Genomic DNA, 114,040 nt, shown 5'->3' with positions numbered 1-114,040 from the left:
TATGGACATATAAAGGAAATTTTAAAGCAATCCAGAATAATTACATGGGTCATGACAACAGAAACATAATCTGCTCTTCTGAAGAGATAGAATTTGGATATTAAATATTTTAAGTCATTTCATATTCTAATTGAAGGGATGTGGCAGAGATTTTTCTAAAGATTTTAGAAACAAAGCACAAAGGAATCCCAACTTACAGTAGAAAGGCACATATAAAGCTTATGAAAATAGCAAAATCTGTATTGAGGACACTGAGTATTTATGGCATACGTCAACTTATGCCAAAAAACCCAAAGCCCCAGGACAAACATATTTGAATCATACCCCTTGTTTTGATAGGGAAGGATACAAATATTCGAAGCAGCACATTACTATGATCATGAAAAAGCTGAAAAGCTTGGGCATGTCTTTGGCTTTTTCAAAGTAGCTTTGATTTACAGCAGTCAACTGAGCTGCAATAATTTACACCAAATGAGATTGTTATAGATTGATTTAAAGAACAAAGTCAAAATTTCTTAGTGACTAAGTGTCCTTTATTGGCAGCGCTGGATGCACGTTAGGTGGAAGGATCCCCCGTGCATCCAGCGCTGCCAATAAAGGATACTTAGTCACTAAGCAATTTTTACTTCGTTCTTTAAATCAATCTGGCGACCCAGATGGGACACCTCTCTGCCGGGCTGTAGGACCCGCTGGGGATAGGACTCCCTAGGGTACCCCCGGGATTTCCCGGAGAGACTCCTTGACTCAAGGGATCACTGCGGCGGCAGACAAGGACCCCATTACTGTAAGTGACGGTATTCTTTATTTTGGTTTGTTTGTTTGGTAGACCCATCATTTGGAACTGCCCGTAAGTCAAAAGTTAAACTTCTGCAGGGTGATGAATACTTTTGTGGCTAGCACCTTAAGTATACGTTTGGTTGGCATTCAGTTGCCGTTTGGTTGGCATTCAGTTGCCGTTTGGTTGGCATTCAATTGCCGTTTGGAGCCTGGCAAGTTTGCCTATAGGGCTCGTTTGGTACGGTCTCGCCTGTTACGGTTGTCTGACTTATTGGGTGTGGAAATTTGACTCGGATTATCGTTATTGTGATTTTGGCTATATTCTTGGTAATCTTGCTTATTAGAGTTTTCTGACATACTGGATGTGGAATTTGATTATCGTTATTGTGATTTTGGCTATACTCTTGGTAATAATAGTGGCTTTTTGATGCTGCTGTAGAAAGGTACCTGCATGTTGCATTTTGTAAGTGTTAAGTGTATTCTGTTAGTGTGAAGTGGAAAATGGGAGGAAAACAAAGCGGTGGGATTTTAAGGAAAAGTCCTTTAGGATGTGTTTTAAGTCATTGGAAGGATATTGGAGGATCTGCTGGTGGGAACGTGAATAAGAAAACATTGATAAAATATTGTAATCAACGGTGGCAGCTTTATAAGCTGGAATGCGGAGAAAAGTGGCCTTTTAATTTAAAATTATAAGGTTATTAATAATTGTTATACTCATTTATGCTGGAAATGTGAGAACATTTTTGTATTAAGTATATTGTAAATGTTGGTATGTGGTTATTGTCTTGAACATCCGAGGGATGAACGTGAACCTCTATATGTTATGAAGTGTATATGGTGTAAAGAGTTATTATGTGTATGGTGGGGACAAGAAATGGAATGCCCTAACTGTAAGGTTAGGACGCCTTGGGATAAGAGAGAGAGCTGTAAGTGAAATTAGAGTGGTCTGTGGCTGGGATAGCGATTGAGGTAACAAAGTGGCGGAATAGTAAGAAAGGGTCCGTTGGGATGTGTTTTAAGCCACTGGAAGGAAATGGGGGGGCAGCCTGGGGGAAGCGTGAATAAGAGAACTTTGGTTAAGTACTGCAATCAGTGGTGGCCCCTGTATAAGCTGGGGGACGGAGAGACATGGCCCTTAAATGGGACACTGAATTATAATGTTTTATTGCAGTTAATGTTATTCTTGAGGCGAGAGGAAAATGGGATGAAGTAATGTGTGCTGATATGTTTGTGTGACAGGAGGAGTGTGGGATTAACACCACCTGATCTTTGATTATGGCTCTAGAAAAGGATAGGGAAAAACAAACAAACAAAAAAAACCCCAAAAAAACCCAAAAACAAAAACAAAAAAATCCCCTGAGACCTAAACTAGAAAGATGTTCTTGTTGAAATATTTGTGGGGAAAAAAAAAAAAAGAAAAAAAAAAGAGAGCTCAGGTTGTGGTTCCTTCTGTGCAGCAACCAGAATGAAACACGTTGTAAGATAAAAACTTGTGCTAATGTATGTAAGATCTGAAGCCGGGGGGGTGGAGAGTCAAAGACCCTGTGAAAGTGTTAAAGTATTGGGGTGAGTTTGTACAAACGCCCGTACCCCCTCGAAGGTGCGGCTGAGTCCTGCGGGACGCATGGCATGGTGTTTGCTGTTTGCCTGCAAAGGCTGATATGTAAGAACACAGACTTAAAGCAATAAGGAGCAGATTTGCATTCAGGGTCAGAAAGAGTTAAAACAGAAGTGCTGTTGCAGAGGCAGGCTTGTGTAACCTGCAGAGCAGGAAGAGCATCTCCTGCTCCAATCCTTCTGCTGGTGAGGAGGAGGGGGTTGCTGTTGCTGAGGATTGAGCAGAAGGACCTGACAATGTCACCCCAATTGCTGCAGCATTTGCAGCACAACGGGACCCGTAACGGCCCCTCTAGGGCAGGCAGTGGGTCTGAGGAGAATAAAGGTGAATCTTTGATGGGAAATTTAGATGTTTGAAAGTTGGTTGTGAATAGGACTGGATAAAGGCTCGAGTTGATTGTTACTAGGTAATTGTGATGTAGAAAAGTTGATAGAAGGAATAGGGGATGTGTACAGAAGGTAAGAGAAGAAGAGCTGGGTCGTGCTAAACTGATAGAGGAGATGAAGCAGAGACAAAGGATGAATATCAGGCAGAAGTGAATGAGCATATTGTAGGGAAAGTGGACACTGGAAGTGAGATTGACCTAAGCTAAAGAACCAACAAGGGGTTCTGGTGAACTAGGGATTAGGAAAAATGAGGTGGAATTTTTAGTGAATACAAAACCAACTTATTTGGTGTTAAACTTCAGTGAAAAGAATTTGTTACAGTTGTGGGGACTGCTGACCACCAGGAAAACATCCTGAAACCTTTAAAGTACAAACTAAGAAAGCAAATAAGAATGCCAAATTCACCAAAATCTTTAAGTTGAAAAGAGGACCTCCCTGAAGTAAAAGAAATCTTTAACCAGGTATATCTGGAAATAAATTCCAGGTAAGGAAAAAATGCTTTCCCTGTTACAGTAAAAATGATAAGGGGAAGGCCTGCCTAGTTCAGGTAAAACAATATCCCTTGCTCAGCAAGGCTGTGGGGAATATTGGCAGAAAAACTGAAATAAAATACACTCTGTAGTAGTTCTACTAATGTAAATCTGTGTGTTTTACCATGACAGTGACTTGTTATGGGATGCGCAGATGAAACTCTGCATTGACAACGAAGTACAAGGAATAAGGTTGGTCAAGTGCCTCCTACCACAATCAAGGGCAAGACTGGGCTGGCCTCTGTGTTTGCCACCAAGAAGGATCTTGAGCTCTGCTGCTGGCTGCAACCCAGCAGGCGTTGAGCGGTGGGAACATGTGCCATGCCAGACCTTGATGTGAGGAATGGCCCCCTCTGTTATAAGAGGGTCATCCAGGAAGGAAGAACATAAGATGGCCCATTGAGGCACTGATTTGGAAATTGGAAACTGCCTGGCCGACCATGAAGCCATACAAGTAGCAGAGGAGGTAGGAAAGGAGGAATTATCCTTAATACAGTTTGGATTTTACTGTCTGGTAAGTACAGATCAGGAGCCAAACTACTCTAAAGAAAACTTAAAGGTAATTCAGGACATGGATGATAAAAAATAAATAAGTGGACTTATTTGAGGGATGGTCGTATAGTGGTACCATCCAATTTAATATGGACCACAGCCGTAACAGAACATAATGAGATGCACTGGGGAGCTGATAATTTATATAAAAGTCTAAATCAGAAATTGATAGGGCAGAACTTGTATACTGTAATAAAACAGGTGACTCAGCAATGTGAAATGTGTTTGAAAATTAGCCAGGGCAACAGTGGCAAGTTGATTTTTCCAGACTCCCAAGAATTGGGGGGTACTGATATTTATTAAATGAATGGACACCCCAACGTATCATACAGTATTATGGACCTGCAACTTGGAATCCTAATGAACTCATTAACGGTGCTCGAGAACCTATCTACAATCTGAATCGTATCATTCGTCTACAGGCTGTCTTGGAAATTACTACTAACAGACCAAGCAACTCAAATACGAAATGCAATTTATCAACACAGGATGGTTCTTGATTACCTGCTAGCCGAAGAAGGTGTTTGTGGTAAATTAAATCTTTCCAATTGTTGTTTGAAAATTGATGACAATGGTGAGGCAGTTAAACAAATCACATCAGAGATAGGGAAGTTAGCCCATGTTCCCGTCCGAACTTGGAAAGACGAATACTGACTTGGACTTGTTTTCCTGGCTTCTCGGGAGCCCCTGGGTAAAACGAATCCTATTTTATTTGTTATGTGGATTAGCCACCTTATTGTTTTTGCCATGTGCTGTTCCATGTTTTATAAGATTAATTCAACACGTTATAACTAACATGCAATTTGCTACTATGATTTCACCCAATGGTGTTAAACAAATTCGAGTAGTACGCCAAAATGTACAGTCGACAATACAGATTATATAGTTAATACTATAACAATTTAATAGCAAACAAGAATCTGGGAATAATTAACTATTAACAATTCATATAACAATGTAGGCTGATTAAGAATACAAATAGAATAGCAAAGAAAACAACCGTCAGGAACACACAGACAAGGATGTGGTAACGTCTTTTATACTTTTCCACCTCTACCATAAGTTCTTGACATGTGACAGTAGAAAAACGCACCCTCTGCCTAAACAATGAAAAAAAAAAAAAAAAAGGTTTTGATTCCCCTTTATAATGAACCATACAGGTTAGACATTTAAAAAACACTCACCTTACGGGATGTTCAGAGGGGGAAATGCGCACTCCAGAGCCTTCCTCCCTGGCAGGTGACGTGGCGGTCTGATGGTGAGAAAACACTGCATTGAAAGCAAGGACCTGTCATTTGGCCATAGTGCCATAAATGTTACCATTAACAAACTTACCGGAGTGGTAAGCTCGGGAAATGGGTCCAGGACTTCATCTGGACACTCAGCAGCCATCTTTTATCGTGTATGCCTTTGAACATGTGCATGCGCAATTTTAAACCCCACAGAATGTATTGGAAAAATCTGGAAAGACCACGCAAGTGAAATCCCTATAGTCTAGCCATGATAGTGACGCATATATTAAAAAAAAAAAAAAAAAAAAGAATGTTTAAAGAAACTATAGTATTTATAGTTCATTTATTACCTAAGTGGAATGCATAGTTGTAAGTGTTGGGTTTAGGTTTTGTTTTTGTAGGTTATTATTATATGTATTACCCAACCCTTTGGGTTTATTTTGGAAACCATGTGTTTGATGCAAAGTAACTTCAATGAACCATTTGACAATCAGTAAACAACAAATAACAATTTATTAACATGAACTAGAAATTGAATAACAGAATAACAGTCAAGCAAAGTCTCATGTAATGTGAAAACAGACTTCTTCACTCGTGAATCCAGCACAGTCCTGAATAATGTTGGGGTGGTAACTCCATCTGTTCCCTCCATGATAGTCCGTGCCTGGTCCTGGGTATTTCTCTTCACAAGGTGAGGAAGATGAACAGAAATGAATAACAAGTCACATGGTAACTTTGCTGGAGATCAACATTTTCCTTTTGTTTGTAGAACAGTCTCTTGCACTCTCCTTTGATATCCCATGAGTTCCACTATTCGGGATGAATTGCGAGGAGGAGATCGCACTCTTCTATACCAGCAGGCAAAGGCTGACGAATCCGAAATACATACAGCTTTCAGAAATATACAGGTATATTTCAGAATATACTCAACTGAAAATTAAGGATTTGTTTTGGTCATTAGATATTGAAAGTCCTTTAAACTCTAGTACAGGTGTTCCTTGTGTCCAGAGATGCTCCCTGAATAGCACCGAACCTGAAACAGGAGGGAATGCGACTGATAAAAGGTGTGGGAAAACGATTTTCATAGGAAGGTACCCTAATTGTACTTCCTACTGGAAGTATGGAGGTGTAAATCTTTGGAATATAAATCAAACCAGGAGAACAAATAAAGCCACCCCCCTAAAGGGTGGCCCGTTCCCATGGGAACGGGATGGTACCGGTTATGTGAAGAAAAGGCTCGAGAAGTTCTACCACTAGGTTGGCAAGGTGAGTGTGCCATGGGACCTGTTTTTCCACACATCTCTATAACTTACAATTTGACACAAGGACTCATTAGATCATATATAAAAAGATTCAAACGACGGACCAACCCTATTGTGGAAAACCCACGGGGTTTCATAGCTTTGCCCATTGGTTTTTACCATGGTTAGGAGTAAATGAATTAGAAAAAGCATTAGTGAACCTCTCTGCTACCATGGAAATTGCCATGAAATTTACTATTGATGCCATACGGGTACAACAAGAGGAAATCAAAAGCATTTCAAAAATAACTCTACAAAATAGGCTGGCACTTGATATGTTGTTTAGCAAAGAAGGAGGAGTGTGCGCAATAATAAATGCAAGTTGTTGCACATATATAGACAATGACCAGAGAATAACTTTAGACTTGGAAGAAATTTGGAAACAAATCAGAGTACTACAGGAGATTAGAAAAAATGATCTTTCTTGGGGATTTGAAGAAATATGGAACAAGTTGACTTCTTGGTTACCTAACTTTCAATGGTTAAAACAGATTTTTGTTGTATTAATCATTTCTATAATATTTGGAATATTTGTATATTATTTAGATGCATGCTTTGGTGTTTGAATGCAAGTAGATATATATGATGCAAAGGAATTTGCATGTACCTAGAAAAGGGGTGAATGATACTGAATGAATTCACTGTAGGATAGAATAATGACATCCTCAATGTGTATTGTGTTGTCAACATCTTGTAATGCTATCCTGTTATCCTATGACACCTTGTGAGGCTGTCGACATCCTGTTATCTGTTGGCATCCATCCCCTGTGTATTGTGTGTCTGCCAACATCTTGTGAGGCTGTGGACAACCTGTTATCTGGAGGCATCTTAACACCCAAGGAGGAAAGACAGATAGCAAGAGCTGATTGAAAACAGCCAACTCAGCATTTTCTGGCAAAAGGTGAAAAGTACACCGTGAGGAAGACCTACAGCCTTCCTCCCAAAGACCACCGCCCACGTCCCAAGGACCCCTGCCCACAATTCTTGGAAGAATTTGCGCAGGCAAAGGACTGATAAGCTAATTAACATACAAAGCTAGAGTAGGTGGGGTTAGGTAATGACTATGTATAGATGTTAATTGAATAGTCACTGTTTTATGGTATAAATATAAGATAGTTCCTTCAGACATGCACGTTAGGTGGAAGGATCCCCCGTGCATCCAGCGCTGCCAATAAAGGATACTTAGTCACTAAGAAATTTTGACTTTGTTCTTTAAATCAAGATCAAGAAAGCCCCACAGGCAAGCTACCTAAGGAAGCATAGTGATGCAACAATTTTACTCTAAATACAGTATAAATCCCCTAAACAAATTCACTTTTAAGGCTGACATGCTGCGCACCAGAATCTGAAGATAAGTGGACAGTGTATGGAAATATAAATTATTAACAGAGCACTTAGACTGCAGGCATGTGCTCTGAGAAATTTGCTAAAAAGAATTCTGTAGCTGGGCAAGGCACATGACTTCTCAAAGGCAATGAAGGATGAGCTACTGATGCAGTTACTCAATATGCAAGTTATTGCAATAATTTGAAAAGTAATTTAGAAAGTACATTCACAGCTCAAGTCCATTTCTGCTGGTTGTCTGTTTCTGATAACTATGCTTCACTACTGCTGCAGAGAAATGCTTATTATTATTTGCATCTCCATCTGTTTCACAGGGCTTATTTTCATGCCAGAGAAGAGCTGTCATATCATTATACACTAGCAATGTTTACTTTTATTGTCACAGGGACTGGTGTGCCAAGCAATCTGGTAACATCTTCCCCTTCCCAAATAGGAAAAGGGAGCAGCAGCAAACAGCATCGGTAACAACCACCACCTCAGTGCAACTTCAGCCCTGCAGATGGATGGTCGTGCCTGTTGCAAAGGACAGTCAGCAGGTAGGATCACTAACTATACTATGTATCTCAATAGATGTCAGTCAACAAAGACGAGATCATTACTCCACATTTTCTTTCCCCTTCATCATCTGTAAGTAATCAACAGTGATATAAAACAGTCATTGCTATTCTTTCTTCCTTTTGAATAATAGGGTATATGTAAAACTTTCAGATTTTCTGTATCGGGAATTTCACAAGCTATTTGTTGCTGTCCTTTGTCTATGCTCTAGGTAACTTTCTGTAGTGTTTTTTCTGTTCAGTACTTTGGTTCTCTTACGTAGTAGCTAACTTACTGTATTTGTCCTGTTCTGCAATTAGATGTCAGCAATGTTCTACTGTTGTGCTCTCCACTGTTTAGACAACAGTTCAGCTTGCACTAGGAGTAACCCTTTGAATATACGTACACTCTTACATCAAGCTGATCCATGGCTACTGTTTTGGCCTGATGTTAGCAGACTGCAGAACTGTTACAGTCAGGCAGTTTCTGTTATACAGCTGTTTCTGAGACAGCAAAGTACAGAGGTGGACCCATGACTTATACTCTCCTGCACTCTAGGTTTCTGCTCTGTGGGATTCTTTTACCAGCCCCATGAGTTTAGGACATGAGCATGTGCTGACATAACTGCACACTGTGCTACTCTGTTTTCCTCTTTCACGTGTTTACTGTTCTGTCCCCATCCTCAGCCCCTGAAGACTATTCCAAACATTATCTTGGGGGACAGATGATGTCCTCAGCCCTGTGTTTATTTTAATATTTGCTTTTCTAAACTTTTCACGTACTTTTTATTTTATAAAAATTGCATTCAGTACAGCAGATTATCTGAATGTTAGGTGACAAAGCTAAGGTAGATAAAGCCCTCTTTATTGAAAGGTTTCTGATAAAAGGCAGTCAACTGCCCATAAAGACTCTACATTCAGACAGGATTACAGGGAACACAGAAATAAATACTGATAAGACAGTCTGACTAATTCTATTCTTCAATAACTCTTCATCTGAGAAAGCACCTTCTCCTAGTGAGTTAAAAAAATACAATCAATAAATAATAAAGGTGAAAGACATCCCTGCCTTCAGTGATGGATAGCTCAAGGGAACTCATGGAAATGGAATTGTGTAAATGGAATTTGTGACATTCTCAAAGCACTATGTCTATTATCTTCCAAATAGGCTTTTTAAGACCTTCATAGAAGTAAACTGAATGCCTGCTAATTATTATCACCCCAGGACAAGTATGTCGCCTGCTTTGGTTTTATATTTAATATTACACAGCATTTTACTTTACATATGGTTTCTTTTCATCAATATTATATTCATAGCCAATGTAGAATAAGACACAACATGTTGATAGCAACAGTAGAATTTATACATTAGTACAGCTACATTTTAACTTTGCAGTTTAGTAGCTAATAATAATTCCATAGAGCTCTAATTTGTGGTTGTTTTCACGAGACTTGTGGCAAGTGAGAAAGTGGCTTTTTAATCTTTTCCAGACTTTCATTCTGTAATTAACTAGAAGCTGCATGTTAATCTACATGGGTTTTCTTTTTTTTTTTTTTTTTACATAAAGAAAATTAAACACCACTGTTACATCCTCAACATATAACTCCACACTTGTAATTGTAAAAGCTTTATCCCAGCTATGTTATGATTCAACTTTATAGCAGAAATATTAATAGGAATCCTGTTAAATTTCAAACATGAGCACCTCTGACAATGTAGTAATTACTGAAGTGCTATTTGCAGATCTTGCTCCTACATAGCCCCACACTGTGACATAATCTACGAGGAGGTGGCTCATGGATCTGGCATAAACTGTGAAACCTTTTAACTTCTGTAATAAAAAGCTTACTTGTCAGGGTGGCCAATTTAAGCTTCTGTTTGCTTGCCCAAGGAAACCTGTGACAGCATCATGAAGTACACTACATAAGCATATTTCTAAATTTATTAACTACTGAGGGCATTTTACTATACTTGCGCATATAGGTTACTTGGGATAATTGGGACTTCTTAAAATCTTTTTTTGTGTCAGAAATATTTTAAAGATAAAATAGGTGACTTTAAGCATTCCATTTTCTAGATGAGAGATTTGCCTGTATGGCAAGTGTAACAGGAAGGCATCCCATTGAAATTGTGGTACATTAGAGCACTACAAAACATGTCCCTGCATAGTAGCATCATGTCTTGGAGATCCGAAGCTACATTGCTGATATGATAAAACAAACTTGCACTTCCAGAAGCAGTAGCATCTCTTTACTGAAACTATGCATCTGTCCACCTCTCTGTAGAGTTCCTCCTATAGAAACTAGAATGACACAGTAGTTTTCTGGATTTTCTCTCATCATAGCACCTTGGATCTACAGGTATTGGACCCTCCCCCTGTCAAAAGCCCAAACCCACCAGTATTATACACTGTAGAAAAGGGGGGGAGCGGTGGGAAGCATCTTTTGTCATAGCAAGTTTACTCTGTAATTGCTCTTTCCAGGACCAAATTATGCTGGATGATGCAGAGGCCAGTTTAGCACAGCTCAGAAAGTTTGGGTGTTGAAGAGGAAGATTTATTTGTAGGAGTAGTCAGGAGGCTTAAAAGCCTTAATGGTTTGTTGGCTGCTTTGACTATAAATTAAACAGGCCTTGATGAAATACAAACAAAACAAAAATCACTAATACCTATGAGAAGAACACTTGTATTGCATATAGCTTCCTTACAGCCATCTAAGAAGAGTAAAATTCATCTGATTTACAAGTCAGTTTGGTTAGTTATGCAGCAAACCTTTAGAGATTACAGGGAATTTTTATAAATGTTCATTCCTTCACCTCCGAGTTTCATGTCAATAAAAAGCAGCGGTTGCAAGCAGGAAAAAAAACCTGATCAGGGCAACAGTTTGAATGTGCATAAACACCAAGTGAGAGGAAGCATCTGTTATTCTATTTCTCTCCTACAGCATGTTAACCTCTGCCAAGCACAGAATTCACCACATTTGAAGATTTGCCTCCTGTTTATAACTGTTTATTGCTGTGAGTACACCTGCCAGCAGACCTGCTACAGGCATAGGGAAAGCATGTGCATATGGGGAAGCAACAGAGGCTTTTAGTACACAGTGAATTTAAGAGACTTGAAATGCCTGTGCCAGCACATGCCTCTTGTCCGTCTGCAGGCAGAAATGTTCTTGAGTATACCAGACATAAGTGAGGTCCCTCTTTCTCCTGTACACTGAAGTAGTCCTTAACAACCTCAAGTCAACCATTTTCATCAACATGCTAAGTTCGGACACTATGCTTTGCAATTCTATAATCTCCTTATTCATTTGGATCTGATGTGAACCTATCTGACAAGTAACCTCAGGAAGAGTGCCAAAGAGCAAATTGGCTATGATTTGCTGCAACTGCAAGTTAAAAAAAACAGTCAATCCTATCCAGAGGGGGAAAAAAAAAAAAAAAAAAAAGGAGAAAAAAAAAGGGTAGGCTTTCTTGTAGTGGACAATAGGCATATATTTAAAATTTAGGGCTGGCAGGGCTTACTATATGCAAGGGATCCAAATTTCTGAAAAAAAGATTTAAAAAACCGATTCATAGTACATTCAGCGGGTTTGATTTCTAAACGTGCAAGATGGCCCAGTGAAGTCAGGTGCTTAAACCCAAGGCTTCCTGAATTTTACAACATCCAAAATGCAACTTCTGTTTTGAGACTAATGGAAAAGAGAGAGAGATTCATGTCTTATCAAGAAAAAAATCAGAACAGTTGAACAATTTTGCCACTACCTTATTTGCACAATGCACTAAGTTAAAAATTGTTTCAGTTATGTTTTGCTTATATTTATGAAACAAACCAGACTAACTTATTTTCCTAAGGTCTGAAATTCTCAAAGTACACTTGTATATGGTTTATGCAAAAGAGATTTTTCATTTTGAATATACTTCCCCTTCAAGATTACAAAATTTGCCTAAAGCACTGAACAAGCTCTTACAAATAGGAGATTATTAAAGCAGTCCCACAAGGAAATACAGTGAAGGGCTCCCCCCCCATAAAAATTGCCTTTTTTTCTGTAAAAGAATGCATAGCTACAGGCATGAAGTTGAAAAATTTTTTAAAAAGTGTACACTTGACAAATTTGAAAAGAGGTAAAGATTATTTTAGCATAGTTTATAAAGTGGAATTTGTAAAGATTGGTACTTAGCTTAATGCTAGGGGCTAACTTTGTGAAGTCAGCTGTTGGCATCAAGAGGAACAGTCATTTATAGATTCTGCAAGTATGATATATTAGGGTCTCAACGAATGAAAGATACCAGCTGATCTGAGCAAAACCTCACTAGATTATTTCAAACCTTTTCAACGCCCAAGTGGTGGTCCTTTTTATTTTCTAATACTTCTGCTTTCAGTAGTATTTATTGTGTCCTTTTCTTTCAATAGCACTCATTTGCCAGCATCCATGTACAATGCAGCTTCAAATGAAATTTTCAGGTATGGTTTTTTCTGCCTTTTCTGAAGATTACCCTTCCCAAAGTACTTGTTTAGAATTGAAACTATTCCCACATTCTTGTATTTTCTTTCAGCATAAACTATGGCTGTGGTTTTGCAATACATTATTTTCAAGAGTTTGCGTATCATACTGTATATTACATTAGTGAACTGATTTTGCTGAAAAATGACTTGGCAAAAATGAGTTCTTTTCAAGTGAACTGAATCTGATTCACTGTGAGGCCACACAAAGAGTTGTGTTGGCACAGCTTCAAAGCGGCATGCCACGCCGTGGGAACAGAGCAGCGAAGGTCCAGGAGTATTTGAAGCTAGTGTCAGCCTCCCCCCACACCCCATATATAATGTACTACGTAAGCACAGCCAATTCCTTTATTTTAATTGAGCAGTGTTGCTGTGTGTTTTCTCTCATCTGTTCCATCTGCTTCTTCCATTGTTTACTTCCCTGATGTCTACATTTCCCTTTTATCACCTCTCCACCCTCTCAGGTTTTCTCCCCAGAATAAATACACTTTATTAAATTTACTGGCTGACATCCGTATGCAAATTTCTGCAAGCTCACTAGAAGCACATTATTCAAATAGCCTCTGGTGCTCTTTACTGTGTTAAGCAGATGAAGACAGAAACAAAAAAGACAAAGTACCTATATTTGCATTAGCATTTTGCACATTCATTTGTGAAAGGTTTGGTGCTAACCCTATGCAAACCAAAGCACAATCCACTCCTAAAAACTAATGGGAAGACTCCTGAGGATACTTGATTTGCCCTTCATCCTTATGTCCTGGCAATTACAGGAAGGATCAGCTCCAGAGGCACACCTTACAAATGCTAAAACAAAGCCTACACTAGTTCAGTAACAAGGCTTTCTTCCCACACATCTTTTTATAGCATGCTGTTGTTGATGGGGGGGGGTGGGGGGTGGGTGTTAATTGTTTTTTTCCTCCTCTGACTTTTTCCTGATTATGGACTGTGCACAGATACAGTAAAGAAGAATTACTTGAAATAACATTCATCAACTGCTGTTCTAGAAAGGAAAGAGACGACACTGGGGTTTTTGAAAGCTTCTAGGGGGGCCAATTCACATAAATATACCTGGACACTTTACCTAAATTTCTGTTTTGCTAGGCCACTTCTACGCTTCACTTGACATGATTTTGCTTCCAGTTCCTTGTTTCTGTTAATGTTTGCCCCTGTCTGGCCCTATGTGTGCAAACTCATAAAGTCTCCAGTTAGTGAGCACATTCCCAAGGTAGCTGTCAGCCTGCCTCTCTCTGTCCTCGTCAAAGTATGGAGAAACTTTCCCAGAGGTTATTTGCTGTGTACTTGTTGCGTCCCTCCAGCTCTCATCTCTGGCAGTTATTGACTTCTCTGAGCCCTCCTGTCTGAACATGAGAGAAGCGTTGTGTACTACAGCTTGAGCTGCACTTGTTGTGACAGTCACATTTCTTTTGTTTTATTTGTGCAATTCTCAAAGATCTATTTGCTACAGACATGACAAAGGACAGCTAACCAGGATCTCTGCTGGTGTATTTCACCATCCCTAGGTCTTCATGCTTTATTTAGCAATTCCTTGACAATCATGGCAGACTATTCTGCTTTGTCATTAGGCTATGATGCAGAAACATTTCATGCATTGTTACCAGAATCTGAATGTGCTAATCCCTGACAAACTTTGCAAAGCTGCAACATAAATATAAGCAAGATAACATGTACAATTGCACATGGAGGTATATACATCAGTCTCTCACACGAATATTTATTTTCCCTAACAAATACCTCTTCTTTTGTCTCACATCATATAATTATATTCCAACAGCAGGTTTAGATGTTTTTTACCTTCCTGGATTCTAGTTAATGCCTTCTCATACCTCCCCTTCTCCACTGCATTTACACTTGATTAGAATACAGGGTTTGTTGCTTCACGCTTAAACATACACACCAGTTAGAGCCCATCCAATTCTTTGGCACACATGGTAAAAATTAATATGAATTTTGCAGTCTTTACTCTGCCCTCCATTTCCCTAATTTTCTTTCTTCTGATCCCCCTGTATCTGCTTTGTTCTTTATATTTATCATGTTGTAATTCAAGATAATAAAAACAGGAATGAAAACGTAGCTACTATTGGAAGCAAGTAATTCCATTACACTGTTGCTGGCACTGGCCCAGCAAACTCACTGATGCAATTTTCCTTGAGTGAGCACTTGCACTAAAGTCAGTAGGAACATTTCCATTAACAAAGTTACATCAGCCAATGTGTATCTTGAGGACGAGAGCTGCAGACACATATCCAGTTCTTAGGGTTGTGATAACACGCAGATTAAGGTAATGTTCTTTGGATCAAAATATACAGACCTCATCAAAATCAAGGACTGCAACCTGGGTACTTTCCTTGCTCCCTAACCAGTGGTATAAGGGTTTCTTTCTTTCCAAGGAAGTATTTCTCATGAGCGGGGTTACTAATGTATCCCTGAGCAGCCTTGTTACCATTCTTCATTTGAGCCTGTTACTTGCCATCTTGGCCACAAATATCAAGAACACATCTTTCCTACCATCACCACCATTGCCCTGGTAGGCTATTACATTCTCCTTTCCCCTTCCTGCACTCTTCCCTCTTTTGGTTACACAATTCTAACTTGCTCAAGCTTTCCTTCTCTCAGTGCAAGGTCTCTGTTCCTGTTGTTGCGCCTGCCTCAAACCTTCTCCAGCTGGTCTGTAATTCCCTTGAAACCTGGCACCCAAACAGAATATTGCAGTTAAAGCAGTTCTGATGAACAGCTGAGTGACTTCACACAGGCTATCCTGCTTATACTGTCCTATACAGCATTTCTCTCTTGCAAGAGCAGCGCAGCATTGCTCCCTTACCTTTGCTCTGCCCGTAACCCTTAGATCCTTTCCAACAGGACTGCAATTTAGCCAGTGGTATCCTGTGACATGTGCTGGAAGCTGATTGTTCCTGCCCAAGCAAAGTTCATTGTATTTGTCTTCATTGCATTTTCACCCTTACTGTTCACCTGAATTGTTAGTGTGAGCCCTCTTTTTCTGACCAATAGTTAAGGCTCACTTTTTGTTAGGATTGCTAGCTCACCCTGCACCAGTATAGGCACAGTAACTGGTGTAGTTTTCTTTTGCTCCATGTGAAAACTTATTTTAAAGTTTATAAACCAATGAATTTGCTCCAACTGCCACTGAAGCTAAGGGGGAGCTTTTTTGACTGATTTAACATCAACAATACTGGGCTTAATATGTATTGCTATATTTAAGCATTTCACCTACGTACTCAGATGTACTCCTTGAGTGGGTGGAGGAATCCGATAGTGATTAAAATTCAGGGTGTGTCCCAGCCTGCTGATCAGTGTACTAGTATGAAGGGGAATTCTTACTACTGCTAAATCCTGAAAGCTAATGACTACCAGATGCCTACTCCCTTAATCAAACTATTACCACTGAAGACAACAACAGAGGTCAAGCCATCCCTTCACTGGGCCCATTTTCACAAAATGTATTTGAAAGGCTCAAATTTGACCTCTCTTCCTTCCAGGCACACAGCCTAACCTCAGTTAAAATTTAAAGGAAGGATGAAACAAACCCACATTCTTGTCACCCACCTGGAGGTGAATCATCTGTCATTTGTTACCACAGAAGGAAGAAGAGCTGCGCATTCACAGGGGGATAAGTGGCAGTGACAGAGGTTTGAAAGAGCCTGTAGAAAGCTGGGGGAGCTAACGGCGAGACAAGTTGCAGGGAACAAGGAGGCTGGGGGAGAGAAAGCATGGCAAAGGAGGGGTGAGGAAGTAGAGACAGATGGGAGAACAGTCCAGAAAGCGATATACATAGGTGTCAGAATGTTTCTCTGTGATTCTGATCTCACCAAATTTTCTGAGTAAATCTTTCAGGAAATAAGCTCTGCAAGGATCCCCCTTGTAGAGTTTCACTACAGCCATCACACCTGTCCCCTGAAGTTATACCATGCTGCCAATTTCCTACATCCCAGAAATCTTGAATGCCTAAATACAGAGTTAGTACCATCCAAAATGAAGGACTAAACAACATTAGGACCTGCAAACTCCAACATCACAAGCACTGGCTGTACAATGGTACAATTTCTAACAGCTCCCGTTTACAAGGTTAAAGGAATAATAATGATTCATGAGACTGGCTGACACCTGGAATGATTTAATCAGGCCATCCTTAATGTAAATGACATTGACTCACATTTTGAGATGTAGGTGGAACTGGCAATTGACTTTTCCTCATAATTGTCTTAACTTGCTTTGCTAGTTAGAAATAGTTTTGTAGGTTATATTTCAAATCTGGTAATCATTAGAGGTACATTCTTTCCATAGATGTTTGTATTTATAGTCAATGGGAACATCTAGGACAGAATTTGACCTACAAACTTACATATGTAACAGCAGCCTAGATAGAAAAATCTGTATTTAAGTCTGAACCAGAACTAAAGTAAGATTGCTCGATATATACATACAAAATTAAAATATGAATGCACACATTGGGACAGGCACATGGGGACAGCCCCCCCCCCAATTATTTCTGATTACTTCTCTTTAAGTGATCTTTTTATCAATATTTAATACAATGATATTCTCACAGATAATGGAGGGAAAAAAACCTTTTAAGTATTAGGATTAAAAGAAGATTGGAATTCTCTAAAAAGTTTAACAGAAAATAACATGTGGAAAGGAAGAAAATTATGACGTACTGGTCACCCTCCTCTGGTTTTTCATCCAGCTGAGTTCATAGTCTTTGTCTCTTCTTTGCCTTCCTCCCTACCTTTCCTCTCATCCAAAACATGCTGAGACCATGCCCCTCTTTCTGGGTATCTGCCTATTCCTATGGACATATTCCAGTCCCTTGCCATTAAAAAAATTCTCCATGATGTTACTGTGATGCAAGCTGACTGTAGTTAAGCTGACTGCAGTGGAATGTCATGACTCTGACCACAAAGATTTGACCCAATTACTGTGACCTGACACACTTGCAATCTAGTACAGCCTGAAGTCTCAGAGCAATACCCCCTGAAACCACTAGAGACTTGCATGAAAGCTGGAACCAAGCAGAACAAGAGTGAATTAAACCCAGGAGAAAGGCATTCAAAAAACCCGTAATTATGATGTATAGTTTGTTAATACGTGCTTACTTTGCCTGTTAGAAGACAGTAGGCGAGATGTCCACATGCTTTTTAAGAACAGAAGTCTTAATCCAGGAGGAAATGACAGAGCTGAGTATATCCTCTTCTGAATATGTGTTCAGCTATTAGAAACATAGTGCAATCTGTGAGCTGATCAGCCTGTAGTGAAGCTCCACTGCCGTGCAAAGTGGTGGTAAGATGGTGTGCGGTACTTGACCAGGTCCATGCAGCGTTTCGCAATTCTTACCATAAGAGCGAGGGGTTACACTGCAGTAGCTGAGAGAGCTAAAAGGGGAAGGAAGGTAAGGAACATTTCAAGTGGTCAGCCGTTGTGCTTAAGAACCACATCTGCAAATCTTACACAGCAGGGTTTTTTTCAGGTGATTTTGCAACATTCATAATATAAGGAACTCTTGGTTTTGTTTTTTCCCCACTTGTATAGTACCTATAGATCAGCCTTTACAAACTTCTTCCCCACCCCTTTAAATACCAAAGCAACATTTCCTTGCTCTGTTAGCACCATGGAGCAGAACACTGCACTGATGTGGAACACTTGTACCTTACTACAACCATGCTGAAAGTCACAGTATTTATTCCTTGTAAGTCAAGCAACAGGTAGAAGATAAAGCAAAAAAACTATCAAAGTGTCAAATCTCACTAAAAACAAACAGAAAATAAAACCACCACATCAAAAAAAAAAAAAGCGCACAGCAAGCTACTTGGCATTGCTTACTGGTTTTGTCTGTAAAAGCTCCTGAAAGCTGCGTGAAGAAACTTAGGAAATATCACTCCATAATAGTCAGGATCTCATCTGGTGTAGATTCTCAGCTCTGTGTAGGGCTACACTATGTTCTTGCATGGATACCATTCAGAATCCTGCATAATTTTTGGACTTGTTTTTCCATTCTGTCAGTATCACTTTTCTGCTCTTGACGCTGGAAGACTTCCTAGCTTGGACTATGAACACAAACCAACCATATAAAATCATAACAAGTTCCACTTAGCTCTGTAACCCATCACAGACAGTGGCCTGCAGGGATGCTGAAGAAGTGGTATAAGAACAGGATGGAAATATGAAGTAATACAGTAATACTTCCCCAAAACAAGCTCTCAGACTCAAATGTCATAGTTCAGAGACTGCTTAATTTAAAAAAGAAAAAAAAAAAAAAAAAAGTAGTCCCTGTGCAGTGCCAATTACCAGATGCCTTCCTCACTTTCCAGTCTTACAAAAGCTGGTGAGCAAAGCTTCTGTTTCTACATCTTATTTTTGTCTCCTTCACTACCACTGTGAACCAGAATTCCTAAACTGAAAACCAAATCACATGTTACTTTTGGAAAAAATTAATTATCCAAATGCAAGAATATCCTTTATAGAAGTGAGCAGCTCATCATCTTTATTCCAAAAAAGAAGCCACAGAAAACCACATGATCAGATTTTGCAAGCTAGGATCTAGAACTAGGCCTAAAATTAATGTCTTGGGGGCCTGTCTATGAGGCCAAATTAACTGTCAAATTACCTTGTAACATACTATTTATTCCAAGTTCATTGCTTGTGTGTAGATATAAATGTGTACTGTCTAGGACCTTGGTGAATGGTGACTAAATGTACCCTGTAAATTCAGTCCTGAATAAGTTTTTCTAATCAAATCCTTTGTTCTGTCAGTACAGTCCAGGAAGTGATTTCTGTCCTTGGAATAGTCAAAACATGTTATTGTGACTCTGCATTAATTATTTTTCCCCAGAATACTGTATTCTATGCTCTTAGAAGAAAAATCTGCATCTCCAGTGGAAAAGTGGACTCAAACAAAAAGGTGGGCTTTGCTGTGACTGCTATTATTGATAATAAATCAATTATAAATTATAATATAGAATTATAAATAAGTTATTGAAAAATAAAATAATAATTGTAGGTAATATTCTTCACTGGACTAATCCGATATCCCAGTGTTCAGAATAAACACTTAATTCTTTCCAGAAGTGACTAGCATGCAGGCAGGGAGAAGAACAGGAACAGCACCTTTAAAAGCAGTGGTCTCTGACGGTACTTCGGGGGGGTGGATACTGAGGTGTGGAATAGCTGTAGGAGAAACAAATCATGAGAGGGTCCTTAACTTTTCAGGCACAGATCAGAGAAAAAAAGGCTAGTCCAAACATCTTCACAGAAAACATAAAAGAAGAACAGTAAACACAGAGGCAGCAGCAGTGAAGCAGCCAGGCTACAGGCTCCCAGGAGACTTCCCAGCCGCAGGGAACAGCTGGAGGGCTTGCTGCTCCCTCTGCTGGAGCAGGAGCATCCCAATAGATCCACAGGAGACTTGCTGGTTTGACTCACTTGTAAACCCACAGCAAATCTCTTGAACTAGGAAGTAAAGAATAACGCAGGGTAGATTACCGTTGCTGGCTTACTATCACAAGGATTTTTTGAAGGAGTGCATATATACTTGAACATGCAGATGAAGGCAGACAGGAGAGCACTATTTCATTGTTCTTGTTTTGAAAAGAAACAAAATAAGGCAGACAAGCTGAAACCTGTATTTTTCAAATTGTATCAGGTCAGTCAAACTGGAACATAGGAGAAGCAAGCAGACCTTTTCAGTGTCATGTAATACAGAACAGCTCTTGGTTTATGACGCTTGCTCTAGGACAGATTACTTGCCATCCTTCCTGTAGCCATGTGTAGAGAAAGGCACCTGCCTTTGTGAATTGTATGTTCCTGTTGAGCACAGCCTGGCCTTAAATACTACTTGGCTTACGAATAAATAGCCTATTCTCACAGCAAACAGAGTAAACCTCTCCAAAAGTATTTTCAGGTTAATACAACGTCATGAGTTATTTAGTGTTCATGTTGGCTAACGCAAGTCACAGTAGCATGATGCATAACATCAAGAAACCATGACTCACTCACTGACACAGCTCTTCTCTTGCTCGCAATAGTTTGTGGCTGAGGTTCCTCTTTCTCTCTTGTAGAATTAAGGTCCTCTGGGCTCCGTGACACCGGACAGATTGCAGGATCTTGCACCTTGCAACTCAGCTTTCTGTCTGCTAGACAAGAGTTGAGAGCCTGACTCCTTCATGCCTTTTTATGACTTACATTACCTAGCTTTGGTGAGGAATCTGCTGCCTTCTATATATAAACATCTGACATCTGGTACAAACACCTCCAATTTTAGTTGAACTTTATAAGCATATCAGTAAAAGAGTAAAATATTTGACTAAAAACTTAGCTAGATGTAAGTTAATTGATTTTGTGGTCTCCCCAATTTAAACAGCTTCTCGTTTTTCAGTTTTCTGTCATCTTAGTGAACACCTTGGTCTGCTGGTGATCACCTAACAAATTCAGTGGAGGAAATGGAAACCAAGCTCTGCAGCAGCAACAAAGAGGAAGCTTTTAGAAGAGAACTACCATACCATATAGGAGAAATAGATTTCACAGCTTCTGGGAAGAAACGTGGAAAGGTACAGCTCAGAGGAGTTTTAACCCTTCAACACTATTGCAGTTGTTCAGCTGTTACTTCCTAACATTAAATATAGACACTGTAATAGTGAGGGTCAATGTGCCACAGTGTGAGGCACCACATTGTACTTAAAGTGGGGACCACACCTTCCTGAACATGAATGATTTAAAATAATGCCTATTAATATAGAGAAAATCAATCACTTAACTTGCACTGACATGCTACAATTACAGCTGATAAGTTTTCCTTTAAAAAGAAAAAAACCCCATGTGCCCAGCTTCTTTTGTTTTGCATCATTTCCCAGTTTTAACCTCTTTCTGCCAAAAATTAGTCACCATGGATTTCAACATACTTTTGAGCTGTTTCAAGATTCTCCTTAAAGTTCCCTCTCCCTGTTCCATTAATATGTAGAGAAGAATATATATGGACAGACCTACCTCCTCACTAGTCTCTTGCATGCATTAATGCTAGACCTAGGAATTCCTTTCGGATCAGAAATCTGCCTTAAAACTTTATGATGAAAGAAAACCTTAAGCACAAAGCCAAAATATATACAGAACAGGAAGAAGCAATAGATTCATGTAACATATCCTTGAAAAACAGACAGGAAATCAGGCAAATATTTCAGCTAGTGCAGCCAAGAAATTTGTTGGCTTTGCTAGACTGCCACAGAGCTGAAGACAGTTCAAAAGGAATAGCAGCATTAAAGGAGAGTGTGATATGTCATTCTGCAACAAAGAATTAACCCACGGAACTGACCCAGTTAGCAAGATGACAATTATACAGAAGCCTGCTAAATCCACCCTCGTCTTTAGTTGTCAGGTCTTACTCAAATAAATTTTTCTTAAATAACCAAGTTGATGATAAATTTCCCTCTGCATTCACCATGAACAATATCTCTACTGCATCCTACTGCTCATTGTTATTCAGCGATTTTTTTGTTTTGTTTGTTGAAGTTTATTAAGGTCCTGAGTACCATTCATCCTGGAATTATATTTGAAGTTATGCTCAACAAATGGAATCTACCTGCTCCCAATTTGGTTGTCTCTTTAGTAGGGGAAGAAGAAAATTTCCAGATGAAGCCTTGGCTACGAGACACCTTAAAAAAAGGACTTATAAAAGCAGCTCAAAGCACAGGTTAGTGCTTTAGGCTTTAAAGAAGGAATTTACATTGCTACTGGATTCTCACACCTAGCATCCGATGATCTTTTAAAGTCTATGGGCCTGCTCACATGATTATTTTTGGAACTTTAAGGCTTTGCTGAATGCCACCTACGACCTGTATTTAAATGGCTTTGAAAGTGGAAGTTATTGTATTAGAAATAGCAAAAATAAATTATTTCAAACCAAATTACTCTAGGCAACCATTCTTGAAGTGTAAAATTACCTGGCATTATTCCCTCAGAGATGACACTAGAAAGACAGCAGGAGATAGGACCAAATACACTGTCCCTCTTTGGTGCCATAGCAAAATAATTCTTAAAGAGAGCATAGCAATTTGACTTCAGCAAGGGCAAATTTATGCCAAACCCCAGAATTCTTGTTTTCCCGATTCTCACTTTGTAGCTACCGGCTAGCAATCAAAACCATGTTACAGTACTTTTCATTTTTTGAAGATTGTTTTCTTCAAATCTAAGAGTTGAACAGGCTTTGTTAGTAAAACAGCCTGTGATTAAATTCAAGTTTAAACATAAAGACCTTGGTAACATATAATACAAAATAAGTAATCTCAGTTTCTCCCTGGCTGTTCACATGAATGACAGGAGTAGTGAAAAACATTTAAAAATAAAACCAAACCAATATCTGGGAACATGCATGGAAGTGGCTTTCATTTAAGATTACTTTTTCTCACCCCCATAGCTTTATGAAAATACCTGCAATTGAAGTGAAAATACTTAAGCATTTCACAGCAAGCTCCTGATTTAGCTTCACTGGTCCAGATAAGATTATAACAGTTCTGGTTTTGTAATGAAGCAGCCCAGTACCATTGTTCTTGTTGGTACTTTTGTACCACACAGACATTCTCTATCTCCATCTGCCTTCTCTACTTAAAACTGGACAGCAGTCCAGTCTCCAGTTTTTGTGTTAAATATTTGAAAAATGTCCATTAACTGTTTAACTAGGGTTCTCCAAATTCTTTGTCACCATAACAATACTGCTGTAAATCCTACTCTCCTGAAGAATTCACTCTCCAACACACACAAGAACAAGAGAAAGAATGCCAGGTTAGGCAGGTTATGCCGAGCTCTTCTGCTACCGGGTGATGGCACGGGACTGTTCAGTTCCCAGTTCAAGCCAACAACTTCCTCCACCCTGTCTCTCTGCTTTTCCTTGTCCAACAATCAGACCTGCTCGGTGTAGCGATGTTTCTGCTCGTATTTACAGGCAGTGACTTGACTGGACACAGCATTCTTGATGGGCATACTGACATCACAATAAAGATGGCAACATTGTATCACACGATACATGAAGCATGTTTGCTTGGGCATATAAACTTCTCGTTTTCTGTGTTAAAGTCTTACATACTTTGTATGTATTTTAATTCTAAAAGTTACAGTCCATCAAGACCTGTCTACGGTTTATCTGTCTAAAACCCCAAAAAACTTAAATCCACTAATGCAAGTAATGTTACTTGACACAGAAACATGTTCAATTATAAAGAAATTATCTAACTATTTTTAAAAAAATAATTTCAGGTGCCTGGATTTTTACCAGTGCTTTACGTGTAGGAATAACAAGACACTTAGTGCAAGCAATCCGAGATCACGCGCTGGCTAGTACTTCATCCAAAGTAAAAGTGATTGCCATAGGAATAACTTCACTCAGAAAAATTCAGCACAGAGAAATTCTGGACAACACGAAGGTATTTTTTGCTTATTCTACTCGTGAGATAGGATTGTTCACAAGCAACCTGCACTTTTACCAAATCTGGAAGTAGTAGGCAGAACAATATTGATATAATTAAAAACAAGAGTGGGGTTTAAAGGGTGTGTTGGGGGAAAACGGAAATAAAGTGCAGGAAGAATTGTTAGATCATAAAGATTCCGTGCCCTGCGCGCAGTATACTTGGCAGCGATTCTGAGAACACCCAGCAGGTGCCAGCATTAGACACGAGCTCGGCCAGCAGGGTAAGGGTGAACCCAAGGGAAGAGTCATGCACCAGAAGGTACCTTAAACATATTTTTTTTTCCCTTGTCCACTTCCTGCAGAAGCACTTACTCCAAGCTATTTCGTAAATACTGTAAAAAGTATATTTTCTAGTATGGAATACAAGCCATAAATATTTCAAGACCAAGTTTTCTTAAGTAGTCATTGGTGTCCATTACACAAAAACTTGCTCAAAACCCCAGGCCAAAACCACTAGCCATGCAGGGTTTTGTCTAGTTATTGGGAGTTCTAAGGACTTCACAATGCAGGGTGAAGCAATCAGAGTTTTCAGGGGGGATCACCACAAACCCAAACAAACAAAAACCTCCCCCAACAAAACAATTGCTAAAAATGTCAAGACAAGATGATGCTGAATTGGTCTGGAAGTGGAGAGAGAAAAAAAATAATTAAGGCATGACCTTCTTGTCACTGGATATACAGTCTGTCCCAAGCAGACTATTTTAACAAAAAAGTAGCTATGTAATGACAACGAGCGATAGTTCCTCTGCGCTATTTTACTTCCCTGCAGAAGCTAAAATACAAATGACAAACACAGCCCTTTGAACCTGCAGCTAGTTCTTCTCTCAGGCTAGCAAGTACCAGCTAGTAGCTGGGAGACTGTCAGACCATCTCAGCAATTTATTGTCATAGAGCTTATTCCATCCTTTTTGCCAAGGACAGCTGTGTCTGTGTTCTACCAGGTAGGACTCTTTAGCTGGAACACTTTAAACCTATTTGTGCAGCTGAACTGGTCTGAAAGGACCTCAGAAGAAGTTCAGTTCATTGCGTTTGTGAATTTTATTCAGGAAAGTTGCTTTGGCAAATGCAAACTATTTCACCTCCTTCCCAGGCTAAGCAAATCAAAATTAATCTGGTTCTTTCCCAACCAGCAGCTACAAAACAAATGCACTGGTCTTTTTATTGTGTTAGATTTTCTCCCCCTTAACTAAAGCCCAAATTCTTTGTCAAGGAATATTTCACGTAGAACATTCCTGACCCTATGACATCTGGCACCGCGTCCACCCAAAGAGACTCTGCATTTTAGTCAGTAACTTTAAGACAAAGAAACTATAGACAAGAATGTTGATCTAAACTCAGTTCTCTTTATCCTTGGCACTAACACAACAGCTTGTTGTACAGAATAGAGCTTACAATCCACACTAGCAAGGAGAAAAACAAACCCTGAAATCAGTGGATCCCTCCCATCTCTTCTGTGTTAATGGTATGCTTTAAACATCATTGCAAGATCACTTCCACATTTTCAGAGAATAAATAGGAAAATCCCCAAAGGCCCTGTTCAATTGGTTGTTATGCCTCCAAGTCGTAATCAAAGGCCAGATCTTCAGCAAGTAGGCTTAATGGTACATGGCAGCAGAATATAGGCACACCCTCTGTCAAAACAAAATTTGAAGGCAAATTAATTGTGTCAAGAAGCTTTCCCTAACAAATGAGGGAGAGAGAAGGAAGTAAAAGAAATTTGTGGCACTTGCTGTTTGTACAGGACATGCAAATTTAGTGTTTTTCCTGGAACAGCCCTTTATGTTCCTACTCTTCCCAGAGCTGCTGACAGGGAAAGAAGCCATAGGAACACTCCTGGCCATAGCCTTTTGCACCTTGCTTTGAAGGAGATGTCTCTTCTCTGGTTTGATTGTAGACAGCTTCACTTCAGAAAGCTGCTTAAGGGCATACTACGCAGTGTGCTCAGCTCAGCATACCCACAGCATGAAGGAGCTTGTCCTCTGGGTTACTTAATTTTTTTATGTATTATTAGTGCTGCTATGAGCTCCTGGTGGTATGTTCACTGTCTCCAACATCAGTGGCTGTGGAGAAGCAGCCGGAAAGCCCCTGGGTTGGACTTTCCCCAGGATTCAACTGAACACCTGCTCTTCCTAGCAGACACCACCAAAAGTTGAGATTTAAGAAAGGTTCTAAATAAAATCTGGCTCTTAAGAACCAGAACACAAATCTCTGCTATACCTTAATGACAACTAGGTTACTTGCATAGCTACACTGCTTTGTCTAGCAAGGCTTTAACACCTGTCTGTGCTCACAAAATTAGCAGGAAGAAAATGCAATACACTGGCATAATAGCCAAGCTGACAGAGTTTTGTTCCTCAACTCACATGCACCAGGAGCTGGAAAAGAGGCATGCTAGAAGGAAGTGCAGATTTTAAACAATTGCTTTAATCTGGCTTACTTGCAATGGGACAGTGATTATTAAGATGAAAAAGAATATACAGGCTCTACAGCCTGGCTTGCAAATATGAATGATATATCAAAGTGGATGTGCAACAGAGAGAACGAAAGATTTATTAAGGAAGGAGAGCTTGAAAAAGTGTGTATGGAAGACCATACGTAGTGCAATCCTAGGGCAAGAGACTGTAACAGGTATTCTGTGTTACCCAGACAGTGGGTAAAAATTTTTTTAATACAAAATTTTATGCAAAAGTTCATTAATAATTTCAAGATACCTCTTATTTTGGGCGAGGGGCGTTGTAATAAGATTACACTTTCTAAAGTCTTCCCGTCACTTTTTCAGAATGCAATTTCCAAACTAAGAATAACCAGTAGACCTCATGTAACTGTCAATTAAATAAAGCTGCATTTAAATTGATATGGACATATAGCAGGCTAACTTACCAACCAGGCTAGGCAAAACAGTACTGAAATGAGTATCTTTGCCCCTGTTTATACCAGCTAAGACTTCAGCCTTCCAAGACCCTATAGTTACATCCACATTTATCAGATATCATGGCCACTTTCCATTTGTCCAATATTTCCAATACCTCTGAATGAATGCCTACATTCCAGATATGACTGATGTCCCTATATTTTTCAGAGCCCAGGAGGGAAACTTCAGGGACTTCAGCTTTCAGTCCTATTAAATCTGGTACCTTTCAGAAGGAACATATTCTGCTTCTCTACTCTTTTGAAGGAGTCTGTTCAAGTGTCTCAAAGGTGGCGTGATATGTCATGGTGCAGAAAACACAAAAATGGAGATGAAGTACATAAAAACATGGACCGTGTTTTGTAGAGGACATTAACGTCTCTCCTCTCTCTAGAATGAAAGTCTTGTACAATACCAATCAGATGATAATATCCAAGGCCCACTGTATTCCCTGGACCACAACCATTCCCATTTTATCTTGGTGGATCACATAACACCAGATGAGCCAGATGGAACCACTAAGCTACGTCTCACCTTGGAAAAGCATATTTCAGAACAGCGTACTGGATATGGTGGTAAGCATACTCTATATAGGCATGCTAGCTTGAATAATACTGATATTACAGTGATACTTGTGGGCTCCTGGCCTTATCACAGGTAAGGCCAGTTCTCAAATTGGACAATCATCTATTTAGGCAAGATCAAGTAATCACATTTGTCATTATGTAAGAGGGAGAAGTAAGGTGACTTCTGAGGTTGAGAAAGCTACTCTTCAAGCAAAAAATTTTTATCACATTTTTTTAAACATAGCTCAAAGCTGATCTTCAAAGCATAACTCAAATTGCCTTAACACACAAGAAATAGAAAATAAATCCAGCTTTAAGTGCCTTAGTCAGTGACTCTAAGAAATGGATGTTAATTGTTGTATGCTTATCCCCTCTCACAGACAAGGTATAGAATTGCTCTTACACTGGAAGAAAAGACTTGTTCCAAAGTCCTCTGAAATATTTTAAGCCATATTTATCTCAAGACAAAATCTTATCCTGGATAAACAACATAGCATCTAATGGCCATCTAAATCTACGTGACCTTTGTTTATAATGAGAACTGATGGAGGGCAGGCCCTCCTACTGCTATTTGTGGAAAGAATTCAGTTCTAGTGCCAATACAATTACTTTTACCTTTCCTTTGTTTCTGTAATACCTGCAGTGCTAGCACAGCTGAAACAGAAGGGAGAGCTCACTTATTCACACTTGTATGCATCAATGGAATATTCAATTACACAGCCCATAGTATGGTTGAACAGATGTACCTGAAAGCATGAATGCACCCGAGGAATGCTTACCTGGTGACTCAGACAGGAAAGACTAGGTGGACTGTAACGGTAGGCTGAGGTTGCGGTGCTGAGAATTAGAAAGTAGCCTCTTTCTGCTTGCAAACCAAATCTGATTGAAAAAGTCTCAGTGGAACAGTTTTCTGTAAAAATAATCCTGATTCATTTGACAAATATTTCATTGGACCATACTGAATTCAGTGATATCTTCTATAAACAAAACCAATGTCATTCATTTAAGCTCATATTCAAACTGAGCAAAGCTATGCGACTTTATTGAAACAAAACATTTTAATAAGGTCATGCAGAATTTCCCCATTTTTAAAAAATACTTGGAAGTCATTCAGAGGAAATTTTTGATATGCTGAACATTCTTCGCAACTAAGGACTTCCTGTCTTCCCGGCATAGTTACACACACACTACCCCTCCTCCAGCTAAATTTTATCTAAATCTATGGTAAATTAAGAATACATGAAGCCATAAACATATCTTGAGGAACCTGTAGTCACAGAGGTCACTTTTCAAACCAGAGGATCACCTTATAGAGGCATGGCAATGCTATGCCATTCACTAAAACAAGTGAAATTAGTTGCTAGTTGTGTCCTGGCTACAGCTTTAATATACCTCTCTAATCGTCCCATAACAGATCCAACAAGGAGTAAGTGGTGATTTGTACACTGCTCTGGGACACCTACAAAGGGAAATATAAAAAAATTGTTTGAACCAAATGCATTTTATCTTCCTGAAAGAGGCATTCATCTCATTATACTACTGTTTTTACTGAGCTCTTTTAGGCCAATCTATAGTCACCTTTGGATTACGGAGTTCAGCAGTTACAGTATAATTCATCTAGAAATAGATGGGCCCCTGTGGGAGGATGGCTAAGGACTGGGATACCTACACTGTTTCTTTCCCCGATATGTTAAATATTTCAGTAGCATTTCTTTTAAAATGTGTAAGATTAGGTTATTAATAATCACCACATTTAGACTGTGCTGAATGAAATTTTAAGCAGAGTAATAAAGAGCATATGTTTCCTATCAACTCATATCTGACTCATCTCACCCTGGTTGGTCTACATCATTAGCCTCTTCCTATTCTTAAATCCTCCTTTATTCGGGCTTTTCTCCTGCATTCCCCTATACCTTCCTGCACGTGCTAGGCATGTGCATAACACCTGGGACAAAATGACAGCTTTTCACTTCTAACTGTATATAAATATAAATAGTGGTGGCCGTTTCTGAAAAACTAACAATCTTGTCTTGCACCCTAATGCAGATCCATTACTTCACTATCTCATCACCTTGCAGTAAATAACTTAAGAAGTAAGAGTACTATGGCATCCAGAAGTGCCAATATTCATATTTCACAGCGGAGGTGTACTGGGGTGAGAACAGACTGATGGACTGCTTGCCAGGGATCACACACAATCTCTGAGGCAAAGGCACCTTCACCCTGAATCTTAGACGAGGACCCCATCTGCTAGGTCACAGTGTGATTTTCTTCCTTTGCCACTTCCTTCTGCAGTCACCTGCCTTCTGTGGGCTCTGATAGGTACCAAACCAGCATGTAGCAGAAGGAGTATTTTCAAGGGGCTGGCAAAAACACAGTAGTTTTATGAAAGCTGTTAACTTTTTAACGATTGAGCCATCTCTTTCACAGGAATGGGTAGCATAGAGATCCCTGTGCTTTGCTTACTGATAAATGGAGGACCAGGCACACTTGAGGTAAGAAGCTGTTTGCAACTTTAGGAAAATAAATTAACTGGTGCCAAGTAATTAATGGAAAATTTCACAGGATGACAAGCACATGTATTGGCCCTTCATGTAGTCAAAATTCATATCTATACACCATTAAGAACTGGATTGTGTTAGTATTAAACTTGCCAGTATTTGTTTGGGAGAAATATTTCCTCTTGAATAGGCACCAGCTAATCATTAAAGCTTCCGCTGCCAGCTCATACAGTGGAAAGAAGGAATCCAAAAATCAGAAGCCAGCTCTAGATCTAGCAATATAAGAATACCATGCTATCACTCGAGATTCTGTTAAAAAAATAAAAAAAATTAATCATTCAGTGCTGTCCAGCAACAGAGCAACAGCAAGCTCTGTCTTTCACAGAGCTCACAGGAAATACAAGACCAGATTTGTTAAATATACCATTAAGAACTAGATCTTAGTTCCACTGAGCAAAAATACACTGTAGGATAGAACACTGGAGAGTTACCTGCTAACACACCTTCTAAGGCAAAGGATCAGTTATGATTTGTTTCCGAGTAGTTTCATAACCTAAAGGACCTGTTAACTAGGAGATACTCTTCAATTTCTATTTCACTTTTACTGATGTTTTATTTGCCACTTTGTAGCAGTCGGTATGTCCACCTGGCATTTTTTTTTTTTTAACACTCTCAGGTGGAAAGGAATAGTCTATTGTACCTTTAGAGAGACATTTTACCGTAATTTAAAGTTTCCAAGTGATGAGGCTTTGCTACACAAGCTAGTAGCCTCTTTCCGAATGGCAACTCGTTTCTGGTGACGTTTTCTAGTTTCAATTTCCAGTCCCTGTATCTTACATCTCTACCAGTGGAACTAAAACACACACTGGTATTAGAAATCTTGCTGTTTAAACTAGGATTTTGTCACCTCTTGAGCTTTCCTTTCAGAAACCAAGTATGCCACTGTTTTCTATGTCTTGGGCGTTGAAAAATAACATATCACAACGTATAAATCCTCTTTTCCAAGTTTTAGAGAACAAAGTGACTCGGAGACCAAACCTTGCTGGAGCTGCCCTAAGTTTACATGAGCAGGGAACGGATAGCTGATGGCACTTTTTTAGAATACCAGTTTCTTAAATACAAATCTGGTAACACACATCAAGGGCTACAACAGCTGATAAAAAAAAAAACAACAAACAACAAAACCAAAAAACTAGAAAAACCCCAACCCTATGCAACAAGGGAATCAACAGTTAAGATTCTTAGAATCTCATTAGCTTATTGCATAACTCCAAATTAAGAAACAGATTGGCAGCAAATAGTCATTGTTGCAATTATGATGCCATGGACTCTGCTTTCCTCTCTCAGCAACCTGCCTGACTCATGCTAACTGCACAAGTAATAGTATTACTAGCCCTTAACTCTTGTAGTTGCTATGCTTCAGTGTTTTTTTTTCCTGTGACCCAATATCGTTTTCCCACAGGCAAATTCCTGATTTTCAGAATGTATTGCCAGGTTTAGCAGCCAGAAGAGTCTGCTGAGAATATCTGCATAGTGCTCCTCTTGGACTTGACTCTACTGAAAAACAAACTGGGGGTGGGTGTCAGGGACAAAGAAGTTTTATGCTTTGTTTGTCCAGATCAGGTTGCTTAGTTACTCAGCAGATGTGTCATAAAAAGAAGTATAGTCTATAGCCTATGCACGGACAGCCTGCTAGAGCATCAGAAAAACCCCTAACAGATTACAGAACTCTGGATTGACTCCATAGTGAATCTGGTTTAGGTACATGTTTATTCCTAGATTGCAAGAAATCTTCCTTTTGAATAATGTTTTCTTCCCATATATGAATTCTAAAAATTTACTTTTTAAACTGCAGAGAATTTGCAGCGGTTTGGAAAATTCCGCTCCCTGGCTTATCTTAGCAGGGTCTGGAGGTACAGCTGACATCTTAGCCACATTCATGAGTGACCCGCAGCTTACCACGCCAGAAGCTGTTGAAAAGCAATTTAAGGAGAAATTCCCTACAGAAAGGTTCTTGTGGAAGGACATTCTCCAATGGACAGCAACAGTGAGCTCATGTTTGACAATTACATGCATCAATGTTCACAAAGTCTCTCCTACCATTTCTAGGTCTGGTAGTCCATTCAGTACAGGTTTGGGCAGCTTCTTGTCAAAAGTTTTGGGTAATCCAGTGCTCTGACACTCACGTTGTAGAATACCTCTCTAACATTAAAATCAAATGCTCAGTCGATCATATGAACTACTTTGTCCTAGCGTATCAGCTGAATACTTAGGGCTCTGTCCTTCCTCAATTATTTCCTCAAGTGACAGCCAGCACCCAGGAACCCCACAGTCCTTCTGGAGGACATGAAGCATTATTTACATTCCACAGCTGTGGAGCTTGTGCAGCTGTGACAGAAGAGACCTAATTCATAGTTTACAGCTGTTAAATGGAAACCTAATTGTGGATAAGCATGAATAAGTTAAAAAGAATGAAGGGTGTTTAGAAATTATCCTATCTATTGTCAGTTATGTGTCATCTTAAAGAAAGACAAAACAGATTCACAGATTTTCCTCACTCTTTGTCTTGAGGCACACTTGCTGGACTTAAGCCACCACGCGTAAGTGTTTAACAAAAAAAAAAAAAAACAAAAAACAAAACACACCACACTTTGAGATTGTCTTTATGTGAAGATTGAACCGCACTGTGTGCCTCTGAGATAAACCAAGTCCACTTGACCTGATCCACTCCTTAATTCTTTGCAGTACCTGCCATAATCCTTAGCTTTAAGAATTCCACATATTTATTCCATTAGGGAGAACTTTGCTGGATCACTAACACAAGGACATGGAAGGGCATCTAGAAACAATATTGCCAGATGCTCACAAAGTTTCAGTGCAGCTGCACTGCAAGAAAGAAAACTCAATAAATAGAGAAGCAGAAGGAAAGAGTACTGTATATATCAGTATTTCACGACTTTTACTCAAAGAAGATTTAGAGACTATGCTTTTAAATAAACAGCTCAGAGAAAAACTGAAATGTCAAAGCAGGAAGAGATAAAACAAAACTAGTGGTATGCTGGCCACCGCACAACTGGGAGTAAAATAATAAGAATGTGAGTTAAGGAAGGATCTTTTAATTAAAGCACTGCTCTGTTCTAAGGATATCCAAGTTCTGTTCCTCCTATCCTGCTAGGTGATTTTGGAAAAGGCAGTTAACTCCCTCCTTGCCTTAGGACTTATTTATATATGGGAAACTAATAACATTTGTCAGAAATAATACAATCTATATAATATATAATATTAATAGAAATAACAAATAATATATATCATCATAATATGTATTATTATATATAATAATATTAGTTAAGAAACTAATAACTTGCCAGGCCTCCGCTTTACAATTAGAATGTAAGTTTTTGGGAAATACTGTATGGATGATCTCCACTGGGCTCTTAAGCATTAATATATAGCAGTAGGACAATGCATAAAATCATTTTTGTTTCAACTCCCAATAGATTCAGAACATTATTTCACACCAGCATCTTTTAACTCTGCACAACTTTGAGCAAGATGGTTCAGAAGAACTAGACACAGTCATTTTAAAAGCTTTAGTAAAAGGTAAGAACACCACAGTGTAATACTTGGTCTTACTTGATTTCTACCATGCCATAAATGTCTTTCATTCCTGTCCAGAGCAAGTTCAGTTGGCTGTTGCATCAGATTTCATTTCTGATGCAGAGTTCTGTTTACTTATTGACAAATTAACTGTTGCAGCTACCATAGCTCTTGTAACTTTGCTTTAAAATAGTGTTTGCTTTTTAATCTCATGTTATTGCGTAGTACTATTTCAGTCGCTCCTTTATTTCACTACTCGCTTCTCTTAGTTGCAGAGGTTATAGAAGAACCAAAATATACTGGAGCAGTTATTCCAATTAGAAGCCATTCAAAAACCCACACACACTAAACCCAAAAAAAACCCACAAATAGATCTGAACTGTCTTAGTTCCAGAACAATTCATTTCTCCTAAAATAAGTCTTCACTGTATCTTCTGAAAGATGACGTTACTTGCTCTGCCACTCATTTCAGTTTCTGTTAATTGTTTGTGTTAGCCTAAATTTAGCATGGGGGAAAAGAAAAAAGACATTCTATTCCTAACGTGCTAATTGAAACAAGACAAAAACACAATAGCCAGTCCTGTCCCCCCTTTCTGCAGGCCAGAGTCCCTCAGAACCCTACAGACACTCAAACTGAATGTTTTAATAGACAACTCAGGAGACAAAAATTAATATTTTTTTAATATTAGTATTTCTTAAGCTGGGGGGGGGGGGGGAAGTCCTGTGAATGGTTCCTGGTTAAGCAATCCACAGTTCTGTGACAGCTGAAGGAGAGCTTGTATTGCTAATCAAATTACCAATACTACACTAAATTAAACAAAACAAGTGTAAAGTACTGAGTTTATTTGCATTTCCTATTTTGGCCAGCCTGTAAAAGTCACAGTCAGGAGGCTCAGGAATATCTGGATGAATTGAAGCTGGCAGTAGCCTGGAATAGAGTGGACATCGCCAAAAGTGAAATATTCAACGGTGACGTGGAATGGAAGGTACCAGGTTTTATTGCCTTAGAGGACAATCAGTGTATGACCCAACATGTACACCCTAATGAAATGCTTCAATTTTTAACACCACCTGCATTCTCCACTAAGAGGTTAGGCAGTAATAATATGCCTCCCTAGGGTGTTTTGTCCTTCTGGTTCCCTGTATAATACTGGCTAAAGACAGAGGGATAATCAGTGCTCACAATCTCTAACTTGAGCTCTTCAGAGGCCAGAATCTTTCCCCCTCTCCTGTACAGACCTTCAAAGCAAACAAACTGGAGCTTACAAAGGAGAAGCATGCAGATATAACTGTTAGAAGATGGTAGGAAGAATGTCACTGTTTCCAATTGCTGTATAAATACCCAGGGTGGTGGGTAACTAACATCACCACAACTCCTACAGCATGCTATTTGTGTTGATGTTTTAACATTAATGCTTACACTGACAATTTGTCACAAAGAAATGAAGAGACTTCTGCCCCTCTTTCCTTATTTTACCCACTGTTGACCTGGTAGAAGACAAAATGTGTATGTCCTCATCTTAAACCATACCTCCCTCTTCATCCATGCATGATTACCCAAAAAAAGGTCTTACTTTCTCCCCCGTCCCTCCTTTTCATCATTCTAGTCCTGTGACCTGGAGGAAGTGATGATGGATGCTCTGGTCAATGACAAACCAGAATTTGTAAAATTATTTATTGACAACGGGGCTAACATATCCGAATTCCTGACATACAGTCGTCTGCAGAGACTCTACTGTTCCATTTCTCAGAAATGTCTCCTCTATGAACTTCTACTGAAGAAACATGAAGAAAGCAAGCTGACCTTGGCAGGGCTTACTGGTCAGCAGCATGAGGAGCAGAAGGACATCTGCCCACTCTTTACTCTCAGTGAGGTCTCTAGAGTTCTCAAGGATTTTCTTCATGATGCTTGCAAAGGTTTCTATCAGGACCTCAGACATGGAGGCAAGAAGAAATCCGTGAGTTACAACTTTCCTTCATATTCCTGCCTCCCTCCAAAATTTAGCACTTGAAAAATATTAACTAGGTCTAGCCTTTGTGGATGGGGCTAGGGAAGATGTGAGTAACAGTCACTTCAGTTTCTCATTCTTTTTTCAGCTCATTATTACAGCTAAAATTGTTTGATTTTTTAATTCCAAAATGAAAAAGGAAAAGAAAGGAATTTCTAAGAGACTGTGATTCCTCTTTCTCACTACCCACATGCTGGGTTTTATGCAAGGTTTTACTGTACCTTGAACTAGTGCTAAGGTATGGCCTCTGTTTCAGGATCTGCAAAGGCCCCTGTATCTCACACCCCTCTAGCGCAGCTTCCACAGACTGTTCCTCATCCTAGCACCCCGTACACAGAGAAGAGTTCGTTCATCTTATTAATCTCACATATGTAAGAAGCGATTCAATGCAAGATATGAGGAATATAAAGAGATAATTTACACTTACTAAGGAGTAATTAGACATAAAAATAGCATTCTGCATTTCCCGCACAGAACTTCAAGCACAAGTACTTGAAAGACAGTATTTTCTAGGAGACAGACAAGCAGGCAACGGCCATTTTCAATCCCAGGTTAGAAAATGGTAATCTTCATATGTAAAACTATTCCCAGATTTTTACTGTGTAGGAGTTGATTGGATATTCAATAATGTGCAGTACATGATATTTCCTTCTAGAGCATTATAGTCTTTTGTTATTGAGTGACATAAAACACAGCAAGAAATAAGAACAATTGTGTGAAGTGGCCCTGACAAGCACCCTGGCCAACACATGACAAGGATAACACGTGGCAGGTACCGCTGTGGAATGTCTATAGTTCACTGCTCACGATTGTGCAATAGACAGTATCAATACACCGTTGAAATGCAGACGTGATGAACACTGAAACTCAATTTCCAAAATTCTTGCAAAAACATTGGAAGTAAGTTTGGACGCAGGATTTCAGAAGAGAGGTACAGAGAAATTTCATTAAGATCAGAGTTTTAGACAAACTAAACAAACCTTTTGATATTTGCCAAATTATAGTTTCATCTTAAAGCTGTTTAAACTAAAATAAATTAAAAAAAATAAATTCTCACTCAAGAACTTCAATCACTTTTGCTTTGATAAAGCCTAGCTAAATTAATTAGTAGTATGAAAAGCTAAGTTTGAATCGAGTCAGGGCAGACAATGTGGGGCAACACCTTTGAAGTCATTAAGCAGACTCCAGACTTACAAATTTTACAGAAATAAAAATTTGCCCCTAAAGTCTCGCTTATTTTTGTGGGAATTGGCAGTAAGTGAGCTAAAGCCAAGTGCTGTTAATAAGGCCCAGTTCAGACAGCAGATCACACTGCCTACTAACTTTTTTCCTTTAAAAGCTTCTTCCCATGGCTACCACCAGTGGCTCAAGCCCATTATCACTGGCAATAGAAAGAGCATCACTGTACTGGGGTTCTGTGTCACAGTAGGTGTCACTGCTGCTAAACTGTGTGTCTTATTTTAAGTTAGGAACCAATAGTTACAAAAACTGATGGGACTTTTGGGGTATCTTTTTGCAATTCAGTTGATTAAATAACTTGCTGCAAACTGAAGGGAAGAATCTCAACAGCCCCAAAAAACACCATTACAATAAATTTTAGCAGAATCCCATAGTTTCAGTGACCAAAAAATATATCCTTACAAAAACTTGTTTTATTTAAAAAAAAAATCCATTTGGACTGCTTCTAATTAACACAATAGATATAAAGGCAGTTTGCAAATATACTTACAACTCAGACCTTGACTCAAGTTGCCATACTTCCTCTGGGGAGCTTGTCATTTTTGTTTGTTTGTTGGGGTTTTTTTAGATCAAATGCTAAAGGAATAAGCAGTGTTCTATTTAAAATAATGCATCCCTGCATGAGGGAGAGGTTTCTCAAAGGAAAGACTTATAAGAGGGTACTGATGTACCCTATTCTTGTCCTGTACAGGGCCTTGGCAAGATTTACTTCTGTGGAAATAAAATGCCTTTTGTTCCCTTTTCTCTGAAGCCATGTCCCCTGGTAGTTGTGCACAATCCGATATAACTGAAAGCAAGCTCAGATTAGTTAATCACAGGTTTGTCTTGTATGATATTACACACCAACGGTGAAAGCCTGGCCTTAATAAAGTCAGTCAGAGCTTTACCATTGACTTAATGGAGTCACGGTTTCATCCAGAACGTTCTCACACATATTGAGTTCTACTGGGGACACAAGGGTCCTTTGATTCAGTACAGAATGAACTAATTACCTCTCAGTCCTACAGAAAAGAAAAAGGAAAATCAGAAGAATATGAAGTGGCTGGCAAGGCCAAGAGCAGCTTAGATCATGTAATTTGCATGGAATGCAGCTGCAAAGCAGGTTTTAATTTCTACAAACCGTATTTCAGGATAAAATGAATACAAAGCGATTACCTGGGCCCTTGGATATGAACCAGAAAAGTGAAAATCCTTGGAGGGATTTGTTTGTATGGGCAGTACTTCAAAACCGGCACAAGATGGCAAACTATTTCTGGGCTATGGTAAGCTTTGAGCTGTAGCTGCTTCAGGTGAAATATTGGCATATTTCAAGTATATAAGACAGTTATTGCTCAGCCTTGCTGCTCAGATGACAGATAGGTTTGTTTCTAAAATATGAGATGCAGCATTTATAGGGCCTTTCATCTCCACGGGGCTTGTGCCAGCAGGGGCTAGAGGGCCTGGGGGAGAGGGGGGGGCAGAGCAGCACCAGGTGTAAATCAGCACAGCCTGAAACACTGCTGATTAACTTCAGCTGCAGCATTGGCCCTCCCTTTCCTTGCTGCTGATGACTCACCACTCTCAGTCTCAGGTTTTGTTCCTTCTACAATAGGTCAACTGTTTGTGTTCTAGCATGGTCAAGAGGGAAGACTATGCAATCAAGCATCTTCAGCTTACATGCTGTACGCATAGGGAACAACAGCATCACATGCTCAAAGGCTGAGCTTCAACTGGCATAATTGGCTCATGTTTTACAAGCCTCCACAACCGAAGCCCTGTCTCATACATCTGGAGTGCAACACCACAGCTTCCCTCCCCTGCAGAGCCAGACACAGCTACTGGGCTCCATCCCCGAGCTTCCAGACAGCCGCATCTGGCACCACGGGGGAGTCACGGGGAGGGACAAACTGCAGCACAGCTCTTCAGCCACTGAGTGCGTGTGCATGCAGACACATCCGCACCTTGCGGGGCCTTGTGTTTGCAGAGCCCTGTTACCAGAAGGCACGTTTCTCTGCTGTGTGCCACTGTTGTGCCGCTGCCAGCTGGGCTCCCTCCTTTCCCCTACATCCTTATGCAGGGTCTCAGCACAGCCATGTTGAGGTATCTGGGCACTGTGACGCTGTTTTGCTCTATTTCCACGATACATTCGTATCCTTTCAGTCTTTGACTGCTACCCCGAATCAGACCCTCTAGGGTCAATCAAATCCAGAAATCTCCAAGCCTTATAAGGCACAAAAACTACCAATATGTGGCTTTCAGTTCTCCAATATCACCAAAATTGTCATTTCAATCGATATTTTGGACTTTTAAGACTGTGTTTGAGGGGACATTCTTCAAAGGGGAGACATGCATGAAGTTTTATGTTTTGTTGGATATGTTCCTTAGCTAAGTCTCCCCGGTTCAGAAATGCCTTCCAGTGGCTGGTAACAGCAGCACCCCTTTCAATTCTACAGGGTCAGGAGGGTGTAGCTTCAGCTCTGGCAGCCTGCAAGATCCTTAAAGAGATGGCCCGTCTGGAGACTGAGACTGAAGTAGCACGTATGACGAAAGAGGCCAAGTATGAGCAGCTTGCTGTCGGTAAGTAACGGTAACAGCATCAAAAATTTAAGAATTAACTGCCATTGGAAGGCAAGCAAGTGAAAAAAATACTGATTCAGTTGTAAAAGGTCAACTGTCATGAATAATTTAACAGCCTTGCAGCACAGGCATTCCCAAACATTCAAATACCACAGAAGGAGGACTTAAAACCCAATCCTTTTGGAAAAATCAGTGTTCCAAGACTGGCCCCTGGGATGCATGGAAGAAATTACTCTCCTGCTGCATGGTGGTATTTTAAGTGTCTGATCTTAGTACAAGGTGTGTTACAGAGATGGGCAAGATAGAACCACCAAAACACTCCCAGGCTCGGAGCAGCCCGTTTTCCTGCAATATCAAGCTTGATCTGTAAGGGCCACTAGAGCAACAAGTTTAAAGGTTTGTCTCTGCTGCTAAAAATAATTCAAGATTACCTCACTCAGAAGAGGGCTAACTGCACTGCAAAGCTGCAGTGAGGCTCAGGCTGGTTTCGCAGCGGACAAGCTGCCCCTCCCTGTAGCAGTAAGAATTCAGGTATCTGCAGTGCCAGAACGCTAAGCCCTCTCCCCTTTGCCTGGTTTAAAAACAGACTGCTCCGCAGAAGCTTCTGTGCTGATGAGACTTCAATGTAATCCCTACCTGGAGACAGCACTGCTGCGAACAGAGGGCATCGAAGTACACCAACATGGAAATGCAGAGGCTTTTTCTCTCCACTTAGAACCAGCAGCACATCAAGCAGCTGAAGGCTTATGCAGACATTGCTACCTTATTTACACACAGATCACATTTTCCCCTCTTCTCACAGGGCCGTTATTATTTACAAAAAAATAAAAGTCAGGTTCTCTTACAATCACAGGGCTCAAGTAATTTAGTCATGGAATTACAGGGCCTAATCCAATACACAGAAATCTGCTCCTTGGCTTTGGTAAGTATTAGATCAGATCCTCAATTTTAATTCTGGCTCGGATAACACTGTCAATATTAAGTAGATGATATCATTAAGAATGATAAATGCCACATCAGCTGCAAAAGAAAGTTAACTTGATCCTGTCCCCAGCCCTCACAGTATAACAAGGTACAGGCTGGCCTAGGAAAGGTACCGAGATAATCAAGTGAATCAGCAGAACGAAACAGACACGAGAAGTCAGATCTTTGGACTGTTCATCCTGGTTTCTGAGCTCCAGGACGAGCTTCTCTGGAAAGAACTATACCACAACACTCTACCAAGTCTAATGCTATTTTGTGTCAAACAGCTAGGTCTTAAAAATCAAGGGTTTGCTGGCTACGAGCCAAACGTGAGCTGCTCCTTTTGTTCGGTCCGTTCAGCAGAGCAGGAGCAGCATGGCAACTCATGCGGTTTTGCTTGATCCTGCCTAAAGCTCCCCATGAGGCAGCTACAGATGAGGGACTGTAACAAACACTGACATGTGCCCAAGAAGTTTCTTACACTATAGAAGAACTGAGAAAGAAAACCTTCTCCTTAGATCAAAAAACAACAGGAAAAAAACCCCAAACCGCCAACCAACCAACCAACACCCAAACGTGCTAGAAGCCCCAGGCTAAGAAGCGAGTATGCAGGTAGGAAGAGGTGGGAAGGAGGTACCGAGAGATTTACTATATACCTTTTCTGCAAATGGTGGGAATTTTAAAGGTACAGTGATTTCTTTTCACCAAGGCAAAACTGTTTCATCTGCCCTCTGCTCCAACATATGTACACGCATGCATAAAGCCATAGCAAGTTATTATTGTGTCCAGCATCCTTTCTCTCTCCATCCCACCTCCTCTTGGCTCCTCAGGCTCTTTTCAACTACTTCAGCCTTGCAGCAGTCTCTGGTGCAGCAAGGAGTACCTGGCAGTTACTCAGGCTTTGCTGCCACCATGCTGTGCCCTGCACACATCACTTTCTTGCCTTACATTCAATTTTTTCTTTTAAATTACAAGATCTGTTTGTCTGCGTTTCCTTCATTTGGCAGAACTGTTCAGTGAATGCTACCACAACAGCAAGGAAAGAGCATTTGCTCTGTTGGTGAGGAAAAATCAGTACTGGAGCAAAACCACCTGCCTTCAGCTGGCTACAGCAGCAGACGCAAAGTCTTTCTTTGCACACGACGGTGTCCAGGTAAGCTTTACGGACCCTTCCCTCACCACCTTTACCGCCAGGGCCTTTAAGCATGATGTCGGACATAGAAGAAGACAGCAAAGCAACTGCACAACTCCATGAAATGGATTCCCCTAAGAGACATTCTTTGGAAAGGGGACTCTTCCCTCTCCCTACCACCAGACGAAGAGGATATTGTACCACATCCCTGACAAAGCAACACAGTTGCCCCTTTCTCCTCCCTTTCATCCAGCTGGCCCACAGAGCAGTGTGCTGAGGAAAACGTTTAGCCCTTATTCCATCCTGTGCTTTTTATTCCTTCCTTGCTCACAGAGAAGCATCAGGAAAACACTTTAAAACTGCCTGAGGCATAATGAAGCTGCTCCAAGATGTGAGGTAATTCCTTGTTCAGATTCAAGGAAGAGCTTGCCGATAAATCAAATTACTATTCAGCTTTGCCCTCACAACCCGAGTTCTCTCCACACACACAAAGCTAAATTAAGAGTGATGGTGCTTTTAGCTTGCAGTACCTGACTTGCACTTTCTTAGTACTACAGATGTTGCTTAATTCCACCCGACTTGCTGTTCTTTCCATTGTCCTCTTCATAACTCTTTACATACTCAACATCTGCAGAAGGACGTGCAGAGTACCTGTTTGCTCTGAAGGTGTGTCTGCTCTTTAGGTTTCCAGAGCATTCACTGTCTTAGGAGCCACAGAACATAAGTGCACTTCACCTGCATGTATGTTTGTGATGTTGAAGCCATCTCTCTAGTTTTCTTGTCTTTCAGGCCTTCCTGACAAAAATATGGTGGGGAGACATGTCTACAAACACACAGATCCTGAAGTTAGCCTGTGGATTCTGGTGTCCTTTCCTAATCTACACAGATTTAATAGCATTCAGGTACAAGCATACTTATCTCTTGCACCCAAATAGTTAAGGGATGAAAAAATAAGCCATATAAAAACCATCCAGACTCAAAAGCATACATAAGCAATATTACATAAGCAATAAAAACCAGCAATACTGCCTCTGAGTGTCACCAGGAGGATGACACCACCGTTAACCAGATCCATTTTCTGTGGAACTTAGTGGTTTGTGTGTCCTGTGCTGGCATCTATTCTAATACTTAAAAGATCAGTGCCATTGTTTCACATAGATTACTTCTATTTTGCACAGTCAACAGAAAAACCTGTTGGAATTCTGTCAGCTCCAGAATCTACATAGTAATGTGTAGAAAATCTCCAGATGTATCCCTGTAGGTTTCTAGTCTTGCAGATGCCCGATTCAGACCTCAGTATTTTATCTAGAAGAACAGCCATCAGAAAGCAGTAATATCAGCCGCAAGCCTGGCATCTTACCAAGGAAAACAGCCATCACAAAGCAGTATTATCAGCCACCAGCCTTGATAACCATACGTCAAGCTTAAAAACACAGGACTGACATAAAATGAAATATTTGCAAATTCAATGTCTTATGAGATCTCTTTGTTAGTTTTCTGCAGGCACAGCTTTGGATTTCATGGTTTTCAGCTGTTTGTCACAGTGAAGATGGCTAGAATCTTAGGTTTTCTAAAAAAACTGAACAAACAAAATCAAAGCTAAAGGGGAAAAAAAAGAAAGAAAAAAAAAAAAAGGCAGCAGTCAAGATGCTGAGACATTCATAAGAATCCAGGAACTGAAACTTTAAGAATACCTCCTAACATTGTGAGAATCATACACAAATCATCAGAATTGGCATTATGAAATATATGTTTCTTAACTGTTAAACTACTTAAAACCCAAGAGGAATACTTGTTTGGTGCTGCTGACTTAAGACTTTCCTTCTGCCAGTATCACTAAAGCTGACCTGCTTGTCATGGCAGTTGCCAGATTCACAAATCCAAGTAATTTAATGTGAGATTTTCATTAAAACTTCACCAAAACGCTTATGATTCATAATCAAAGTAAGCCTTTCCAAATTTGTTCTGTTTAGAACAAATTTTGCCACTTTGCCTTGGAAATGCAAAAGTTGACACCATGTTCCCTGCTGCTTCTGGCATTTTCTCTCTTAATTGCTACTAAGAGTAACCAGAAATGGAGTATTGGGCAATTTTCTTCTAGGGTTTGTTTCGGCTCAAATCCTAAGTAATTTCAGGAAACTGAGCATCCTGTTCCATTTTTGTGAAGCATGCCAATTATCGCTTCTCTGAATCTTGTGGATGATTTCAGCTCGAACCTTACAAACTAACAGAATTTGCAGAGCGAAGGATTATACATTATTTAATAACTTCTCAGTGGAGCAAGTCCAAGATAAGTACAAGCTAGCAGTTCTGTATGAATGCCAATTTAGTAGTAAACAATTGCTAACCATCATCTTTCAACTGATGAATATATTTCCTTACAGTGAGGAAAAGCAACCAAAGGATGAGCCAGAGCCATTTAGAGAGCCAGACAGTTTAGATCCAGAAAGGACTCTCTTTTTTTCCAAGGAAGGAGAAACGTAAGTTTGAAACCATTAGTTCATATAAATTTTGTCACAACAAAGAACAGTACACTTCTTGTGAATTAGTGACCAGCTAATTAGTGACCAAGAAAGTCGTTACTCCTCAGAAAGTGCTACGCCCTCTTGATTACTGCTGTTGTTGCTCTCTAAAAGGAATACAGAAAATAAACAGGGATGTATAATTGTTTTAAGGAGACACAACTTGTTCTGAGCAGGTAGTTTCTACAGAACAAGGAACCTGCTTAATACCTGGAGAATCAGAAAGCATTTCCTGAGGTTCCCTTCAGCCCATGATGGCTGATATACATTGGATTTAGGAACTAAGCCCCTATCAGGTTACTGAGCTGAGAGAAAGAAGGTTCTCTGCAAAACCCTGTATTATTCGAGTGCATCACTACATACTTTCTATAAAGGCAGCAACAGAAATACCTGCAAACATCAGCACCTGGGAATTTTACATTAAAATCAGCTTCCCATCATACTAGTGCTCTTTATTTATATTGTAAAAGATGGGCCCTGAGGAACCCGAAGCGCAACAAGAAAATGTAAAAGTTAGAGGGAGCATTACACAAATGAGTAACCGAGCACAAAGATTTTTTCACTTGCTTGTGATCATTCATAGATCTGTGATTTGGCACTTCTGAATCCCACTGTATACCTCTGCCACCCACTCATCACCAAAACCTGGAATGCCACAAGGACTTCAGGCAGCGTAGGAACACTTGATTAGCACAAAGTCCTCTTAATGGCTAAATAGCCAGTGGAATTAAGCATACGCTTTTAGGTGATCTAAAGAGAACTTCAGAAATACACAAAAAACAGTAGCAAGGAAGCATCATCCAAAGAATGAAGTGTTGGACCAAGTCAGAGTTTTTAGGTTCCAGTTTTACCCCTGACATTTATTGGAGAAAATATATTGGAGAAAATAGTTCTTCTCTCACCCTCCTTAACCTATAAAGCAGGTGTAAAAACATCTGCCTCTTGGGAGCTATTTGTAAACATATCCTGAGTGAAGCGTGGTTCAGTCATTACATTGTGCATTCCAATTGCTATTAGCAATCTATTTTAACAAAGAGTCTCCTTCCCAGATCTATTTCAGAATCTTACAGTAAAGCTGCAATTATCCATTTATGATATTAGCCTGTTACCACGGGAATGTATCTTAAAATGTCATTAATTGGGAGGCAGCAGAGTCAGGCACACAGAAGACACTGGCTGTGAGGAGAAACTTTTCCTTGTAACAAATGTATTTAATAATTATCAAAAATGCCAGGGGAAGTTAAAAAAAACCCAAAGAGCCATTTTTATTTTTTGGGAGGTGAAACTGAAAACATACCCTAGTGTGCCCATCCTTTGTTAGAGATCACACCTCTCAGAGTCAGAGTCACAAAATTAAAGATCCAATAACATCCCTAGCTTACACAGGAGAGCAATTTATGTCGAAACAAACCCTCACGCTAAGATCAGATTGCTATCTAATATGGGGAACTTGCATCTTCTGCACAGGATAATTTCCATTTGCAATAGATAGCACTTCATGTTCCAAAACACAGCAAGAACAAGTGTAGATATACCGGTCAAATTTCCCTTCAGTTATCAAAATACTTGTGTAATTCCACAATAGTCAAAGACAACCTTAATAAATAATTTATGAGGTCAATGTTTTTTGCTAAAAGGCTTCTATATTACTTTTTCTGCAATTTAATCTAATAATAAAGGGCAAGATGCCAGCGCTTACAGTTGTGTACAGAACTAAACCATTCCTTCAGTAGCTCTCTCAGAGTTCAGCAAGGATAGTCAACAAACACAGGCTTCGTATGACCCAGCACTTTTAAGACTGGGTCATGAAGAAGAATTGTTTAAAGTCACGGCAACAAGAATGCCTGCATGCAAAAGCCACAAGAAATTTTCAGAGCCAAAGTATTTACAAACTGACTCACAAACTACATTGGCCATTTGGTTTTCTTTCAATTATTTAGGATGATGAAGAGCAATTAGCCTACCACCACCCTCTCCTTGTGTATTTGCAGTGTTTGTACTACATGCAGGAACACAATCAAATTAGCACAACAAAACTGAAATAACAAGAATATGCATTTAAGCCTGATGTGACTTTATTTTTTCAAAACCTTCTTTTCCACTTGAAGTATTTCTGCTGCGGTAACGATTGCTCTGACTTCTACAGCCTTTCTCCTTGCCACCCTCAGCACCTACATGTTACTATATTACAAGAAGCTTTATATAGACTAATACCAACCCTATTCCCGTGAGCTAATTCTAGGAAATTATCACCAAGCCTGTATTCTTTTTGCTTTGCAGAGAAAATGGTAAACTGGAAAAGCAGAACCCTTCCAAAAGCACAGCATGGGCAACATTCACATTTACTCGGTGGAGAAAGTTCTGGAGTGCCCCTGTAACTGTATTTATGGGGAATGTTATAATGTACTTTGCTTTTCTGTTTCTATTCACTTACGTCCTTTTACTGGACTTTAAACCACCTCCACCTAAGGGGCCGTCTGCTAAAGAAATTATACTTTACTTCTGGGTTTTTACCCTGGTCTTGGAAGAAATCCGACAGGTCAGTAACCTACAACATCTTAGTAATAACATAGTAAAACCTGAAGCAATATTTTGAATATACTTACAACCTTGTAAATCTGTACAAGCTTGAAGATTTCAAGTATCACATGCTGTTTTGCACAGAAGAGTGATACGGAACTTACCTTCTCCATAACACTGCCTCCCAGAGCAAGCTCTTCACATAAACCTCTAGCACCACCTGTTTTTCCATCCTGCTCCAGCTGTAGCCACGTCAAGTGGTCTCTAAGATTCAGGTGCCCTTCGTTTTGCAAATCCCTCCCCAGAGATTTCACTCCCCAGAACTAGGCCCTCCCACCACAAATAACATAAGTTGGAAGTTATATTCTACACCTGGAAACATCTTTTCAAGAGATTTTTCCCTGCTGGGGACTGTTTAAAAAACCAAATAAATTAATTCAGATCGTTTGTGTTTTTCCTAAAATGCATCTCAACCCAAAACATTAGCAGCTCTCTTTTTGGTTTGCTTTTCTTAAAAAAACAAACAAACAAACAAACCCAACAACAACAAAACAACTAACCCTCAAAAACCCCACACCACAAAACCAAAACCCAAAAAACTTGTCTTATTACTCTCCCAGTTACTGGCTTTAGAATGTTCTCAGCTCAACAACTGAAATAATGTGTGAACAATGGTGCCAGTGTGTTGCCAACAGTGGGTGCATAAAGCTGTCCTCTTTAGACACAAAAAAGCAGTTATAAACATTTACTCTGGAAGAACAAACAGTTGTTATTTAAGCAATAAGGACAGTGATGGGGATCCCAGTTTCTTACAATTTATGTGAAATTATGCAGCAAGGCCATAACAAGAGGAGGACGCGGAAAATATTTGGATCAAATAAAATTTCATTGTAAACCTGTAAAACCTGAAGAGTGCTAGGCTAAAACCCAGTTCAGAAACGCAGCTCTTGGCCTAGATAATCAAATGCACACTCACTGACAATCCCAGCATACAAATGCCAAATCTGTCCCTGCTGGTCAGACAGCCGTGTCTAGAAACTGAACTTTGACTGGAAGTCGTATTGTTTAACAGCCCAAATGCTGACAAAATCTTAAATCAGGCCTCAAAATTCTTCAGGCTAATATTACAAGAATAAAATGATTTGATTTTATTTTTTTTTTCTTTTTCATCCAACTTTTGTGTTTTAAAACAGTAAACTGAGCTTATATTTTCAAGCTTTTTTTCCTATTACACTAGAAATTTGGTTTTGCTCTTTGCGGTGAAAGAGAAAAAGGAAACAGGTAATACATTAAAAATCACAGTGAATTAGTGAAACTGGGAACAGATCAATACCAATGATTATTTCTCTTTTTCAGAGTTTCTATACAGATGAGGACACAAATTTAATGAATAAATTTAAACTGTATGTGGAAGATAACTGGAATAAATGTGATATGGTGACCATCTTCCTCTTCCTGATTGGGGTAACTTGCAGGTATGGATCTGTTCCATGTGATGTGGTCAGCATCAGTAGCCAGGGCTATGTGTGTCAACTGACAGGAGAGTCTCATGCATGTGAGGACAGGCTGACATTTACTTTTCTAACCTTTGAGACATGTTTCTGCAATAAAAGCTTCTAAAATTCTGCAGAATCATAGAAGTGCTCCAGAGACCACAAAAAGACATACTGGTATATTCAAACACATGTACAGAAAAGCTCTGCTTTTTTTGGTTGGTTGGTTGGGTTTGGCAATCATTCTTACTGAATGTATTTTTATTTTTTATTTTAATAAATCCCTTTGAAGCCAAGACAGAGAATATAGTGTCCCTCCATCTTTTGGCTATTTCTCATCAATGTACAGACATTCCTCTTATAGGCTTATGCAACCACAGCCCTGAAGCCCTTGCCTTTTCCTAGCTAGGCTGTGCCTGGAAATTGAGTTTCGAAAAAAAAATTAAAAAAAAAAAAATTGAGAAAATACTTCTCGGCAGTGCTCGCTGAGATCTGATATTTCGTTTCATGTGTTCTGCAGGATGCTGAACTCGACTTTTCAAGCTGGCCGTACAATACTTGCCATTGATTTTATGGTGTTTACACTTAGACTTATACATATTTTTGCAATTCACAAACAACTTGGACCAAAGATCATAATTGTTGAAAGGATGGTAAGTGTGCAGTCTCTCTCAGATAAATACTTGTGCTTTCTATAAAATGGAGAAGAGGCAATCTTCGCTTTACAAAGGAAATCTGTTTGTAATCTATCTTTTTTTTTATTATTATTTTTAAGGCTTGTCATTTTGCATATATTCCCTTATTTATCATGAGTATTAGATGCAATGTTTGCAATAAATCCTTCAAGAGAGCTCTATAGTGTAGTAAGTTGGTCCCTATTTACTAATCCTTGTACCTTACCTAATAATTTATCCTCAGATCTGACAAATGATGAGTCAAGTGTCTTTGACTTACTGCTGTTCCTTCTACTTCATAAGCTGTGTGCATTCAGAGCAAAGACCTCAGACAGACGACTGTCCATTTAACGAAAGGCAGGGCATTTACTGAATGACTCTGCTCCACTTGGGGAAATAGATTGTTATTTGCAAGAAATGTGGGGGGAAAAAAATCTGTGAAAAAAGGATACTTGCAAGTTTCCCACAGGAGTTATTCTTACTTATACTCTGTAGCTCCGAGTTACAATGAAAACATATTAGTGTTTTGTGTGCATATGTTGGAAGATGTTGATAAAAGATTTTTATTCATTACCACTCTCCTGCAGGAAACGAGACATTACGACTACAGTTACTGTGGTTGGGTATGCGTTGGTATGTTGAAGTAGCTATTTATTTAGGCATGTTAATCCTCTAGGCCAATTAGCTCATGATAACTGATTAATAAGAGTTCATCTAATTGTAAGTGCTATTACAGAATTTACAAATATTTGATTTGTGACTCACAGCAGAGCTCAGTAAAAGCCCTACAGTCTAAACAAGCCTATACCTTGAATAAACTTTACTACCAAGCTATTTGGTTTTGTCTACAAATGCAATAACTGGAACTGTAACATGACATTTGCTTGGAGTAGCAAAAGGGTAAATGGCAAATAAATATTTGTTCTTGAACATTATCTAGCTTACAGCATTAGCAGACTGTTATTGTAAGAGAACAAGTCAGATCTACAGCTCCTAACCCTTCCTTGCTGCATACAAAGCTAAACCAGGGCCTTGAACAAATATGGTGATGTGTCTACTATGTTCACATCTGAAGTTATATGACACACAGATTAAGAAGACGCAGATAAGAACCTAAACAGCAGCCTAGACAAAACCATAAAATAGGACCTTTCATCTTCCCCCCATCCAAGCCAACACAATGCCTTAGCTTTGCTAGTTCCGTGTTGAATCTTACATCAAGTGAAAGCTGCTTCAGTAAATAATAACTTCTTGAAAGGTTTATCAAGTGGGTTCAAGCAAGATCATTTCCCTTAGTTAGAGAAGCAATCTAAGATTGTCTGTTACCGTCTTTCTCCTTTTTGACCTTGCTACAGAATTGCTGAAACAAGTCGGCAGCTGCTAAAATGGCAGTTCAATGCCAGAACAGTGCCTGTGCGCAGAGACTGCAGACTGGAAAAAAATATGTCCAGTTTTGCCACCACTCTCTCTTAATGCTGATACCATTATAGTCCTGCAGCACTGCTAAATTTTAAGTCATCCAGAAAACAGAACAGATTGGTCAGAGTCAGAGACACATCAACTATGCCTTGCCTGGCTTAGACACCATGTTTCTTATTGAACTCTAACATCCTGGAGGTCTGAAATGCCTGTGCTTTTGGGTAACTGCACAATCCAATAATCTAATTGAAATGAATCTACAGTCCCTTAATGAACTCTGTCTGATTAGATGGGAAAAGGATGAAGTGTTCCTCTTCCACCAGGGAAAAATTATTGCACTTGAAATACATATTAGTTTGTTGTGTGGGTTTTTTTGAAGTAAGTGTTTTAGGATTCAATTACTTTGCTTCTGTAGAGAAACACAATGTTTAAAAGCAGGAAGTCCTGAAAACAATCCCTAAGATGCATTACTTGGCTTGGAAACCCAAGACAGAAGCTACCTGATCCTTGCAGCCTTCAGTGTCTGCCGTATCGGTGGTTCGGTATTCATCAGTGAGCACCGGCTGTACTGGGATGCACCACTGCTGCAGCAGAACTCTTGTAATTCGCAGTAAAGCAGTCGATGGTACTGTGAGGTCTCACAAAACCCCCTGCATTTAATAGATCCACTTAAAAGATAAAATGTGCTTTGTTTTTAAATGTTAGATGTTTGAAAAACAAGGTTTTAATTTAAAAAGTGTCTTTAAATGAACTATCAAAGAAAAATGCTGCTTACAGTCCAAAAACGATGATGACAGCAAGGTCAAGAGAAGAATTTGTGCATGGAACTATATCCTATTCTACCCCCTTTAATGTAAACGAGCTTGTAAAGAAACAGCATTATTTGAGCCGTTTTCATATGGAAAGACTACCGTTCCTTAACTATGCTATTACAGTCACGCCTCCTCCTTTTCTCCCCTCCCCCTCTCTTTTTTAGATGAAGGATGTCTTCTTCTTTCTATTTTTCTTGAGTGTGTGGCTCATTGCCTACGGTGTGACAACTCAAGCTCTACTTCATCCTGATGACAGACGCGTAGAATGGATATTCAGAGGGGTGCTTTATCGTCCCTACCTTCAGATATTTGGCCAGATTCCACTGGATGAAATAGACAGTGAGGAAATTTCTGCCCCCCCTAACCTGGCCATTTTTGAATGCAGGCTTCTGACTAGAGCACGGAATTCCTTCCCAGTATTGTTTCTTTTTATAGTGTCTTTTTTTATTATTATTATTATTAAATCTTTATCCTGCAGGCCAAAGCTTTCTACTGTGATGTAAATAGTGTCCTTGCAGAGAGATAACGTGCACTGTGGAATTACAGTAGAGCATAAGGGTTATACCTATTTAGACAACCTGTCTGAAATATTCACACAGGGCCTTGCAGTTTTAAAGGCTGGCATACCTTTTTTCACTTCAATCCATTTCCGTTCAGTTTAACCTCGACCCAGATAACGCTGTGTAAACTGAAATAATAGCATGTCTGTACATTTTGGCAGTAGTTTAATGTGACGGTGTTAAAGCAGTACAGCTCTGCCCCTAAGCAAACACTTATGTTTTAGAATTAAATATTCCTCCAGAGCATTTATTGACTCTGGAGGTAAAGCTGTTTAAATCAAGTAAACCCAGTAATTGCATATATGCAATATTTCAAACAAAACAACATAAAAATAATCACAAGACACAGAAAAACTTGGACATAAGAGTTCAAAGGCAACATTTCTGTTAGGTAAGCAGGTAAAACACAGCACAGGTCATCTCTCAAAGAAGTCGGAAGTAAGGCCACAGCATTTAGCTAGAATAACAGTGCTAAATATCAGTGGCAATATTGAAGTAGGATTCAAACTTCAGGAACCAAAAAAAATCCCATAGATGAAAGCAAACCAGTAAGCATTCTTAATGTTCACTCTGCTTAGTAAGAAAAAGCTTGTGTCTTAGAAAAGCTAGAAAAGTCTGAATGAGATGAGAGCAGGCATGTGATTCATCTCACTTAACTTCAAATGCCTACAATGTAAGCATGCAGAGCACAACCAGTCACTTTTTTTTTTCCATTAAAGTAATTGGAGAGAAACAAGTATTTCTGGAATAGGATTAATCTCATTTGGAAATAGGTCAGCTGTAGTATTCCCTAGAAATGGGTGTTTCTCTCCATTGAGACTCCAAAAGGTGTCTTCACCTGGGTAAATAACTGGTTAAAAGACAAAGAAAAAAAGGATTAATTACACAGCCAGCTTCCAGAAGGGAGTCATTTGTCCTGGGGCCCTCTGAGGCTTATTCCGTTTAACATCTTTATGAAACATAGGGAAAGGAGATTGGTAATGAGGGGGACTAAATTTGCTGACAAAACAACATTATTGGATAGTGAAGACTAAAGCTGATGCCCAAGAGTTGGAGAGGACCCTCAAAAGTGCTAGATCATCAAATTAAATTCAGTGTAGATAAATATATGGTGATGCATACGGTGAAAGCAGTCCCAGCTGTGGTGAGCCTTGATATAACTGCATGCTCTAAGGAATACGATCATGGGGTTATCTATAGCAATGGAGAAAAGAATTATTAGTGCAAAGATGGAGAACAAAAAGGTAACTACCATTATGCTACTCTGAATTTGTGCAATTAATTCATAGCTGGAGACAGGATACAGGGCTAGACCTCTAGTCTGATGCAGTAGAACCATTCTCAACTAACCTTGACTGCAAGCTCAGATGTCCGAAGTAGTTTAAATTTAGACTGAGGACCCCCATTCCCAGGCTCTGCTGAGTGTTCTCCACTAACACAGGCACCAGCACAAGGACTGTGAAGACACAAGTGCGTGGGGGAACACAACTGCTAAATACTCAAAGGTGGTTTGGCTTTGGGAATGCGAAACTAGTCTAAAAAGGATACAGCCTTTTCCCTACAACCCCCCTCTGCTGAATGGTACTAAAAAGCCAGCTGGGACAGCATCTTGCCACTGAATGAGCAGCCAAGTTCTGGGGTCTGTATTGTCCCAGGGTTGCAAACCTCTTGCACATTAAAGCAATGTCTCTTCATGTATGTGACGATTTCGTTTTCACAAAATTAAAGACATTGGATATTAGTTCACATAAACAATCTTTCAACTACAAGAATTAGCTTAGTAGCTCAAGCAGTCAAAGAACTGTCCTTCTAGGGTTAGGAGAGTCTCATATTTTCAGTCCTGCTAGTAGTAAACAAGAGCAGTACATAAGTACTGCCACAATATTGGGTTTAAGCTTTTAATGACTGCAAAATATTCAGAACAAAATTACGCTGCTGTTTATAGGCAGCCAAGATTAAATCTCCTTTTAATAATCAGTATAACCATTGTCCTTGATTTGTATCTTAATAGTAAAGGTACTAAATATATGTATCCATCCATGTCATAAAGGACATCGTTCTTAAAAAAAACCCCATGTTTAGAGTTATTAATTCAATTTTTATTTGTATTGAAATAGCTATGAAATACATTTCTTCAAACCTCAGGAACAATTTGTAATTCTTGCCATTTTTTTGTTGAAAGTCAGAGATGTCAGATTTTGCTCACCAAAATGCAAAGCTTTTGTCTTCCCTCTAAGAAATACACGTGGCAGTAGGATTTGTCAAAACTATTATTTCTCTATCTTCCCTTGCAGCATCACGAATGTATCCCAAGAACTGTACGTTTAATCCACTTCAGATTCTGCAGGAGAACTCTCCATCGTGTCCTAATAGCTATGCCAACTGGCTTGTCATACTTCTGTTGGTCATCTTCCTACTAGTCACAAATGTTCTCCTTATGAATCTCCTGATTGCTATGTTCAGGTAAGAGTGATTCCAGTAAGTGTCAAGACAGAGACGGCAAAGGTTTAACTGAACGCCCATATTTACTACATTGCTGTTGGCCCTTCACTTTGGAATGCACTAGCAATTTAACTAATGAATTTTATTCAGGGACCTATAGGTAGGCTTCTGTGATCACAAAGTTCTTAAGTTCTCATTATCCTTACTGTAGCCACATTAAAGACAAGAGGAAAAGAAGCCTATTTTACTGCTAAAAATTCAATTAAACCTTCGTAGAAGGGTCTGGATCCCTGGCTGTGCTGCGGCACGAGTCTGCAATGCAAAGCAGCTGTAAACTTGGCAGACTTGACCGTGAATGATCTGCACACAGCAGAAGTGCTTGATGTCAGCACGGCTAATAACGATTCATTTGGGTGAGGAACTGATGTGGCACGTTTGTTGACCTTGCCTGAATGAAAAAAATCCACAAGCCTAATGTATTTTAAAATATTTGTAAGACTGCAACTGCGATTATTTTAATATCCAAGTATTTGCACAAACTTTAGATTAAATTAACGCTACTTGCTGAGCTTGCTGTTCTTTTTTTAAAGTAAACGTAGGACTAAGTTTTGTAGTAACAAGCTTTAGCTTGTTGCAGTAAAAATAGTTACATACTGTTTTTTCTCCCCTCCCCAATTACAGTTACACTTTTCAAGTTGTTCAGGGCAATACAGACATCTTCTGGAAAATGCAGCGCTACAACCTGATTGTTGAATATCATGGCCGGCCGGCCTTGGCACCACCATTTATCATTATTAACCACCTCACTCTGGTTCTCAGAAGAATCTTCAACAAAATGGAACATAAAAAAGAACATCTGGGTGAGTTGTTAACAAAAATCTAGCAACTGAAGACCCTGATGCTCTCCTAGGACATGCCGAACAGAAGAGCAATTAAGATTGCCTTAAGCCAAGAGTTGCAGTTTATTTTTAACAGAGTGCCAGGAGAGTACAAATGAAAAATTAGGCTTATAATGTGTACTATAAACGATTTCCCACAATGCATTTATTTATACACCACAGTTATTGCAACAAAGGTGTTGATATAAAATGGGTTAAAGGGATTTGATTTCTGCAGAGATAACAATGGATAGGTTTCATGAATAGTTATTTCATTTATTCCCAAATTTTAATAATTATTAAGTACAAAGAACTCTAAAAACATACACAAAGTCTAAAAATCTGCTAGGATCAGTGGAATTTCCCAATACACAGACGTAGGGAGAGAGAGCATACACACTTAGAAAAATGGTGATCCCTTAGAAGTTATAATTGAAAAGGCTGATTAAGTTCAGATAATTACAGAAGGCATTTGGGGGCTTTCTATAGTAATGGCAGACTTGGCCCATCTAGTTTGTGTCTGATAATAAGCCTGTCAGCCTGCGCAGGCTGATAATGGGCTTTGGAGCAGAACTGTTGCCAGAGCAGACCAATTCCAAGCCCTTTGACTAAGCTCCCTTTCAGACACGCTCCTTGTGGCTATCAAAGTGCACTGCTGTGGGTTCTTTAAAAAAACCTAAGAATAAAAATTCTTCTTTTCCTCCAAGAAAGCAAGTACCGACTGCTGAGGTTATAGATTCAGTAGTGGCTGGAGCACGCAGCAAGTGTGCCCTCATCCATCTTCAGGAAGACATAAAACTAGTAGTTACATTCAAGATCTGTGAAATTGATGTCTGTTGTTGGCTTGGGCCCTTGACAACAACAGCAGGCCTTATGCTTAGAAGTGGAGGGATTTATTCACATCTTGTCCTTCCTATTTATAATTGTTCCAATAAAGAAGCTTAGATGATAAAGCACATCTGAACATAAATCTCTGCTCATTAAATGCTTTGGCGCTGAAGTATGCCAGAAGTCCAGTAAGGTTGTAAGTGAGTTTAAATGGAACCGCAGAAATCGGTCCATGCTGTTCTTTAGAAAATTCAGGAGTCACATCCGACTGCAAAAACCTCTATTGCCTTCCACCACAAGAAAAAAAAAGTAGGAAATACTTACTTTACACTGCATTTTCACAACTTGACAGTCCTACAGAGGCAAAGGGCCTGCATTTTTCTTTAGCACAGCAGCCTTCCATTACTAGTGTAAGAGAAAAGGAAGTAAAATATAATTCTTAATTTTTTTTTCCCTGTAGAAAGAGATCTTCCAGTTGGCTTAGATCAAAAAATCATAACGTGGGAGCTGGTGCAAAAAGAAAATTATCTTGTAAACCTTGAACAAGAAAGGAAAGAAAGCAACGAAGAACGGCTGAAGGCCACATCTAATAAGTATGTTATTCTGACCCACAATAAGTGTACCTTGCAAGTCTTCAGCTTTGCAGGAGATAAAACTTTCAGGTGCTTGTAAAACTTCTCATATGCAGAGTCCAACTAGAGTGCCGTTAGGAAATATGCAGTCTGTGACAAAATGTGAGAAGCCAGCACCACTACAATATTGGAAGAGGTTTTGGCACTCAAAGTATGCACAATCACAGACCTGCAGGCACCAGCCGAACCTGCAGCCAAGCTCAATGAAAATCATAGTTGTGAAGAAACGGTGGAAGAACAGAAGAGTTCCTTCGCTCTACTGCAGTGCACGTACTTCCATTCCTTGTAGGAATAAGTCACAGGCTTCTGAATGGAAGTTTAAGACATCTTGAATTACCCCCAGCCCACAGATGCAGAAAACCAACTATTTACAGCTTTATGGCACAACACTACAGTTTGCCACAAGAAATTAATGATATTTGCTCTAAATTTAATTAAGAGTCTCCATTTAAACAGTTCTCAAAATATCTCCCTGCTAGGAATATCACTTAAATCGCTTTAGTAGTCTAAAGAAAGTAGTCCTAAATTATTATTATGCAGAGGTTTACTCCTTTAAGAGAGACACAAAGTAGTTATATGCAGGGAAAACAGACACATGGGGGGCAACACTGGAAGCCAGACAGCGAGGCACTCCTTAAAGAAGCTTTTAACACCTGTTTCAGCTGTTTCCTGTTATGATGAAACCGACTTCAAACCGGCACAGCGCCTGCGGAAGTGACCATAGTAAAAAAGTTCCAGGGAGATGTTCTTGTGCTGTCTGTTTTCCTCCGGTGCTGCTTTCAAAACAAACCTGTCTCTGTCTAATGCACGGAAGAGCTGGAGAAGCCGGAGACAGGCACGGTGTACTTGAGCGTGTTCTTGGAAAACACTCTTCTCCCTCTAATCTACATAAACTCTTTAATTCATCATAATGTGAATTACTATGTTGGTTTAAACTTTATTCTCATAAGCAGATCACTGACAAACCTAAGGAATGAGAGCTCAATTGTTGAGATGAACTGATAAATATCTGCCTAATTGCTTCCAGACAAAGGGCACAATTATATTCGTTCGTGCATTGTAGATGTAGTTACCGCCTGGAGCAGAAATGTAAGACCCAGTCGGGCTTCACAGTATTTCGGGTTTAGCAGAGTCGGAAAGAGACTGGGAAAGGTTCCGATGAACACCGCGAAACCTCTGGCTTTCTGCCTTTGCTGCCAGGGGGTAGCAGCGCGCATCTGAAATTCTGTGAAACCCGCCGAAAGTGATGCTTTGAACTTTGCACTGCACCAATCCCCAAACACATTAGACCCACCCAGCAGCAGCTTTTTCACCCAAATGGAATGTAACCTGTTAGAGGGAAATTTTGAAACAGTAGTTAGGACAAAGCAGAGAGGGATTTGAGAAGCTTGTGGGGAGGAATAAGAAGAGGTGAAGGACACAAAAAGCATGTGGACAGTTTGGAGGCACTATATGGAAGATCTCTACATAGTCCCTTTGGGCTGCGTGGAAAAAGGGATTTGAATGTCAAGACAGTTTCTGAAAATGAAACCTCATATAAATTGTAAGTGGCTCACCTCCCCCGTGTTGATGCAAAATCTTGTGGCCTCAGTTCTCGCACCAGGATCGGTTCACACCTGGTACAGGTGGGACACGAGTGGCCGGAGGCACAGAGCCGGACCTCCGGCCCCTTCCTGCCCTCCTTGATTCCCACAGCGGCTGGGCCAAGCAGTCCTCACCAGGAGCTGGACAGCCGCTGTAATCTGTCTGAGCTGGAGTCCCTGGGCAGCAGGTGCCTGAGCGTTCCCGAAATGCCGCTTTGCTCGCTAAAAACTCGCAGAAACATCTCAAAAGGACAAAATGTGTAGGGGGCTCTGGGATGCTGCAGCAGCACAGAACTGCCAGCAAGGGTTTGTACTGGTTCCAGTAAGTCACATGGGGTCCACGCTTCAGGATTTCTCCTGAGGCCTTGCCTTCTCCCTCAGCATGTCTGCTTTGTCTCCACAGAGTGGACAGTTTGTCTAAATATTTCAGTGGATTGAAAGAACAAGAAAAGCGGTTTAAAGTTCTGGAAGTGCAGGTAGGTAGTAGTTTTATAGGTGCTCATATCAGCTGTAGGATTTCACCGTTTCTCTCATTTAATGGTGGGTTGGCAGACCCTGATTAGGGCTAAAGGGAAGGAGAAATGGATCAGTATTATGGTTTCACTTCCCTTGGTTTTCTCTCTGGTGAGATATAGATAGATAGATAGATAGATAGATAGATAGATAGATAGATATAAATATATATATATATGTCAAGAAACATTTCTGGCCCCGGTAGAAAGGGGCATACAGCATTTCTTGCTTTCTGCTAGTCTGCTTGAGAAGTGCTCGTTCTCTTCATGAAGGACGCGTCTGGAATGAAATGCTTCTTCATCTTCCCCCCTCCATCCTCTCCTTCTCCCAACATTTTCTTTATTTAAAGCTGCCCACTTGGAAAATACCCATATTCTGTCTGATCTGACCGAGACTAATCTTCTTGGATATCAGGTTTTCTAATTTTCTTAGATACCAGATACCAGTGTCTCAAAGGGAAGTGTCTAACATACAAATGTGAAACACATAATAGAAGAAAACCCTGTCCTGAGCTTTTGATGACAAACCCCTGAAATATAAACACTTTTTTAAAAGTCTGAAAATGCTCGGCATTACCATGTGCCACACAGCACAACTGTTACTGTTTTCTTTGTCCCTAGAACCCTCCAGTGTAATTTTGGCCTCACTGAAAGTTTCTTATCTTAACACTTCCATTGCAGTTTCCCTCCCCTTTCTTATCCATTTTATGGTTTCCTGAAAAAAATCATGCTATTCAGTGAACAATGTTGACACCAAACACAAATCCCACAGGAACACACCGGAAATGCTTTGATAAGTTTCTGCCAGCTTGAGATAACGCAATATACTCACAAAAAAAGGGAAGGTATTTAGTGCAAATCTTCTTCCAAGGCAGTTCAACTGTTTCTTTAAAAAAAAAAAAAAAAAAAAAAAAAAAAAAAAGAATATGTGGTATCTATGATGCTGCTTTAGTCTGCTGCCTCAATTATCTTTCTTGCAAATTTAAGAACGGATGGAACACTAAAATTGCTGATGTAGAAATCCCTACCTATTTTGTAGATTTGCTACTGTACAGCTGTTATCTCCTCGATGGCTGAGGCTTTAACCAAAACCAACCTCCTGTGCAACCACCCAGCTCCAAACTACACAAGTAAGTATTGAAAACAATCATGGAAAAGCTAATTAATACAGCTGAACAGTTAAAAAAAATGCAAGGGGTGAGGGGGAGAGTGGAGAATCACCACAGCAGGAGGTAGCTGGCGATAACGTCAATATAAGCAAGGAGTGCTTCAGAGTGAAAAAATTACCTTTTTGCACAATATATGTAAAAGCTTTGGGGAAAGGACTGGTGCTTAGTGTGGGTCAGAATGAGCCCACCTGACCTTCAGCGTGTAAATAAGGATCCATCGGCCACAGGGTTTCTTGAGAGAATCATCTTGGGGGTTTCTGGAGGCGACGAGCGAGACTACCAAAGTATTAGCAAAACATTTAATATGGATAACAGTGATCATTAAAAATAAAACGGAGCAAGACTCCTACTTGGTTTTAATTAACACAGCTCGTTTGCCTTCAGAGCTGCAACTGCTTCTGTCAGCTAAGGATCTTGCCCTGTAACCCGGGGCTCCCCTGTCCAGAGTTTAGAACATTAGAGACAAGAACAGGCCATTCCTCAGGCACTGCAGGATATCCAGCACAGTAAAGATTCTGGATATTCTTCTCAACAATCTGTTTCAACATCTACCCATCTATTGCGCCAAAAGCCCTCCAGACGCCCGGAGCTGAACACACACACACTGCCTGGGGAAGAGCAGGAGCTGGACACTCAGCCAAGCTGTGGCATGGCAAGACCTCAAGTCACTCAGACTCAAACTAACCTCAAACTTGACTTAATTCTGTTAGAAGCATATAAAGCACATTTTTTCAACATTTTAAAGTTTCTTAAGCAATTACTATCGTGTGCCCCTTGCCCTAAGGCTTCGATAAATAATCATGTGCCTTTTGCAGCCCCATTAGGTGTGACGAATGCCAGCACAGAAGTGCCTTTGCCAGAAAGGAGCGACAGAGAAGAGCGCGCAGAGGAGTCTGAGGCTGACATCACATACATTGATAATTAAATGTTATTCTAATTTCTTCTGATTAGACCTGTCGTCCTGCTGTAGAAGTAAAACCCTCAGCTCACAGAGGCCCGGCCCAGCTCTCGCAGGCCTCACACCCAGCACTGCCAATGTCCGACGCTCCTGAGGGTTTCTTGGGCTTCCCTCCTGCTCCTGCACCCTTGGCCCTTTCTCTGAAACTCCATTCCACAAATCACACTAAAAACTTTCTCCTCCAGGATAATTTTACCACCTTATTTGCTAAATACGATCCACCCTCCACACCCTGACACCCCCAACCCGCTGTCACCCCTGTCGAGTCCCACACGTGGCTGCACAAGGGACAGTCCCTTTGGAGGGGCCATCGCTTACCCACCGCAGCCGGCTGCCCCCTTGGCCGGGCAAGCACGCGCCTGCTTCCCAGCTGCTGGGAAAGGAAAACCAGGAAGTTCCCAGAGGAAAGGGCTCGGGCTGCGGGGCTGCCCTAACCCTGACAGCTGTGGGATTCTTGCAGCCCCCCCGACTGCACTCACCACTCCTTTGCTGGCGCTCCCTCTCCAGGGCTCAGACACCCACCGGCACCCAGGCGCGCTTCTGGTTTCACTTTACTTTTCTCTCCCAAAGGCCAGGGGGGAAAGAAATCACCTAAAGAGACTTTAGAGCAAGAATGTTTGGCAAGAAATTCCCTAGGAATTTCGACTGACTGTCACTTGTTACCAGAAGCAGAAAAAAAATAAAACCTCAGCTCTGATAAAAAACCCTTCCAAAGTGAGTCTCTTACTAGTAGATATTAATTTTGTTATGATGCCTTCATAAATGAGGCATTTGTCCAGTTTATTCAGCTGTGCCCCAGGCCTGCAGCCCCATTGCCAGGGCAGGAGCACCCTTCACCCCCGGCCGGCAGCAGTTGTAAAACCTCCCAGTTTGTACCCAGCCACACTTTTTGTTCGGCTGTAACACACACCCTACAAGCGGCACGCCCTGCTCTCCGCACCAGCCTCTACTCCAAAACAGCTACTATTTTAACTGCAATCAACACGTTAATTATCTGCAGGAAACCTAAATCTATCCGTTTGAAATTGTTGTGTCCCACTCACAGGCACTGGAACGACTGCAGCATTTAGCAGGGAGCTGGTGAATCAACGTGCATCAAACTGTACACCCCTAACAAAACACACTCCGCTTTGAAAATCCAAGGGTGAACGTGGAGAGCCGGAGCAGCGTTACTCGTTTCACACCGTTCTCTCCTTGTGCTGCCAAATGATGCGTCTGTTTGCACAGGAATGCCCCAAGGGTTGGGCCCCACCAGCCAGTTACCGGGAGATGCCGACCCCCCTCCAGGGGAAGCCACCGCCCTCGGAGCGGCAGAGGTCACCAACTGAAGCAGCAACATTCCACTACACTGTTATAAATACTCTGTCGGGGCTGGTTAATTTGGAACACTGGCAAAAAAACGTCAGTCCAAACTGACCTGCACTAATTTGAATTTCAAATCATATAACCTTTCAAAGAATTGAATTTTCCAACCTTATTTCTAAAATTTATTAATGTTCTGTGTGAAAACCTATTATATTTGACATTCATTACAATGTGATGCATCCCATGAGGTGATTTTATATATATATATATATTTAAATGATCTAACATCTTAAACACACCAGGTTTAGATTCTAAAATGTAAGACTCAAGGGAGAAGTTACCCAATGGTAAGCTCAGAGTAGCTTTCCACAAGATCTTCAAGACAATTCTCAAACCAAATCAACTGATTGTTTGTTAAAACTCCCACAGCTGCATTCATCACACGGCTCAGATGAAGAAATCAAGCTACAACTGCAAGTTTATTGAATCCCAAAGTACAAAAAGTACCCAGCGGCAGCATAAGCCCCGCACTCCCAGCACACCCGCACGCAGCCAGCACGGGAGCAGCACTGCCGGCACACATACGGGTGTGCAGGCCAAGAATCGCCCGCCTGAGGCAGAGCTGCTGCCCAACTTCACAGCAGAAGCTGTTGCAAGTTCTGACCAACACCCAACATGGTGAGATGCCACTGAAGCCACCCTGAGCGTGTCCCCACCAGGATGCATCCACAGTTGTACCCCTCCGCAGGAAGGGGTTTAAAATCCTTATTGTGTGATGCTAAATAAGGTAAATATTAATCCAACGTTTAAAAATAATACTGGGTTTGCCCATTCCTACTTGGGCCCTCCAGATCACAGCTGGGCGCTGTTGTTCTTGCACCCTCGATGGTAAGAGAGAGTGATGTACTAAAAAGCAAAGGTTTTCCTGCCCGGGACGGGGCCAGAAGAAGTCACATCTAGTGGCAGACTAGGCTTTATTTTCATTGCTTAAAAAATCTCTACTTAATGAGCTCGTCACCTTTGTTCAAAGGCTCTACAGGATTTGGGAACAGCTCCAGACACCGGGGTTAACAGGATGCCTTGCAGCCTTTTAGCCTTCACTTCTTCCTTGGCCACTTCAGCGGCACAGCAAGCCCCAGGCAGCCGCTGCAGCAAACAAAGCACACCTCGTGCTCTCCTGCGAGGATGCAGCTATCCCGTGCTCAGATGTCTCCCAAAGAAGCCTGGAGTGTGTTTTATCCAACAATGGAAGGTGTTCTTGGCGGCTACGATGCAAACCATGAGACAAAAAGCTATCACAGGGTTTCCAGACCAGAAAAAAATTCAGAGGAAAAAACCAAAATACATCCAAAGGCAATACAAGTCCTTGGATGTCTCCAATGTGCTACATCCTTCAGGACTCCTCCTCCTCCCCTTCACCGTCTACTTTAGGCCGGAAATTTTTCCTATTCTTCTTCTTACTGCAATGGAATCCAACCGTTTCCACCGATGGCTCTTCATCTGCACCACCAAACCTTGCACCTTCTGTACTGAGGTCCCCTGGCATCACACACTCCTCCTCCTCTGTCACCTTTCCACTCCCACCACCCAGGTGCCCCAGCTCTATCTTCTCCTCCCTCAAGTCATCAGTCTTCTTCAGACATTTTCCTTGCAGATCTGTTTTCATGTGTTTCCTAGGATCCTCCCCTGCGGATGTTTTCTTTTCCAGTCCATCAACGCCCCTTTTTGCTGGTTTGGTGAAGACAATCCTCCCAGCCCCACAGCTGGAAGGGTCCTGGTTGAAGTACGGGGTATAGCCATCTTGTTTCTCCCCTCTTTTCTTCAAATCCTCTAGAAATTCCATGGCCACGGCCTGGTTAGCCTGGTCACTAGACTCTGAAACACCATCCAGGCTGTATTTGGTCCAGCGCTCTGGGTGTGCCACGTAGTCAGGCACGGCAGGAGAGGCTCTGGGAGCCTGCACAGCTTTGGCCTGCTTTCCCAGGCTTTGTGGAACCACGTTACCTGAGGCTGTGCTGGGAGGCAAGGGACGCTTAAACCTCCCATCAACAATGTTATCTTCAGGCATCGAGGGCACAGACAACTTGGCTGCCTCTTCCAGACAATCAAAAATGCTCTGGCTACGGAGAGAGAACGTAGAACTCATGCCCCTCAGATGGAAGGGCTGGACAGGAGATCTGCGACTGCTGTGCAGAGAGTCGGGAGTCTCCCTGGATCTGTAATCCCCATCATCTACAGATGGCTCCTCAGGTGATATCGTATCAACTTCCGCTTCATCCGCTAACCCCAAATCATCGGAATCTGAATCGCTGAGCGACGCTGTGTCTGAGGGCAGAGTGCCTTCATAGTCCGTGGCACCACCAGCCACCAACCCCCGAAAGGGCTCGCCTGCATCCTGATCTGCCATCGTCAAGCTGTCACTTCGCTGGGGCCTTTGGTGCAGGCCCAGGGGCAGCTGCAAATACGGTTTGCCAAATGCCCAGTGAGTTCAGTGCCTAGAATACAAAGGAGCATAAAAATTCAACTGTAAAATAAGGACCAAGTATGAGGCTATGCCAGCAAAATAATTACTACTGCAATATAACAGGCAGCTGTACTTCAGGGATTCCTGAGCGATTTAGCTTCAAACAAAAACATGATTTAAAAAACAAATGCACATTAACATTAAAGACTTACACAAGACTCAATACAAGAATATGAGGTAATTAAAAACTGCGCCACATACCAAATTTCATTAAGGTTACAGCAGGTCCAACTACTAAAAGATGGGCACAAAGTTTCTGAGCAAATCTGAACACCCCATAACTGTCTTACACATCTTCCAAGAGGCAGCAACAACCTCCCCAAATGACACCTCTCGTTTATGCTGTATAAATCCACAAAAGCACATCCTAATCTCTTGCACTTTCTTTTGGCCATTGCGATCCTTTACTGTGTGAGCCACTGTACCTCCTGTTGCAATAATCATCATGTTCTACCCGTTACAAAGGACGCTATGACTGAGATCAGCAGCAGAGAAGCCACAAAAATATCGGGGCTACAGTTTCAGGATTCCTTTAAAGTGACACAATTTAAAGCTCCACTCCTCCCTTGGGTTTAAGCTCTCACGTCACTACTAGATTCCTAGAATAATAAGACAATCCAGCTCAAGAAATCAATCCCACCAGATTAAAAAGACTAATCACACGTGCCATGCTTGTGCATAGAAACAAGAGGAGGATGCAACGAATGGTCTGTGCAAGCCAGCCCTTCAGTTAGTAAAAAGGCAGCGCGATTTGAGGCCTGGCTTCCAGCAGCAGCTGCAATACCTGACTTGCTCTGTCACCTGCTCAAAGGAACCTTGCAGAAACAAGGCGGCTGGCAATCACACTTGCTAGGCAATCAAAACAAGTCTTGGCAAACACGCACTGCAGTTCAACTCACCAGAACATGAATTACAGAAACAGTTCTAATGTATTCTTAGAATAAGCTCAACTATCTAATTATAGGTTCTTCTGAAACGATGCAGTAAACAGACATGGAAAGTCTGTTAGTCACTCACTTTCTCCTGAGACTGAGTCAGCTCTCCCTCCTGAGGGTCAGTTAAAGCCACCAAAGATCTCTGCACTTCCACCCTAGAAAACAAACATTTCCATCATGATACTGGAAATGCAGTTTTAAAGTGAGTTTTAAAAATAATTCCTTCCCCCTGAATCATCCAAAGCTGCAGAACAGTTCTAAATCTGACGCAGACTCATGCTGATCTACAAGCCTGCAGATACTGCTGGATTTCTGGCAAAAGAACAAGACGCAGCCCAGTAAGGCACGCACTACCTTGTTTACTCAGACTCCACATTCACACCGCCAACCCTATTCCGCAGAACAGAAGAGAGGTTTAAAAACATCAAAACTGTAACTTGCATGTGCAGTAAACCATTACCAAATGAACAGTATTAAATGCAGCTAAGAAAATATAAAAATAATAGTTATGCACTGCAAACACTAAGTGCTCCTAATTACCAAGGCCCTATATAGATACCACAGAGTTGTTTTCAAAGAAAGGTCATATTCACAGTTAGGAGACAGATCTTCACAAGGCACTAAAATGTAAAGGAAACATCTGAGGAATTCAACAGAGGGCTGTACTCCATGTAAACTGTCTTTGACAGGTGTCTGCTGACTGCTTCTGAAAACTGCCCCCAGTGTAACCCCTAAATGGGAAATCATCATCTGAAAACCACACATTCTTCTTAGTTTTGTAACACGTAAAAAGTAATGACTGCAACCCAAAAGATACACTGAAGCACATAACTGACTAAAAGCTTTCAGATGGCCCCGTAAGCTTGCATCACGGGCTGTGAACCAGGGTACCTCATCTGAGGGCTGTAACACAGAAAGGAAACATTTTGCTCCTAAGGAAGAGGTATTTTAGCCTTGACAGCATTAGCAGCCAAACACAGTGCCGTTACAGCGCCCCAGACTCACAAGTGCGTTCGGGTGACGTGCTCGCAGCACAGCTCAGATAGGATGGCGTCTCTCTGGATGGGCAGGTCCCCATTGGACTTTTCCATCCTGGTCTTACTCAAATACACTCTGCGCGTCTTCGTGCGGCCTGTGAGGAAAACAGAGGCCCCAGTCATGCCGGCCCAAGCCCACGAGCAACTCGCCACAGACAGCCCTACAGCAAGGCCTGCCAACACCGGCGCGGTGCCTGGGGACGCCTCAGGCCGGCCAGCGCCAGGGAGGGCCGCAGCCCCGGGGCACGGGCTCGCAGCGCCGGCGGGCTCCCGCCCCGGGGAGGGGGAAGCCACGGAGCCCACGGCCTCGCCCAACGTCCCGGCCGCCTTGCATGGCCGCCCGGGGCCCAGCTCCCTTCCCCGGGCCGGGACCCCGCCGGATACATCCCCCCGCAGGCCTCTGCGCCCCCGGGGGCTGCCACCCTCCGCTGGCCCCACACCTTCCTCCTCGACACGGGGGCGCCTGGGGCCACCCCACCGCCGCTCCCGCTCGGCGCCGCCCCGGGAGGCCGCCAACCTGCCGCCGTCCCAGAGCCCACAGCGCGAACCGGCGGGGACGCGGCAGGGAAGCGGCCCGTACCCCGGGACGGCGCGGGCCCAGCGCCTGCTCGCAGCGGCCGCCCGCGCTTCCCGCCGCGGGGCACGCCGGGACACCGAGTCCCAGCCGGCCGCTCCCAGCAGGCAAAACGGCGCGGAAAGGGCGGGAAGCGCGGGGTGTCCGCCCCGCCCCGCCTCTCTCCTCACGGCCCGCCCCGCCCCGCCTCTCCCCTCACGGCCCGCCCCGCCCCGCCCCGCCCCGCCCCTCACGGCCCGCCCCGCCCCAGCCGGCCCCTCTCCTCCAGCCCGCAGCTGCCGCCGCCGCCGCCGCTCCCCCCGGCAGGGGACGTGCTGCGAGCCGGGGCGTGCGGGAGCCCTGCTGGCCCGGGCTGTCCCTGCGCACCGCGCTGCGGACTGCGCCCCGCGGCGGCCGCCATTTTGCAGCCTGTGAGGGGCCGGGGAGGCGCCGGCGCGGCCGCCTGTGCGGGCCGGGTCGGGGCTCGCAGCCCGCGGAGCGTGCGGGGCCGGGGGCGGCAGCGCCGGCCCCGCCGCGGTGCCTGAGGCCGGCGGGCAGCGCCTCGGGCTGCCCCGTGTCGTGGGGGGCCGGCACGGCGCTGCCGCCTTGAGCAGCCCGGAAAAACCACGTCAGGCAGAGCTTTATTTTCTCATCAGAAAAGCAGGGGTTGGCCCCAGTGAAAGCCTCGCAGGAAGTGTCTGGGGGTTTTTTTTGCTTTTTTCCTTTTTTTAATGTATCTATTTTCCAACCACAAAACCCCAAGTCGCTTGGGGCACAAAACCACTACCCATCAAAAAAAAAAAAAAAAAAAAAAGGTTCCATCTTCTGTCCCAGAAGAAGATTTTTTTGCGTGTGCATTGAGAAGTAGAACTCTGAAAATGTTTTATTGGTGTTGGCCAAAGATGCCCGATTCCCCCACCCCACCCCTTCCTTCAGCAAAATGTTTAAATTTTCGGTGGAAATACAGTTCCCCAGTGGCTTCGATATTTAACTTGTTTACCTTATGTTAAGGAAAAAAGGTTGGCTGTGCTGGTGGCTGTGCCAGCGTGTGGCCCTGCCGGGCCCGGCTCCACGGTTCCCTGGCTCCAGCGCTTTCTGCCTTGCCTAGCCCTGGGGCTTCATCCTTAAATTAAATTAACGCCTGCAAATGCACTGAGCCTCTAAAGGTTGTGCCTGTACCTCTTCTGTGGGATTTGCTGTAGGCCTGGAGTATGAGCAAAGCTCATCTACGCCACCCTGTTGCAACAAAAGAAGAAATTACCGTGTAGCCCTGCTTCATCTGGTTTTAGCGGCTCTTTATTTTACACCCCACAGCATCCTGCCCCTGCTGCGCTGCAGGCTGCTTTGCCGGTGGGTGTGCTAGAGGTAGGGCTGCAGCCAAGGAGACTTCACCCGTTCAAGCAGGGCCTCACTGTGAGTCACTCGTAATATAAACTGCAGCCACTTCATTTGCATTGCCAGTTTTTAAACACATCCTTTTGCCTGCTGGAGTGTTACTAACTACAGTAATTTATGAGACAAGGGCTGTGTTCGGCATACATTTGATAGCAATGATGAGGTTAGCGCAAAGTATCTTCAGTCTAGCTGGAGTCATGCTGTACTTTTGAAACAAAAGCTCTAGAGGTGTTTCCCTATTTGGTGATCCTTGGTTTTTTAATGTATACACATATGGTAGGACAGACACAGGCATTCAAATGGGTTCCCAGCTGGAGGGAGGAAGAAAAGAAAGCACAAGTCTGCTGGTAGGCGAGCAGGAAGAGAGGAGGAGGGTAGTAAACAGGCAAAGGGAGCCAGGAGTAAACCACAGGTGAAGTTACCAGTGCTGTGCAACTTGGGGACACACCACGAGCAAGCCCCTGAGGGTAGTAAGGAGCAGGCAAGAAAAGGCTGTGGACTAAGCGGAGGCATGTCCCGTTTTTGTAAGGCTGGAGACAAGCAGGGTACACCATGGACCGGTGCGAACAACGGCACTGTTTTGTTGTGAACCCTGGTTCAGTTGCTAGATGAGGGGCTCAGAGGGGCAGAGGGCAACGCCACCTCTGCTACCTCCATCACCTGCAGATGTGTGTGCCTTCAGGGACAAGCCCCATTCCTCCACCCCCAGAGGCTACAAGTTCTCGGGTTTTGCCTGGAGGCCACGTACATTGACGCCCAAGGTCACCTTCAGAAGCTGACTGCACCCTTTTCCTCCTTCCTGCCTTTTTGCAGAAGCTTCAGTACTGCACGCTGCGGAGAACTGGGGGTGAGCTGCTTTGTCCCTGGTGGCTGAGGACAAGACAAGTTTGCAGCGGTGGATACGCTGGCGTGTTGGGATTTTCGCTATTGCTTGGCGACAGCTGAAATGAAAATTATGAGTCAGACTCTGAAGACGAACAGATGGTAAAGTGTTTTCCTCTCGCCAGCATGAACTAAGGTGGCTGGAAGAGGGGCGGGGGCTGGAAGGCGGATCTGAGCTGCAGCACGGGGACATCATCCAAGCGAGTGGGCCGCGTCTGGTGCGCAGGCCCCGAGGAGCCGGCTCCTTCGCCTGCAGGAAGCCAGCACATCCCCGCACGCGGGGGTGGTGTGTGCAGATTCACACCAGTCTCAGCCCCGTTACTGGGCGCCTCGTGCTCCTTTCTTACAAATAAATCTGCCGTTTGGCCCCCATCCAGTAGGTGTTTCCATTGCTCACCGGCAAGCTGCTGCTGCGCTCAGAGCCTGGGCTAGGCGCCTGGCAGGGACCACTGGCCACTCTCCTCGCGGCTATGGGAAGGTGGCAGGCGATTCCCTAGCGGCTGGCCAGATCCTGCACGCCAGACAGAGCAATCAGATACATTTTCACCATCTCCTGCACCCAGGAGCATGGAAATGTCTGGTACGGCCACATGCAGCTGATGCTTGAGCTCCACAGGGGAGGTGAGGAGGAAAGGAGTATTCTCCTGCAGGCAAAAAGCAAAAGCACACCAGTGACCTCTGCACCCTTCTCTGCTAGGAGAGGGCAGGCACACTGAGCCGGAGCAGGTACAGGCTGAAGGAAACAGTCCGAGTTTCCCTCTCCCATTTGCAGGAAAGCAAGCCTACAAATGGCCTGGCAATTCCCCGGGGGATGGATTTCCAGGATTCAGTGCTTGTCGCTCGCTGCCCCTGCTCCACACCAAGCTTCGCTTACCTGTTCTACTTCGCACTTTCATTTGGTCCTGGCTCACCCGCACGGAGGTTTGATTTACTCCTGTGCTGTTTACCCACGTTGGTGCTTTTCCCCCCTAAGGTAATGACATAACATTAGCTGCTGTGGAATGAGTTCTAATGCAGGTGGGCTACGAAGGTCCCCACTGACTGGATTCTTCACAGTGTCAATGTTATTGCCGGCCTGGAGAGGACCTGCGGGGAGAACCTGCAACCCCTTTTCTGTTAGAGATGCTGCATGTGTGGGAGGCCGCTGAAGTAATTTAAGAGCAAAAATTAATACTCACTGCAATTATTTGAAACTTTAGAGAGAAACAAAACCAGTGCAGGTCTCTGTTCATTTCAATTTGGCTACTGAATATTTGCACTTAAAAAAAACCCTTCTGATTCTTGCTTCTCTTTTTTTTTGGTTTTTTTTTGTTTTTTTTTTTGTTTCCTATCATTGGCCTGATACTAACAGCAGTAGTGAAGGGCTGAAAGAGGTTATTGGAACCAGCTGAGGGCCTTGACGTTAGCACTAGGAAAAACCCCGAAAACCACAAAACCCTGAAACTCCCCAGACCTCTTATTAGAACACGACCTGTAGGAGCTTCACTAAGCAACACAACTTTGTAGCTGACACAGGGCCTCACATTTACCACCACCAACCCTTGCTGGAGGAAGTCCTAGCAGTTTACTCACAGCCAGCAGGCAGGGTGCTGTGTGCACACTGTCTCGCCTGGCCTAACACCAACACTGCTTCGGCACACAGCAAAGCTGTGCTCTAACATGAGGGAATTCCCTAGCAAAGCAGGGCCAAAACCCACCTTTTTAAAAAAAAGGAAAAACTGTGATTAAATGTTTATTAGAAATGTTATTGGCAAGCACTGGCACTTGAGCTAGGTCATCTAAACCCAGTGGGAACTGTCAGGCGGTCCATGCTAGCATGCCTGGCTGCAAAGTTTGCATACCCTCTGATGTGTCTGCGAGTGTGAACACCTCGCGGGTTCCCGTTCCGCGGCAGGTTGAGCAGCTGGAGCCATTTTCTGTTTGCTGCAGGCCCCTGGGCTCCGAAGCGACAGTGCCAGGCCGCCTGCGCCAGACGAGCCGCCAGAGCTCAGCCGAAGCGCTCGCATGGGAACTGCGCTTCTGCACCCTCCTGCTCAGGTTCTGCCCCGTGCAGCCATCGGGCGCTCCCCGGGCTGAAACTGCGAGGGGCAGCCAGGGCTGCAGTACCCACCGCACCGGGGGCTTCCAGCCTGTGCACCCGCCGGTGGCAGATGTTCCCTCGCTGGGGGCTGGACTGCCATCGCCTCCTCTCGGCACAGCTTCCCAGCCCTGCCGTGGCCCTGCCAGTAAGTGAGGTTGCTGAAATTTACCGCCTCAGCAGCTTGCCCTGGAGCTGAAACGCCCTCCTCCTCCTCTCCCTAGCTGGAGGGGCCATGCTGCCATGCCAGCACGGGGCACTTCGGAGCGGGAATGTGAGCACAGCCACTGTCTGCCACATCCCTCGTGGCTGGGCCTGGCGCGGCGAGCTGGCAGGCAGCGGGAGGGCACGGCCAGGGTCCAGCGGCGAGGCTGCCTTCCTCCACAGAAACCTCTGCCATAGCCGGCTCCTGCACGGGGGAGCTGGCTGGGCCTTCCCCTCCTGTGGGAACACCGCGAGTCTTGATTAAAGCTTACACAACCTCTTAGCAGGGAGTGGACGTAGGCAATTTACACACGTCGGCCACAGCTGTCTTAGTAGGAAACAGGCACTTTGCTACTTACAACACACAGTCCAGAGAGGCTTACAAAACAGAGCTCGCCACAGCACAAAATACCTCCAAAACTTCTCGTTTGAAACAGTCTAGAGGATTTTTTTTAAAAAACAGTTTGGGAGGCAGGAGGAAAAGAATTCCACTGGAAAAAAATCCCAGCTTGGTCTAGCTTATGAAAATGCACGTCTGTATTTTTATTTTGTGAAAATTCTTGTTTCACAAAAAAAAATAATTAATAAATTCCACAGTTGTACTTCTGGAATTGGAAGTCCACAGTAACATCTCCAGTGACTTTCCAAGTCCTTCAGACCCCTGGAGAAAAATGATTTAAGAGAAGCGTAAGCCAGGGGTGTTGGTGCGACGTGAGAACAAGCGGGCTGGAAGCGCTGCACCCACCCCTCCCCCCCACAGTGGTTTCTGCTGCCCCTGCTCCCACGGGGCAGGACCCCTTCGCTTCAGGGACCTTGATCGGGGCCCGATTTGCCCAGTCCTCTCCCAGTGGATCACTCGAGCATCACATACAACTCCTGCTTCCAGCACATCAGTGTTAGCGCTCAGACCTGAGGTGCAAAGGGGGGGGTGGGGGTGGGGGGGGCACTGCGTTTAGATCCCAGCTGCGCTCCCCGGCTGAGCCCCCGAGGCACGCGCCCTGGGTGCCAAACGCGCTGGGCTTTGCCAGTGTTTCCACTATCGTTTCTCCCCCTGTTGAACGACGCCAGCCTGTCTCCGACAGTGACTCGCATCAGCTTAATCCTAGCTCCAGAGGCAGGAATAATTTCATCCCCATCTGGAGCAACAACACAGCACCACAATCCACATGTTTGAAGGCATAAAGCAAAGAGCATCACATTCATGGGAAACCACCTCGAGGGTCAGCTAAGGACTGTGTTCCCTGCAGCCCAAATTTTGCTTGAATACAGGAATGAGACAAGCCTGTTCCCTTGGAAGACGTGGCAGAAATCTGTAGGCAACGGAAAGAAACAAGAGCTGACAACACATCATTAAAAAGCCACTAACAAGGGGGTTTGCTTTGTTTTTTGGTTTTTTTTTATTGTTTTTAAATATAACTTTTTTTCTTTCCAGAAGTCATTATGTCAGACTCCATTAACATTCAGATAAACAAGTGAAAGAACAACAGATGGGCACGGTCTGGTAGCAGGGCACAGCCGCCGGGAGCAGGGCTTGCCTTGCCCTGTGGCAGCGCTCTCCCCGGCCCAGCATCCCCCCGCTCCATACCGGGATGGCGATGGCTGGTGGCCACCACAGGACAGTCCCGCTTCAGCCACAGCGAGTTCACGGCAGGGCAGACAGGCTGGCAGCTGTGGGATCACAGCACTTGGCCTCCCTGCTCGCTCTCAGCCAGGCATCCCCAGACGGTGCGGAGGGGCAGGCAGCGGCGGCGGCACTACCAGATCATCCACAAAAATCTGAGCGACTCCTGGCCGGGTGGCAGCATGGGGCGTTTTGGGCCATTTTCAGTCACTTCAGGTGAAGCCCCTCGAGCTTGTGCAGTGCTGCCATCGCAGCCCCCCTAAATTTCAGCACAGTCACCCTATCTCGCAATCCACATTGGCTCCCCTACAGCTGTACCCCCCTTCCCTTGAGGCAGGGGACAGCTGCAGCAGCAGCCGCTGCTGCCGGCAAGCAACCTTTTTGCCTTCCCTCAGCACCATTCTGGATGCGTCTCCAGCCTGCCCACAGGCCCCCCTCCCAGAGGCTGGAAAAACCCATGCCCGGTTCACAAAGCATCCTGGTGTCAAGGTTAACGGGCTGTAAAACTGCAGCAGTTCATCACACTATGCACACTATGAGAAATGTTTATTAAATTGATTTTTGTTTCATTTCTTTTAAAAAAAAGGCAGAAAGAAGTTAAACACACTGCTTTGTGGCATGCTTCACTATGAAAAAATCCCAAGCATTCAGTTAAGCTGTCAGCGGCTCTGTTTGACCTTTTGATGTGGTCTTTGAACTCAGACCTCTACAACTGACTCTCCTCCTCCCCGCCAGCCTCTCCTCCTCGCTTCAGCTCACAGCCGCTTTCTCAGCTGTCACTAGCTCCAGGAGGATGCTTCCCTGGAGAGGGAGGGGGCTGTGTTTATAGCCCACAATTTCATCCTCAAGTTTGTTTTTTGGGGGTGTGGAGAGGAGCAGGACAGAGCCCCATGCTGCACACACGAATGTGCAGGTGTGCAGGAGAAGGTCTGCGGCAGGGCAGGGGTTCTGCCTAGTGGGTTTTTTCCCCCCTTCACCTCAGCCAGCTTTGGGACCAACCAGCTGGCGGAACAGCACTGTCGCTTTTGGATCTTGGTGCTTGCAACAGGGCGAGTCCCCTCAGCCCTTCACAGCTCCCTCTCTAGTTCAGTTTAATTCAGGCCCAGCCTCACAGGACACCAGGCTGGAGGAGACCCAAGCGGGTGGCTTTTTTCTGTGAGGGTTTCTCAGCTACTTCGTTGTTCTTGAGCATGACAGTTCCTCTCTGTCCCGCTTCTCCCAGGACTGAGCATCCTGCTACAGCTGATGACCACTCCACGGAACATGGGGCCCCTCAGTGAGTAACTCTGCAGGAAACATTACCCCCTCTGCAAAACTCCATCCGCCCCCTCCCACGACCTTCCTGGCCGCTGGCTGTTACCCTCCCGCAGCACCTTTCCCGCAGCAGCCACAGGGACAGGAGGTGGCCCAGGGAGCTGCCTCAGGAGCTGCTCACAGGGACAAGCCACCTCTGAAACGAACCGAAGAGCAAGTGCAGCCTGTGTGGGACACGGTCTGAGCACACACCCTGCCCTTCCTCCTCCCACAGCTCTCAGACTCCAAGTACCACTTTCTCCCCAGTGCTGCCGCCTGGGACAACCCAGGCCCCTAAAGCTACACTGCCCATGGGCACACCTGACCTGCATCGAGACCCAGTCCGTACCCAGTCCGTCTTCAAACAGAGCTCCAGCTACATACACAGCATCAACTGAATACTGAACAGTATCAAAAATACGGTATAAGGAAAGAAAACAGAACTGAAATGCTTAACGGCATATTTATACACATTTATCAACAGTCAACAAAAAAGGCAGCAAAGTTACACATCCATTCTGTATGCTAACAATCCCGATGCACATATATGTAAACAAACATGCTTGGTTGATGCATATACATATAGCCACACACCAGAGTAGATGACCTGAAGGAGCTATGCTGGGGAGCCTGGGAAGGGGTTACCTACTGCAAAACCTCATCTCATTCTCGAAGTGCACAACGTGGACATTCAGGGCAGTGTTGCTTTAAGGCTATTTCTAAGGCTGAATCCTTCCCTGTCCAACCCCTCAATCCGAAGTTCTGTTGAAGCACTTCCTCCTCTTACCCAGCACAACTTGATATATATATATTTACCTATATACTTTTTAAAAGGCCCTATATACTAAAAGGCAGGAAGAGGAAAGCAGGGGGAGGGGAAGGGGAGAAAAGCCTCCAAACGGATCAGTTTGCCCCAGTGCAGGAATTTCCTATCCAGCAGCGGCAAAGGCCACGGCAGCCACATGCAGTGGACAAGGTAGTAGTTTAAAATGATTGCGGGTCTCCCTCCTGATCTGATCTGAAGCTCTTCACTGCAACAAAGGGGGAGAGCGAAATACTTGAAGAAACAGAAGTATTCCTGAAGTGGGGAAGATGATCACTGGTTTCAACTCCTCCCCTTACCTGTTTCGAGGTGGCAAAGAGCTGAGAGATACTATCATTCCCAGCTCAAGTGCCCCTACTGCTAAGGAAAAGGCTTTGCTTAAAAATATATATCTATAGAACTATACATATAATCTTTTTAGAGACGCTCTGATTTTATTACATAGCTCCTGGGTCACTCTCTCCCTCTATCTACATGGTAATGGCGTGGCATACAACAGAAGCCACATACATCAAACTGGCAATCAAAGCTTACCAGGTCACAAGAAAGCGTTTTAACTAGTGCGATCTAAAATCCTGAATTCCCTGGCTTTGATAAGCTGATCTCCTGCCATTGATGTAACTGGAAGTGGAAGGTCTTAAAAATAAACTTTTTTTTTTTTTTCCCAAAATCAGGTTATGAAAATTTCCCAGCAATGTTACAGTGTGCGACAATATGCTGTAAGTAACGAAAGCTTCACTGAACAAGAGAGTGATGCTAAGATGACATTTTAAATGTGTATGCATATGGCTGGGCACCCCCCAAGCATCATCCTGCAGTACATAAATGCAGGATTTCTAAGGTTAAAGACTTTTTTTTTTTTCTTTAGAAAAAAAATGTTTTCTTCATTTTTCTAGTATCATTTGTATGCAAGCATTAGCTTAACAGCGGAAACTTAGTTCTGAACTAGACTTTCCCAAAACCATATGTCTATAAAGGAACATTGAAGGAAGTTAGAAAGCGACAATATTCAGTTTGTTATATTTGAAAAATTGGGACTAAAATTCACCCCCAGCCACTGTTCCTTCAACATAATGAATCAATGGAAATGAGCCAGTTTATGAAGTTATAGCCCCAAGAAAAACCCCACAAAAAACAAAAAGCCAAAAACATTCCGACTCTTCAGAAAGTAAAAAAAATTAAGCGTGACTTCTGTTAGAGGACTGACCTACAATACAAACAGGTCGGAGAGGAACAATGCGCCTGCATTTCCTCCAGGACACTTGCACCCAGGTGACGGGGCTGCTTCCTCTCCTCTCCCTCTCTCCCAGGTTTTGGGCAGTCAGCCAGGCTTCCCTACAGACAGCTTGGAAACGCCAGGGAGTCAGGGTGATGGTAGGAAAAGATAAGTACAAATGAACAAAAATGCTAAATTCTGCTTCAGCATCCAATTACATATATAAAAAAAAAGTTGGTGTTCAATAAGAGAGTAAAAACCAAGGCAAAGTTTTCCGGTAACAGGCTGCAGCCTTCTCCTCTGCACATCTTCCACCAGCGTTATTTCTGAGTTACGGGGGCTGTGGAAGTGGGAGGAAGGACTCGATCTGCTGCTATGGCAGCTTTCCCCATCACACAAAACTGATGTGTAACTAACTCAGCCACAAGGATACGGGAAAGTTTTATTTATTTAAAAAAAAAAAAGTACTTAAAAATAAAAATGATAAGTACTGGATGGTAATACTGGAAGTATTTATATACATAGGTTTTTTTGTCTTTTGTTGAAATGTCTCCTGGTCACTTGGTGGCACTTGGGGTCCCCTCTAGCGCCGTCTGCCCTGCTCCCCCCTTCCCCTCCCCCAGTTCTCACGGCTCAGTAGACGGAGCTGTTCCTTATGCCACAGCACAGCACCATGCTCAGGATCATTTCGAAGATCTGTTGGGAGACACAAGGGCACCAGTGAGGCACCTGCCAGTATGATGCAGGAGCTCCCCCCTCTCCCAAGGTCCCCCACTCCACATAAACACTGTCATGCCAGAGATAAGGGCAGAGACGCTGTGTCTTTGCTGCTGTTTTCATTAGGAGATGGCCAGTTCGAGATAAGACGATGTTCCCCCCCTCTCTCGAGGACAGCAGTGGTGGTACTGTTGCAAGCTGCAGCAAATGCTCAGAATCCCTCTAGCATTACAGCCCAGCCTTTGGGCAGGCGCTAGGCTACCAGCCCACGCCACCCACCTCTCACTGGGGAGCAAACCCACCGTGGCAAAGAAAGCAAATCCCTTCCCACTGCAGACCCCAGTGACAAAATACAGCAGCCCGAGAAACGCGCGGTGTTGGAGGCAGCCAGGAAGGCTGATGGTGCTCTGCCCTTCTGGATGGCGTTGCAGATGCTCCTGCTTTACTGCGCTCCCCGGGCGCCTGCCCTGACGTCCCAATCCCCTGGAGGGATGATGAAGCCCCTGGTCTTGCCATGTCCCAGAGCAGCTGGGGTACAGAGGGCTGGTGCTGCGCGCCAAGCTGCAGAAGCATCTGGAGAGGGATGGATCCAGCCCAGCCAGAACAGGACCAGGGCACCCCAAGGCGGCTTGTCCACATCCCCCAACAGCAGGACACCACGCAGTCACACTTACCATGATCACGGCAACCACGATGGCAGCGATACCAATCAGGTACAGCTTCCCAGAGAACAGCTCATCAATTTTTTTGTGGCAGCTTGAGGACTGAAGCAGAGAAGCATGCTGGTCAGAGAGGGTGCTTTCCCGTCACCCATCCCCAGCAACCAGAAAGGCAGGTCCCTGGTCCTGCTCACATCCATGGGTCCTGGCTCTAGGACCTCCCACCAGATTTCACCCCTCCACACCTGCCAGCCCCCTCAAGCGGGAACAGCAAAGGACGAACTGACAGGAACCTCTGACAGCTCTCTACGCCACCCACAAATAAATGAAATCTCCACCCTTTACCTAATTCCCAATAAATCCCCAAGTTTCCCTGGCAGCTGAGTTTCCTCGCAGAAGCTGTGCTGAGCAACGCGCAGCTGTGCCTACCTCAATAAGGCTTTTCAGGATGTCCTTCTTCGGGCAGAGGTCATCTCTCCAAACAGGAGTGACAGCTGCTACTACATTGTCAGGACCACAGCAGTCCAGCTACATGGAGAGAGAGAGAAAGAAAAAAAACCCCAAACAAACCCCAAACCCCCCAGCATTAGCAGACTGCAAACACTCACGCAATGCTCTCCCCACCGTTAAACATCCTTGAAGCCACCTAAGACCATCTTGTAGGGGGAAACAAGGGAGGGGGGACATAAATCTCCAAATTAATTTTTTTTCTTTCCATGCAATGCAGCTACTTCCTACAATAGTCCCAGACAGGTCTGGCATTGGTATCCTGGAGGACAGTGAACACAACTCTCCCCAGAGATTTTGTTTCCTGCTGAGCAGAGGAGTTATCAGGATTAGTTCCTAAAAGCAACAGTTTTCTTCCACTGAATTTTACTTAAACCAGGGGTGCTGAGGTAAATGAAAAGCAACTTCATCAGAGCTCGGGCCAGACTTCCCAGCACAGTGCGAAGGACAGAACACTGAAGAGGGCACAACTCTGTTTCTTGAGTGTAAGGACAGCAAACTTGACAGGCTAAGACCTGCATGTAGCACCAGCTGCTTTAGATCCTGCTTTTCCCATTCATTTTCCTGACCCACATTTTTAATTCTCCTTCCTCCCACACTCTCATTTCCTCTGGCTGCAAGGAACCCCTATGGAAATTTCTACATAGAGCTTGGAAAGCAGGCAGCAAAATCACAGTGCTTAGAACACATTTGATCCAGTTTGCTCCTAAGCATAAAAAAAATCCAGGGTTGCCTTCATTCCCTGCCTGAGGACTTGTAGTTCAACTTACTGCCTCTGCCTCGGTGGGGAGGATCAGTCTATGTGCAGTGACAGTCGCGCGTCACCACTTACCCACTGACAAACCACACGCAGAAGTTAACTGGGTGGCTTTCGCAGCCCGCAGGGGGGTCCCATCCACCAGCGGCTGCTTTGGCCAACCGCAGCAGCCCCAGCAGAGCGTGCAGCAAGACTGCTGACATCTTACCGTTTCATGAAAGGTCTTCACTACAGCCTTCCCGTTGCTCGCGTCTGACTCTGCCATGAGCGCTTGTTGAAACGCTTGATCATAGAACTGCTTCACATCTTTGGCTATCTAGGAAAGACGGGAAAAACTCCCTTTCAGCTAGAGAAGGAGGTAACCCACGCAGCAGACGTGCCCGAAGGGGGCATGCTCCCTCTAATGGCACTCGCAGGTGGGCGAGCAGTTTTTAAATAGATTTGGACCCCGTTTACTTGCACAGGTGTGTGAAGAAAGGCCTGCCTTTCATAAGGCTCACGTCCCGCCAGCTACAGCATGTTAAGAGCAGCAAATATTGAGAACCTCATCCACCAGCCAGCCGGAGTGCTCCACGAGCTCTCTCTAGCAGCCCAAACTGCCAAGGCCTGGAGGGTGAACCCCAAGATCTGAGACAGCCTTCAGCCCACGTGGATCTGCTCTTGGGCTCAGGAACGCAGAGACAGCTTGTCCTGAGCTACCTGACATATGGAGACAAAACAAGCAGGCAACACAACTCCCACCGAGGCTGCTGAGGGAGGACACTCTGAGGAGGTCAGGAGGAGGTGGGGTGCACAAGCAAGGCCATCTGTAGCACCCTGGCTTGCTGTCTGGCTTCGAGGGGATGGCAGGAATTTGGAAAAGATTGCACACTACAGCTGCATGAGGTGGATCATTTGGATTGGGCAGCTTAGGTGCTTTCAGATGGATGTCAAACTCTGGCTGGGTCCCCCATCCTGTAAATGGTTATATGAGAAGCCTTATCGGTACGCCAGCCCTGCCACCTGGGCTGGTAAACTGCAGCCACCCATGGGGGTCAGCTCCACAATGCAGTAACTCTTTCATTTTCAGGGAAACTGGCCTTGCGGCTTCTCCTCTAACACCCTCCAATAATTTGGGAGAGACAGATGAAAGGAGGACATGCAAGAGAAGCAAAAGGAAAAAATACAAGCACGTACAAAAGGGAAAATGCTTCCCAGAACATCTGCTCTTGACAGCGAAGGCTGGATTAGCGCATGAAAAAAGAAACTGCAGCAAGAAGGAGCATGATTTCAGTCAATTATCCCAGCATTTCTCCATCACTGCTCAAAAAAGTTTGCTTTGGAGGGTGATGTTCTCCGATCAAAACATCCGATTCTGGTACGTGGAAAAAAATAATCCTGCTTCTTCTTGCCTCCCCCCTGCCTCCCCATCCTGTATCTAAAGCATCTCCAAGCAGGCAGGCTGAGGGACAGACTGCCTTCAGCTTTTGTGCAGGAGCACCCTGTGCCCACACGGCAGAAGACTACTGTCCCCGCAAGGGGCTGCAAACCCAGGTGGAACGGAGTCCCCACCGGGAGCAGCTCGCAGCGGCTGGGATCATTCAGCGCTTCCCTCCCAGCCCACGCTGCGCCCCAGGTGCCCCAGCTGAGGCGGGAGAAGCTGCCTGCCTTATGAGCGGGGCCTCCCAAACAGCCCATTCATCACCAAGGCTGCAAAAGCTTCTGGGGCCAACAAACGGCCACCGTTCACTTCAAAATGCAAAATCAATTTTAGGGGTTGAGGCCACCACTCTTGTATTGGCAAATCCTAAATTTCTCAGCTTTATGCTCAGGTGGCCAAGCACCTTCTCCCCAGGACGGAAGGCAACAGCCACAGGGTCCCTCCTTATTCAGGCTTCGCTTTTTTTGCTGTCAGTTCAGTTGCGCATCTTGGACTCTTCGGGATTCACAAACTAACATCCTGTGCGGGAGGCACAGCCCCTCTGCAAAGGTGAATTAACTCCTAAATTGCTAGGAAACAGCACCCTGCCTGCATAACTGTATGTTGAGCCACGGAAGAGTTTATTGCCATGAAGTCATGCTCTCTCCAGTGAATGACTCCAAGGGTGTTCCCACTCACGGCTGAGCTGGTCGCCTGTGGCCTACACGCTGTGAAAGCTGAGCAGGCCACCACCTCCTTACACAGCTGGCTTACCTCTCTTGGTGAACACATCTCCTACTCTGCCAAGTAGTCCCCATCTCACCTCCACACCCTCGGTGGCTGAGTGATCAACAAACAGCCCGCTGCTTGCTGCAGCATGGCCGTGGTTCCCATACATTAATGGTTTTGCTCCTTGAGCCCAAACTCTGCACGTGTGCGAGCAAGGCGGCGAAGGGAAGGTGAGCGGAGGGGGAAGGAAAAGCTACAATTTTCAGTCCTGCCCTTTGGCTAATCCTATCCTCTCCAGGCAGAGGACCTTATCCGAGCAGTCCCTCGCCAGGTGCCTGGGACAGACACAGCACTTCTACCCCTCACGTGTGCACAGCGTATCAATCACCAGTGAGCTCAGTCCTAGCAGATGAATAGCCCAAGTGGGTTATATGATACTGGCAAAGAGCAGGCAGCACCATGCAATCCCATTAACACAGACACAAGCTCTCCCTGTACGGTATTCCCTCCCATCGGGGCCACGCAGCTGGGTTCGCTCTTTGGCACCTAGGCTGTGCAGATGCCTTTCCTTCACGACTTCGTACATGAATCAACTCATGCGGTCACTGACTGTGGCAGCAAGGAGGAGACCCGAGCGAGACAGGGTTATTTTTATTCCAGACATTGCACTACATATTGCGAGTGGCAGCTGCTACCATCAAGTGCTCACATTTAAAGTTCATCAGCCCAGCCAAGAGGAGTTAGGTGACCTGCCTGGGTCACACAGCTAATCCAAGCCCCCGTGACTCAGTCCGGGAGCAGCTTGTGAGCAAAACAGCTCACACCGGGATCTGCTGCGGTTCTGCCCCAGCCTCCCAGTCCCACAAACGCAGGTTTTTGAGTCGTCTTACTTGGTCTTTGTTGACGAATCCCCAAATGCCAGCCGCAACTTCACAGGCAAACAGGATCACCAGGCAAGTGAAGAACTGCAAAGACAAATCAAGAGGACACTCAGCATGCCTGGCTACAGGCAAGAGCAGCAATTAGGTGGGCAGAGGTGTGAAGCAGAACTTCTACTGACAGAGATCGGAGCAAGGTGTTGCCTGACTTCAACCCATTTTCTCTCTCACACACGCACTTAGCCCAAACACATTTTCCTATAACTCATCGGATGCCACCTCATGTCCAGAATTCCCACTGGAATGGCAGAGCTGGGATTAGCAGAGTCCTTCCCACACAGGGGCTGGCAGGGGTGAGGCTGCCCTGTGCGCCACAAGACACAGCGCTCCTCTTCATGCACCCGCAGGGCCATCCAGACAAGCTTCCTGCTCTGCCACAGATGCTCCAAGGACGGGAATTGCCAGTGCAGGGTTAAAAGCACATTTCAGCTGCCGAAGAGCTGCAGGGTGTCAGGGTGTGATTTATGGCCACTTCTCTTGGCATCCACAGCCCTGCAAGGCTACTGCAGTTTTCTGTGTAAATACTAACACCGATGTTCTCTCACAGTCCCACCCTTTTTGTGCAGTCCCAGCACTCCTCCCTGCCATCCCCCCAAAGCCTCCCTCTAACTTTTTGCTCAGATCCCAGGATCATGTCGTGATGTTCAGTCTGTTAGACTGGGAATGGGAAGCCATAAAGCTCACACATCAGGGTCAAGTGAGAAGGCATGGACAGGCATGCTCCGCACACAGCCAGCATTGCCTCCACAACAACATTACCCTCAGTGACTTCTTCCTGGGAAAAGCCCCAGACTGGGAGAGTTGCCACGGAAGTAAAGAAGCAAAAGAGCTGAAGCTGCCAGGGGAAGACAAAAATCACAGCATGGGGTGGGACAACAGCCTCTGGCTGCTGGGCAGTCTCTATTCCAGACAAAGCCCTGTTCCATTTTCTTCAACACCAGAGGAAACAGGAGTTTCCAGAATGATGCCATGACCTGCCTCTCACATAGAAGAGCAAAGCGTTATCAGCAAAATGGAATCGGTAGTACTGTCCTGACAGCGGGAAAAGGACTTTCAACATCTTTGTCCAGTTCCTGAACAACCAGCTCTTATTTAAACACCTATCTGCCCCTGGTTCTCCAGAAACGTCTTTGGGGGACTGGGTCCCACATCCCCCCCAAGGAATCACATCACCCTAAATCGCGGGCGTGGTTAAGTACTTAACTTCTGTGTTTAAGTACTAGGGCTCACTCTTGCAGCGCTCACCCTCCAGTGCAGGGTAGCTCATTTATCCCAGATTTAGAGGCGCAACTTCCTGCAGACGCAGTTCTGCAGGCTGGCTGCACACACCAGAGATGCAGCTTGACGCTATGGGAGCACAGCGGTGCTCCCGGTCAGGATGTGCCCCAGCCCCTTCCCAGAGAGCAGAGCCTGCTCCATGCCAAGCAGCCCCCTCCCGCCCTCCTGGGGTCTCGCCGCTTAGCTGCCATGCTGCCTTGGGCACAGGATTTCAATAGTGTGGAGCTTTGTGGTGCTTTCCCCCTTTGCAGTAAGCCTATAGTCCCCCCATCAGCTGGCTGCAGGAGAGGGCACAGCGACTGCTTCCCTGCAACACCCTGAGGAAGCTGCCTGGAAATGTTCTTGGAGCACGGTGGGATCCTCAGCCAGCAGAAAGCGTCATCGCGAGGTGTCTCCAGTCTGGCGAGCCAAGGCATGAGCAAACACGTGCAGCGCACAGCAGCTAGAGCTGCTAATTTCAGCCAAGGCAGCCGGTTTCCCTGTCGGGCCTCAGGTACATTGTACCATCTGCCCTTCTAATCCTCTTTCCAACTTTAAGAGGGAGGGGTAATTCAGGTTCTGTAATCGCTTGCGTTAACACACAAAAAAAAAAAATAATCCAAAGCTGCCAGGCCTCGCTACAACAACCCTTGTCAGATTTGTGTGCGGGCTCCTCCTATTCTCAGCAGCAATGACAATGCCTGTGAACTCCTACAGCAGCTCTCATCCACTGATGTTCGGAAGTGCTTGATAAAAGCTGGTGAGAAGCACCCCCTTCTCAATGGCAAACAGAAGCAACTAGAGGCGAAGTGTCTGTGATAGCAAGGAAAAGCAGCTCCATTTTGCTCTGTCCCGGCTGAATCCACACCCATGGGTGACCACACCACCAGCAAGAATCTTCCAGTCCAATGAAGCCAAGTGCTGGAAAGTCCTTCCAAAATTTTTTTTGTTAATGTTTTACCCCTCTGATATTTTTTTTTTTTTAACACTGGAACACGTGTGAGAACTTGCTTTAAATAAATGGGGCTCCCTTAGCCCCGAGGCAAAGGCTTTTGTGGCCACAGTTTATACAATTAAGCTCATCCTGTGCCAGAAATCCCAAGCTGCTGCCTCACATCAAGAATGCCTGCAGCACTTCAGTAATGGATTTTCCAGGATGCACCTAGACGTCCTCACTAGACATTTTGGGAAATCTTTGCTGTTTCCTCATCCCAACAGATAAAAATAGTAGATGATCCCTTAGAAGAACTGGAATTGCCACAGGCAGCCTTAAAATGAAGCAACAGGGGAAGCTGTAGGGGACATCAGGTAAGAAAAAGGGCTTGCTTAGACCATGGCAGGGGTTTTCACATATAACAGGGAGAATGAATCTCCAAGAGTCCTGCTGTTCGCACCTCTTCTGCTATGCTGCTGGCTTCAGCCTCTGTCCTGCAACCAGGCACGAGCAGGAGCCTGCAGCATGCCTGCCGGCTCAGCTGGAGCTCCAGCAGGCTGGGCAGAGATGCCCTCAGCCAGACTGCACTGCCTTGCTCCTTGCAGAGGTCTGCTAGTTCCCACCTACGCGCCCATGCATCCTTCCAGCCCATTTGCTGGAAAAGTCTCCAGCAAGGGAGGCACGGCCACATGCTGCCCAGCAGGGACATCCCAGTGCCAAGCAGCATCCACAGCTTTGCACCTCTTACCGTTCCCAGAAGGCACTGAGACTCCTGAATAGCACCGTAGCATCCCAGGAACCCCACGAACATCATGACAGCTCCGACTGCAATCAGGATGTAGATTCCTGCAAGGCAGAGCGAGAGACCGACACATTACTGCAGAGCTTTGTACAGCAGCATCCGAGTGCCTGGCAAGACAGTCGGGCTGCCCGGGGAGGCTCGTTATGGGCGTGCAGAATTAAGGCCTGGAAGATACAAGCAGAGGCGGCAGCAGACATAGTAGAACAACACAACAGGCACAAGTCAGGTCTCAAAGTGTTTGTAGCTGCTAACAGCAGAACTTTAAGAAATGCATCATCTCCAAAATCAAAGGAAACGCAGCAAGCTCAAGCAGTAATAGGCAGAGGATGTAGCTGGCAAGACAAAGCTTTATAGCATCCTCAAAGCTGTAGTATGGGAGTTCCCATGGCAGGCTGTTTAAAACATTTAAACGGAGGAGATGAAAGTGATTAGTCAGCATAACTTTTAAAATAAACAATAAGGCATATGGTTTATTTATATCAAACATCATACAAATATTTATCTGGCTAACATTTTAAAGACAGACAAGCCACAAAACCAAGGGAAAAGCACTGCTTAAGCCATCTCATTTAATATAATCTGGCTTCTTTGTTATAGGCCCTTCTACACAAAAGACTACTTTTTTTACTTCAACTTACTAAATTTGCAAAGCCAACTTACTCCATAACTAGTTCAAAGATTGGAAATGAGGCAGGGGGTGGGGTTGGGTCTGAGGCTCTGAAAACAGAAGAACCGAAGTTTATTCATTCAGGAAACAAGAGCTTAGCTCAAGGCTCATGTCTGCTGCCACAAGTAATCACCACAGTCTATAACCATGAGACTGGTGAGGCCATGGTGGTTACTCGGCCAAACGCTACCAGCTCAGTTAAATTTGTTTCCTTTTAAAAAAAAACAAACAGCTTCCTCTTGGTGTATCTCATATATTTAGTGTGGTTTTGGTTAACTACTGTTCTCAGGTATTGTTGTTCTACTGTTTTCTAAGTGAATCCTACTTTCCATCCAAAAGCAATTTGACACATGCAAAAAATAATCAAATAATTACAAACGAGGCAAGACTGCAGTCACCACTTTTAATTGACAGTAACGAAAAACACCCTACCATCATGAGAATAAACATACATGGGGCATCCCAGAGGTAACAGCAATACAGTGAATCTTGCTAGTGCTTGGGAGACACATTCCTTCAATGAAATGTATTCTTCTGCTATGAGTCAAAATGTTTTTATAGTTATTAATCAAGACTGTCAACTCCCCTTTAGGAACAGCACTGAAGTATAAACAGAGCTCAAGATTAAAACTGCTTGTACATAGCCATCACATTTAAGGTTTTTCTTATCTTTGTAGCTTTTAAACGATCCGATAAAGTGCAAAGTTTAAAGTGCATGCGCTGAGAGCAGAGTTAAGCCAAGTTGAAACCCTTCTCTAAAAAAACCCAGATACATAATAATGGTCTTGACTTGTTTACAATTCCCTTACAGGTACACTGAACTTGGGAAAGGGTGAACTTTAGCTCCTGCCTCTTCCCTCCTTAAAACAAAAGTCACCAGCACCCAAACAATGCAAGTGCCAATGCAAGGGCCAACTCGGTGAGAGGTGGTGATGGAAACGCCACCCCTGCAGCCCCAGCACAGGGACCCTCCGGACAGCATTTCTCACCAGCACTGTGCTTGTACAATGCCTCCCACTATATTTAGGCGCTGCAGGAGGGAGGAAGCCAGCTGCAGGGGAAGCGCCAGCACAATGGAGCGTGCTGACCCCGCAGGAAGCCCCGCTTCACAAAGCCTGGCCAGTGACACCAACATCCTCACAGCAACGTTGCCAGCAGAAGGGAAAAAAGACACAAGCCGCACCTCCTGATGCGTATTGAAGGAGCTTCAGAGCCTAGCAGCCACAAAAACCCAAGAGGCAGTTGGGCTGTTGAAGCTCCCCAGCCAGGGTCAAGACACCTCCTTAAATGATGTGAAGAGAAGGGGAAAAACAAGCAAAGGAAACCCCCCAGCAGAATTTCTTGGAAAGGACAGGGCAGCAGGTAAAGTTTGGTGGCCGTGTCTGAAGTAGAATTGGGTGATTTTACCCCAATAGCTGGATTTGACGTGAGGTGGAGTGCGGTGGCAACCAGGCAGAGAGCCAGCGTGGTGAGCACCAGGCTAGGGTGTGCGCAGGGACAAGGAGTCCCAAAGGGGCTGGGGGTGATGGGAAGGCACAAATGCATCCTGCACAATGAAGGCTGTCTGCTGGACGCCTGCCAGGCTCCAGAAACCAGCTGAGATTTTCGGAAGCCACATAACCAGTTTCAAGAAGAACAATTACAATCAGTAATGGGCTCCCAAAAAAAAAGGTCTGCTTATGGTCACCAGAATTTGTTAATGCCCAAGAACCAGCCCTCACCGCTCCAGCTCATACCAGTGATGCTGCTGGTTTGGGTTTTCAACCCAAACCACATCAAGTTTTTCCATCTTAGCCTTGGGTGGCTCTCCACTGGAGAGTCTTCATTACAAGTTGCTCTTGGAAAATCAACTTTGCTCATCTCAGAGTGCAACAGCTTCTGACTTCTCCTCCCATTAAGTCATCAAAGAGAAGACAAAGCTGAGCTGGGGGCAAGTCATTTCAACACCTGAGAAGTCACTATTCAGGCTAACCACCTCGGTAGGTAAGTAACAAGCAGATGCAGCACATCTGGAGACAAAGCAGAATGATGCTGCAGGGACCCCAATGACCAGGTCACTCCTACAGACAGAAGATTTTATTCTCAAAGTCTTAAACAGCACTAAGGGCAACTTCTAGGCTGACCAAATATAGCCAGGAGATCACAGAGCCATAGAGCAGCCCAGGTTTGAAGGGACCTCAAAAGATCATCTGGTCCAACCGTCTGTGGGAAAGGCAGCCTACATGAGACTATCCAGCACCCTGTCCAGTTGTTATCTTGAAAGCCTCCAGCAATGGGGACTCTACCATGGCCCTGGGGAGGTTGTTCCAAGCAAATGGTTGTTCTCACTGTAAAAAATGTCTTTCTTATATGGAGATCATCAGGAAAATTTAGGAGCTGCTGGCAGCTAGGGAAGTTTCGCTCTGAAAACTGGCAAGAACCTTAACTGATGGAGGAGACTAAGAGGAAAGAGACCCATTTGCCGTTTTACAGAAGTCTTCCAGAAGCCTGTATACTTGCTGGGATTTGTGCAGCTCAAAAAAATACCAAAGCCAAACCTGACCTGCTGAGCTCCCACCCCACACAGGCCATGCAGACCTCGGACAGGCAAGTGAGGTCCCGGCTTCCTGCTTCTCCCCTGCTCACGCTTCGCCAACTCCTCACCAGAGCCAGCGCTGCTGTCAAGCAAGCAAAGAGCAATAAGTAAAAGAGGGAAGGGAAGATGTGCACCGTGTGCTGCTTCCTGACGGAGCCCAGTGGATGTGACCAGTGGGGTGGGAACAGCAGGAACACGCAGCCAGGTGGGGGAGAGGGCAGTGATGACTGGCCTGAACTCAGAAATCCAGAAAAATCCCTGGAAGGCTTTTGGGATGAAGGCCAGCTTCCTTCCCAGGCACAAACAAGTGGCCATTATGGTCCTGCCTTTTGTTATTGAGGGCCAGAGCAGCCTCCTGGCAGGCCACTAAGTGGGACTCTGCTCCAGAGTTTATTTAAAAAAAAGCACAAAGTATTTAATGCAACAATAGTGTCTTGTACCATAAATGCTAGTGGTGTTTCTCTACAGAAATGCCAAGCTGAAAGCTGCAAGAGCGAACAAAAGCAACCAAAGTGCCCACCACACGCTTTGGATGGCGTTTGTTTCCCCACAAGGGATGGGGCCGGTGGGGTGTCTCTGCCTCCGGACTGGGTACCAGGCAGCTGGGGGGCTATTTCATAGCATCCACAGCCCAGACGGGAACAGCCAAGACCTCTTCCCTGAAAGCGGCCTGACACATCTTAGCTTTCATTCCTGGCAGGCAGCAAGGATGACAGCTAGCATGGGTTTGGGCTCAGTGTCTGTGAGCAAGGTACCTGTCATCCCCATCCCGAATGACACATTATCCTCCTTAAAGTCAGAGCAGACTCCCCCTAGCACAAGCCTCCTCTGTAAGCATCAGAGACGGGGTTAATCCTGCCAGCCGGTCCTGCATGAGAAACTCCTCACCAAAGCAGCATTCCCTCCTAAGGGCTCCACCCAAACTGGCACAATCCTGCATGAGCAAGGCTCCAGCTGCCTTTCACATGACACTTCCCAGCTCATTTGTATTGCCGTTTTCTCAGGGGGTTTAAGACAAGAAATGCTGTTTGCCATGAACAAAAAACAAAATCAAGAGAGTTATAAAATGCAAACTGCGGTGCCTACAGTCATGCTGCTCCCTCCGTCAGCAGCAGTAGGTAACCCTGGGAATAGTTAGAGCTGCAGCAACAGGTACAGTGAGCTAATCATTTATAGGTGTTCATGGTACCAACATGCCTCCACATCCTGCAGTAACACTAGAGCGTTATTTCTAACCCTAGGGCACAGTTCTCTGTTAAGGCAGCAGTAACGACGGTTGCTGAAGCTGCCATGTATAACCACCCACCCATGAAAGCAAGCAGTGAGCTGCAGGACCTGCATCTTTGGAGTTGGGGAAGTCAGAGAAGGACTCACAGAGATGAGTGGTATCAATACTGCCTGGAACACTTTCTCTCTCTTTGAGATGGAGCCTTAAAACAGAAAGAGGGAAAGAGGACCAACCAGTCTTAGCTTCACCTACTCATTACAGAGAGATTCAGGGTCCTGTTTGAATCCAAAGCAGAAACACAGCAACCACGATATGATCCCTTCACTCAAGAGCCATTAGGACACAATGCACCAGAAAAAAGCAACAGCAATGACCAAACATCACCCCCTGTTCCCTGACACCACCAGGGCATATGCTGCTCTGGGAGGCAGGGACCTCCTAAAGCTTAAGCCACGTGGAAAGCCCCCAGATATCAGACTGAGGGGACTGATAGTAATAGAGTACTTCTCTCTGGATGGTGCTAGGTGGGAAAGAACAAAAAAAGCAGCTAAGAGGGCAGCTTAGCTCCCAGCTCACGCAGATGATACATCTTTGGTCTTTGGAGAGCCCTTTGCCTCTGGGCCAGGTGGGAAGCTGGATGCTCAGTTCTGGGAGCAGGAAAGGGAGAGAAAAAGGCAGAAATCTATGTCAGTACTTGCACTGGCATTAAAGCGGCATAGCTGGTGCCTGCAGGGTTGTAAAACCCATGTCCTGTCCCTGCTGGGAAGTAAAGAAACAAGTAGAAAAAAAACAGACTTAAAAAAAAGGACATGATGAAAAACAAGTAAAAGGAGGCACAAGCACAGCAGAGTCCCTCCAAAACAAGCAGGGAGCAGGCTGGCCCGGCCAGCCCTCCTCTGGTGCCCCACCAGAAATTCTGTGCAGCTCCAGGCATGGGCATTCCCAAGCAGTGCCCTACCCCTCCCCCCATTTCAATCCCCTCCCAGCAGCTTTAACTCATTAAGCTAATGGAAGCCAGTCTCTTCTCCCAGGTCACCATGGCAATGCTTCCAAAAGACATAAAAGAGAAGAAAAACATAAGATGCACACACCCCCAGCATCACACCATGCTTCCCAGGAAGCCCAGGCAGCTCTCCAAGCCGTGCCTGCCCTCCCCACGGGATGTGCTTTAAGAAGGGGCTGGGAGCAGAGGGAAGAGATTTTTGTGTTTATTCTCCCGACGGACAGGCTCCTGGGGGACACAACTCTGCACATCCAAGAGTTTTGCAAGCCTCCGAGGGAGGGAAGGAGGGTGGGCTGTGGTGCCTACCCTGCCGTGGCTCCTGGCCTGGAGACATCACAGGGCTTGACACCACTCCTGCTGCAGGGAAGGGTGGGACCACCAGACGGTGGTGGGAGGGAGACTCCATCCTACCCCACACCACCAAACTGGAAAAATGCCCTCTCTGTAAGCCGAAAAAATGACCATGACGTGCTTCCTTGTAACAGCGGAGCAAGATACAGGCAGGGAGCAGAAAGTCCCTCCAGGACGGAATAGGAGCGGGAAACGGGTGGCTGCACCAGCCAGCCAGTGAGGGAGGGTCTCCGGGACATTTTTGTCCAGCTGCCCAGCAGAACTGGCCCAGCAGAGCCTACAGTGCTTTCTTGGAAGTGGGACGAGGCAGAGGGGGTGGAAAAGGAGAGAGTTTGCTGGAAGACGACAACCGGGAAGCCCCTCCGTCCCTCTCCGCCCCCTTCCGAAGAAAAACATTGCTGCTCTGTGGCTGCTAATGACTTTCAGATGGAGCAACAGGGCCACAAAGTATGGAGAGCTCTCCTGGGGCAGCGTGCCTCACACGGCAAGATGAAAGGCTGTGCATGCTGCCCTTGTCTGCAAGAACAAGGCCAGAAAGAAGCACGGGACACACCTCTGTCAGAAAAGCAAAGGGGAGGTGGAGAAAGCCCCAAACAACATCCTGGTGTGCACATACCCATACCCAAAACGGCTCTGTGCAGAGATGCCTCAGTCAGTCAGATTTCTGCCTACCCCAGAAACACTGGATGAGGACCCGAGTTTTCCAATGCTGGCACACCCACGCAAGTGGGGAGGAGGTCTGCTGCACATCTCCAGGACTGGAAGGGGCAACAGTGGTGCAGCACCGGAGACCCAGGCTGGAAGATGCCAGCCCAACCCTTTGCTGCCCCAGGCCACAACACACTGCTGGACACCTCCACGTGCCCAGGGGTCTCGCCTACTGACAGAGCCCAAATCCTGAGGTGGAGGATTTCCTGTAGGCTTTGCATCCCTAAACACATAGCAGGTTTTCAAAGGAAAGTGACAAAAGCTACAGCTCTGAAAAGCAAGAAGCCACCTTTGGCACAGGCCCCCAGCACAGCCAGTGAGAGGTGACAAAGGAGGAGGACAACTGCATTATTTGTAGTCAGATGTATCTGACCCAAGCAAAACCTGATGGTACTGATTTATGGCCTTAAATTGTAACCAATTTTAGTCTGCAGAGTGAACGAATCGCAGCAGTTGGCCACAATGAAGGTAGATTGAATTGTGATTAAATAAAAGTTGCTTTTTTAATACAAATTGAACTCTATGATAAAAATTAAAAAGATTGCTTGTATTGCCAGATATGTAGTGTAAGCCAGACAGTACTGACAAAGTGTTTTGTCTCAAAACTACTATTTCAAAAAGAATTCCAATATTACTGGAGTTGATCTGAGAGTGATTAGAAGAAAAATCTAGAACCAGTAAATGCCAGCTTTTAAGAAACTAAATAATTACATAGCTCTTAACCGTAAATAAGTTTATTTCCAAGAGAGAAAAATGCATATAGTCCTATTTTTTACAAAAATCCATAAACATATTTTTTAAAATATTTAATTAAAATTTTTAAATAATCAGTTTTGCTCACTGTGGTTCAAGGCCAAATGCAACCCTTGGTTTACACTCCCAAGCATGCAAGCCTGGCCACAGCTTGAGCCCCTACTGGCAAACCACTGACACACGAAGCCTTGAAACAGTAGAGCACAAACAGGTAAGAAAAACCAGTGCTGAACCAGCTGTGTGCATCCACAGGCATCACTGCAGTGCCTCAGGCCAAAACGGAAGGTGTTTTTTCACTGGTGTTTATTACAGTACCTAGAGAACAGGACTCGGGCTCTTCTCTAGGCCTTTCACAACAAGTTTAGCAAAAGATTTGCTGTTGAGTCTAACCCCATGATACACAGACGTTGGCATCACCTTTAAAAGACGCCTTTCTGGAGGGATCAAGACAAGGATGGGACCATGAGCAGAAACCAAGAAGTCCCATTGCTCATGGCAAGTCCACACTCACTATAGCAGTATTGGCTTCCAGAGCCTTTACAACACACCAATGCCCAGTGCAACCCCCTCTGCAATGAAAACCTCCATGAAACCCTGGAAATCACTGCTGCGTCCAAGGCAGTCCTGAAAAGGCTAACTCTGAAAAGAGCGGCTGTTACGGATAGGAGGGACAGCTCCTCCACAACTGCCTAGCCAGCGCAAGTCTGGATGATGTGCCAGGCTGCTCTGCATGACCGGCCACATCTGGGACCTACAGCAAGAGTGGCCAAAGCATCCTCACACGCTGTGAGGACAGCAGACAAGCCCTGGGGAAGCTCAGGCAGGCATCCTGCTCCCTACCCATGAATGCACTGCCACTTGGCAGTGCTTCTCCTCTGCGAGGGTCAGGCCGCCCCAAGGCCAGCAAAGCCTCAGGACGGAACTTCAAAAAATCCCGAGCACACCCACAAAAGCCTGCCAGCAACGGTGTCGTGCTGACTTCAAGGACAAGCATGCGGATGCAACTGCAGTTCAACTGTTTCATACTCATTTCTGAGAAAGACTTCAAAGCATCCCTGTGCTTTCTGGCCCATTTCTTCCAGCCCAGTCTGCACAAAAAGCAGCTTGAATTCATTTCGAGGGCAGAAATCATTATCCTGGATTGTATTTGTATGGAGCAGGAAAGCGACGAGTCTGTAATTCACCTTGTTAGACAGCCTGTGCCCTGTTAGCCAGCCTCCCGTCCTGCCGTAGCACAGCACACCATTTCACAGGCACGCTCGTGGCCTCAAAATCAGCCTGAACCCGTTGCTGCACCCAGATGTCCCCTCCTTGACTCCCACAGGCTTTGCTGCTGGACCCTTCTGGGAGCCGGATCCACAATCATCAGCCTGTCTGCTAGGGACTTCCCCCACCTCCCCCCCCCTGAAAAAAAAAATATGAAAAAAACCTGCTGCCTTTCTGTTGGGGCAACAACATGAACAGGACAGCAAGGAAAGGGAGCAGTGGCAGCAGCCTCAGTGGCCAAGTTTAACCCGCCACTGCATGCCTGTCCAAAACCTTACACCCCTCCCAAGGAACGCCAGTGCCAGCGTGCTCTGGGAAGGAGACACTGCTCAGGAGACGATTTAGCATTAAAACACAAAAACCCCTAAACAGCAGCAAAACCAAGCCCCTCCTCACCTCCAAAGCTACATGGAAAACCGCACCCCAGCTCTGGATGCCTTTGCACTCTTCCTCGTGGCTGGCCCTGCTCCCAGGGCCGAGCTAATTAGAGCCACAGGTCATGTCACCCTGTCACTTGCTGTGAGCAGCTGGAAGCAGATTTCCTATTTTGGATCTGGCAGGCGAGAGCGAAGCTGAGACCATCCTGCTGCTGCGCTCCGCTCCTCGTCAGGCAGCTTCAGGGAAAGCACGGGAAGGGTGGGTGGCAGGCCTGAGCGCCCAGTCATGCTCCCAGCACACAGGTGGCCCAGCAAGGGGCAAAGTGTGAAATCCAGGGTTCAGGTTTTACAGCAAACAAGAGCCAAGGCTTTTGTCCCCACCCAGCTGAAAGCGTTTTGCCCGCAGCAGCCATCCCTGTGCATCACATAACCAGATCCCTGAAGGACGGGGAACCTGGCTTTCCCGTCACATTATCCTCGCTATCATCCCACTGAGATGGGGGAAAAACAGTAAGTCCAGTGTCACCCACCTCTTCAAGATCCCCAGGGGCTCTTAAAACCAGTGACACTGCAGCACCAACTTATTATGGAGAGATCAGGCTGTTCCAGTTTGTACTGGTATCCGCAGAGATGGAGCAGCTCAGCCTTTTCCCATGGACTCTCATAACTTACTGAAATAGTTTTAGTTTGTTTGGTGTTTTTTAAAATGGTACTTTATGTGTAGGGTCAATAAGAACTGGTTAACCAGTTGTTAGCATCCAACTTATCAATGCCTTGATCTCTCTTGAAGGATGTTCTTTGGCCTGCTATCAACACTTTGCCCAGCCTCCAGACACAGTGTTATACAAGAGCAAGAAGCAAGAAAGATCTTAGTTTTTCAGCTATAAATACAGTAAATAAATGCATATAGACCATAAGCCTAGCTCAGGCAAGTATTTTCCTTTATAGTCATGAAAGCATGGAACTAGGATGCTCCAGCTACCCCCATCCCTGTTACTGCTTGGTCTTTACAGTGCTGAAGCAGTTAACTTGTCATTTGCTGGAGCGTTGGGTCCACAGCCAAAATGGAAGTGCCAAAGCCAAGACTGTAACAAGTGGTTAGGGGATCAGATGTTTTGCGAGCCGTGCTGAGGAAAAGTCCATGAACAAGAGCCTGTTTAATAACCTCCCAAGCCAGCCCACAAGATAACTTGTGGTTGCAGTGCCAAAGTGCTGGGGCAAGTGGGTACTGCCTGTGGGAAACCCCAACCTCAGGAGCTCCCACCTCGCAGCCTGGAGAGGCGAGCCGGGGAACAGTTGCCTGTGCCTGTGGGGGCTGCAAGAGTGGCTGCTGCAGCAGTCTGATCCGGCTGCAGGGGAAGCTGAGAGCAAGGACTGCTCCCATCCTCCTGCTCCTGCAGTGGGCTGAGGGCAAATAAGCATCACACCTGGTACCCTGGTAGCTGCCACACTCCCCACATCCTCCTAACCACTTCCCCGTTGCCATCAAATCACACACACCAACCAGCTGTGTTATTTTTCTACTCCCATAAACATAGAGACACCGAGGGAAAATAACCTTTAATAAAACAGCTCCAACTCTGGGGTAGGGGAAAGGGCACAGAGAAACCAGGAGACACCAAGGCACTGTTTTCCCACTCCCCCCTCCTCGCTAAGTACAAACCCCATGGTGCAAATTCTCCTCCTCTGACAGTTTTATTGCTTCCCCCTGTCCTGCAGCACCATGGCAAAGCCTGGCTGGCCTTTAAAAGCCTCCTGACAGACCTCGGGACCACCACACCATGCCAGACACCAAAAAGTGCTTTGCAAGGCGGGGCTACAAAAAAAACCCACACCAACCCAGCTCTGGAGGCCAGCCCCAGAGAGGTTCCCGCTCCTGAAGCGGGAACATTGTGTACATTGGATGTCAGAGGAGAAAAAGGAGGGAGTATCAGTTGTAGAGGGTGCAGGGAAAGGAAAAAAAAAAGAAAAAGCAAAAAGAAATCCAGCCTTCAGACTCCAGAGGGCTGGCTGGGAGAGGCAGCAGCTGAAAGAAATGCTCTGCTGTTATTACTGCATGGAAATTACAGCCGCCAGAAGGAATCCAGGCCAATCTGTTGCTGAATATAACTTTAAAAAGACAGCCAGCCTCTAATCATGGGCTGTTCACGGGCATAAGAAATCCCAGCACAGTGGTGGGACCCACAGTCCATTCCCCCCTGCCTTCTAAATAGCAAAGGCCGAGGACAAAGACAAAACAAAAAGGGGTGGAAGAGCAGAAGATGCCCAACAGGTGGGAGGGCTCAGCTCCTGCGCTCCAGGTACCCCAGGTTTTGGAAGAAATATGTTAACTAGGGAGATGTCATTTGTTGGCCCCCAGAAGGAAGGAAATGTTTGGGCTGGTTCCTGGAAAGGGAAGAGTTTAACTTCTTAAGAGTTCCCTTTTCTCTTTTTAAAGTAGAAATCTACAAAGGGGAAATGCTGTAAATACACCTTGGGGCATGACGCAGGAGAGGGGAGACAGCAAGGGAGAAAACCCCACCACCGTTTACAGTGGGAGCATCCACCGTAACCTGGCACAACCAGGGAGAGGGCTCAGCCATACCATTTCATGGGCAAGCAGGGAAAACCTTTTCCAGAAGGTAATTTCAGCTACAGGTGAGAACAGGACATTGGATTAGACGGGTCCTTGCACCAGCCCCAGTGGTCTGCACTCCAGGCCCCTTCCCGGCAGCCAGCCTCTCCTGCAAGCTGCTCCCCCTCATCTGTCAGGGATCAGTGGAGAATAGGGCAAAAATAGGGGTTTTCATCTTCCAGCAAGCCAGCATGCTGTCAAATTAATAAAAATCACGCTAAGCTTAACCATAACACACAGAGGCTCCACCTGCCCCTCCTGGAGAACATGAGTCACGAGCTCACCGAGCTTCACTTTCCACCGCCAGTCACTCCATCAGCTACTTTTACATCCCTTTGGATAGGAAATGAGACACGCTTCCAAGAAGTCCCGTCTTCCCAAACATGCTCCAGGAGAGACCACAGCGGAGAACAGCACCAGAGAAAATCTACCATGCCACGACACATTTTCTTGCGCTTTTAGGTGCCATGACTTTAGATTCTGTACTTGGGCCACAGCCAACATTTAATGAATGCTTTGATTGCCATGGCAGGGGATATTTTGGGGAGCACGGGGGCAGCACGAGGTATTTTTAGTCTGACCTCCTTGCTGCTCACCCAGAGCTTTCCACCCTGACTCTGGGCACTCTGCAGTCCACCCTAGGGCACGATGCCCACACAGCGATGCCAGCATCCCCAGACTTACCGACATAGAAGGTGTTTGGGGCCTGCTTCTCCCCCAGCTGCAGGTAGAGGATATTTGTTGTCTGCGAGTCATGCCGGAGCCAAAGGGCCACTCCCAGTATGATGCCTCCAGCCAGCTGGGGAGAAAGCAGAAGGAAGCCAGCGTTATTCACTGCTCTGGCCATGCTGGACCTGGAGCAGTGGGACCTTTTCAGGTGGGAGCAGAAAGCTTTGTTTTCATCTTTCTGCAAATTCTTATTTACTCCTTTCACATGCAAGAACACCCTTCATAACCATCGTCCCACCGCTGCAGTGTGCTTTGTGCCCCATACCTCATGAGCCACACAATCTTCCCTCCCTGTTTTATGAGAAGACTGCTCATTCTGGGGACGTGTAACCCCTTTCCAGTTCCTGTAGGTGATTTCTTTCCTAAGAGCTATTTTATTACTCTATTAAAATGGAAGGCTCAGCCTTACCCGAGAAGCACAAGACATGCAACTGAGGCTTTTCGGAGAGCTTTTCAACAGAAGTCAGGATCAGCCCCAAGTATTCCCTTTTCCCAATGGGCTGTTATCACCCCATTTCATTTCTCTGTGATGTATAAACAGTGTTTTGGGTTTTGTTTGATTTGTCGAGAACTGGGTAGGAAGGATGGCAAGAATGTGGCTCCAAAAGCGGGGGAGGGGGGGAGGAAACAACATCAGGTTTTCCCCCTGCCCCTAGCCTCACGTGTATATCACTCCCCATCCAGGGTCAGGCTTCCAGTCTGAGCAGACCTAGTACTCCTCTGGCACATACAGCTTTCCTTAATGGCCCTAATACAGGGACTGAAGCAGAGCAAAACCTTGGTTCAGGCCAAGGCACAACCACACCACTTCTGGAGGCTACCACGAAGATGCTCAACAGAGCTGAGCGGCTCTGCAAGTCGACGAGGCTGGAACAGCTGCCCTGCTCGTGCTGTTGTCCAGCTGAAGAGCAGAGCACTCACTCGCACGCACACACACGTGCACACAGACATGTGTGATGGAGCCCCTAGGGCAAGGATAAACACACGCTTCAAACACAGGAGGAGACGTTCTCCATATGGAGCATCAACCCAGCTTACCACTGGAATATTTACATCCAAATAACGGGAAGTTTTATGACTGGCTTCCTCACTGTTTTCTCTGATAGGGAGGGGCTGGGAATGGCAGCAGAGGACAGGAGCAGATCAGGGAAGGCAGCACTGAGAGGAACTCAAGCCAGAGCATTTCCAGCAAGATTCACTGTGTTCTCTACGACACCCCCTACTTCCATTTAAAACCATGAGAGAGGGGGGAAAAAATAAACACACATTAAAAAAGCCAACCCCCTTAAGAATCCAACTTCTATGAAAGGCTGGAAGTGCCTGGTCAAATGCCAATTTAATTTTGAGTGTCCTAAAACCTCAAAGTGATTAATCTCAAAAAAAGGGAAGATAACCACCAGAAATTACAGAAGCAGAAATAAGTGGGTTTTTTTGAAAAGGGTTGGGAGTCAGGTCAGCTACAGGCACGAGAGTCACCACGAAGGCCACATTAAAAGAAAAGAGAGTTTGTTCAGTGGCATTCGCCAGTTGCACAAGCGCAGCAGAGCCTTGGTGAACACACAAGGGCCAGGATCTGCAAGATGGGCTGTCAGTGGAAGTTCAGCTCTGCACCTCAAGAGGTCAGCTGGCAGTTCTCCTCCTTGCTCACTTCTGCACATTCCAGCCAAGAGATTTTTACAGGGGTGCCACCGAAGCTGGGGTAAAACCACACAATTTGTGCAAAACTCCTAGGGGAAGCCGGCCTCGGGGCTTTGCCGCTTACCGGAAGGAGAAAATCCTCAACAGCTCCTGGAGAGGGAGGGAAGATTTTACAAGCCTCTCCCCAATTTGCCACCAAAATAATCAGCTTTTAACACTTCTCCCACAGCAACCAATGCAACTTCCCTGCTGGTGTGGTCCCTTATCTCTCTCACACTTGGGAGGGCCTGAGGTTCTCCAAACACTGGCTGTGGAGAAAAAGTCACGAAAACCGGTTCATGCTCAAATCCAACTCCAAATAAGGCAGCTTGTGGTTTTGCAGAAAGTTACCCAAATCCAGCCTGGCATGTCGTATTCATTGTCTGAGAGCGTAACGAAGCCCACGTTTATCCTCTCAGAAGAAGGAGAATGCCCCCAAATCAATCAGTGCCAAAGTAAAGGTCTCTTGGTGGCTCCCAGGGGAGAGGAGATCCTGAGGCAGATTTGGGTTTCTATGCTAGGTGGGAGAGGTGAAGAAAAGGCTGCAGACCTTCCTCTGCAGGGAAACATCGCTCTGCCCTGGCATGCCACCCACTGTGCCTAGCAGTACCCACCCCAGCACGCTCTGCCACCTGTGGTGAGGCTGGGGTGACACCAGCACGAGAAGCAGCAGCTGCTTTCCAATCCAGTTTGCCCTAAAACACCTGACACAGGACCAAAAGCGGGCTGCAAGCTATCCCCAAGATATTTCTTAATCCTTTAGGAACATCAACTAAATGGGACAAAGCCTTTTCTGACTCATCAAACCCACCCCAGCGTTGAGGTCTGCCTATTGCAGCCAGCTGAACCATCTCCAGATGTTCCCAGTTTCATCCTGAATGTGCCCCAGGAACACCCCACATCCCTCCCACACCACCTGACTCCATTTGCTTTTTTAACAGAGCATGGAGAACCTCTGAACAAAAGTTTTAGCAGCTGGATTTCTTAAGAGAAAAAGACATTCACTTACTAATGAAAAGAGGGTTTAGGCTATGATGAGTAACTTTTTCCACTATAATCATACATCTTTCCACCACCAAGCAGTGCAGAATGTTAATTAAGGCATCTTTCTTCCGAAAGGAAAAACGACAAGAGGGAGAAAACCTCATTGGCTCACCACAGTAACCCTGCCTTCCACTGCCCCTTGCTTGGGATAATCTCATTTTCAGTACAACTAGTTCCAGATATAAGCTCCACATTTTCTTCCCTCCCCATCCTACAAACACTGCCGTTTGCCAAAACCAGAGCCAGAAGAGCTGCAACCACTGATAGCAGTATCATGCTCACCTCTAGGCTGCATACCTTCATATACTAAACATTGCTGTGTTTTCTGCTGTAGGTACCCAGGATCTCATGCAGGCTACCCCACTGCTCTTTGTGTGCCCAGCTCATCAGACAGCCCCAGCCTCTGCGACATGGTGATCATTCATCAAAGATATACCCCAAGTGTCAGCACAGCTCTCCATTTACATTTTTGGGGACTGCTTTATTTATTTTTTAAAAAGAGCAGTAATAACGAAAGCTTCAACTTCAGCAACACCAGCACTGCAATGTTCTTAGCTCTGCCTTCCACAAGCCGACCTCCCCAGTCGGCTGCTCCCCCACCAGCACAAGGGCAGTTGCAGAGGTGCATCACTAGTGCTCTGGATCCAGGAGATGGTGCCCCGAGCAGCCTGCCAGCACAGCAGAGGTGGCGCGGCAGGCTCCGGTGTTCCCTCTTTACCACTGTTTTCCAGCTTCTGGAGATTTATTGCTTCTTCCACAGACAGCCAGACTTTTCCAGCTGGATCCTGCCTGCCCAAGGCTTGCTTTTCACGGGGATGCTGTTCTCACGTGGCACAGCAGGGGGAAGCCTCCATTGGATGCTGCCGAGGGGAGGGAAAAGGCAGCCCCCCCAGAGGTGATGGGGTATTACCATCTGAGCGTCACGGTGACGGCAGGTGTGCAGCCCTGGTTTGCCACCCCATCCACTGTGCATGTCGTGGGGCTCCCTCCTGGATTGAGCCCCACTGACCCATAGGCCGCTCACCCTAAAATTTCCCAGATCCAGCTGTGGGGCAAGGAAACAAGCCCATTTTCGCAGCTTAAGTCATCCTCCCCTCCACAAGAAATTTCCATGAGCTCCATGATGAGGTGCGTGAGGAATGGCTGTGGAGTGCCCCAAATTAAAGGAGTGAACAGGGCCAAGCTGCTCCCACTTTTGCCCTGCCACTCTCCAGACACTCACGTACGCCAGGATGTGCATCAGCCTCCTTCCACTGCCCACAGCCCTCTTCCTCCCTGCTCCCTCCCCTCCACCTCTCTCCAAAATAGGTTTCCTGGTGGCTAGAAGAAAAAGGAAGAAATTCTGGCCACAGGGTGCCTTGCTGGGCATGTCAAAGCAAAGCAGATATCCTGCGGCTCAAGCCAGTGAAGGAGGGAAGCAGAGGTGCCAGCAGTTTCACAATGCTGTATTTTTAGCAGTGCTGCTTCCCGTGGCCGCGGCTGTTCCTGCCAGCGAGACACTGATTCCCAACCCCCGTGATCCCACAGGCTGGAGAAGCTCCCACCTCGCTGCAAAAACACAGGGAGCCCGTGCCACGATGCCTGTGAAATAACACAGTTACTAACAAGAAGTAGGATGCTGCCAAGAAAGCTTAACAGGTTTTAGCTGTTTCACAATTCAGGTAGATTTTTATAGGTTTATAGATCTCAGGTAGAGATTTTTAACAGGTTTTCATGCTGCACAGGCTTGCTGCTTCCCTTCTGCTGCCTAGAAGCTGAGCCCTTCGAGGGGATGGCACCTGGACCCCACTTGAGGAGCCCAGCCAGGGCTCCCCGCAGCTCCTCTCCAGCTTCCTTTAAGGCATGGGGAACTGGGACACAGAAGGACAAAATGGCTTGCCAAGGCTGAAGCATCTTGCCATGTACATGTGAGTCCCTCACACAGCCAGAAAAAAATTGCTAATTTGGGGCTGAAAGTTTTGCTCCCAGCTCATTTCTGGGTCTCTAGGTAGAGCAGCAGATATCACATTCTCCAATGCGTGCAGCATAAATAAGGAAACATTTTGTTGCCACACCTAGTGTCAGCAGGGGTGGGGGGCGGGAAAGCAAGGAGCTAGAGATTCATTAACGATGGAAATTACCTTTGGAAGGGCAATATAAGCCCTTGCAAGATGCGTGCTAGGACCTTACGGGTTCTGCAGAGCCACCTCAAGGACCAAGGCAGGCAGGAGAGGAGCACGTGATCACTGGTGGCAAGCACACAGGTGGCACCGAGCCTGCCCACACCCTGTGCCCTGCTTCCTGGAAAGCAGAAGCCGAGTTTCTTTTCTACTGCAAATAGAAATAACGGCACTCAGTGCACCCTGAGGAAGCACTGAAAGAGTTTGGGGTGCAGCACGAGGCTCAGAGCAGCCCGCGAACTGGGAACTTTGGTTTGATGCTACAATGGTCTTCATGTTATGATGGCAGGCCTTCATGACAAATATTATATTAAAATTTTAAGGTGAGAAGCACTCCAGATCAGCCCCATGCTGCATGTTGGGGTGGACTGTGGGATGCCCTGGAGCACCAAGACATCAAGACCCCTGCAAAACTTTTTGTGGGGGATGTAAGCAGGGAAAATGACTTAAATCAGACAAATGTGGTTGCAGTTTGACAGCCACACAACATAAAAGCTTTTCCACCGAGTTCGGCCCACACGCTCGCAAATCACAGTGACAGAAGAGGACTCTTCTTGGAGAGCAGAGGTGAGGTCTTCCGCCTTCCACAGCAATCACACCGCCAAAAGTCAGGCTGAAAGTTTGCAGACAAGTCCTGCCCAGGAACTGCAGAAAGGGCATTTGGGAAGAGGCCTGTGCGCTGCAGGCAGGAGGAGGAAGATGGCCTGCAGCCCGTGGTCTGCTCCCAGCAGCGCAGCCGCCACCACCTTCCAGCAGTGGCTATTAATAGAGCTGCCGGCTGGGGCGAAATTCTCCACTGGTGCCTATAGTTACCAGCCCCACAACACTATGGAGCTTTTCAAAACAAGTTCCAGAGAAACACTCCCAGAGGAGCAGCACACGAGAAGCCAAATAAAGCTTGATGGATGGGAGAGGAGCAGGAATCTGGCACCAAAATCCTGGAGCAGGGTCCTCCAACAGGGAGCACTGAGCCCATCGGCTGCTCCCTGCCTGCTGCAGCCTGATCCCCGCTGTGGACATAAGTATCACTACACATTGACATCTACCAGCAGGGTTTAATTGCCCTCGGTGGAGAGGAAAACAATTACAGATATCACTTTAAAATTAATTTGGTCCCATACATAAGCATTTAAGTACAACAGTAATACAACTGCCTTCCCTTTTTAATAATCGCAGCAAAAGGCACTTGCACAGTACAGGATCAAAGTACTTCTCGAGGCATCGTACGCGGATTAATGCTCTTGCAGGAGATAAGCATGACGGTGGCTGATAGAAGAATAACCTCAGGAAAAGAGAGCAAACCCCCTTCCAGCCACCAGCTCTGCTCCCTCCTTGCAGCTGCAGCCCAGCTCATTAACAGAAACCGGGTATGCCCCTAGGGCAGGGCACTGGTCTCCTCAAAAGCCCTGCTTAAACAACCTCCTGCACGCAGAGACTTCAGAAGAGGTTTTGTAGGTGATGGTACAAATGTGTTCACTTGACAGACAGGCCAGAAACACATCCCCAGAGAGCTATCAGCAGGAAAACTTGGGTCCAGGTACTGAGCCTGCTAAGAAAACCTCTCCCTTGCCCTTCAAAGACAGGCAGGGTCAAACACACGTGGAAACACGTCTGCCTGTACATCATCCCAGGATACCAAACCTAAAGTCATGGGAAGAAGATGCTTGGCCAGCGCCACGTCCTCGCTGCTCGCAAGGCTCTCTGTGATTCCCAGGAGACAAATAACCAAACGAAATCCCGCACTCCACAGCGGAGCAGCCTGCTAGCTGCTATCATTAATAGCATTTCAGCAGCGCTCAGCGCAAGCCTGTGCCCAGAAGGAAACACAAGCTACTTTGTTAGCCAGGGAGTTACTTGAAATCCCTGCTTTGGAGCTGCACGTCACATGCACCACCAGCTCTTCTATTTTCTGTTTAAACCTGCAAAGAGCGGTACCCAACTGCCCTCCTCATCACATTGGGAGGCTCACGTGCCACTCAGCAGAGCTGTCACTGTGGGATCACCACCACAGAAAGCTGCCGCCTCCCTCCACTGTCACCTCTCATCACCAAAGCCACACAGTATCTTGGTGCCCGCTTTGCGGACTGCAGGGAACATCTGACAGATTTTCCAGTGTTGTACAACAAAATTCGACTCTTCCACTCCTCCCCTTCCGATCACCCCTATCAAGACAGACTTTCACTTCCACGTCCCCTGTGCTCTTGCCCTTCCTTGCCTTTGCACCCCAGCTGCACCACATCCACTCCACTTAAGCAAGAGAAAAAGAGTTATGTGGTGCCTGGAAAATGGCATTAGGAGCAAGCTCTTCCTTTTAATTAGACACCTCTCTGGCAGGGCAGTCAGCGGTTCTCTAGACCTGGAAGTCTGCCACGGGCTGTATTAGCTAATAAGCTGGGCAATCCTTCTCCAAGCAAGCCAATTTTTCCTTGGTTATGTTTAATTACATTTTTAAATAGATCTCTGGCTTCCTTCAGCCTCTCCAGGGACTCTTTGCAGCAGTGGTCAGTTCAGCCCCACACACTGAGCTCTGCTGTCGGATTCAGGTAATTCAGGAGAGCAGCTGAAGCCTGGCCGCTTACTGTAAGTGGGGTGGAGAAGCAGCTCCACCTCACCTTGTGCCTAGCCCAGCCCCACTCCGGGCTGCAGGCTGAGCTGGGCCTGCCCACCGCACCAGCAAAACCGCCCAGTGATGGGTACTGCTACTGCTCCCTCTCACACGGCAGGGAAGCAGAGCATCCCCTTGCTGCTGGCCACACCAAGCTTTCAGGACAAGTTTGCAACACAGAAAAACTTTTGTCTTGCCAGCCCTGTGTTTTACTAACCCGGTGAAGTCTCCAGGTGCTGCTCACAGCTTCCTCCAGCACTTTGGTAGGCAGATGCCGCTATGAAACATGTGGGGACCTATTCTCTCCTGGGATGGACACCCATCTGTACACGTGGTCCGTGCAGCAGCCACTGCTCCCTCCTCAAGAGCCACCTTGGACCGAGCACGTAACCCTGGCATCTTCTTCTCAGAAATGCATATGCAAAGGAAAAACAAGCCCAAAAAATAAAATAAAACCAGAACACCTCAGGCAGAGAGGGCTGCCAAGGCACCCTGGGGAGCTGGCAGCAGGGCTGCCTTTTCCTCTTGCTTTTCAACGCAGTGGCTTTATGAAATTCCCCCTGTGCTGCCAGAAGGAAGGGGGAGGAAGCCAGGGGGGTGTCAGTTTATTTACACTCCAGCAGGACTACTTTAAAAAGTTATCAGAGTTTCTTTCTTATTTGTTAACACTATTAAGGCTGAGAATTGCTCCCTTTCTCCCTCTTGGGCAGCGGAACAAACTCCCGTGCAACACGATGCAGCAGCCCCTGCCAAACTTTGGACTCCGCCTGCTGCTTGTTTTTACCAACAGCGCCCAGTCTCGGCTGGGTGCAAGGCAAATGATCAGCAAATGAGCACAAGGAGCCCAGCCAGCAGTACTTGCACACTAACCCGCTGGAAGGACCACAGGGCTGCGAGTGCCCCGTCTTGTACCTCCTTCGGGTCAGAGCTGGGGTCCTGACACAGCCACCCCGCAGCAAAGGTGCTCAACACCATGTCCAGTCCTTAAATGCCACCCTATGAGAAGGGCCTTCATGCTTCAGTGGCCACCGAGGCATCCCTCCCTGGCTGGGGGTGCAAGGTTGGCCACTAACGGTGTTCGCTTGGTGGTAAACCTAAAATTCCCCTCAACTACTGGTTTAAAAAACAACACAAAAGGGCTTGAAAACTTTAGACCCGGTGTTCAACCACGCTTCAGCGGGCCAGCCTGACAGAAAGCATCGTTAATTCTAACGAAGCCCAGGCTCCCCATCTGCACAGGAACTGGTCTGAGAGGACTGGCCACAAGTGAGCCCAGCACTGTGAGGTGTTTTGGGGCACCAGCGGGTCCCAGCTTACGGGAACCCCACCTTGGAAGGAGCTGGAGTATCTCCTCCAGTGCTCCTTCTGAGAGGCAGAGCAAGGCACCAGAAGTCCTAACAGGGAAATTAAACAGATCAGCTATTCCTCTTGCAAGCTTATCTTTTATAAGCGGGCATTCTGCTGTTTTGCAAATACAGATTGGGGCATGCAAACAAGCTTGCTCAGGAGCGGTGGCTGTGCAGAGCCTCTGGCATCCTTCCTGCTACTCAGGAGACCCTTCCTCCCTCTCATCCACAGCCGGAGGCTTCTGCAACAAGAATGGCAGGAAACTGGGTCCAGAAGGGAAGAAAAAGCCCTGGGATAAACACGCTAACTCGGAAGGAACAAAACTTCAGAAGAGCCTACCCGCCTCCATCCTGCCATTTTAAGGGTGGAGGAAAAGGTTAAAAAAAACCCAACAACCCAGGACTGTCCCACATTCATCTTGCAGCTGGCAACGCATCAGGTATCAATTAACACCACTGTCGTCAGAGCTCGTCATCTCTCCCTTGGTCAGCATTATACCCAGAAACAAGGCAAAAAGGCCTGAAATCAGGCTGGATTTGACAGTGCTTGCTCCCACACAGCAGTTAAGCCCTACACCTCCCAGAGGCGAGGCCATCCCCCCCCGCCCCCCAGCCCTTCACCGTACACCCAGGGGGGAAGGCAGCAAGCAGAAGACCCCCCCCAGGCAGCACAGCATGCAGTGCTGAGGCAGGGTCTGCTCTGAGGCATTGCTCTCCTCCCCACCAGCCCTCCTTGCTGCCTTGGCTGCTGCAAGCAAATGTTACGAAAAACCCTGAACTCCTCATCAGCAGGGTGGGGTGTCAGACAAGGGGCACGTCCTGACCACGCAGCCAGCGCTCGGCAAGTGGTGCCTTGCCTCTGCAGGGTGGGGCTGGGCTCGCTTGACAGCATTTCGGGGAATAGAAAGTGATCTATTTAAAAAATAAAAAAAGCAGCCTGCTCGGGCACATTTCGTTGCTCCCAGGAGCAGGCAGAAAGCGTTTCTTGCCATGCCAGCCCTGCGTTGCTGGAGGCTGTTTCTAACTGGGGCAAACCTGGTTTGCAGGGAAACCGGGATACGCCGCTTTTTGCTAAATTAGCTGCATGTCTGGATGGATTATTTCATGAGAAACTTCCTGGAGAAGGGCAACGTCTCCAACCTGGGTAAAACCTGCATCCTAAAATATCTTCCCAGGAGGTGGAGGCAGCGGTGCCCAGCTTGGGCACAACCCAAAGGCAGGCGTCGAGGCCAGTTCTGACGCGGCGCCAGGGACGTCCAGACCCACCGGCTCCCCACCAGCTCCCGGTGTGGCCCGGGCAAAACCAGCCCCCATCGCCCATGTTTTTTGAGCACCTTCTCCTTGCCGGCTCCTTTGCAGCAGGGCCGGCACCTCTCCCCCCTCCGCCTGGCAGCAGCCACCCCTCCTGCCCTCCGCCTTCCCCGGCTGGCTGGGAAGCACCGCTTTGCCCACGCAGACCCACAGACGGCGGGGTCTGGGGGCGCAGGCCTCGGGGGGCCGCTGCAGCCCCCGCCCCGGCCCAGCAGCCAGGCCCCTCGGCAAGGGGCGCCTAGAAACCTCCCTACATAGATCCGCATCAAACCCCGGATAAATAGATATACGTGTGCAAATAAATATATATATATGTATATATGCACGCATTAAACAAGAGTGGAAGAATAAGCGCCCCCCTCCCCCCACGCACCCCCCGAGACACCCCCGGGCGCCGGCGGCGGGAAGGAGCCAGGGCCCGGCGCGGGCAGCTGAGCCATGTTGGAGCCCCGTTACCCGGGCGCGGGGCTCCCCCGCCCCCCGCTGCCCCGGGGCTCACCCAGAAGATGAAGTTGAAGACGAAGAGGAGGTATTTGATGCACTTGGTGCAGCCTTCCACCCCCATGGCGGCGGCGGCGGCGGGCGCTGGCGGTGCGGCGGCGGCTGCTCCCCTCAGACCCTGCTGCCGGCTGGGCGGCGGCGGGAGGAGAGAGCGCGGCCCGCCCCGCCCCGCCCCGCCCCGCGCCCCGCCCCGCGCCCGCGCCCCGCCCCGACGGAGCGAGAGCCGGAGCGGCGCGCACAGCGCCCCGCGGCCGGGCCCGCCGCTCCCCGCTCTTGCTCCCGCTTCCCCCACCTTTTTTCCTCTTTCCCTTTTTTCCTTTTCCTCCCTTTTCCTTTTTTCCTTTTTCCCCTTTTTCCTTTTTTCCTTCTCCCCCCTTTTCCTTTTTTAATTTTCTTCCTGCCTTTTGGCCTTTTTTCTTTTTTCCTCCCCCTTCCTTCTTTTTCTCCTTTTATCTTTCTTTTTCTCCCCCTCTTTTTTCCTTTTTTCCTTCCCCTTTTCCCGTTCTTTCCTTTTTCTTTTTTCTATGATCTTCCCCACACTTTTTTATTTCTTCCTTTCTCTTTCCCGTTTTTTTCTCTTCCTCCTCTTTCTTTTTTCCTCCCCCCTTTTTCCTTTTTTTTCTTTTTCTGTTATCTTCCCTCCTTTTTCCTTTGTCTTCCCTTTCTTCCCCCTTTTTCCTTTTCCCTTTTCCCTTTTTCCTTTTTTTTTTTTGTGTGTGTGGGTTTTTTTCCCTTTTTTGTGATTTTGTTTGTTTGTTTTCCCCTTTTTCTCCTTTTTCCCACCCACCATAGGTGGCTGACAACACAGAATTTCCTACATGCAAGTGGCAGCCACAGGGGCAGGTGCTGGGGGGCTGTAGTGTGGCACCACCATCTCACAAGCCTGACTCTCACCCGTTAAACCTTGCCCCCATCCCCTGGATGTCACCAGGCAGCCCGGAGTGCAGGGAGAGACCTCTGTGAATGGGTGCAGGGTGCAGCAGTGCTTGTATTTCTTTCTACAGAAGGTTTTGGGTGCACCCATGAGGAGGAACTCCTCCCCCGAGATAAAAAAAGAGGAAAGGATATTTACATTAAAACTTGCAGTTTCAAATTCAGAGAAGCATTTCCTCCTTCGTTTCCTCCTGTCCTGTTATCCTGCGCTCTGATCTGCCAAACACTTTTTGCCTAAGCCTGTGGCTTTATTACTGCACATAATTGCAGCAAGTTCAGAAGAATCGCTCAGGACGTTTTCCCTCAGTTACTGGGTTGCAGGAGCACCTGGGGCACTCCCAGGCTGCCCACCAAAGGGATCTGGGTCATGCACGCCAACCGTTCAAGCTAGCCTCACGTTATGGCTTCAAAATTTTAGTTGAATTTTAGTTAAGTAAGTGCAAAGCTGTGCAACAGAAGCACAATGAAATTTCCCAGTCTTTTTGGCCGAAACCCTCTTTGCCCCACTTGCTCATCCCTAAAATACAACTTGCTCTCTCCCCATGCTTCCAGCACGCCCGGCCGCTTCTTGCCGGGGTAGGACAGCAAGCCACAGCACCGGGGCGCAGGAGGACTGCTGGTGAAGGATGGGGCCTTGCTGTGCTGCTACGAACGAGGCGCCTGCCTGCAGCGCTGTGCGCGGTGATCGGCCCCGGCACCCCCTCTGGCCACAGCGTTTCGGGGAGCAGCTCCTGTGCCAAACACTGTCACGCTCGATGGCCAGCCCCACCACGCATCCCCTAAGCAGGAAGGTGCTGTTAGCTAAGCACACATTTCCTGCATGCGTACGCTGAAAATGAGTCAACTTGCTCCAAAATCATCCCGGGGTCCTCGGGGATGAGTGGGTCCAGGGCTCCGTTGTGTTCATCCAACGCTCCTTCGCCCCTCGGGAGCAGCCCATGGCTCTGCAGCGGGCGCCAGGCACAAATAGGGCTTGGCCCCGTTCCCCAATTACTTATGCTGAGTATGCCCTCAATTGCAGGCTCGCCATGGATGCATAAGCCCTTTGTCTCTAAGCCACGTTTGCTCACCCAGCCTTACCAAGGAAGCCGGAGGTTCACCAGGCTGCTCATGCCTGTAAGCACTGTCCCAAATTGCCAGTAGGACCCATCTGGTTGCAGCAATAGCTGTAATCCTTGTGGCTCCTGCTCACCAGTCCAGGGGATAACGGCAGGATCACGAAGCTACTCACTTGCTGCATTGTAGCATCCCACATCACCTTTATTTTTGCACCTTCATCCTTTCCAGCAATAAATATTAAAATAAAAATTCTGCTTCCCCCCGCCCACAACCCAATGGAGAGGTTGAAGACAGGAGGGTACATGAAGCAAGGAGCCTCCCGCACGCTTTGGTGGCTGTCTCCAGAAAACCTCTCGGAAAACCTCTCAGGCACCGCTTGGAGAGCCTGCGCGAGGGAGAGGAAGGAACCAGCTGCAAACCTGCGGCAGCAGCAGCCCCGCCGGCTGCGGAAGAAAATGACTCTCAAATCAACTTTTGTGTGCTGCAGAGCAGGCAACCCCAGCTGCAGCCACTGCACAAAGTTGGCATTGAAACTGCTTCTAGTGAGCTCAGGGTCGCTTTTTGGTTTTGTCACTGTCGCTTTTCTTCTCTTGCTTTCTGCCTTTTTTTTTCTTGCATTGGGAAGGGAAGGAAAATGGAAAAAGAGAAATAAACCTTTCCATATCCTCCAAAAATTATATTAGCAAACAATTTAGTTTGGAGCTAACAGAGTCCCGTTTATGGGACGTTCCTTCAGGTTGTGTCAGAGCACATGCTGCCCCGGGCTTGGGTACAGGTGCGGCTCTGGCGGGGGAGCAGGGGCACAGCCCCACCACCTACATCAAGAAGCTTCCAGTTACAGGCTAAAGCCTACTGGGTCTAAGCTGGGTTCACCCATCTGGCCACACCAACAAAGTCCACTTGGAAGTGGACTTGGAAGTGGAAAAGGATTATTTTGTTCCAATATTTTTCTTCAGCATTTGTTTTTGTTTGTTTTGTTGGGTTTTTTTCCCCTTAAGAAGCTCAGCTGAGTACATTTGAAAACTTTGACCTTAACATACAGGAAGAAAAAAGCCCAGCACTGTGGCACAGCATCAAGATAATAACGTATACAGTTTGCCAAGGTTACGTGTGATTTCAGACGTTGTCTGTTCATTTGCCGTGCTGTACTACTTGCTGTACAGCCCATAAAGTACCAGAACTGCATTTCAAAGACTCTCAGCGGCTTTAGCAGCTCTTTATAAAATGCTGCTGTATAAATAAGTAAAACTAATTTGCAGAAATTCAGTTTGTGTATTGGTGTCACATGCCGGTATCGAGTGTGAGCGCTATGAATAGGGCTGATGATTTCCCTCTCCAGGAGGACGGGCTCAGGCTGAGTGCTCAGCACTTGCCATGCTAATGCGTCGTGGTTTACAGAGCACCGAGCTGCAGGCAGGTCGGTGAAGCAGCTACCTATCTCCCAAGCCTTGCACCACTGGAATAAAAAAGTAAACTCTAAAAAAGTTTTAAAAAGTAGCCTTAAAATCCCAACTAATAAAATCCCTGTTCCCCTGCATGGCTGTTTGAATTTGCGTTTGCAACTGGATTTTGCAGGCGGAGAGCAGAGGTGCTTGCAGTGTTTTCCCTCTCTCTGCTGGGCTTGGGTTGTTGAGGGGTTTTTTTGTGAATCTGTTTATAAAAATCAGTGTTGAGCTTGTGGGTTTTGGCAGAGCTGGCATCTACGGCTATGACTCACCAGGGTCCATCAGGGCAGGTGCGGCTCGGACTGCCTCCCAGCCCTGGGTTCAGCAGGCAGCCCCTAACCAGCAGGACTCGGCAAACCCAGTCCCCGGGACTTCGAGCTGCTTCTCCCAGGGAGATGCCTGCCAGCCTTCCAGCAGCTCCAGCTTAAAAAACCCTTGTGTTTTATAAAAAGCAATGGAGGGGAATGAGGGGAGAAGACAGACCCATGCCCTCCCCACCTGTATGCACACCTAGAGAGCTGGCACCAAGGTGTGTAACAATTAGCATCAAGGCAGGCATTAAACTCCTAAGACCCAGGGTCTCCAGGAGACTTGGGAGAGCAAGTGGGAGTCCCTGCTCTGCTGGGGACTGCGGGGTGGCTGTGGTGCTCCTGCTGCACGGCTTGGGTCTGTGTACCAGCGCCCCTGCCCTCCCCACAGCCAGTGCAAAACCAGTGGGAAAACCGTGGGAATAAAATGCACATCACTTTGTGGGTAAGGTCCCAGTTAGCTTTTAACTACCACCACCACATCTTACTTTCTCTGGAAAATGGGACAGAAGCAGCCTGGATTTCCAATTTACCTGTGGTGGTAAAAAATAAAACCAAACAACAGCAGCACCACCAAAGAATCTTTAAGTAGGACATTTTGGAGATGCATGAAAAGCTCAGAAAGTCATCCTGTGGGAGGCTGATAGTCCCAGAGCACATAAGAATAACTTCCTAGGCCAGCAACACCTGCAATACTGTTTTTTCAAGGCAGGGACCTGAGCAAGTGCAACCTGCAGGGCATGGACCTGTGGCAGCGGGAAGGTGGAGCTCCATCATCTCATGAGAGGCTCGCTTGCACCCCTGGGAGCCAGCCAAAACCTTCAGTCTGAGTAGAAAAACTAATATTAAGAATCTCATCCATGTATGTAAGGAGGTATCTCCAGAATATCTTTTCTGTGCCCTGGCAGGGGTGGCTGGCGCCTGTTCACCTGAAAATCCCCATGCCCAGCTCTGCAGCCTCAGTGGAAGCAGCGTGGCAGCCGGGGGGTTGTGTTTGCCTTGCAGTCTTTGGGGGTGGGGTGGGGGGTGGGGAGTGGGGGGGGGGATGCGGCACACTGAGACCTGTAGCTGCGCCTGAAGTTTCTGTTTCTAATAAACTCAACAAATGGTTCTCGTCTGCATGGTCTGTCTCTCTGCCATCTTTAAATATTTATGTCAACGTATCTATGGTGACGGGTCAGGTTGTATAAAGAGGAGGAGGAAGGGGGGGGGTGGGGGGGTGGGACAGCATCAGCTCCCGCCAGAGCTACAGCAGAGGAAGAACAAATCCAAGCGGGTTTCCCCATCCTGCGCAGATGCTCCCTCTTCTCAGCTCATGAGCCCAGAAAGTGAATGTTCATTTTTCTCAGGGCATCGGAGGGGGCTGAGCCGCAGCTGGGCTGAGCCGCTGCGAGATGCCATGTGGGAGAGGAAGAGCCCAGCCCACCGATGCAGAGAGCTTCTATTGTATAATCAATGTATAATTCATTAGTAGGTGAATAAAGACTGGAATAGCTTATTGCTGATGTAACGAGGCTAAAAAGAAACCGAGCACGTCCATGAGCAAGCTGGTGCACACGGGGGTTAAACAATAGCACTTAGTGATGCTGAGGGGGGAGAGGGAGGATTTTGCCTTGGGATAATGTAAACAACTGGCCAGCGAGAGCAGGCAGGGGTGTGCATCTTCCCAGCAAAAAATGCTGGGAGGGACCTTTCCTTTTTGCTTGCTGGAGTCTAGGGGAACAGCATCTGGTGGAGAGGGGGAGATGAGCTGTGAGTGGGCCCCGCCGGCCTCAGGGGAAAGTTTTCTCTCAAGATGTGCCCATCCTCGCCAGCCGAGTGACCGCTTTGTATCTTTCCCAGATAGAGACGTGGAGGTTTTTCCCCCTCATGACCCTCCTGGGAGGGGTAGATATGCAGGTTGCCTGCAGGCACTGATTTCTTTGAGGGACCCCCAAAACGCTGGGTGACCCCAGGTAGGGCTGGGTTTGTGCTGGGGGCGAGCGGGCGGCAGCGGGGAGCGGGGCAGCCTCGTGGGCAGGGGGGTGGCAGCTCCAGCCGAAGGCCATGGAACACGGAACACACGCTGCCTGTGCTTTTCCAGAACA

The 114,040-nt window shown here is 45.3% G+C and overlaps 3 protein-coding genes and 1 long non-coding RNA gene across 7 annotated transcripts; 1 reads left to right on the top strand and 3 right to left on the bottom strand.

The window, feature by feature from the left end:
* Positions 1-4,906: 4,906 nt before the first annotated feature.
* On the bottom strand, positions 4,907-47,115 carry LOC130156408 (uncharacterized). The gene is made up of 3 exons (XR_008824416.1): positions 46,935-47,115; positions 17,905-18,180; positions 4,907-6,128 (listed from the first exon to the last, which is right to left on the bottom strand). It is a non-coding gene; the product is annotated as an uncharacterized LOC130156408 (long non-coding RNA).
* Positions 20,884-60,942, top strand: TRPM5 (transient receptor potential cation channel subfamily M member 5). The gene is made up of 25 exons (XM_056354871.1): positions 20,884-21,000; positions 21,180-21,351; positions 22,307-22,487; positions 24,047-24,213; positions 27,560-27,740; positions 30,162-30,226; positions 32,088-32,279; positions 33,730-33,832; positions 34,697-34,815; positions 35,437-35,787; positions 38,208-38,339; positions 39,510-39,633; positions 41,604-41,749; positions 42,518-42,630; positions 44,113-44,208; positions 46,531-46,789; positions 48,127-48,245; positions 48,784-48,916; positions 51,333-51,507; positions 54,023-54,191; positions 54,852-55,030; positions 56,337-56,469; positions 58,495-58,567; positions 59,643-59,733; positions 60,588-60,942. Exons 2-25 carry the CDS (start codon positions 21,244-21,246, stop codon positions 60,695-60,697), a joined length of 3,519 nt encoding a protein of 1,172 aa, XP_056210846.1. The 5' UTR covers positions 20,884-21,000; positions 21,180-21,243; the 3' UTR covers positions 60,698-60,942.
* A 1,553-nt stretch (positions 60,943-62,495) lies between these two features.
* Positions 62,496-67,259, bottom strand: TSSC4 (tumor suppressing subtransferable candidate 4). Of its 4 annotated transcripts, none has more exons than XM_056354777.1 (4): positions 67,112-67,259; positions 66,500-66,626; positions 65,577-65,649; positions 62,496-64,530 (listed from the first exon to the last, which is right to left on the bottom strand). In XM_056354777.1, exon 4 carries the CDS (start codon positions 64,440-64,442, stop codon positions 63,429-63,431), a length of 1,014 nt encoding a protein of 337 aa, XP_056210752.1. In that variant the 5' UTR covers positions 64,443-64,530; positions 65,577-65,649; positions 66,500-66,626; positions 67,112-67,259; the 3' UTR covers positions 62,496-63,428. The 4 variants fall into 4 exon arrangements, with proteins under 4 accessions (XP_056210752.1, XP_056210750.1, XP_056210753.1 ...); XM_056354775.1 differs by having other exon boundaries at positions 66,972-67,201; XM_056354778.1 differs by having other exon boundaries at positions 67,049-67,201.
* A 7,741-nt stretch (positions 67,260-75,000) lies between these two features.
* Positions 75,001-108,371, bottom strand: CD81 (CD81 molecule). The gene is made up of 8 exons (XM_056353948.1): positions 108,207-108,371; positions 97,521-97,635; positions 85,241-85,338; positions 82,254-82,328; positions 79,444-79,551; positions 78,401-78,499; positions 77,987-78,076; positions 75,001-77,291 (listed from the first exon to the last, which is right to left on the bottom strand). The coding sequence occupies exons 1-8, from the start codon at positions 108,270-108,272 to the stop codon at positions 77,229-77,231; spliced, it is 714 nt and encodes a 237-aa protein (XP_056209923.1). The 5' UTR covers positions 108,273-108,371; the 3' UTR covers positions 75,001-77,228.
* Positions 108,372-114,040: the final 5,669 nt, after the last annotated feature.

Source organism: Falco biarmicus, chromosome 10 (genome assembly GCF_023638135.1).
Source record: "Falco biarmicus isolate bFalBia1 chromosome 10, bFalBia1.pri, whole genome shotgun sequence".
Taxonomy (NCBI): domain Eukaryota; kingdom Metazoa; phylum Chordata; class Aves; order Falconiformes; family Falconidae; genus Falco; species Falco biarmicus.
Note: the sequence above shows the minus strand (reverse complement) of the source record. Positions and strands in the feature narration are given on the sequence as shown.

Bases quoted from the DNA above. Each gene is read 5' to 3' on its own strand.
- TSSC4 (XM_056354777.1), bottom strand. From the start codon at position 64,442: ATGGCAGATCAGGATGCAGGCGAGCCCTTTCGGGGGTTGGTGGCTGGT.
- CD81 (XM_056353948.1), bottom strand. From the start codon at position 108,272: ATGGGGGTGGAAGGCTGCACCAAGTGCATCAAATACCTCCTCTTCGTC. The intron at 82,329-85,240 runs GTAAGAGGTGCA...TTGTCTTTGCAG, and splicing joins CTCAGTGCCTTCTGGGAACG to TTCTTCACTTGCCTGGTGAT. The intron at 79,552-82,253 runs GTAAGACGACTC...CGTCTTTCCTAG, and splicing joins GATTCGTCAACAAAGACCAA to ATAGCCAAAGATGTGAAGCA.
- TRPM5 (XM_056354871.1), top strand. From the start codon at position 21,244: ATGGAAACCAAGCTCTGCAGCAGCAACAAAGAGGAAGCTTTTAGAAGA. The intron at 24,214-27,559 runs GTATTTTTTGCT...TCCTCTCTCTAG, and splicing joins AAATTCTGGACAACACGAAG to AATGAAAGTCTTGTACAATA. The intron at 58,568-59,642 runs GTAGGTAGTAGT...CCTATTTTGTAG, and splicing joins TTAAAGTTCTGGAAGTGCAG to ATTTGCTACTGTACAGCTGT.